Source organism: Bufo bufo, chromosome 2 (assembly GCF_905171765.1).
Source record: "Bufo bufo chromosome 2, aBufBuf1.1, whole genome shotgun sequence".
NCBI classification, from domain to species: domain Eukaryota; kingdom Metazoa; phylum Chordata; class Amphibia; order Anura; family Bufonidae; genus Bufo; species Bufo bufo.
The window spans coordinates 20,466,792-20,610,970 of record NC_053390.1 but is presented as its reverse complement, the minus strand read 5'-3'; the positions used below and the strand labels follow the sequence as shown (position 1 = coordinate 20,610,970).

At 46.0% G+C, this 144,179-nt stretch overlaps 1 protein-coding gene and 1 long non-coding RNA gene across 2 annotated transcripts; both read right to left on the bottom strand.

Annotated features, from left to right (window-relative positions):
- Positions 1–35,766: 35,766 nt before the first annotated feature.
- Positions 35,767–92,356, bottom strand: LOC120990648 (zinc finger protein 260-like). Its single transcript, XM_040419563.1, has 3 exons — positions 92,311–92,356; positions 89,541–90,643; positions 35,767–36,819 (listed from the first exon to the last, which is right to left on the bottom strand). The coding sequence occupies exons 1-3, from the start codon at positions 92,345–92,347 to the stop codon at positions 35,767–35,769; spliced, it is 2,193 nt and encodes a 730-aa protein (XP_040275497.1). The 5' UTR covers positions 92,348–92,356.
- A 45,645-nt stretch (positions 92,357–138,001) lies between these two features.
- On the bottom strand, positions 138,002–138,399 carry LOC120991218. Its single transcript, XR_005776573.1, has 3 exons — positions 138,291–138,399; positions 138,145–138,216; positions 138,002–138,050 (listed from the first exon to the last, which is right to left on the bottom strand). It is a non-coding gene; the product is annotated as an uncharacterized LOC120991218 (long non-coding RNA).
- Positions 138,400–144,179: the final 5,780 nt, after the last annotated feature.

Here is a 144,179-nt window from a genome sequence, read left to right as displayed (position 1 = left end):
CTGCCTTGGTATTTTTTGCCCCAGGACGATAGGTAATAACAAAGTTAAACCTGGTAAAAAATAGTGACCACCTAGCTTGTCTAGGGGTGAGACGCTTAGCTGATTTGAGGTCAAGAAGGTTTTTGTGGTCCGTAATCACAGTGGCGGGGTGGATTGCCCCCTCTAAAAAGTGACGCCATTCTTCAAACGCTAATTTAATAGCTAATAGTTCCCTATTGCCAATATCGTAGTTCTTCTCTGCTGCAGATAGTTTTTTAGAAAAGAAAGCACAAGGACGCCATTTGCCAGGAGACGGACCCTGAGACAGCACAGCCCCCACTCCCACCTCTGACGCATCTACTTCAACAATAAAAGGCTGGGAGACATCAGGTTGGATTAGTACAGGTGCTGAGGTAAACCTCTCTTTTAGAGAGGAAAAAGCAATTTTAGCGGCGTCAGACCATTTAGAAAAATCAGTCCCCTTCCTAGTCATGTCAGTAAGGGGTTTTACAATCACCGAATAATTTTTAATGAATTTTCTATAGAAATTTGCGAAGCCCAAGAACCGTTGCAGTGCTTTGAGGTTCTCAGGAAGATCCCAATCTAAAATTGCCTGGACCTTGCTAGGATCCATACGGAAACCTGAAGCAGATAATAAATACCCTACGAACTGTATTTCCTGAACGGCGAAAACACACTTTTCAATTTTAGCATATAATTTATTCGGCAGTAGGACCTACAGTTCCTGTCTGACATGCACCTCATGTGTTTTCAGATCAGCCGAATAAATTAAGATATCATCTAGGTATATCACCACAAGCCTGCCGATAAGATGACTAAAAATGTCATTAACGAAATGTTGGAAGACAGCAGGAGCATTGGTCAGACCGAAAGGCATGACTAGATTTTCATAATGCCCCTCAGGGGTGTTAAAGGCTGTCTTCCACTCATCCCCTTCCTTGATACGAATCAGATTGTAGGCCCCCCTAAGATCAAGTTTTGAGAACCACCTAGCACCCGCAATCTGATTAAACAGGTCAGGAATAAGAGGAAGAGGGTATGGGTCTCGGATGGTTATCTGGTTTAATTCGCAAAAATCTAGGTAAGGACGCAGGCCCCCATCTTTCTTTTTAACGAAGAAAAACCCTGCAGCCACGGGTGAAGAAGAGGGTCTGATGTGTCCCTTAGCCAAGCTCTCGGAGATATAATCTTTCATTGCTTGTCTCTCTGGACCCAAAAGATTATATAACCTGGTCTTGGGTAATTTTGCACCGGGAATCAGGTTAACCGGGCAATCATAAGGACGGTGAGGTGGTAACTTCTGACAACCCTTTTCAGAAAAAACGTCCTCAAAGTCCGAAACAAATGTGGGTAGGGTAGCTATGGAGGCGACTAAGCAATTGCTATTTAAGCAATTTTCTCTGCACTGCTCACTCCACTCCAATATCTCCCTGGCCTGCCAATCCACCACTGGATTGTGCGCTACCAACCAGGGAAAACCCAACACCACCGGAGTGGGAAGCCCCTCCAGAACATAACATGAAAGCAACTCGTTATGGTGGTCCCCTACCCGAAGGTGTAAGTTATGGACAATGTGAGTGAGGTTTCTCTGAGACAGAGGAGCAGAATCAATAGCGAATATGGGAATAGGTCTCTGTAGCGTACAGAGAGACAAACCCATAGTGTGGGCAAAATGGGCATCTATCAAATTTACTCCTGCTCCACTGTCTAGAAAAAAAGAAATAGTCTCCGTCTTAACGCCAAAAACAACAACTGCTGGCAACACAAATTGCGATGTTTGTATGGAGGAAACGTATACCCCCCGGCTGACATCCTCCACACAGCCTGGGGTTAGTAGTTTTCCGACTGTCTTTTGTTTTTGAGGAAGGAAGGACAGACATTAATAAAATGACCCCTCTCTCCACAGAAAAAACAAACCCCACGCCTATGGCGAGCTTCAGGAGGATGGACCTGACGAGTAGTTCCTCCTAGCTGCATAGGCTCGTCTAAGTCCGTACAGACTAACTGCTGCTTGAGAGGGGTTACCAATTGCTCCGGATTTTTCAATCTGTCCCTAAGACGTCTATCTATTCTGATAGAAAGGGACATCACCGCATCAAGGGAAAAGGGAGTCTCATACAGCGCAAGCGCATCCTTAATCCTTTCGGATAACCCAGAGCAGAACTGACTCCTGAGAGCCGGGTCGTTCCACTGGTTATCCGTAGCCCACCTACGGAACTCTGCGCAATACGTCTCTACTGGCCACTCTCCCTGTAGGAGTCTCCGTAATTTTGATTCAGCCAGTGCGACTCGGTCAGGGTCGTCATATATGAGACCCAAGGCCCCAAAAAATTCATCCACTGACCGGAGAGCCTTAGAATCAGTGGGTAAAGAGAACGCCCAGGATTGCGGGTCCCCCTGCAGCAGGGAAATAACAACCCCCACCCGCTGTTCTTCATTACCAGAGGAGTAAGGGCGCAGTTTAAAATATAATTTACAGGCCTCAGGGAACGTCACAAATTTGTCCCTTCCCCCAGAAAATCTGTCAGGAAGAACAACCTTGGGTTCTGCAACAACCTGGTTACCTGTAGCAACCGCTGGGCTTGCGGTCTGTTGCAATTGCTGCTGTTGCTGGAGGACCGACGCCTTCAATCCTGCCACCTCCAAAGACAGGCCTTGAAGTTGCTTTGACAAAGCAGCAATTGGATCCATACTGGATTCTAAGTAGGTAGAAAGAATTATTTTTTTTTTTACCTACACAAAATAAGGGCCAGATATAATGTAATGACCGGCGTCACGCAAAGGGAGGGAAATGGGAAGGCCCTGTCCAAGGGAGAGGGAAAGGTGGTGACCCCTGACTCACCTTGCGGCTGGCACCTGACTTCCCTGACGTCCCTAGACGGGTTCCTCATCCGTACGCCGATCACGTGCCTAAACCCTGGCTTTCCCTAAGATGAGCCCTGTGTAGTGAACAGGGCGGTGGGATCACTAGTCCGCACCACTGACACTAAGAGGAAAACACCAAGGAGAGGACAGACAATACAGACAAACATATAATCCCAGGTGGGCGACAACAGCAGACCACCAAGGCCCAACAGGGATCCGGAGGGTAACACTCTGGAACAACAACCAGGGATCTCAGCTACTCAGCTCCAGTGGGTCAGTATAGAAGTCCAGGCAGGAAGCTCTATATCTGGCAACCAGAGAAGTGGGAGATGGGAATATAAGGAGGTTGGGATTGCTGGACAAGAAACAGCTGAGGAGGAGAAGCTACGGATCCCTGAGTGAGCCAAAAAGGATTGCAAGGCAGACCCAGAAAGCTACCATTACGAAACAGCACTGTCTTTGTACATCGAACGCGCAGCCACCCGCTGCGACTTCCTGACCCCGGGTATAACGGAGTCAGACGTGGCTCTTGACACCCTCGTGACAATATGATCCTGCCAACAAGGTAGAAGGTGCTGTAGGCGACCGCCTACGGGAATGTGGGGAGAAGGGAGCCTGGGATTTCCAGTCAGACCGGCTAAATACTAAGAGCCTCGAGGAGACCCGCAATCAGAGCGCCGAGGACTTCTTGGGGGGTCTAGAACCCCGAGAGGATTTTCCTCCTCTACGGGAGCCCCAATTCCTCTGGGCTCTGGGTTGAGGTTCCGCCCTGAAACCAAACCCCTTGCCCCGACCACGAAAGGACTGCTGGGGAAGGGACTTGCCCTTCTTGTCCGACAGCCCTTCCATTATTTGGTCAAGCTCTGCACCAAAGAGTTTGCCAGGTTCATATGCCATGGCACAAAGATTGTGCTTTGAGGTATCGGCCTTCCAAGGTTTCAACCAAAGCAGACGCCTGCCCGCGGTTTAGAGAGCCATGGACTTAGATGCCAGCTTCAACTGTTGTGGAGCTGCGTCACACAGGAAGTCTATGGCAAGGCTGGCCGTCTTACATGAGGCCAGAATGTCGTCCCTAGAGACCCCCTGGTCTAGGTCAGACTGAATCTTGTTTTCAGAAAATTCGGCACTTCAGACGAAGAAATCGCAACCGAGGTGGAGGCCGAGGCTGAGGAATAAGCGCGCCTAAGGGCCCAATCCGCCTTCCGATCCATTGGGTCTTCCAAACTTGACCCGTCGTCTGATGGGATCAGGGTCCTTCTCGATAGTTTTGCAATCGCCATGTCCACCTTGGGGACAGGCCCCCAGGAAGATACTTGATCTTCTTTGACCGGAAACACTGCCTTGAATCTTTTGGTCAACACTGGACCCTTCTCCGGCTTTCTCCATTCCGTCTTCATCAGAGACAGGAGAGAACCATCTGCTTTAAAGGCCCTAGGCCCCCTAGAGGCAGAGGATGAGGCTTCCCCCGGATCAACGTCCTGGTCCCCCGACCGGACAGATTTTAGTAGCCGCTGGGCTTTCTCCAGCGGAAAAAAAATATGAAAACCCGTCCTCCTCATCCGAGGAGGAAGAGGCTGAACCGTCTCTCGCCTCCTGACACCCCGATACCTCCATCGCCTGATAGGGGGAGGAGGGACGATGGCGTTTAGAAACCAGGGTATTCTTCAGCTCTTGTATGGAGGCGTTCACCTGGTTCATATTGGTCTCCATATAGCCCTTTACCCAATCGACAACGTCGTGGACCGATGGCTCCAGCTGGGGGAGTGTCTTGGCCCTACAGGGTGGGCACCGGGAAAAATCCTAGGAGTCCTCCAGCACGATCTGGCAGTCATGGCACTGCAGGTGACGTCTCTTGCCAGTGGACTTCCTGCTGGGCTCTCGCTCACCGTCCCCTTTAGAAGACAAGGCAAAAAAATTGAAGAGATATGAATTTAAACATAATTCAAGAAAAAAAAAAAGACCTTTAACCGCAAGCTTCAGGATCTTTACCCAGAAGATCCTAGCAAGCTGTATTATAAAGGAAAAGGTTTTTCAGCAATACAGAGGTTTGCACGCAAACAACTCTAGCACCAACCACACGACTCAAGGTTAACAGAAAACTGCGCTCCAGGAGACTGAACCTGGAGCCTCACCATGTTTAAATAGGGTGTTTGGGCGCCAAAACGGAAGCCCCGCCCACAAAGGTGCGGGGTAAACCTCTAAAGCCTATTCCTTAGATCTGAGTAAAAAAAATCCCATTCTCTGGAACCCAGAGAGGGACCCCTGAATCATATAAAGGCACCCAACAGCCCTAAACAGAGAAATACTCCCCGGCCGACACTACTGTGATCGGCCAGAGAAAAAACTGAAGTGACGTCACCTGACGTCACTTCCGCAAGATGGCGGCGCCCAGCAGAACATGCGGGCTGCCGCTACCGCCGCTTCAGACCCCGAATAAGGTAAGACTGAACTCCAGCTAAGGAATCCTAGATCTCAGGCGGCATAGGAGGAGCGGAACCCGCTGCCAGAGGGAAAAAATAAAAAACACTCTCCACCGAAGGGATGGAGGAGTGAACCACCCGTCCTGTCTTGTCCGCAAGACAGAAAAAAACACGATGTCCGGAGGGTCACACCCCTCTTTATTGGGGGCAGGGAGGGCGTGTATATGTCAGTTTTTTATTATTTCATTAAAACTTCCACCTGTCCTAACCAGTCCACAGGGGCAGAATACCCCATCTGTGCCACTGGTTAGGACGTAAGGGAATGGAGTTGTTAGAAGGAGGTCTGTGATGTCACTGGTCACTTGCTCCTTCATGGTCACATGACAAACCCAGCAGCTTGTGGAAGGAGGAGGGGCTGTGTGTAAGCAGCCCAGTGAGGGGGGATGTGCTGCAGTCCTGGAGGACACAGAGCTTCATGAGGGCGGGCATATGGAGCTCATACAGTATATGAGGGGCAGGTGGAGCACTCAGAGGCCGTGAGGTTAATGGAGTGGAGTCTGATGCAATTACAGGGTTTATAGTACAGATCCGGGTGTATTCTGGGGAAATGAGGGTGCAGAACCGAGGGTGGGGGACCTTTATGGGGTGTAAATCTGTGAGGGGGGGGCATGAGGTGTATTCTGGGGACATGAGGGGCAGATCTTTGGTGAGGGCCTTCATAGGAAGTAAGGTGTGATGTCAGTGGTCATGTGACTTCACTGCTAGTCATCTTAAGGAGAGCTATGGGTAGTGGGCACAGATGGCAACCTGTGTGCTGAAAGGGGGGGCAGTGATGGCGACCTGTGTGCTAGGGGCAGTGGTGGATCCAGGGGGGACGACAATGGGGCAATTGCCCCCCCCCCCCCGAGCTGGCGGCGGGGCACAGGGAGATGAGCGCTTCTATTGTGGAAGCGCTCATCTCCAGTCATCTGTATCGCCGTCCTCAGGACAGCGATACAGATGTCTATGCTGCGGCAGGGGAGGGAGAGCCGTGTCCCTTTCCCTTCCTCCGATAGGCTGCAGGCACTAGGCCTATCAGAGGCCTACCTGAGCCATACAGCGCGGGACACAGGCCGGAAGAGGCTTGCATCGCATCGCTGACATGGAGGTAAGTATGTGTGGTTTTTTTTTATATATATATATACACAATGCTGTTATTACTGGCACGGGGGGGGGCCTGTTATTACTGGCACGGGGGCGGGCTGTTATTACTGGCACGGAGGGGGGCTGTTATTGCTGGCACATGGGGGGATGTTATTAATACTGGCACATGGGAGGATGTTATTAATACTGGCACATGGGGGATGTTATTAATACTGGCACATGGGGGATGTTATTAATACTGGCACATGGGGGGATGTTATTAATACTGGCACATGGGGGGCTGTTATTAATACTGGCACATGGGGGGCTGTTATTAATACTGGCACATGGGGAGCTGTTATTAATACTGGCACATGTGGGGCTGTTATTAATACTGGCACTTGGGGGGCTGTTATTAATACTGGCACATGGGGGGGGGCTGTTATTAATACTGGCACATGGGGGGGCTGTTAATACTGGCACATGATTAGGGGCACTATAGGGGCATCTACTGAGGCCACAAAGAAGGGGTATTTTATATGGGCGCTCTGTACAGTACAATTTTATACTGGGACACATTATGGTGGGTACTATGGGGAAGGGGGAGAGGAGTACTATGGGGTCATCTACGGGGGGCACTAAGAAGGGGTATTTTATACTTGCAAATTATGGGGGACACTGAGGGCATCTACTGGAGCATTTTATACTGGTACATTATGGGGGACACTAGGAGGAAGGAGGGTGTGGAGCACTATGAGGGCATTTACTAGGGGCACTATATAGGGGTATTTTATACTGGCACATTATGGGGACATTAGCTCAACTGGGGGCATTACAAGGGGGTATTTTTTGCACTGTCACATTATAAGGAGAATTTTTACTACTGGGGGGCATTATGGTGGGCTTTATTACTCCCCCATGGTATGACCCCCTAGTAGCAGCACCAGCCTCTCCCTGCTCTGCTATTCCTCTGCCCCTTCTCCAAATCCTTATTATGAAATCTTTCTCATTAGGATAAAACACATCAGCTCCGCCGAGCCCCCGGCCAAAGTGTGGAAGTGGCGTCCGAGATCCCCAAGGGCCAAGTCAAGTAATTGTAAGTTTTCATGTGAAATATGTTTGTTATACACATATAGCCTACACTGTGTAGTCTGTTCTATAAGCACCATTGTTTTGTGGCGGCGGACAGAAAAATATCTGAAAGTGCCCCTCCCGAGACCAGGCTCTGGATCCGCCACTGGGTGGTTACCAACTTACCCGCCAATACTCCCCTGTTTCCGGTCAAGAAAAAGGCCACTTATAGGATGACCTATTGTAACAGTCCTGCGGGCTCACCTGAGTCAGAGGACCGCTGGCTGGAGGTAGGAGTGGAGCCCAGTGGCAAGGACCGCAGGCAGGTAGTAGGTGCAGGAAGTCTGGCAGAGGCGTAGTCGGTAGGCAGGCGGTGGGTCAGGGCAGGTGGCAGTAAGCGTGGTCAGACAATCCGGATGGCAACGGTGGTAGCAGTTCAGTAGGTAGGGACAAAGCAGAAGAGTAGTCGGTAGGCAGGCAGTGGGTCAGGGCAGGCGGCAGTAAGCGTGGTCAGACAATCCGGATGGCAACGGTGGTAGCAGTTCAGTAGGTAGGGACAAAGCAGAAGAGTAGTCGGTAGGCAGGCGGTGGGTCAGGGCAGGCGGCAGTAAGCGTGGTCAGACAATCCGGATGGCAACGGTGGTAGCAGTTCAGTAGGTAGCGACAAAGCAGAAGAGTAGTCGGTAGGCAATTCCTGGTCAGCAGTGGACTTCCAGTAGTAGCAAGAGCAGCAGATGAGGAGAAGCTTGATCAAGGCTCTTGAGCTCAATAATCAACAAGCTAGAGTGCAAGGGGCTGGACTTATATAGGGAAGTACCAGGTGTGGGGAATCAAGGGTGATGAGCAAGGCTTGGCAAGACTGAGGTTACATAATAGGTTTCAGGGAGGAATGTCCAGAGAGGACGGTAGCCTAGTAAGCAGGGCTACAGCCTGGGATGTGGCTGGTCACGGGTTCGAATCCCGACAGTACTCCCCCCCTTCCAAGGTGACCTCCGGGCACCGCAGAGGCAGGCTTACCGGGGTGCCGTTGGTGGAACTCTTTTACCAGTCTGGGGGCGTGGACATTTTCTTCTGGCTCTCAGGTATTGTAGTCTTCCCCGGTGGATCCTGGAGTCGAGGAACTTTGCGACAACGTATTCTTCTTCACCCTGTACCCTCACGGGTGGTGGAGGGGGCGAGTGGCGGCCTGTGAAGGTGTTCTCCACGTATTGCTTGAGGAGTGAGCAACGGAAGACAGGGTGCACCCTAATGGAGTCCGGAAGGTCGAGCCGGAACGTGACCTCGTTGATTTGTGCGGTGATCCGGAACGGACCCATGTATCTTTGGGCCAACTTTTTGGAGAGGACCTTCAATCTGAGGTTCCTGGTGGACAGCCACACCTTGTCTCCCACATGGAAGCCCGGGGTGGGTTTGCGACGTCTGTCTGCTCCCTGTTTAAAACACCTCTGGGCGAGCTGGAGGTTGTCTATAATGTTCTTTTGTGCCTCCTGTAGGGTTGTTAGGCGTTCGGCCACTGCTGGGAGGGTGGAGGCGACGGGCAGGTGGGGAATGAACACCAGGTGCGAGCCTGTGTTAGCAAAGAAGGGGCTGTGCTTGGTTGAGCTGTGCTCAGCATTGTTGTAGGCGAACTCGGCCGTGGGGAGATGGTCAAGCCAGTCATCCTGCAGGTGGGAGCTGAAAGAGCGTAGGTACTGCTCTAGGGTCTGATTAGTTCTCTCAGTCTGCCCGTTTGACTGAGGGTGGAAAGCAGAGGACAGGTTCACTTTAACCCCGAGCGCCAGGCAGAAGTTCCTCCAGAACTTTGAGGCAAATTGTACGCCTCGGTCGGAGACCACGTCGTCTGGGATCCCATGTAGCCTGAAGACCTCTCTGAGAATTAGATCGGCCGTCTGTTTGGCGGTGGGTATGCCTTTGTAGGGGATGAAATGGGCCACCAGGATAGTGTTCATCCCTTTTGAAGGAGGAAGGTCTACCACAAAGTCCATGGAGATCGAGCCCCAGGGGCGGGAGGGAATAGGGAGGGGTTGTAACAGACCCACGGGAAAGGAACGAGGAGTCTTATTGCGGGCACAGACTGCGCACAAGGAGATGTACCTCTTGATGTCCTCCTTGTATGTTGGCCACCAAAAGGAGCGGGAGAGAAGCTCCTGGGTCTTTCTTGTGCCAAAATGGCCGGCCAGCTTGGAGTCATGGTTGAGTTTGAGCACTTCGAGCCGTGCGATTTCTGGTACATATAGTTGTAGGTCCTGATGAAACCAATGACCGTTCTTAAACGTAAGGCTGATATTCCCTGTGGGGTGGGCGAGGAAGGGGTCATTTTCATATCCTTCTTTGATTGTGCTCAGGAGTTCTTTAGAGTAGGTGGCCCCTACGACCCTTCTCTCGGGTAAGATGTTATTTTGGCCCTTGTTACTCTGTGAGGGCTCGGAAAACATTCTGGAGAGGGCGTCAGCCTTGCCATTTTTTGATCCGGGACGATAGGTGATGAGAAAGTTGAAGCGGGAAAAGAATAGGCTCCATCTGGCCTGTCTGGCTGAGAGTCTTTTAGCGCTGCGGATGAACTCGAGGTTATGGGGTTGGTGGCTCCCTCCAGCAGATGTCTCCACTCGGAGAAGGCATCCTTGATCGCCAGTAGTTCTTTGTTCCCGATGTCATAGTTCTTCTCGGAGGGGGACATCTGGCGGGAGAAATATGCGCACGGGTTTAATAGCATCCTCTCCCCTGTCCGTTGTGACAAAACTGCCCCCACCGCGGAGTCTGATGCATCCACTTCGACTGTAAATGGGAGCTCGGGGTTCGGGTGGATTAGGATTGGGGCAGAAGTGAAGAGGAGTTTCAACTTGGTGAAGGCCTCCTGGGCCTCGGGTGTCCAGGAGAAGGGGACTGCCTTCTTGGTGAGTTGGGTGATTGGTGCTATGACCTTGGAGAAGTTCCGGATAAACTTCCGATAGAAGTTGCTGAAGCCAATGAATCTTTGTATCTCCTTCTCGTTTTTCGGAATGGGCCAGTTCATCACAGCTTGGACCTTCCCCTGGTCCATACTTAGGCCCTCTGGGGAGATGATGTATCCGAGGAACTGGGTGGTGGTTCGCTCAAACTCGCATTTCTCTAGCTTGATATAGAGAGAGTTCTGTCGGAGTCTCTGCAGTACCCTGCGGACGTGTTCGCGGTGATGCTCGAGGTCTTCAGAGAAGATCAAGATGTCGTCCAGGTAAACAACTACAAACAGATCCAGCATGTCCCTAAGGACGTCGTTAAGGAAGTGCTGGAAGGTGGCGGGAACATTGCAGAGTCCGAAAGGCATGACCAGGTACTCGAAATGACCATAACGTGTCCGGAAGGCGGTCTTCCATTCGTCCCCAGGGCGGATTCGGACGAGGTTGTAGGCCCCTCGAAGGTCGAGTTTAGTGAAGATCTTCGCTGCCCGGAGTCTCTCAAGGAGTTCTGAAATCAGTGGGAGTGGGTACTGTTTTTTTACGGTTATGTCGTTAAGCTTTCTGTAGTCTATGCAGGGACGCAGGGAGGAGTCTTTTTTCTCTACGAAGAAAAAGGGGGCTCCCGCAGGGGAGGTGGAGGGCCAGATGAACCCCTTCCTCAGGTCCTCGTCCAGGTACTCTTTCAGAGCCTTGAGTTCAGGCTCTGAGAGGGAGTAGATAATGCCAAAGGGTATTTCGGCCCCGGGCAACAGTTCTATAGGGCAGTCGTAGGGTCAGTGTGGTGGCAGCTTGTCTGCGTTTTTCTTGTCGCAGACATCCTGGAACTCGCGGTATTGAGGGGGTAGCAGATCCTTGACGGATAGTTTTGAGATGGTGGTGTCTTCGGGTGTAAGGACGGGTTTGTGGGAGCAATTTAGCGAGCAGAACTTGGACGGGAATCGTATGCAGCGGGTTTCCCAGTCCACCGAGGGGTTGTGGGTGGCCAACCTTGGGATGCCCAAGATCACTGGGAACTTCGGGGAGGCGATCAGAGAGAAGTGGATCTTTTCACGGTGATCTGGTTCTATGAGGAGTTGTAGTTCGGTGGTCTCGTGAGTGGCCGGCCCCGAGGAGAGTGGGGATCCGTCGACGGTTTCCAGGTCAACGGGGGCTGCCTTGATTGTCAGTGGAATGTTCTTTTCGCGGGCGAAGGTTAATTAGGTCCATGAAGTTGCCTCCCGCCCCGGAGTCTAACATCGCTGAACAGGGGAGTTGTTGCCCCTCAATGTCGATGAGGATGGGGACGATGAAGTGGGATCCATGAGCTGCCGTGTTGTTATTTTCAGGGGCTGCTGGCAGGGTTGGAGTCTGTGGTTGCTTCTTTAGCTCTGTGACGGCAATAGTCTTTCGGATCTTATGAAGACATTTGATGGCAAAATGACCCGGCTCCCCACAGTAGAGGCAGAGGTTTTCGGCCAGCCTTCTCTCCTTCCCAGCTGTGGATAGAGACCTACGTAGAGCGTCGACCTGCATAGGTTCAGTTACTGACTGGGGGTCGCGCCGCGCTGGGCGGTGGAAGAGAAGGAGTAAGTGGGTCTGTGGTCCGAGGACCAGAGTCTTTCTTTTTTCCTCTCGGAGAGTCTTTGATCTATCCGGATGCATAACTGAATGAAGTCATCCAGATCGTCCGGGGCCTCAACTCTGGCGAGTTCGTCCTTTATTAATTCGGACAGGCCTCGCCGGAATTGGCTTCTCTGTGCCGCTGGGTTCCAGGTGGTGTCCGTGACCCAACGGCGAAACTCGGCGGTGTATTCGGCGACGGAGCGTCTCCCTTGCCGCAGACCATGTAGTCGCGCCTCGGCTGTCGCACATCGGTTGGGGTCATCGAAGACTTGGCTCATGGCGGTGATGAAGTTGTTTAGGTTGTCCAGGAGCTGACTGTTAGTCTCCACGTATGGTGATGCCCATGCTAATGCTTCATCCGTCAGGAGATTGACCACTAATAGCACCTTCTTTTTCTCGGTGGTGAAGGGGGCCGGGTACATCTGAAAATAGATGCGGCATTGGTTTAGAAACCCCCGATACTGGCATCTGTCGCCGCTGAATCTTGATGGGAGTGGCATGCGGGTGTCTGCGGGCGCGCCGCAGACGTCCAGGAGTTGCCTCTGTAGTTCAATAATCTCCCTCTGTTGGATTTGGACTACGCCTTGGAGCTGTGCAAATTTCTCCTGATATGTAGTACCAAATTCTTGAAGTTCGGAGACCTGCTTATGCAGAGTGGCCATTGCGGACTCCATAGTGTGGTTGATTATTCTGTAACAGTCCTACAGGCTCACCTGAGTCAGAGGACCGCTGGCTGGAGGTAGGAGTGGAGCCCAGTGGCAAGGACCGCAGGCGGGTAGTAGGTGCAGGAAGTCTGACAGAGGCGTAGTCGGTAGGCAGGCGGTGGGTCAGGGCAGGCGGCAGTAAGCGTGGTCAGACAATCCGGATGGTAACGTTGGTGGCAGTTCAGTAGGTAGGGACAAAGCAGAAGAGTAGTCGGTAGGCAGGCGGTGGGTCAGGGCAGGCGGCAGTAAGCGTGGTCAGACAATCCGGATGGCAACGGTGGTAGCAGTTCAGTAGGTAGGGACAAAGCAGAAGAGTAGTCGGTAGGCAATTCCTGGTCAGCAGTGGACTTCCAGTAGTAGCAAGAGCAGCAGATGAGGAGAAGCTTGATCAAGGCTCAGGAGCTCAATAATCAGCAAGCTAGAGTGCAAGGGGCTGGACTTATATATGGAAGTACCAGGTGTGGGGAATCAAGGGTGATGAGCAAGGCTTGGCAAGACTGAGGTTACATAATAGGTTTCAGGGAGGAATGTCCAGAGAGGACGGTAGCCTAGTAAGCAAGGCTACAGCCTGGGATGTGGCTGGTCACGGGTTCGAATCCCAACACCTATACATGAACTAAGGGAAATCAACAAGGTCACTGTCCTACAGACCCCGATTGTCCCCAATCCACATACCTTGTTGATGCAAGTGTCTTCAAAGGCTTCATGTTATACTGTGATTGAGCTTGCAAATGCATTTTTCAGTGTTCCTCTCCACAAGGACTGTCAATACCTGTTTGCATTCAACTTAAGGGTACACAGTATACCTGCACAGCACTGCCACAGGGTGCCCAGAATTCACCCACCCACCATGTATACTCAAGCCCTTCAGTCCATGTTGACAGGGTGGTCAGTCCCAGATGGTATAGTCCTTCTGCAATATGCTGATGATCTGTTGCTTTGTGCCCCCAGTTATGAAACATGTAAAAATGCATCATTGTCATTGTTGATCTTTCTGGCAGAAAGTCGAAAATTTTCAATGGGCAAACTGCAATTTTGCCAATGCCGTGTGACTTTCCGCGGTCACTGTCAGAAGGTTCCCGTCACCTCACCAAGGAAAGAAAACAGGCTGTAAAATACATCACACTCCCTCGGGGGCCAAAACCCCTCAGAATGTTTTTGGGACTGGTGTCTTATTGCAGATCCTGGATTAGAAATGCATCCATGTTGATGCAGCCTTTGTACGACTGCCTGAGTACTGAACCTTTTTCTCTCAGTGACCAGGCAGAAGAGTCTTTTTACACTCTCAAATTGGCAATTTTGTCAGCACCCAACTATGACCATCCTTTTAATCTATTCTGCTCAGAACTGAGTGGCCATAGCACCTCAGTCCTGACACAGAAACACGGAGACAGGCAGCATCCGGTTGCCTACTTTTCTGCCAGAATAGATCCTGTAGCGCAGCGCCCCTTCCTGTGTCAGGGTGGTCGTGGCAGTGCAACTCATGGAGGAAAAAGCATCAGAAATTGTGCTTGATTACCCCCTGGAGGTACAGACTCCTTATGACATTCAAAGAATCCTTAGTCAAGTACAGCCAAAGCACACATCAATGGCCCGTCAACTTAGATTGCAGTGCTACCTCCTTATGCCTGACTAAATTACATTCAAAAGATGTATGATTCTGAATCCTGGAACGTTGCTGCCTATTACAGATTCAGAAATGGAGGAGGGAGGTACAGGGTCTCTTTTAAATGATTTAAATGAAAATGATTCACATGACTGTGTACAATTGATGCAACAAGAAACGCCTGGATTTTCTCATGCACATGATCAACCTTTGTCTAATCCAGATCTTGAGTTTTTTGTACATGGCAGCAGATACATGGGTGAGGATGGCCGATTTCATACTGGATATGCAGTGGTCACGCAACATGAGGTAGTATTGGCTGAACCACTTCCTCCTCACATGTCAGCACAGGAGGCTGGGTTGAAGGCACTAGCTGAAGCGTGTAAAATGGCGGATGGTAAAAGAGCAAATATCTTCACAGATTCCAGGTACGGCTTCGGTATTGCACATGACTATGGCCCCACCTTGAGGGCCAGAGACTTCCTCACTTCAGCAGGGCAACCAATTAAAAACAAAGATGCTGTGTTTGAACTAATGAACTCACTGTTGCTTCCAGAGGAAGTAGCTATTGTAAAGGTAAAAGCACATACCAGGCAGGAAACTGGTGAGGCTAGGGGCAATGACAGGGCAGATCAAGCTGCCAAACAGGCGGCATTGAAGCCTTGGAACTCTTAGATCATCCCTGTCAGCGTCCTAAAGCCGCACCACATGTCTGAAGACATGCTGGTTAAACTGTCTGCACAGGCAGATGAAAGAGAGAGAGACTCTTAGGTACAGAAAGGAGCAGCCCTGAATGAGCAAGGTCTCTGGGAGGTCTCAGGTAAAACCTACCTTCCCAGGGCTCTCTACCCTATAATGGCACAAGAGGCCCACGGGCCCACACACCTGGCCAATGATGGTCACTGTGCTGAAGAAATGGATTGCACCAGGTTTCTCCACAACTGCCAGCAGGTTTGTACAGGGTTGCATGATCTGTGCTCTGAATAACCCAGAATAGGTAGTAAAAACACCCAAGAAACACACACCCAGGCCATTTTACTCATTTCAGATATTGCAGATAGATTATATACAACTTCCAAAAGTGGGAGTATACGAATATGTGCTTGTGTGCGTTGATCTCTTTTCAGGATGTCCGGAAGCCTACCCAGTATCTGCTGCAAATGCTAAGAATACAGCACAGAAATTGATCAGTGAACTTGTCTGCTGGTATTGGTTTCCAGAGGTCATAGAATCAGACAGAGGAAGCCATTTTACTGGGGAGGTGATGAGGAAGATAATGGGAGCTCTGGGAGTCACTCAGGCTTTCCACATTGCCTATCACCCCCAAAGCAGCGCCCTTGTCGAAAGATTGAATGGCACGATAAAACTAAATATCCTGGAAAAAGGTCGGGTTTATCCTCTTTTGAGATATTATTTTGATCTGTGCCCAGACTAGGACTGTATTTTTCTCAACAGTTGCAGCTCCAAACTGAAAGCATGGTCAGTTACATGAAGGCCATCACCCGCAGGTTGGAGCACAATCATAAACAAGTGTTTGCTTCCATTCCAGATCCAGACTCAGTGGAAGGGACACACCCCCTGGTGCCTGGTGATTGGGTTGTTATAAAAAGGCATGTGAGAAAGACATTTGAGCCCAGATTTGATGGTTGTTTCCAAGTTTTACTAAAGACTGAGATTGCTGTAAAAGTTGAAGGAAGAACGAATTGGGTCCATGCTTCTCACTGCAAGAAAGTTTTGGAACCACAGGATGAGGGTCCTTCTGTTGGCAGTGGCTCTGACCGTGAGCGTGTCAGCAGTGTTTCGTCCACTGAATGATGAATGGGACAATGCTTTGATACGGCACCATCAGTTGCTGTTTGAGGGACTGAATGACATTGAAAAATTGAGAGACTGTTGAATCTGTACTCACAGTCCTGTGAGTTCAGCCCGTATGCCCTATTTCGCCGTGCCCCTCATTTTTTCTGAATTGATTGAACTGGCCAACTCTACTATCTTTTTCACAGGCATGAAGCAGGTTAAGTCCAAAACTAAAAACAAGGAGGTACCCTTACCCATTGCAGGATGGGCTGAGCCCACCTGGCTCATGGTAAACAGATCAGGGCCACCAGTTGATTATAGCTCTACCCCCTGGAACGAGAACATGTGGTGCAATGTGTAATGTTTTCCAAGTTGGTCACACTGTTATTGTTTTCAGATACAGTCGAAAGGTATGTTTTTTAGATCTCATGACAAATTCGGCTGTAATGACTCTAACCCGAACAGCCTGGTGCAGTGTGTTGGTATAGATCCTGTAAAGGGTAAGAATCGGACCTGCAACAACCGTACCTTAGTTGATTTAATTGCTGGAATGACCTTCAACTCCTCAGAGAGTCAGCAAAAGGGATCAAAACTGGCAGCAGGTGTCCTACTGGCCAAATGGATAACTCAGTTGTTTAATAGTACGGTGGTTGCAGTCCCAGAAAGTATATACCTAGTCGGTGGGCATAAGGCATACAAGTGGTTGCCCAGAAATGTCACTGGTTTATATGCAATAGCCCGACTTACTCCTGCAACCTTAATAATACCCCATTCCGACATAGATATAAACTCTGTACCTAAACATACTCTATCGAAGAGCCAAGGACAATACACCCAGACCAAATGGTAAACCTCACATAGTAGAGATGAGCATCTCCAATAAGATTTTCAGTACCCTGTTCTTGTACCCCATGGTAATGCAGATGTGGGACAAGCTAGTGGTGGCAACTGATTATTTGGAAGATCAGATATGGGAGGTGTTAAAACTCATGAACGCCTCTAACATTGTCCAGAATCAGATAAATATTGTCACCAATCAACACACCTTGGTTTTAGACTACCTGACAGCAAAGGAGGGAGGTATGTGTCAGGTTGTAGGACCTACTTGTTGCCATTATATAGATCCCCAAGGTAGACTACAGGTAAAAGCTGGTATAGGAAAGGTAAAAACCATGAGAGACAAATGGTTACAGGAAAATAGTGCAAACAAAGACTCATGGTGGGGAGACAGTGTGTGTGGAACCCATGCATAGCAAAAAAGGGGTTCTCGTGCTGCTGTCTGTGGGAGAGGGGTGGCATGACAAGTCGCCCTGGCAATGTGAGTATATGGGATCCATGCAGGGGTACTTGTCCTGCTGTCTGGTAGAGTGGGGTGGCATGAGGAGTGGTCTTAGGAGTTTTTAGTGGAATCTGTAAAGGCAGGGGGCCGTTGGTTGTAATATGTGTATGGGGTATAGGAACTACACCGTCTGGAGTAGAGGGTGTTGCTGTGAACTAGCTCAAGGCAGTTACAGGGACCTGTATGGCAGGTATGTCTGGAATGTGGCTCCTAGGTTTGGGCTTCATGTGGTGGTTTGGAGTTTAATGCCTCATCTTAAATGTTCTACTTATGTGACTGTGTGGTGACATGTTTGTGTTTTTGCCCCCCATAGATCTTATTCCTGGGAGCTGAATGGCACAGGAGAGGGGTGTCCAGTCATGAAAGCCAAGGGAGAAGATCGCTCCAGCGCTGGATCCTGTACAAACACAGAGCAGCGCTCCAGCGCTGGATCCTGTACAGACGGAGAGGATCCTGGGGAATACTTTGCTAAGACGCTCCGGAGTGTAATAACACTGCAAGACTGACTTCATGTATGATGCATAATAAAGTGTGCATTTAAAGCTTTTGGTAGCGAAAGAGGGCCTGTGACCATTGATCATTATTAAATAATTGGCCGAGTTCCAATTCCCAGGATTTGAATGGGGTGGATTTTATAAATCGATCCTTTTTTTGCTAAGGAGGTATAATAGGGTTTATTGCCACACTTGGTTAAGGTCGGTTGAGACCAGGACCAAAACAATTGTGTGTCCACCTTTATTCCAAATGGATCAACAGTTGATAAGAAGTGCCTAATACGGAGATATTTATAGAGTCCGCAGTGGGGAATACCATATACTTGATTAATTTGTTCAAAAGATTTTAACTGGCCTTGTTTAAATAGATCAGAGATCATGTTCACTTCTTTATTTCTCCAGATTGCTAGGTCTAGATTCCAAAGGAATCCACTGTGATGTCGACCCCTTCTCAAAGGAACCCATTTTGTGATACTCTTTCCAGTTTTCTATTCAGACTGATACGATATATTGAACATCTCTGGGTAGTTTGAATGATGTCGTTAGGGCAGATAGGAGTAGCGTTTTTAAGTTATGAGATGAAGACAATGTAGACTGAGCCGTGGCATGAGGAATCTGACCCACTGGTCCTCTGGCAGCTGGTAATGATGGCAGGCCGTCTCAAATGCAAACAAGAAAGTGTCCAAGTCCCCATCTTTGTCCAGCAGGGGAAAGTCCTCTGCCCGCAGTTTGGGAATCCGGACCCCTAGAGACTCACATCGGGCTGGGGAGGACTGCTGGAATTGGAGCTGGAGCACTTGTAACTGGTGCTCACACTCGGCCTGCTCGCGACGTTCTGCAGCTGCTGCTTGCTCCCAACGTTCTCGCTCTGCAGCTTCTGCCTGCTCTCAACGTTATGCAGACTCTGCTGTCTCGCTCCGTTCTGCAGCCGCATGAGGCGCTCAGAGGCTGCCTGGTCTCCGGCCTGGAGACGGTTCAGGGCAGCCTGTAGGAGAGCAGCCGAGCCAGGCTGGGGGGATGGGCAGGTGGAGTGAGGCCCACCGCGGACCTCACCTCCGGCAACTGGCTCCTTGGAGAGCTTTGGCTGTGCTCCCCCTCGCCTTGAATAAAGCTGCCTTCTACCACCTCTCGGCCCCCTATCTGAACTGCGTCCTCCCCGCCATCATTCATAGCCTCGGTAATCTCCTTAGCCTTGCTTCGTGTGTAACTGGCCATCATTGCCACGGATGGTCACTGACACAGACTGCAACCTGATGCACACACACCTTATTGTATTTGCACTCAGACTGTCTAGTGTTGAGCTGATCTTAAGACTCGAGCGGCAAAAGCTACCACTGGTCATCTTTAGTGTCTGGGAGTATGGTCTCACACTCACACACCCTAGTATCTCGATCGCACTTTGCTGCCAACCCGCGGTAGCTTATAACTAGGCTGAAACACGGACATGGGGATTCGTGATTGAGATACAAGATAGCAGAAGATTAAAATATATATTTAATTGCCTTAAGGGCTCACTAGACAATACACTATACACACAAGGATATATCAACACCAAAAATAGCTTCCAGCGTCTAAAAGTCATATACGCAAAATTCTTTATTATGATACAATATTAAAATATACATAAAACACAATAGTTAATGGTGGTGAAGAAAATCAAGGATAAGATACCCTGATACTCATCTGCGAGGAGACGCGGTGGCATGACGTAGAAAGCGTGCATGCAGCGGTCCTCCCCGCCCCCAACGCCGGCCCCGGCTCCAGCCTGGATGCGACACAGGCAATGCCGCCTCCGCTGCTATTGAATCACCGGCCGAGATGCTGAACAGCCAGACGCTGATATACCTGCCGCCTGTGTCTGCTGGGCCCCTGCAGGGCTCTTCGGATTAGCCCTCTGTCGTTCCCAGAACCGCTGATCCCCCTGCTCCACCTGATGTTGAAACCGGGTCGTCCGGGGTCTGTACCTGCCACAGGCTGCTCCAGGCTGGGGGCTCCATTCGTTCCACATCAACCCTGGAACTCACAGTGAGTGGACCCTGTTTGTTTGCCCCTCTTCTTCTACCTTGTCTGCCCTGTTCACTGGGCTGTTTTGAAGAGGTCACCTGGAAGAGTGCCTGGAAAGTGGCACCCCTCTTCTACCACCGTTGCCACCCTATCTGCCCGCTGTCCCACCCTATGCCGCCTCAGTTACTAGCGGTTCTATCAGGACCCACATGTGGAGTTGCTTTGGAAAGCTGTGAGTGTTGTGCAGCTGTGGGGCCCTGCCTTGGGTGCTGCTCTAGCTGTGTTAGCTAGTACTGGTACTGCCTCTGCCTGTCTGCTGGACACGGTGCTGCCCTGTATGTATGCTAAAAGCTGTCCTTTTGCTGTCTTTTTCGTCCCTCTGGACCCCGGACCCCTGAGTCTGTAAGCCCCAGGCAGCTGCGCTGGTTCATCCCCCAGTGAGTGGGTGAAGGCCGCTGAACAACATCGGCGTGGGTGAACGCCACTGAGTGGTGAAGGTGAAGGAGGACCGTGTCGAGGACATCAGGAAAATCCCACTCCGAACCGCTCCACCACCTAGGAAATCAGAGACTTAAGAACGAAGAAGACGATCGGATACGTAAGACTCTCTGACTATCTTTATATGTTATTTATGACAATTTGTTTAGAAACACAGAGATTTGAATAATTTGAATAATACTAACTCCTAAGGTAGCTTCGCAAGAGGAGGAAAAGAGGTTAAGAGGAGGCGGAATAAGGGGAGGAGGGGGAGAGAAGGGGAAGGGGGGAAGGAAAAGAGGGTGGAAAGGGGAAAAAAAAAAATGGCCCCTAAACTACCCAATAGAAAGTCTATTGGAACATCTTCACCCAAAGGGGGCATCGCAAGGACACAGTTAGATAAATACCTCAAATCCCCACCCCCATCAGCTAAAACAAGGAGCAATCAGAAACAAACATCACAAACGGAGGACTGTGAAGAGAACGAAAATAGGGCAAGAGAAAATCGGGTAGCAGAAGCAGATAACCAGATGAGCAATATTGATTGCAAATTAGCGGTTATACTGGAGGCAGTCGAAACTACTAATCAATCATTAAGCACTCTGACAACCACAGTGGCAGCAGTGCAGACTGATATCTCATTAATCCGAGATGACCTAAATAAAATGAGGCAACGTGTTAAAGAGTATGCAACTCTAACAACAGAATTGCAAAAAGAATCCAAGCAGATTAAAAAAAGGTTAGAAACAGTAGAAAGTGATAATAAAGCACTGAAGGAAAAAATGGCGGACCTGGAAGACAGATCTCGGAGAGATAATCTGAAATTAGTGGGTTTCCCGGAAGGAGCAGAAAAAGATGACCCCACAGGCTTTATCCAAAAATGGTTGGCAAATACTGTAACAACCGCAGAGGCAGCTACAACACTCATAGTGGAGAGAGCACATCGCATTCCAACAAGAAAACCCCCACCAGGGTCAGCACCAAGGCCATTGTTAATTAAAATGACCTCTTCAAGAGATCGGGACTATATCCTTAGGTGGAAAAGAGAGATACAAATGGTGAAATATAATGACCTTAATATAGAGATATATCCAGACTTTTCTAAAGTTACGCAAGATAAAAGAAGAGAATATAAGGACGTTAAAAAGAGATTGATACAAGCACAACTAAAATACTCCATGATGTACCCTGCAAAACTACGGGTCATCTACAAAGAAACTGTCCAATTTTTCTCTAACCCAAATGAGGTAGCTGACTGGATGGACTCTAAGGGCATTAAATAGTCTGCCCAGGGACGTCCCCTGATGGTGGGGACTCCCTGTCCTCGTACCTAGCCTCAGACACCTGTCTGGCCCTATAAAAGGTGACAGGTAGAGTGACGCTGGCACCTAAAGTGGCCACCCGATGAGTGACTAGCACAAAAACAAAAACAAAATTAGAGACAAAATGGTGTCCACTATATACATCCCTCGTGACCGAATGCCATGAGGTATAGGGTCCACCTAGGAGTTAAAAATACGCAAACAGAACATACGCACAAACAACAAACCAATAGGATACTATAATAATATGTTAAAGATACAGAAACGACCCCGACGGTGACCTTCAAAATCTCATTGATCTTAGTAGTGAGGAGCAGAGAATCCCCGGACAGGGCCCATTCACTTCACTACGACCCAGAAGTAGACGTATGCCTCCCCCTTCAAGCTCGGAGCATATTGACATATTTCTCCGGCTGGTCACACGAGATCTGGATCAGTTGGAACAGGCGAGACCCAGGACCTTTAATTTATCTATCACAGAAATGCAGGCACTCAGGTCACTCGAGACGGATGACACGATTGTCATTAAACCATCTGACAAGGGTGGAAACCTGGTCATTCTTGACTGTGATAGATATAGAAACATGTGTCTGGACCTTTTGAAGGACCGCGGATGCTATGAGATTTTATCCACTAACCCGTCTCAAGTCTATCTGCTGGAACTCAAGAACATCTTGAGTAAGGGCACGTCGGATAAGGTCATAAGTTCAGCTGAATATGATTTTCTGCTGCCGGCTAATCCTATGATAGCCACATTCTATGGCCTTCCGAAGGTACATAAGGGGACATCGCCCCTTAAGGGTCGCCCGATAGTCTCGGGCGTCAATTGTCTGACCCAGAACTGTGGTATTTATCTGGACCAGGTTCTGAGGGAGTACGTCGTGTCCCTCCCGGCCTACACGAGGGACACGATGGACTTCCTCAATAAAATTAACACCTTGAACCTGGATCCAGACGTCTTACTGGGCAGCATTGACGTCGAGGCTTTGTATAGCTCCATACCACACGACCAGGGCCTTAAGGCTGTGGATTACTACCTGAGAACCAGGGGTATCCATTGTTTTCCACACAATGCGTTCATTTTGGAGCTATTGAGGTTCACCCTTAACCATAATTTTTTTCTATTCGATGCACGGTTCTACCACCAGCTCAGGGGGACGGCTATGGGTATCCCATGTGCCCCATCCTACGCCAACCTCTTCCTGGGCTGGTGGGAGGACACCTATGTGTTTCCGGACCATACCGTCTGGTGGACGGATAAGATCCAATTCTGGACACGTTACATAGACGACGTGTTCGTCGTCTGGAAGGGTGATCCTCATAGCTTCAAACAGTTTGTTCTGGACCTTAATCAGAATCAGGTGGGCCTCAGGTTCACCTACGAGATGGATCCTGTGTCCATTGCCTTCCTTAATGTGAGGGTAACCAAGGTAGGGGACTCTCTAACCACCAATATTTATCGTAAGAACACTGCTACAAACTCCCTGCTTCATTGGAGCAGCCACCATCCCACTGCTCTGAAACGGGGCATACCCAGAGGCCAATACCTCAGGGTCAGGAGGAACTGCTCCAACAACACATCATTCTATAATGAGGCGGGGGGCCTGCAGCAGAGACTCCTCGCAAGAGGCTATCCCAGAGGAGTACTTAGGGAGGCATTTCAACACGCGGCAGCAAAACCTCGAACCGAATTGTTGGTTCCGAGATCTAGAACCACCAATGATCCCCAACCAGCACGGATCATTGCTAATTTTGACGCTGCCAACGGTGCTATTAGGGAAGTCCTGACTAAATACTGGCCCATTTTACATATGGATTCCGACCTATCCGACATCGTGAGTAAATATCCCTCGGTTTCCTACAGACGGGGTAGGAGCCTGAGGGACCGCCTTGTCCGTAGCCACTTCTCACCACCAACTAAGGGCGGCTGCTGGTTGGATCGCAAACCGATTGGCATCTTCAAATGTGGGAGATGTAAGGCCTGCAAATTCATCTCGACTGCAAAAATCATCACCTGCTCGGCCACAGGTCTTCCCTATCAGGTTCGTGACTTTGCCAACTGCGTGTCGAAGGGTCTGGTGTATCTTTGCCAGTGTTCCTGCCCACTGGACTACGTGGGCAAGACCATCCGCGAGTTCAGGAGGAGAATCCTGGAACATATTAACGATGTAAACAAGAAGGAGCCAACCCCGTTGGCTTTACACGTTAATGATTGTCACGGGGGAGATCCCTCCGTTCTCCGGTTCTCCGTTCTTGAATTGGTACCGCCTTCCCCACGTGGAGGTGACTGGGACAGACGTATTTTACAAAAGGAGAGTGAATGGATACACAGGTTCCGTTCACAATCTCCTCGTGGTTTAAACGAACGCCTCACCTTTTCATGTTTTTTATGAGTCATATTTTTAACCTCCTTGGTATTTTTCCATCATTAATAGGCTGATCTCCATTCATTTTATAAGCATCCATATGTTGCTTGCTTACTTTCATAATACATTTTTTAGGGTCCTTACTCTGTCTCTGCTTCAGCCCTGGCCTCGCGCGGGGACTCTTCCTGTTATGTCCCGTTCGCCATTGTGGCCATCCGTGAGGATATTAAGTATCCCCCACCTCTTAGCCTGGGTACGCAAAGTACCTGAATGTTATATCGAACATGGTGTGGCCCTCCAACAGTGCACACCATCTATATGGCACCTGTCATCATCATGGTTGTCAGTCTTTTATTATCGTGTTTTGAGTATGTATTTGCCTTTTCTATTATTATCCCAAAATTTCTTGCACACATTTCTTTTCCCCTTTTCTTTCGTTTCCCTCGTCCTCCACTTCTCAGCCCATCATTTATCATCCATATGTGGCTTGTCGCTATATCTCTACACAGTTGTGTACTTCACTTTTGACAGCGCTGTATACCCGACCTGGCTTCTTCCGGTTTGCGTTCCACGCTGGGACGCATGTTCATCCTCGATCACAGGATATCCGGCCGGCGGCGCTCCGACTGTGATTCTCAGGCGTGCGTTCCACAGTGGAACGCACCCCTGACGGCAAACGCACAGCAGTGGCTGATGATGGAGCTCACTTCACCTGGCGTTAGGTAGGTGGTCTGCGGCACCTCCCTTCTGGTTTCCCGCCCCCCGCATCTCACAAAGGGGTGGGTATTTATAGGGTGGAGGTGTCCACCATCGCCACCCCAGACCCCCTTTCTTTATCTGAGACGGCATCATGTGAGTACTTACCTCTGCGTCTATATGTTTCCTGGATGGTCCGTCCACAGGCTTATCAATATAGCCCCTTTCTCCATCCCCAGGTTTCGGTTGGGTTGGCAGCCCTGTACCTTAGGAGCCATACCCTGCATGTTTATCTGATACCAGAAATACATATCAGGTACTGGATTCGGTTCCCTCTTCATATAGTATAGCCTTGCGAGGCTACTTAATACCATCTCCATGGTCAATATCTTATCTATTTGCAGCTATACCGAATGTGGCCTGTGGTCAATATCTCTGATGTTGCTCCCGTGTGCTTATGCATAATTCATGAGGTTGCGCTCCTGTGACTCCAGGTAACTTGATCCTCTATTTACGTATGTATGAGTCACACTCGGAAATTAGACCTGTATTTCTATGAGTTACTTCTTTGACGCATGTATCGTTTAATTTTTGTTCCATTCCCTTTAGAGACGAGTACCTTGTATGTATTGAACTTACCTGATTGCCTACCTCATCTTCAGTGACTGTATGTATTCAGTCCTTATTTGATTTTCATTTACACTGTTTTTGGGTCTGGTGTATTTTATTGAATCTCCCTAACGTATTTACTAATTACGCCTCTCCACGGGGCCTACTTTATATCCAGTGGGCTTCCTATATGCAGTACGGGGCCCACGTATCTAATTGATGGGCTCCTCTTATCTACTTTGCGTCTATGTATTTCGCTATCTCTATATATCCACCTCGTATTACCCCCTGATGATCCCACTTTGTGGGTGAAACGCGTCGGGGTCGTTTCTGTATCTTTAACATATTATTATAGTATCCTATTGGTTTGTTGTTTGTGCGTATGTTCTGTTTGCGTATTTTTAACTCCTAGGTGGACCCTATACCTCATGGCATTCGGTCACGAGGGATGTATATAGTGGACACCATTTTGTCTCTAATTTTGTTTTTGTTTTTGTGCTAGTCACTCATCGGGTGGCCACTTTAGGTGCCAGCGTCACTCTACCTGTCACCTTTTATAGGGCCAGACAGGTGTCTGAGGCTAGGTACGAGGACAGGGAGTCCCCACCATCAGGGGACGTCCCTGGGCATAGGACCAGCTTAGGGCAGTAGTGGCAGGGTCACCGTCCCTACCATTTACCCAGTAAGCTGGACCCGGTTGTGGCCCACCTGATTTTGACTATTTAGGTATAGTTTTCTCATTAAATTTAGACATTGCATCATGTACTAGGGTATTGCTGCTGGACGTGTTCAATTCTACCTTTTACCCGTATTCTTTGTTACATCAATATCGTTTCTTGCTGGACCCCATTAAATAGTCTGCCCGTGTTGCTGCGAGGAGGAGCTGGGGGGTCGACGGCGGGGGGGAAGGGGGGGGATAGTCTATAGTAAGAGACCTATGAGTCACAGTTTGCGACTCGCAGGTCATGATGGGAGTGGGGGATTGGGGGAGGTGGAAGGGTTGGGGGAGGGGGTTTCTTTCCGCGGGGGATTGTCGTGGTGTTGAGGGTACGTCGCTGGGGTTCCCCCTGTTCTTCCGCTCAGTGCTGCCTTATTCTTTAAAATGTCTAGTATATTGACATGGAATATCCGCGGTTTTGCGGATAAAATTAAGAGGCGCGCAGTGTTCGATTTAGTCTCTAGACATTTACCAGCAATAGTGGCCCTGTTAGAAACACATCTTACAGGTGAAAAAATAGCAGCGCTGGGCGGAAGGAGATGGGCCTCTCACGAATACCATTCCTGTCATTCTATATATTCCAGGGGAATTAGTGTTTATATTCATAGACAGGTAGATTATGACCCAATAGAACAGCTAATCGATCAAGAGGGCCGGTACATCTTTTTGCACTGCTACTGGCAGGGGCAAAGGAGAATTATAGCATTTATATACATCCCGCCCCCCTTTACAACCACTGTATTATGTAAATTGATGGACTATATTGCAGCACGAGAGGAGTGCCCGGTGCTGGTGATGGGCGATTTCAACTCGGTCATGGACATTAAAAAAGATAGGATTTCCACCATAACCAATTATGAATCCAATTTAGGATCAAGTACAGTACTATCCAGAATCTGTACAGAGATGGCACTGGTCGATATATGGTGATCTCTTTATGGAAATAAGGGTTCATAGCTTCAGGCCAGAAGTTCACAGGGAGATGGTTCTGGGACCAACGGATTCCGGCTACAAGTACGAGTCCAAATATGGTACCGTTAGTTGGTTTCTGTGGGGAGATATGTATATCTCCTTTCCTTGGCATCCCACCATCAAACCAAGAACATGGGCACGTTCCTCGTGGCCACCGGGACACAAATATGTATCCGGTTTGCGCCTGCGATGGCCGGGTAATTCATAATTCCCTATAAATCGCCGGTTCCATGCTGTCTGCTAGATTCGATTGAACTGGGGAATGGCGTAGACCCCCTGCAGGGAGGTTTTCCTGCAGGATCCGTGCTGTCTGAATGGAGGTGTGAAATGTAATCACATGTGGCCTGCTAGGAGTTTTCTGCTATCTGGCTGCGCCTTTGAAGCAGGGCCCCCCTGTGGAGCTTGATTTCCTCTGCCATCTTTCAGCAAATGGTGGGTGTGAGGCCTTGGCTGACAGCAGATATCAATCCATATTCCTCACATATATATTTTATTTTTGCCTAGAATTTGCTTAGCTCATGTATATATTGCTGACCGACAGATTTACAGTGCTATATATATTTTTTACATACTTCAGACAACCCTTTTAACCCCTTAAGGACCGGGCTCATTTTCACCTTAAGGACCAGGCCATTTTTTGTAAATCTGACCAGTGTCACTTTATGTTTGAATAACTTTTAAACGCTTTGACTTATCCAGGCCATTCTGAGCAGTGGCGGATGCAGAGCCTGGTCTCGGGAGGGGCAATTTCAGATTATTTTCTGTCCGCCGCCACAAAACAATGGCTCTTATAGAACAGACTACACAGTGTAGCGGTATACTGTATATTGTGGGGCACAGTGTAGCGGTATATTGTATATTGTGTGGCACAGTGTATGCTATATGTGTATAACAAACATATTTCACATGAAAACTTACAATTACTTGACTTGGCCCTTGGGGATCTCGGACGCCACTTCCACACTTTGGCCGGGGGCTCGGCGGAGCTGATGGGTTTTATCCTAATGAGAAAGATTTCATAATAAGGATTTGGAGAAGGGGCAGAGGAATAGCAGAGCAGGGAGAGTCTGGTGCTGCTACTAGGGGGTCATACCATGGGGGAGTAATAAAGCCCACCATAATGCCCCCCCAGTAGAAATAATTCTCCTTGTAATGTGACAGTGCAAAAAATACCCCCTTGTAATGCCCCCAGGTAAGCTAATGTCCCCATAGTGCCCCCATAATGTGCCAGTATATAATACCCCTATATAGTGCCCCCAGTAAATGCCCCCATAGTGCTCCACACCCTCCTTCCTCCTAGTGCCCCCCATAATGTCCCAGTATAAAATTGTACTGTACAGAGCGCCCCATATAAAATACCTTCTTTGTGGCCTCAGTAGATGCCCCTATAGTGCCCCCAATCATGTGCCAGTATTAACAGCCCCCCATGTGCCAGTATTAATAACAGCCCCCCCATGTGCCAGTATTAATAACAGCCCCCCATGTGCCAGTATTTATAACAGCCCCACCATGTGCCAGTATTAGTAACAGCTCCCCATGTGCCAGTATTAATAACAGCCCCCCCATGTGCCAGTATTAATAACAGCCCCCCATGTGCCAGTATTAATAACAGCCCCCCCGCCCTGTGCCAGTAATAACAGCCCACCCTGTGCCAGTAATAACAGCCCCCCTGTGCCAGTAATAACAGCCCCCCTGTGCCAGTAATAACAGCCCCCCTGTGCCAGTAATAACAGCCCCCCTGTGCCAGTAACAACAGCCCCCCTGTGCCAATAACAACAGCCCCCATGTGCCAGTAACAACATCCCCCATGTGCCAGTAACAACAGCCCCCATGTGCCAGTAATAACAGCCCCCCTGTGCCAGTAATAACAGCCCCCCTGTGCCAGTAAAAAAAAAAACATACTTACCTCAATGTCAGCGATGCAATGCAGGCCTCTTACGTCCTGTGTCCCGCACTGTACGGCTCAGGCGGCGGCGCGATGACGTCATCGCGCCGACTGCGCCGGCCTTTGATAGGCTGCCGGCTTCGTGCCTGCAGCCTATGAGAGGAAGGGAAAGGGACACGCCTCTCCCTCCCCTGTCTCAGCACAGCCATCTGTATCGCTGTCCTGAGGACGACGATACAGATGACTATGGAGATGCGCGCTTCCACAATGGAAGCGCTCATCTCCCTGTGCCCCGCCACCGCCAGCTTGGGGGGGAATTGCCCCTTTGCCTCCCCCCCCCCCGGATCCGCCACTGATTCTGAGATTGTTTTTTCATCACATATTGTACTTCATGACACTGGTAAAATGGAGTAAAAAAAAAAACATTTTTATTTAAAAAAATAAATAAAAAAATTTACCCAAAATTTTGAAAGATTTGCAAATTTCCAAGTTTCAATTTCTTTACTTCTAAAATACATAGTAATACCTACAAAAATAGTTATTACTTTACATTCCACATATGTCTCCTTCATGTTTGGATCATTTTGGGAATTACATTTTATTTTTTGGGGATGTTACAAGGCTTAGAAGAAATTTTCAAAAACCCACTTTTTAAGGACCAGTTCAGGTGTGAAGTCACTTTGTGAGGCTTACATAATAGAAACCAGCCATAAATGACCCATTCTACAAACTACACCCCTCAAGGTATTCAAAACTGATTTTACAAACTTTGTTAACCCTTTAGGTATTCAAGAAGAATTAATGGAAAATAGAGATACAATTTAAAAATTAAACTTTTTGGGCAGATTTTCCATTTTAATATTTTTTTTTCAGTTACAAAGCAAGGGTTAACAGCCAAACAAAACTTAATATTTATGTCTCTGACTCTGTAGTTTACAGAAACTCCCCATATGTGGTCGTAAACTGCTGTACGGGCACACGGCAGGGCATAGAAGGAAAAGAATGCAATACGGTTTTTGGAAGGCAGATTTTGCTGGACTGGTTTTTTGACACCATGTCCCATTTGAAGCCCCCCTAATGCACCCCTAGAGTAGAAACTCCAAAAAAGTGACCCCATTTTAGAAACTACGGGATAGGGTGGCAGTTTTGTTGGTACTATTTTAGGGTACATATGATTTTTGGTTGCTCTATATTACACTTTTTGTGAGGCAAGGTAACAAGAAATAGCTGTTTTCCTCCTCTGTCCTGTATGAGTCTCCTCCTGTCACGACTATGGTCATGGTCGTGACTCTTAGAGCCGCATGCAGTTGCCAGCGGCCAGGTTTGGTTGTTTACCGCAGGTGAGGGCTGTTAATTGGTAGCCTCACGTGCGGTTGCCGCTGGCAACATGGTGTTGTTGGCAGTGTAGCAGCCTGAGCTTGTTGCTAGGCGGCTCACTGTCAATGCATGCGGTTGCCTCTGGCAACGTGTGTTTGTATGTGTGCACTTTCTCCGTTTGATGTGCACGGGGTTAAGTTGTGTGTGTTAGGAGTGGTGGGTGTGACCTCAGGCCTCCTTATATGTTGGTGTGGTGGAGCCTGAAGGTCAGTTTGATTTTGGTCGTCAGCTTGGTGTGGAGCTCTGCTCCTGGGCTGTTTGTGATTATGTCTGTGTGAGTCACCCTTATTTATTATAATGTCACGGCGGGGAGTGGGGGAAACCCCCCACCGTGCCTCGGCGTTCACTGCAACGCAGGAAAGCAGGGAACAGGGAGCAGGACACCTCCTAACGCGACCCTGAAGATCCCCCTTACCTTCTGAGGCGGCTCATGCATTAGGAGTTTAGGGAGATCTTCAGGGTCGCGTTAGGAGGTGTCCTGCTCCCTGTTCCCTGCTTTCCTGCGTTGCAGCGAACGCCGAGGCACGGACTACAGTCGAGGGGGGGAGGGGTAGGAGGAAAGCACACTGTCCTCTATGAGCCTCCCCCCCTAAGTCCTCTATGAGCCCCCCAACCCCTAATGCCCCCAAAATGCCCAGGGGGGAAAGTAGAAGGAAAGCACACTGTCCTGAGCATTTGGGGGGTCATTAAGGGTTTGGGGGGCTCATAGAGGACAGTCTGCTTTCCTTCTACTCTGTCCTGTATGAGCCTCCCCCCCTGAATCCTCTAGGATACCCCTAATGCCCCCATTACCCCAAAATGCCCAGGGGGGGAGGAGTAGGAGACAAGCACACTGTTCTCTCTGAGTCTCCCCCCCCCCCCCCTTCCCCCGAGTCCAAGGAGTTAAAGGGGTTTGGGGTAAAAGAAGTGATAACAAAATGGCTCTGGTAGCAAAGGGGTTAAGATGTGTGGGATGGCCTACGTCTGGCTTTAGCACAGTGGACACAGGAAGAAGGAGCGATGTGTATGTGGGCTTCTGCCCTGTACTCGTTCAGCTGTGCTCACATACATATCGCGCCCTGTGTCCACTGTCCTGTGCCCACTCTGTTAAAACCTGACATAGCCCATCTATGCCCGGCTTTACCAAAGCAGATAGGCAGGAGCAGTGATGTGTGATGTAGTCATATTTATTGTAAGTATGTGTGTCTGTCTGTCCCTGTGTCTGTGTCACTATCACCATGCCCACAGTGTTCCTATGTCTTGACGCAGCTGCATCAGGACGTTCTGTGCGGGCAAGAGAAAGAAGAAGGAAGAGGAGGCAGCACCGCCAGCATGGAGTCTGTGGGAGAGGCATACTAAGGACACAGGTAACACTACCACATATCTACACTAGTGTTATCTGTGGTTTTACATAGGACTGCAGGTAACACTACCACCTCAGCACTAGTGCTATCTGTGGTTTTTACATAGGACTGCAGGTAACACTACCACATTATCAGCACTAGTGTTATCTGTGGTTTTACATAGGACTGCAGGTAACACTACTACATTTTCGGTAATCAGAGAGCAATCACTGTGATATCTGTATTCAGAGAGCTATCACTGTGTTATTTGTTGTGTTACATAGGACTACAGGTGACATCTACTACATTATCTGTACTCAGAGAGTTATCACTGTGTTATTTGCAATGTTACATAGGACTGCAGATAAAACTTTTATGGAATATCCACAGGAGTCCCATAGATTCGGATACCACAGGGTTTTGTTCCTACGGCATTCCCTTTGCCACAAAACTGACCTGTGCCCTTCATTCTCTGGGTCAGTACGAATACGTACGAATACGTACGAACGTATGTATACATTTCTTTATTGGCAAATGGGGGTGGAGCCAGGACAGGAGGTGGGATGGGCCAGGAGGTGGGGGGGTTAGGGGGCCCAATTCAGATTCTTGCTATGGGGCCCAGTGATTTCTATGTACGCCCCTGTCAGCAGGCACTCAGTTCCGATCACCGCCCGCCGGGCGGTGACCCGAACTACACATGACGTACCGGTACGTCATGTGTTCTTAAGTACCAGAACATCATGACGTACCGGTACGTCATATGTCCCCATGAGGTTAAGAGACCAGGGAAGATTTGAGGGTTCAGACAGGAAACACACAGGGTTATAGTCGCACCACGGTGTAGTGTAACCTAAAATCTTTTTTATTAGGCAAAAAAAACAGACAAGATGGCTGTCTAAAACCAGACAAAAGGGCTCCAACACTTTAAGATTTACAATATGTCATTCAAATATATAATCTTCATATAGAGGATTTTCATGTGACATAAACTGACCTTTTAAATCCAAAGATACAAAGTATAAGTATATCTATAGTTTGGCATTACTGCATATAGCTGCATAACTGTGCTGCTTTTCTGCAATTATATAAAACATATTTTTGCTATTTTATTATTCTCCACACCCAGGTTTGGGGTTATATTGAGAAAATCTAATAAAATATTCAGAATTTTTATTTTGAAAATGCAACCTAAAAATGCATGACGTTTATGCTATCTAACAAACACAGCCCAAATGTGTGGGTGACCTACTGGCCAGTACTTATCTAAGGCTACTTTCACACACAGCGTGCTGCGGTATTAAAGTGAATAGTGCTGGAGTGGACTTCCGGTGGCACTTGCGCACTGTGTGCGCCTTCCCATCATACAGCTGATTGGCAAGCTGCGGATGTCAGACCCCCGCCGATAGGATATTGATGTCGTTAAATTATTAGTATTTTGTATAGCTAAGGCTACTTTTACATTAGCAGGGTTCGGCAGTCTGTTCCAGCAGAGGAACAGCCTGCCAGATCCGTGATAACGCTAGCTCACGAGTGCCACTGGAAGTCCACTTCAGCCCCATTCACTTTAAAGGGGCTATTGATGACCTATCCTAAGGCAGCCAGATCTCAGCTCTAAAAATAGCTAAATGACAGCAAGTTGAGCAACTATTCTTAAACTTGCTGTCTGCAGGGACACCTTAACATGTAGCCAGTTATTTATTAGGCCTCATGCACACGACCGTATTTTTCACGGTCCGCAAAACGGGGTTCCGTTGGTCCGTGATCCGTGACCGTTTTTTCGTCCGTGGGTCTTCCTTGATTTTTGGAGGATCCACGGACATGAAAAAAAAGTCGTTTTGGTGTCCGCCTGGCCGTGCGGAGCCAAACGGATCCGTCCTGAATTACAATGCAAGTCAATGGGGACGGATCCGTTTGACGTTGACACAATATGGTGCAATTTCAAACGGATCCGTCCCCTATTGACTTTCAATGTAAACTCAGGAGTTAATATACCATAGGATCGGAGTTTTCTCCAATCCGATGGTATATTTTAACTTGAAGCGTCCCCATCACCATGGGAACGCCTCTATGTTAGAATATACTGTCGGATATGAGTTAGATCGTGAAACTCATATCCGACAGTATATTCTAACACAGAGGCGTTCCCATAGTGATGGGGACGCTTCTAGTTAGAATATACTACGAACTGTGTACATGACTGCCCCCTGCTGCCTGGCAGCACCCGATCTCTTACAGGGGGCTGTGATCCGCACAATTAACCCCTCAGGTGCTGCACCTGAGGGGTTAATTGTGCATATCATAGCACCCTGTAAGAGATCAGGGGCTGCCAGGCAGCAGGGGGCAGACCCCCTCCCTCCCCAGTTTGAATATCATTGGTGGCCAGTGTGCGGCCCCCACCCCCGGCCCCCCCTCCCTCCCTCTATTGTAATATCATTGGTGGCCAGTGTGCTGCCTCCCCCGGCCCCCCCTCCCTCCCTTTATTGTATTATCATTGGTGGCCAGTGTGCGGCCCCCCTGGCCCCCCCTCCCTCCCTGTATTGTATTATCATTGGTGGCCAGTGTGCGGCCCCCCCTCCCTCCCTCTATTGTATTATCATTGGTGGCCAGTGTGCGCCCCCCCTCCCTCCCTCCCTCTATTGTAATATCATTGGTGGCCAGTGTGCGGCCTCCCCTTTCCCCCCCCCCCCCCCCGATCATTGGTGGCAGCGGAGAGTTCCGATCGGAGTCCCAGTTTAATCGCTGGGGCTCCGATCGGTAACCATGGCAACCAGAACGCTACTGCAGGCCTGGTTGCCATGGTTACTTAGCAATATTACAATATTAGAAGCATCATACTTACCTGCTGCGCTGTCTGTGACCGGCCGGGAGCTCCTCCTACTGGTAAGTGACAGGTCTGTGCGGCGCATTGCTTAATGATCTGTCACTTACCAGTAGGAGGAGCTCCCGGCCGGTCACAGACACCGCAGCAGGTAAGTATGATGCTTCTAATATTGTAATATTGCTAAGTCACCATGGCAACCAGGCCTGCAGTAGCGTCCTGGTTGCCATGGTTACCGATCGGAGCCCCAGACTGGGACTCCGATCGGAACTCTCCGCTGCCACGAAATGATCGGGGGGGGGGGGGGGGGGGGGAGGCCGCACACTGGCCACCAATGATATTAATACAATAGAAGGGGGGACGGGGGGGGGCGCACACTGGCCACCAATGATAATACAATAAAGGGAGGGAGGGGGGGCCGGGGGAGGCCGCACACTGGCCACCAATGATATTACAATAGAGGGAGGGGGGGCCGGGGGGGGGCGCACTGGCCACCAATGAAATTAAAACTGGGGAGGGAGGGGGGTCTGCCCCCTGCTGCCTGGCAGCCCCTGATCTCTTATAGGGGGCTATGATATGCACAATTAACCCCTCAGGTGCAGAGGGGTTAATTGTGCGGATCACAGCCCCATGTAAGAGATCGGGTGCTGCCAGGCAGCAGGGGGCAGTCATGTACACAGTTCGTAGTATATTCTAACTAGAAGCATCCCCATCACTATGGGAATGCCTCTGTGTTAGAATATACTGTCGGATATGAGTTTTCACGAAGTGAAAACTCATCTCTGAAAAAGCTTTTATGCAGACGGATCTTCGGATCCGTCTGTATGAAAGTAACCTACGGCCACGGATCACGGACGCGGATGCCAATCTTGTGTGCATCCGTGTTCTTTCACGGACCTATTGACTTGAATGGGTCCGTGAACTGTTGTCCGTCAAAAAAATAGGACAGGTCATATTTTTTGGACGGACAGGAAACACGGATCACGGATGCGGCTGCAAAACAGTGCATTTTCCGATTTTTCCACGGACCCATTGAAAGTCAATGGGTCCGCGAAGAAAAACGGAAAACGGCACAACGGCCACGGATGCACACAACGGTCGTGTGCATGAGGCCTTAGTCTGTGAATAACTAGGTTAAAATTCTTTTTTTGCTGTTATAGCATTTCCCATATTCAAAAAAACAATATAGTTTCTTCTTAACAATGAGTTTTATAATTGAAATTCCTTACCAAACATCAAAACTGCTATTCTCCTTTGTGACTTGCCTGATGCTTCTTAAGTTCGGCTTTAGTAGTAAAACATTTCCCACATTCTAAGCATGCATATGGCGTCTCTCCTATGTGAATTCTCTCATGTGAAACAAGATTTGATTTAGTTGCAAAACATTTCTCACATTCTGCACATGAATATGGCTTCTCTCCTGTGTGAATTCTCTCATGTTTAACAAGACTTGGTTTATGACCAAAGCATTTCCCACATTCTAAACATGAATATGGCTTCTCCCCTGTGTGAATTCTCTGATGGGAAACAAGTTCTGATTTTTGTTTAAAACATTTCCCACACTCTGAACATGAGTACGGCTTCTCTCCTGTGTGAATTCTCTCATGTTTAACAAGACTTGCTTTATCTACAAAACATTTCTCACATTCTAAACAGGAATGTAGTTTCTCTCCTGTGTGAATTCTCTCATGTGCAACAAGATTTGATTTAGTTGCAAAGCATTTCCCACATTCTGAACATGAATACGGCTTCTCTCCTGTGTGAAGTCTCTCATGTGTAACAAGATATGATTTATCTACAAAACATTTCCCACATTCTGAACATGAATATGGCTTCTCTCCTGTGTGAATTCTCTCATGTGTAACTAGATTTGATTTATTTGTAAAACATTTTCCACATTCTGAACATGAATACAGCTTTTCTCCTGTGTGAAGCCTCTGATGTAAAACAAGAAGTGATTTATCTTTATAACATTTCCCACATTCTGAACATGAATATGGCTTCTCTCCTGTGTGACTTCTCTCATGTCTAAGAAGATGTGATTTATTTTTAAAACATTTCCCACATTCTGAACATGAATATCGCTTCTCTCCTGTGTGAATTCTCTCATGTCTAAGAAGATGTGATTTATTTTTAAAACATTTCCCACATTCTGAACATGAATATGGATTCTCTCCTGTGTGAATTCTCTCATGTGTAACAAGACTTGATTTATCCGTAAAATATTTCTTACATTGTGAACATGAATATCGCTTCTCCACCGTGTGAATTCTTCTGTGTGTAGAAACATTTGATCTCTTTGTAAACTCTTTACCACACTTAAACCTTTTACCCCCTTTCTGACCTGTACTTTTGGTAACAATCTGTGATTGGTTAAGAGATGGTTCCTCATGATTAGGGGGATTATGTGATAGATCTGTATTAGGAAGTCCTGAATGTACAGTAAAGTTGCCTCCTGAAGAGCGCTGCATGATATCTTCACGTTCTGCTTTATACTTTGGTCGTAACATGAAGTTTCCTTTAAAATGTTTTCTGGAATTCTCTGTGGAGATAAAAATTTGAATTTGTGTTTTTTTCTTTTTGTTAAATCATCGAGTAGACAAACTTATACCATTCCTATTAAGCCGGAATTGGATCCAGCAAAAAATAAGGGAGTGATTTATGAAAGGAAAGCCTTTTGTGTCGCAATCTGCGACTTCTCCCCAATCATACCAGGTCTAAAAATGTGGGCGTGGTGTGAGCAGGGAAGGGTCGGCAGGCCTGTCTCATTTACTATTTTCTATGCCTTTTTTAGGCGTAGAAAATGGTCTAACTGTAAGATAGCTCGGTGAGGGTGGTGTGCAGTGTTAGTTTTCCTCCACACATAGCATTTTGTATTTAGGTCTTTAGAACTTTTGCCTCATCTGACCAGAGCCACCTACTTCCACATGTTTGCAGTGTCCCCTACTGTACATGGCTTGTGGCAAACTGCAAAAAGGACTTCTTATGGGCTGCATTCAAAAATGACTTTCTTATTGCCACTCTCCCATAAAGGTTAGATTTGTGGAGGACATGACTAATAGTTTTCCAGTGTGCGCCCATACGAGATAAAGTGCTGCAGAACTGGACAAAAGATATCCCCAACTAAGATGAGGATGATTGTAAAGCTCTTCTGACTATCTCAGGTCCCCATTGATTACTTTTAGGGATAAACTGGTACATGTTAAGTTCACACATAGGATCTACTATACCCCCCATAGACTCTATATTATGGGTACGTTGCCCTCAGCTGAGTTCCCCAGATGTCGTCTGGCAGAGGGTACGATATTGCACATGTTTTGGGACTTTGCAGGTGTATTAGAGAGATGTTTGGAAGTTTATGGAGACATCTTTGGATAAGCCAAACATATTACACCCTAAAATTTGCCTCTTTGGATTAGTTGACGATCTTCCCCTTACTGTGGCACTATGCACTTTAAGTTACTACTGTACTATGCTAAGAAGGTTATTCTGTATAACTGGAAGCATCCGAAGAGACCAACTAGAAATGCCTGACTCAGAGAGGTGAATGTGGTGCTGCCATTGTATAAAGTTACCTAATTGTGCAGAGTTTTTTTTTTGGAGTTACAGTTTAGGTTTTACTTTTGTATGACTGTGGATAGCGGTTGGGCGGTCTGTTGATGAAGATTATATGTAAGTAACCTTTGATGCCCGCATACTTATTGTTTGGGCTAGGAAAAAAGTTGAAGAAACAGTGGTTATGTTTTTGATAACACAACTGTTATGTTGTCTGTAACTGTCTAATTGATATTGCATAGTATATGCCTTCCATACTTTACTTCATTAAATAAACGTTCCGTTAAAAAAAATAGTTGTCCCGTGGACAGATTCTCCCACTTCAACTGTAGATGTCTACATCTCCTCAACGGTGAACATGGGCCTCTTGGCAATAGTAACTAAAATACATTTAAGTTTGTTGGTGTAAAGTTAAAATGTGGAAAAGTTCAGGTGGTATGAATACTTTTTCATATCTCTGACAAATAAACCTGAATAGTCAGAGGTAAATGCAATGGCTGTAAGATCCTGTAAGACTTTTTCTGCAAAGAACATTGTAGTTTACTATACCAGCTTGACAGATACCAATAGGACACCACTTACCATATGGCAGGAGAGGAGCCTTATCCATTTGTCTGACTTATAAGGAAAATAAAGGGCCCTAATGTGATGTTAAGAGCCTCACGTGTAACTCCTCCATTACATGTCACTGCACACATGTGTATACACTGCACATGATGGGTCTTACCTTGTGATATAAGAGGCTGGTGCTCCTCCATTACATGTCACTGCACACACGTGTATACACTGCACATGACGGGTCTTACCTTGTGATATAAGAGGCTGGTGCTCCTCCCTTACAAGTCACTGCACACACGTGTATACACTGCACATGACGGGTCTTACCTTGTGATATAAGAGGCTGGTGCTCCTCCATTACATGTCATTGCACACACGTGTATACACTGCACATGACGGGTCTTACCTTGTGATATAAGAGGCTGGTGCTCCTCCATTATGGCCTCCTCGTACAGGTCCTTGTGTCCTTTTATATACTCCCACTCCTCCATGGAGAAATAGACAGTGACATCCTGACACCTTATAGGAACCTGACAACACAATGACACCGTCATCACCCAGACCCCTCCAGTGCTGTTACTGGAAAATTTCCCAGCATTCCCAGCAGTGTCACCTCTCCAGTCAGCAGCTCCATCATCTTGTGGGTGAGTTCTAGGATCTTCTGCTCATGTATCAGGGGGTGAGGGGGAGGCTCTGTCATGGGGTGAAGGGTCCTGCTCCGCCCTCCTGACTCCTGGAGATGGATGATGGGAGTCACACAGTCCCCCGATGTCTTCTTCACTATTGTGTACTCCTGTGGATGGAGAGAGACACTTAGGGAATAAACCCTTCAGGGGCCATGTGCTCTCCTCCGGCCCTTTCCTCCTGGGTACAACGTGCTAACTTACCTTCTCATGGCTCCTACAACATGACTATTGGTCACTGGTCACATGATACATCACTTACCATATTGGGGGCTGATCTTTAGGTTCTACATCACTTGGAAGGTCTAGAGGCCGTTCTACAGGACCCTGGACGCTTCCTATCACTTCCTATGATGGATTCTCCTTCCCGATGTCTGACTTGTTACAGAATACAATAAAGAGGAGAGAAATCTAGAAAAGTTTACCTCTCCGCTCAGCAGGGAGATGATCTCCAAGGTGAGGTCTAATATTCTTCTGCTGATCTCCTTCCTGTCCATCCTTGGTGGCTCGTTCAGTAGAAGGTTCGTATTGCTGGTTTTCTTCATCCCCCTCAAAAGAAAAAAGGAATAAAGGTTAATCAGCAAGTCCTATAATGAGGCCGAGAAAAAGTACAATTCATCCCACAACTCAGATCCTCATAAAGCTGAAATGATGGGAAAAACCCTGAGCTCCATGTGTATATAAGCTCCTGGTAGTACAGTGTGTCTAAGCTCTGTGTATGTGTAAGCTCTTGGCACCACAGTGAGCATCTAAGCTCCTGGCCGGGCAGTGTATGGAGGCAGAAAGCTCTGAGCTCTGTGTGTATCTAAGCTCCTGGCTGCTGGACATGAAGTTGTACAAATAACACTGGTTTCCTTTGCGAGTTGCTGAACTTTCACATAAGATGGAGGTGCACAGTCTTACAAGGCAGTTTCCCAGCAATGTTCTAGCAGCCAGGTTTCCCAAATTATTATGTCCTCTAGATGCAGCAATCTGTGTCTCATGATACAACTCCTCCATAAGTAATCCCCTGCTATGCAGTTCCCAACTGAGGACAGCACAAATATCTCCTATTATCTGCAGTTCTAGCGGTGAGGAGCAGAACTCCAAATCACAGGCAGCAATGCCAGCTGCAGAAGATGCTGAGCCTTAGGCATAGTCTATGCTATGAGGCCATAATCTGGATGTCCTCTACTCACAGGTCATCTCCACTGCACTCTACTCTCAGCTGAACACACTGGAAGCAATGGCTGAGCTCAGGCTCCATTATCTCCACCTCCATCCAGAAGCCGCTCAGCAGAGGTTTAATAGAAACCGGCTCCAGCCACAGCCATCCAAGTCCAGACATGAAGACAATCTCCAGCTTCTTTAAACAAATAAACACAGACCATGGAGAAGACTGCTGGGAATGTGGAAAGATGACACATCAACCAGCGCAAATCATTAACCCTTTATCCACCAACAGTGTCCTAGTGAAGACTACAGACGTCCCGTCCATCTTATACCATTCTCCAACCAGATGCAACCTAAAGAGGTGACATTTAACCCCTTACAAGTTTTATAGCCAGGCTCTACACCCCGCACCTGCCGTGATTCACACGAGGAGGAAAAATCAAAAATAAAGACCCATGTGGTTAAAGAGTGTCAGGCCCCACCCTATGTTCTACTGTGGAAATAATGATGCCGTGTGGGCGTGCCCTCAAGTAGCATGTCTCCACTCATTTCAGCTGGGGATGTAATCTGTAAGGAAATCCACAACAAATTCCGCACCTGTGTATTTTCTAGTGGATATTCCCCATGTGTGAAGGCGCCCTTACAAAGCCTGTTCCTGGTGCGCACATGAAATTAATATTAACCCCATGTGGTGGATTAGGTGCATTGCAGGCTTCAGACCTCAACTTGAGCCCCCTTCATGCATTCTGCCCCATAGTTATATCTTTGTGCCAAATATTAAATTCAACTTTACCACATACAACTCGAGGACAAAATAACCCCCCCCCCCCATGACAAATTCATTGTTTAAATGTATTTCCCAAGTCCTGTTAAAGAGCAAGGAACCTTTACCCACAGCTTTTTCAAACATCCCAGTTTTATTTTGAATGATTACATACTTTGCCCACAGAAATTTAATTATTTCACAAAAAAAAAAAAAATACCTCTGTAAAAGCTTTTGGCCTCCCTGATGCTAAGGGCTCAAGTGTGTGCCCCGTAACTTGTGGTCCACAATGCATGTATACAGTCCATGTGCACGCCATTTGTGGATGAGGACCCATTCACTTGAATGTGTCCACGATCCACAAGAGGCCACAGGCCTAGTCTATGCTATGAGGCCATAACCTGGATGTCCTCTCCTCACAGGTCATCTCCACTGCACTCTGGAAGCAATGGCTGAGCTCAGGCTCCTTTATCTCCATATCCATCCAGAAGCCTCTCAGGAGAGGGTCAATAGAAACCAGCTCCAGCTGGACTGAAAAAAAAAAAAAGAACATATTCTATTTTTTGCTGTGCTCAGGCACAGATCGAAATCCCACATTAGTGCTCCACAGTGCTTCCGGTCTGTGTATCCGTATCCTCACCCTATCTTGCGGATTGCAGACTCATTCAAGTCAATGTCATGCACACAGAGGGTGCCCTGCTCCACACCACGGGCACAGGGCACACATGTTTGTTTGCATGAGTCCTTAGCACCAGAGAGGCTAATAATTATGACTGTGGTACTTTTTGTTTTTTATGACATAATTTAATTTCTGTGGGTAAAGTAAACTGATGTTTGCGGGCTGCAGTATGGGCATTGGGGACACACGGTCATGTGCATAAGGCCTAACAGTCGTCAGCCATTTGCTGTAGTTTTCAACAAGTCTCTGACACCTTTCCTAAGAAATCCTAGCCCATTCTTCTTTGGCAAATCTCTCAAACCCCTCCAGATTTGATGGCCTTCTGGCATGAACCTTCTTCTTCAGTTCACTCCACAGATATTCAATAGCATTCAAGTCAGGGCTTTGTGCTGGCCAGTCAACAACGTTCACTTTCGTCTTCTGGAGGAAGTTCTTGACTGGGAACAATGTATGTTTTGGGTCATTGTCATATTGGAATAGAATAGAAAGCGATGACCCAGACCAGGTTTTGCTGCTGACTGCTTAAGGTTTTCTTTTCTTTAGGATTTCTTCCACCTTGACGAGATTCCCAGGTCCAGATGCACTAATCCCACCACCACGCTTCACTGTGGGGATGGTGTTCTTTGGGTTATAAGCCTCTCCCTTTTTCCTTCAAACATAAGCAATGTTTTTTCTGGCCAAAGAGCTGCAGTTGTTTATCATCTGACTAAAAGACATGCTTCCAGTATGCATGATTTTTCTCCAGCTTGTCTTCAACATACTGGAGTCTGGCTTATAGGTGTCTTTTCTGCAGAAGTGGAGTTTTTCATGGTCTGCAACCACACAATTCATTTCTGTGCAGGGCTCTAGTGATTGTCTTTTTTGAGACAATTCCTGACTTGGCCAAGTAATTCACTAATGTCCTGGCAGTTGTTATGGGTTCTTTATGTGTTGTGCTGCCTGGTTTTAAGATTCGTCACAGGGTCTCAAAACTGCAGCACAAGGCTTCAGTTTTGTCCCCGTTCATTGTCAATGGAGACAAAACTGAACAAACCAGAATGGAGTTCACCAGAATGCATTCCGTTCCGGTTTGTTGCGCTCCCATCCGGTATATTATTCGAACTGAAGCGTTTTCACTGCCAGATCTCAAAACCGTACAGCAACAACTCTTTTTATGTGAAAGTAGCCTAATGTAGCATTAGTATGGCACTATTGTATTTACTTTGTTATTTGTGGTGCATTGTGATTGTTTTTGTGCTTTCAGCCATGGCGACGTGCACCTGCGGACTGGGATGTGCTGTTTTGTTTAATAAGTCGATTTTATATGATTTATATAATTTTATATTATCTTATGATCCACTTTGAAGTGGGATGAAGTGGGATCTCGCCCATGCAGGATATACAGGAAGTCCTGCAGACTTCAAAACTTATGTTTTGGCACCTACTTCTGCATTTGTGGTCTCTTGAATAAAAATGAAGCGGTGTGTAGACACCAACTATCTGGTTAACCACTTGCGGTTTTTCCTTTTATATACTTCAGAATAAAGACGAGAGTATGCTTTGAATCTCTGTCTCTTTCTAACATATACTTTGAACCGGTTCAGAACCAATTTGAACCAGCAGAACACTGGGATAGGAAGATCCCCCTAACAATAGCTGCTCCAACATACAGTCCCATGTAAATAACATCACCCCCTCTCTCTAGACCCTCCAACATACAGCCCCATGTAAATAACATTGCTCCCCATAAGCCCCTGGGAAAGTGAATGCATATCAGCATATTCTAGCCAGGTGATAACGTACAGTCCATTATAGTGGATCTTCCCTGTACTTCACTCCAGACCCCCCCAGGGGCTGAGAAGCTCCAGGCCGGCCCCGTGACCAGCATTAAAGGGAATGTATTTGTCAATAGAGGCTCACCTGTATATTAGTAATGGTAAAGTGCTTGTGTCGTGGTAATTGATACACCCAATCAAATATATATCAATTATACATTTTAGTCACTGTACGAGAGACACTCAATATCTTGGGACCATCAAGAAGTTGCAATAAACATAGAATTTATTAGAAAAGTATTAAGAAATAAAAAAAAAAATTTAAATGCGCAAATTGTATCAAATATACAGAAAATATCACGGTGTATAAAAGTATAAATTATACAATGATATACAATAGCATACAAGCAGACTTCAATTGGGCAGCACTTCACATTAGGCGGTGGTTCACATTAAATGCAGGTAAACTCATCTGTTTAGATGCCTATAATTGGTTAACCCTCATTATGTATAGCATATAGGCAATAACATAGAAACATAGAATGTGTCGGCAGATAATAAACATTTGGCCCATCTAGTCTGCCCAATATACTGAATACTATGAATAGCCGCTGGCCCTATCTTATATGAAGGATGGCCTTATGCCTATCCCATGCATGCTTAAACTCCTCCACTGTATTTGCAGCTACCACTTCTGCAGAAAGGCTATTCCATGCATCCACTACTCTCTCAGTAAAGTAATACTTCCTGATATTACTTTTAAACCTTTGCCCCTCTAATTTAAAACTATGTCCTCTTGTAGCAGTTTTTCTTCTTTTAAATATTCTCTCCTCTTTTACCTTGTTGATTCCCTTTATGTATTTAGCAGTTTCTATCATATCCCCTCTGTCTCGTCTTTCTTCCAAGCTATACATGTTAAGGTCCTTTAATCTTTCCTGGTAAGTTTTATCCTGCAATCCATGTACCAGTTTAGTAGCTCTTCTCTGAACTCTCTCCAAAGTATCAATATCCTTCTGGAGATATGGTCTCCAGTACTGCGCACAATACTCCAAATGAGGTCTCACTAGTGCTCTGTAGAGCGGCATGAGCGCCTCCCTCTTTCTACTGGTAATGCCTCTCCCTATACACCCAAGCATTCTGCTAGCATCTCCTGCTGCTCTATGACATTGTCTGCCTACCTTTAAGTCCCTTTCCTCAGATACTGAGGTTAGGACTGTATCACTGATTTTATATTCTGCTCTTGGGTTTTTACACCCCAGGTGCATTATCTTGCACTTATCAACATTAAATTTTAGTTGCCAGATTTTTGACCATTCCTCTAGTTTTCCTAAATCCTTTTCCATTTGGTGTATCCCTCCAGAAATGTCAACCCTGTTACAAATCTTTGTGTCATCAGCAAAAAGACACACCTTACCATCGAGGCCTTCAGCAATTTCGCTGATAAAGATATTAAACAATATGGGTCCCAGAATAGATCCCTGAGGTACCCCACTGGTAACAAGACCATTGTCTGAATATACTCCATTGACTACAACCCTCTGTTGTCTGTCCCTCAGCCACTGCCTAATCCATTCAACAATATGGGAGTCTAAGCCCAAAGACTGCAATTTATTGATAAGCCTTCTATGTGGGACAGTATCAAAAGCCTTACTAAAGTCTAGATAAGCAATGTCTACTGCACCTCTGCCATCTATTATTATTATTTAGATGTTCCACAATCCTCTCCTTAAGTATGGTTTCCATTAATTTCCCCACTATTGATGTCAGGCTTACTGGCCTATAGTTGCCCGATTCCTCCCTACTACCTTTCTTGTGAATGGGCACAACATTTGCTAATTTCCAATATTCTGGGACGACTCCTGTTACCAGTGATTGGTTAAATAAATCTGTTAATGGTTTTGCTAGTTCGCCGCTGAGCTCTTTTAATAGCTTTGGGTGTATCCCATCAGGCCCCTGTGACTTATTTGTATTAATTTTAGACAGCTGACTTAGAACCTCTTCCTCTGTAAAGACACATGCATCAAAAGATTCATTAGTCTTCCTTCCTAACTGAGGTCCTTCCCCTTCATTTTCCTTTGTAAAAACTGAACAGAAGTATTCATTGAGGCAGTCAGCTAGTTCTTTATCTTCTTCCATATACCTTCCTTCTTTTGTTTTTAATTTGTTAATTCCTTGTTTTAGTTTCCTTTTCTCATTTATGCATCTGAAGAATGTCTTATTGCCTTTTTTCACTGACTGAGATAATTTCTCTTCTGCCTGTGCTTTAGAAGCTCTTGTAACTTGTTTGGCCTCTCTCTGCCTAATCTTATAAATTTGCCTGTAATTTTCTTTTTTTTCTTTTTATAAATACTAAATGCTATCTTTTTGTTTTTAATGATTTTGGCCACTTCTGCGGAGTACCACAGTGGTCTCTTCCTTTTTTTGCTTTTACTGACAAGCCTAATGCAATTATCTGTTGCCTTCAATAGTGCCACTTTTAGGTAGTCCCATTTCTCCTGGACTCCATTGAAACTGTTCCAATCTGATAGGGACTCGTATACCACTAATCTAATTTTAGAAAAGTCTGTTTTTCTAAAATCTAAAACTTTTGTTTTTCTGTGGTGTGACTCAGTCACTGTACTTATACAAACCGGATTCAAAAAAAGTTGGGACACTAAACAAATTGTGAATAAAAACTGAATGCAATAATGTGGAGATGGCAAATGTCAATATTTTATTTGTAATAGAACGTAGATGACAGATCAAACGTTTAATCCGAGTAAATGTATCATTTTAAAGGAAAAATACGCGGATTCCAATTTTCACGGTGTCAACAAATCCCCAAAAAGTTGGGACAAGTAGCAATCAGAGGCTGAAAAAGTAAATTTGAGCATAACAAAGAGCTGGAAGACCAATTAACACTAATTAGGTCAATTGGCAACATGATTGGGTATAAAAAGAGCTTCTCAGAGTGGCAGTGTCTCTCAGAAGCCAAGATGGGTAGAGGATCACCAATTCCCACAATGTTGCGCAGAAAGATAGTGGAGCAATATCAGAAAGGTGTTACCCAGCGAAAAATTGCAAAGACTTTGCATCTATCATCATCAACTGTGCATAACATCATCCGAAGATTCAGAGAATCTGGAACAATCTCTGTGCGTAAGGGTCAAGGCCGTAAAACCATACTGGATGCCCGTGATCTCCGGGCCCTTAAATGACACTGCACCACAAACAGGAATGCTACTGTAAAGGAAATCACAGAATGGGCTCAGGAATACTTCCAGAAACCATTGTCAGTGAACACAATCCACCGTGCCATCCGCCGTTGCCAGCTGAAACTCTACAGTGCAAAGAAGAAGCCATTTCTAAGCAAGATCCACAAGCTCAGGCGTTTTCACTGGGCCAGGGATAATTTAAAATGGAGTGTGGTAAAATGGAAGACTGTTCTGTGGTCAGACGAGTCACGATTCTAAGTTATTTTTGGAAATCTGGGACGCCATGTCATCCGGACCAAAGAGGACAAGGACAACCCAAGTTGTTATCAACGCTCAGTTCAGAAGCCTGCATCTCTGATGGTATGGGGTTGCATGAGTGCGTGTGGCATGGGCAGCTTGCATGTCTGGAAAGGCACCATCAATGCAGAAAAATATATTCAGGTTCTAGAACAATATATGCTCCCATCCAGACGTCATCTCTTTCAGGGAAGACCCTGCATTTTTCAACAAGATAATGCCAGACCACATTCTGCATCAATCACAACATCATGGCTGCGTAGGAGAAGGATCCGAGTACTGAAATGTCCAGTCTGCAGTCCAGATCTTTCACCTATAGAGAACATTTGGCGCATCATAAAGAGGAAGGTGCAACAAAGAAGGCCCAAGACGATTGAACAGTTAGAGGCCTGTATTAGACAAGAATGGGAGAGCATTCCTATTTCTAAACTTGAGAAACTGGTCTCCTCAGTCCCCAGACGTCTGTTGAGTGTTGTAAGAAGAAGGGGAGATGCCACACAGTGGTGAAAATGGCCTTGTCCCAACTTTTTGGGGATTTGTTGACACCATGAAATTCTGATTCAACATATTTTTCCCTTAAAATGGTACATTTTCTCAGTTTATACTTATGTTCCGTGATTTATGTTCTATTCTGAATAAAATATTAGAAGTTGGCACCTCCACATCATTGCATTCAGTTTTTATTCACGATTTGTATAGTGTTCCAACTTTTTTGGAATCCGGTTTGTAGTAAACCACACTGACTGGTGATCACTAGATCTTAAGCTTTCACCTACAGTAATATCAGATACCAAATTCCCATTAGTGAATACTAAATCTAAAATGGCCTCCTTCCGGGTTGGCTCCTCAACTACTTGCTGTAGAGATAATCCCAGTAGGGAATTTAGAATATCTGTACTCATGGCAGAACTAGCTATTTTGTTTTCCAGTTTATATCAGGAAGATTAAAGTCTCCCATAATGATAACTTCCCCTTTCAATGTCATTTTAGCTATTTCCTCAACTAGTAGATCATCTAATTCTTTGACTTGGCTAGATGGTCTATATATCACACCTACACGAGTTACGTTATGATTATCAAGCTGCAAGGTAACCCAAACTGACTCCAAAATTGTTCTTGCTAACTTGTATTAAATTTGATTTTATGCTATCTTTCAAATATAGGGCCACCCCTCCCCCTTTCTTGCCTTCTCTGTCTTTCCTATATAGAGAGAACCCTGGTATTGTTATATCCCAGTCATTACTCCCGTTGAACCATGTCTCAGTAATTACCACTAAATCTATATTCTCAGATGCCATTATAGACTCAAGTTCATTGATCTTATTCCCTAAACTGCGAGCATTTGTAGACAAGACTCTGAGCTTGTCATTTCTTAACCGATGTGCTACTGGCATCTTCTGGCATTGTTCTGGGGGTAAGTATAAATATGGTAAGTATGCAAAAAGTGGGTATGCAACAAAATATGCTCTCTATTCAGATGAGCACCTCCAACTTCTTGTATATATATTTTCTTTGCCGTTTATAGTTTGTTCCTCAGGACTCACTTTATATATTAGTACTGCCTTCCATCACTTTAAAGTAACCTTACTGTCAATCCAGCATGCAAGTAATTAGTGATAGTTGGTAGTCACTTGTTAATCTCTCCAATGTTAGAATTAGTATCAATAGCAATAGAGTCAGGAAATCACTTACATACATCTCCAATGTTAGTAGTGGTCGGTATAGTAAAAGTAATCGCTCCCCGCCGGTATGTTGTGGCGTCCCACAAAACAGGTTGGGTGCGTATTTGTATTACCTCTCTCTTGTCGAGAGGATTAGCTTCAACGTCTCACATGACACATCCGGCGATAGGTCTAGCTGGCCTAGCGGCACTGATGCCCTCAATGCAAGGCTGGGGAGGAAAAAAACGATCCTTGTGGTAATGTGCAAGCTAGCTTTATATTCAGAACATTAAAGTTCATTGGTAGTCCAGGGAAGCAGGTACACACTCCAGACGCGTTTCGGGGACTAATCTTGCCCCTTCATCAGTGGCTACCTGCTTATGTTTGAACGCCATCTTTTATACCCTTTTGAATTATGGGCAGCATCCTGCAAAACCTGGATAAATGGCGGTTATAAAATCCCGGGATGGATTTTTGGACATTGTCAATAATGAAGTGAGATATAGAAAAAATCTTTATAGGATATATGTAGCTTATAATTCTGCACTTTTTTGATGCGTTTTTAATGCATTTCTCATATTTTTATTAGAAATTAGGTTAAAACATAAATTTAAAAATCCCATGATATATATTAATATTTCAGTCTCTTATAGTAAAATTAAGTGTTTTCTTTTCTTTATGGTGAACCAAACATTGAGCCTTATAGTTCTGCACTTTCTCCCCAAAAAACACTTATGCGTTTTTGACGCGTTTTTTATGCATTTCTATAACAAATAACATATTTTGACAAAAAATTAAGAACTCATGGTATACGTTAATATTTCAATCTCTTATAGTAGGATGAAGTAAACTAATGAACAATGAAATAGAGTAAAATACAGCTGGTATACAGTTATAGCTTCTTCTTCAAGATTTGTAAATCTAATAATAGAATTGAGGCTTTAATGTTTCGTATCTATTGTAGGGGAAGGGGAGCCACCCATGAAGGGAAGATCGGGGCGTAGGTAAAAACAGCCTGGCACCGATTTCCCGTCAACGAGGGGCATCTACAGCCATATCATTCAAGAAAGCAAAATAATTTGGCGTTCAGTCCACCCGGTACTAGGGTGTCGAATTCAAAAATTCTCCTTGACTCTAAACGTGACATTGCTTTAATATGGTCACCACCTCTCCAATGTCTCTTCACTTGTTCTATGGCAAATATAAGACCTCGCGGATTTTGGTTGTGATAGCATCTAAAGTGGTCTGATAATGTATGATTTTGTTATGTGTTTGGCAATTCGCTTCTTAAGGGTTCTTTTAGTCCGTCCTATATATTGTTGGATAATAAATATTACGTTGGTGGAGTTACACGTTAAAAATTCCCTGATGTCATGTGTGGAGATAGATTTATTGTTTTTGTTTTGAAACGTTATTCTACAGTTACTACACTGTTCACATCTATAGAAACTCTTTAGCTGAAGCCATTCGTTTAATGGTGTATTATCTTTCTTAGTGGATTTGATAGTTGGTGCTATTTTTAATCCTAAATTGGGAGCTTTGGTATATGTAATCTGAGGAAAAGTTGGTAGTAAAGAAGCTATCATTTTATCTTTCTTTATAAAGTGCCAATGGCGGTTGATGATATTCGTTATTCTTTTAAAATTTTAATCCCCACATTTTGTGAATGACTTTTTTTCATCACCTGGTGGGGAGGTTTGTGGTCATATATTTGGATGACATTCTGATTTATTCTCCAGACATGGAGACTTATCAGTATCATGTGAGACAGGGGTTACAGATCCTAAGGGACAATAAATTGTTCGCAAAATTAGAGAAGTGTGTTTTTGCAGTACATGAGGTGCAGTTATTGGGCTACCTGCTGTCATCTTCAGGTTTTCGAATGGATCCTGAGAAAGTCCGTGCTGTATTGGACTGGGACCAACCCGAAAATCTGAAGGCTCTTATGCAGTTTTTAGGGTTCACCAACTATTACCGAAAATCTATTCAGAATTATTCTACAATAGTAAAATCCTTAACAGACATGACTAAGAAAGGAACGAATGTCTCGGTATGGTCTGATTCGGCGTTGCAAGCCTTTTCTGCGATTAAGGAATGCTTCTGCCCCTATATATTGGTACAGATAGATGTGTCACAACCGTTCATTGTGGAAGTTGATGCCTCCAAGGTAGGGGTAGGAGCAGTTTTATCGCAGGGCCCGTCGCCTGGTAAATGGCGACCGTGTGCATTTTTTTCGAAAAAACTCTCCCCCGCGGAGAGAAATTATGATGTGGGTAACAGAGAGTTACTGGCCATTAAATTGGCTTTTGAGGAATGGCGGCATTGATTGGAAGGGGCGATCCATCCGATCACGGTATTCACCAATCACAAAAATCTGGCTTATCTGGAGTCGGTGAAACGACTGAACCCGAGACAAGCACGATGGGCCCTGTTTTTCACTAGATTCAATTTCACAGTCACATATCGCCCTGGAGTTAAGAACGTCAAGGCGGATGCCTTGTCACGTAGTTTTCCTGGAGGTGGTGATTTTGAAAGTCCAAGTCCCATACTGTCTGAAGGGGTGGTGATATCCGCTCTCTACCCTGAACTTGAGGTGAAGGTGTTAGAGGCTCAAGTTCATGTCATGTCCCTATTTGTGCCACCGGAATTGTGTTACAAGGTGTTTGAGGAACATCATTGCATGGTTCTTACGGGACACCCTGGAAGCTGGGACTGTGTGTCAGCCTGCAGTACCTGTGCACGTGCTAAGGTAACACATACTCGACCTTCCGAATCTTTACTTCCGTTACCTATTCCGTCCAGACCATGGACTCATGTATCCATGGATTTTTCACTGATCTACCTAATTCTTCAGGAAAGACAGTTATTCTGGTGGTAGTTGATCGCTTTAGCAAAATGGTGCATTTTATTGCATTACCAGGCCTACCTAATGCTAAACCTCTTGCACAAGTACTTGTTGACAACATTGTGAAACTACATGGAATTCCCTCTGACGTGGTCTCAGATCGTGGGGCTCAATTTGTTTCCAGATTCTGGAAGGCGTTCTGTACTCGACTGGGGGTACAACTCTCCTTTTCCTCAGCTTTTCATCCTCAGTCGAATGGACAGATGGAGCGCACTAATCAGAGTCTGGAGACTTACTTGAGATGTTTTGTATCTGAGAACCAGGAGGAGTGGTCTTAGTTTTTGTCTTTGGCAGTTTGCCATAAACACAGTTTTTTGGGACATATGGGTTTCACCCGCAGTTTGGCACATTTTCTGGATCTGATACTTCTGGTATCCCTGAGGAAGAACGTTTTTCGTCATCATTGTCATCGATATGGCGAAAAATTCTAAATAACTTGATGAATATGGGCAACAAGTATAAACGTGTGACTGACAGGAAACGTATGAATGGTCCGGACCTAAGTGTGGGTGATTCTGTGTGGCTGTCCACAAGAAACATTAAGTTGAAGGTGCCTTCTTGGAAGTTGGGTCCAAGGTTTATCGGACCATATAAGATCACGGCCATTACTAATCCTGAAGCTTTTCGTCTTGAACTTCCTCAGGACCTAAAAATTCATAATGTGTTTCATAAGTCTTTGTTAAAGAGATATGTGGAACCTTTGCAGCCGTCTTCTTTACCACCCACTCTTGTCATGGTAGATGGTAATTTGGAATTCCAGATCGCCAAAATAATCGATTCTCGAATTCTTTGTAGATCTCTTCAGTATTTTGTCCATTGGAAAGGCTATGGACCAGAAGAGAGGATTATCTCACCCTGATAAGGTCAGTCCTTATCGGTTGATAGTTTCTGCTTGGAGTTGCTAGTGCTGGTTTGTCTTGGATTTCCTGCTTCTCCATACATCTCTAAGCTAAGTCCTTGGTGCCTTCGCTGTTTCTTATTATCTGGTGTGTTGTTTCTAGGCCTCAGGAAGACGCAGGTTCCTTTATTCTGGAAGGAACCAGCTGTCTCATCCCCTGCTACCTATCCTAGGGCTCGTCAGTTTTAGCAGGGTATGAGTATTTCCATCATCAGGATCTGCTCATACTAGCAGGATTTAGGGAAAGGACTAAGGATTACTAGGAGGTCACCATCCCTCTTCCTTAGCTTTGGAGGCCTAGATTGCTGTCTACTCGTTGTAGTGTGTATTTGATGTTTTCCCCTCCCATAACCTGTGACATTATTAACCGCCTAAACCATTATACTTTGTTTTATCAGTGCAGCTATGGATGCTGTTTCTCCATTGGTCAATCGGATGCAGGGGCTGTCTTTGGAGGTGGCTGACCTCCGCACAGCCATTGCACAGTTTGAGAGACCACAGGCGGTGGGTTCCGGCATCGAAGGTTGCTCTCCCGGATAGGTTTTACGGGGAAAACGGTCGTTTGGTGAAAGCCTTTCACAGATCTCACCCTGATAAAGTCAGTCCTGGGTGCCCGGAGGTCACCCGTAGAAGGGGAGTACTGTCACAAACATCTCCGTGACGGATGCCAGGAGATCGGAAAGATTGGCAACACGTTGATCTTACAAGTTCCTTGTGGATCAATTTGGATTTGTGTTGTTTTGGTAATGGCCACTCCCCTTGTTTCAGGTGTTGTGTGTGTGGTCATTTGACCATGCCTATTTATTTCCGTCTCTCCCTCTGTGGGGTGCGGTTTATAGATTAATTCCCTGGACTTCAAGCTAGCTGTTGGTTTGAGCTCTGCTGAGCTCCCTGATGCTGCAGTTTCTCTATTAGAAGTTAAGTCCTGTCTTCCTTTTGTTCTTTGTTTATTTCCCTTCCCTGCTGGTATTAGGCCTGAGGGGGTCTCCTATTCCTTCATCTGGGAAGGAATAGGCCGTGTCCTTTCCCTATCTGCAGGGCCCAGTTAGGGTGAGATTGGGCTTTAGGTTTCGGCATATGAATATCCCTACCATTGAGGTTTATTCATACTGTTAGCAGTCAGAGCACGGATTAGGGACTCACTAGGTGGTGACCATTCCCCGTTCTCTAGTTTCCAGGCCTAGTACCTCCCCCCCCTCCTCCTGGGTTCGGTGTGGAGCGTTTTCCCCATACTGCACCGTGACAAAAACACCCACAGTAGGCAGTATATAGTATATAACACCACACAGTATGCAGTATATAGTATATAGCACCCCACAGTGTGCAGCGTATAGTATATAACACCTCACAGTATGCAGCATATAGTATATAACACCCCACAGTGTGCAGCATATAGTATATAGCACCCCACAGTGTGCAGCATATAGTATATAGCACCCACAGTGTACAGCATATAGTATATAGCACCCCACAGTGTGCAGCATATAGTATATAGCACCCCACAGTGTGCAGCATATAGTACCCCACAGTGTGCAGCATATAGTATATAACACCTCACAGTATATAGTATAGAACACCTCACAGTATATAGTATAGAACACCTCACAGTATATAGTATAGAACACCTCAAAATATATAGTATAGAACACCTCACAGTATATAGTATAGAACACCTCACAGTATATAGTATAGAACACCTCACAGTATGCAGTATATAGTATATAACACCCCACAGTATGCAGTATATAACACCTCACAGTATGCAGTATATAATACCTCACAGTATATAACAACTCACAGTATGCAGTATATAACACCTCACAGTATACAGTATATAACAACTCACAGTATATAGTATATAACACCTCACAGTATGCAGTATATAACACCCCACAGTGTCCCGCAAAAACTCAGCCCCACACAGCTTGGTACAGTTATGGAGCTCAGAATACAGAAATCCGTGTTTTTCTTTTCCAAACTTTTTACTTTTGTAATCGTAGTGACCCGGTGTCGGGATTCGAACCCATGACCAGCCACATTGCAGGCAGTAGCCCTGCTTACTAGGCTACCATCCTCTCTGGACATTCCTCCCTGGACATTCCTCCCTATTAATTAACCTCAGTCTTGCCAAGCCTTGCTCATCACCCTTGATTCCCCACACCTGGTACTTCCCTATATAAGTCCAGCCCCTTGCACTCCAGCTTGCTGATTATTGAGCTCCTGAGCCTTGATCAAGCTTCTCCTCATCTGCTGCTCTTGCTACTACTGGAAGTCCACTGCTGACCAGGAATTGACTACCGACTACTCTTCTGCTTTGTCCCTACCTACTGAACTGCTACCACCATTGCCATCTGGATTGTCTGACCACGCTTACTGCCGCCTGCCCTGACCCACCGCCTGCCTACCGACTACGCCTCTGCCAGACTTCCTGCACCTACTACCTGCCTGCGGTCCTTGCCACTGGGCTCCACTCCTACCTCCAGCCAGCTGTCCTCTGACTCAGGTGAGCCTGTAGGACTGTTACAGAATAATCAGCCACACTATGGAGTCCGCAATGGCCACTCTGCGTAAGCAGGTCACTGAACTTCAAGATTTTGGTACTACATATCAGGAGAAATTTGCCCAGCTCCAAGGCGTAGTCCAAAGCCAACAGAGGGAGATTATTGAACTACAGAGGCAACTCCTGGAGGTCCGCGGCGCGGCCGCAGACACCCGCATGCCACTCCCATCAAAATTCGGTGGCGACAGACGCCAGTATCTGGGGTTTCTAAACCAATGCCGCATCTATTTTCAGATATACCCGACCCCCTTCACCACCGAGAAAAAGAAGGTGCTATTCATGGTCAATCTCCTGACGGATGAAGCATTAGCATGGGCATCACCATACGTGGAGACTAACAGTCAGCTCCTGGACAACCTAAACAACTTCATCACCGCCATGAGCCAAGTCTTCGATGACCCCAACCGCTGTGCGACAGCCGAGGCGTGACTACATGGTCTGCGGCAAGGGAGACGCTCCGTCGCCGAATACACCGCCGAGTTTCGCCGTTGGGTCACGGACACCACCTGGAACCCAGCGGCACAGAGGAGCCAATTCCGGCGAGGCCTGTCTGAATTAATAAAGGACGAACTCGCCAGAGTTGAGGCCCCGGACGATCTGGATGACTTCATTCAGTTATGCATCCGGATAGATCAAAGACTCTCCAAGAGGAAGAAAGAAAGACTCTGGTCCTCGGACCACAGACCCATTTACTCCTTCTCTTCCACCGCCCAGCGCGACCCCCAGTCAGCAACTGAACCTATGAAGGTCGACGCTCCACGTAGGTCTCTATCCACAGCTGAGAAGGAGAGACGGCTGGCCAAAAACCTCTGCCTCTACTGTGGGGAGCCGGGTCATTTTGCCATCAAATGTCCTCATAAGATCCGAAAGACTATTGCCGTCACGGAACTAAAGGAGCAACCACAGACTCCAACGCCGCCAGCAGCCCCTGAAAATAACAACACGGCGGCTCATGGATCCCACTTCATCGTCCCCATCCTCATCGAAATTGAGGGGCGACAACTCCCCTGTTCAGCGATGTTAGACTCCGGGGCGGGAGGCAACTTCATGGACCTAACCTTCGCCCGCGAAAAGAACATTCCACTGACAATCAAGGCAGCCCCCGTTGACCTGGAAACCGTCGACGGATCCCCACTCTCCTCGGGGCCGGCCACTCACGAGACCACCGAACTACAACTCCTCATAGAACCCGATCACCGCGAAAAGATCCACTTCTCGCTGATCGCCTCCCTGAAGTTCCCGGTGACCTTGGGCATCCCATGGTTGGCCACCCACAACCCCTCGGTGGACTGGGAAACCCACTGCATACGATTCCTGTCTGAGTTCTGCTCGCTAAATTGCTCCCACAAACCCATCCTTCCACCCGAAGACACCACCATCTCAAAACTATCCGTCAAGGATCTGCTACCCCCTCAATACCGCGAGTTCCAGGATGTCTGCGACAAGAAAAACGCAGACAAGCTGCCACCACACCGACCCTACGACTGCCCTATAGAACTGTTGCCCGAGGCCGAAATACCCTTTGGCAGTATCTACCCCCTCTCAGAGCCTGAACTCAAGGCTCTGAAAGAGTACCTGGACGAGGACCTGATGAAGGGGTTCATCCGGCCCTCTACCTCCCCCGCGGGAGCCCCCTTTTTATTCGTAGAGAAAAAAAGACTCCTCCCTGCGTCCCTGCATAGACTACAGAAAGCTTAACGACATAACCATAAAAAAACGGTACCCGCTCCCACTGATTTCAGAACTCCTCGAGAGACTCCGGGCAGCGAAGATCTTCACTAAACTCGACCTGCGAGGGGCCTACAACCTCGTCCGAATCTGCCCTGGGGACGAATGGAAGACCGCCTTCCAGACACGTTACGGTGATTTTGAGTACCTGGTCATGCCTTTCGGACTCTGCAATGCTCCCGCCACCTTCCAGCACTTAATTAATGACATCCTCAGGGACATGCTGGATCTGTTTGTAGTCATTTACCTGGACGACATCTTGATCTTCTCTGAAGACCTTGAGCAGCACTGCAAACACGTCCGCAGGGTACTGCAGAGACTCCGACAGAACTCTCTCTATATCAAGCTAGAGAAATGCGAGTTTGAGCGAACCACCACTCAGTTCCTCGGATACATAATCTCCCCAGAGGGCCTAAGTATGGACCCGGGGAAGGTCCAAGCCGTGATGAACTGGCCCGTTCCGAGAAACGAGATACAAAGATTCATTGGCTTCGCCAACTTCTATCGGAAGTTTATCCGGAACTTCTCCAAGGTCATAGCACGAATCACCCAACTCACCAAGAAGGCAGTCCCCTTCTCCTGGACACCCGAGGCCCAGGAGTCCTTCACCAAGTTGAAACTCCTTTTCACTTCTGCTCCAATCCTAATCCACCCGAACCCCGAGCTGCCATTTACAGTCGAAGTGGATGCATCAGACTCCGCGGTGGGTGCAGTTTTGTCACAACGGACAGGGGAGAGGATGCTATTACACCCGTGCGCATATTTCTCCCGCCAGATGTCCCCCTCCGAGAAGAACTATGACATCGGGAACAAAGAACTACTGGCGATCAAGGATGCCTTCTCCGAGTGGAGACACCTGCTGGAGGGAGCCACCAACCCCATAATCGTACTAACTGACCACAAGAACCTCGAGTTCATCCGCAGCGCTAAGAGACTCTCAGCCAGACAGGTCAGATGGAGCCTATTCTTTTCCCGCTTCAACTTTCTCATCACCTATCGCCCCGGATCAAAAAACGGCAAGGCTGACGCCCTCTCCAGAATGTTTTCCGAGCCCTCAAAGAGTAACAAGGGCCAAAATAACATCCTACCCGAGAGAAAGGTCGTAGGGGCCACCTACTCTAAAGAAACATAGAAACATAGAAACATAGAATGTGTCGGCAGATAAGAACCATTTGGCCCATCTAGTCTGCCCAATATACTGAATACTATGAATAGCACTTGAGCCTATCTTATATGAAGGATAGCCTTATGCCTATCCCATGCATGCTTAAACCCCTTCACTGTATTTGCAGCTACCACTTCTGCAGGAAGGCTATTCCATGCATCCACTACTCTCTCAGTAAAGTAATACTTCCTTATATTACTTTTAAACAAGAACTCCTGGGCACAATCAAAGAAGGATACGAAAATGACCCCTTCCTCGCCCACCCCACAGGGAATGTCAGCCTTACGTTTAAGAACGGTCATTGGTTTCATCAGGACCTACAACTATATGTACCAGAAATCACACGGCTCAAAGTGCTCACTCAACCTTGACTCCAAGCTGGCCGGCCATTTTGGCACAAGACCCAGGAGCTTCTCTCCAGCTCCTTCTGGTGGCCAACATACAAGGAGGACATCAAGAGGTACATCTCCTCGTGCACGGTCTGTGCCCGCAATAAGACTCCTCGTTCCTCTCCCGTGGGTCTGTTACAACCCCTCCTGATTCCCTCCCGCCCCTGGGGCTCGATCTCCATGGACTTTGTGGTAGACCTTCCTCCTTCAAAAGGGATGAACACCATCCTGGTCGTGGTCGACCGCCTCACCAAGATGGCCCATTTCATCCCCTACAAAAGGCCTACCCACCGCCAAACAGACGGCCGATCTTATTCTCAGAAAGGTCTTCAGGCTGCATGGGATCCCGGACGACGTGGTCTCCGACCGAGGCATACAATTTGCCTCAAAGTTCTGGAAGAACTTCTGCCTGGCGCTCGGGGTTAAAGTGAACCTGTCCTCCGCTTTCCACCCTCAGTCAAACGGGCAGACAGAGAGAACTAATCAGACCCTAGAGCAGTACCTACGCTGTTTCAGCTCCCACCTGCAGGATGACTGGCTTGACCATCTCCCCACGGCCGAGTTTGCCTACAACAATGCTGAGCAAAGCTCATCCAAGCACAGCCCCTTCTTTGCTAACACAGGCTCGCACCCGGTGTTCATTCCCCACCTACCCGTCGCCTCCACCCTCCCAGCAGTGGCCGAACTCCTAACAACCCTACAGGAGGCACAAAAGAACATTATAGACAACCTCCAGCTCGCCCAGAGGCGCTTTAAACAGGGAGCAGACAGATGTCGCAAACCCACCCCGGGCTTCCATGTGGGAAACAACGTGTGGCTGTCCACCAGGAACCTCAGATTGAAGGTCCCCTCCAAAAAGTTGGCCCAAAGATACATGGGTTCGTTCCGGATCACCGCACAAATCAACGAGGTCACGTTCCGGCTCGACCTTCCGGACTCCATTAGGGTGCACCCTGTCTTCCATTGTTCCCTCCTCAAGCCATACGTGGAGAACACCTTCACAGGCTGCCACTTACCCCCTCCACCACCACCCGTGAGGGTACAGGGTGAAGAAGAATACGCTGTCGCAAAGATCCTCGACTCCAGAATCCACCGGGGAAGACTACAATACCTAATTGGGTGGGAGGGTTACTCTCCCGAGGTTAACTTCTGGGAGCCAGAAGAAAATGTCCACACCCCCAGACTGGTAAAAGAGTTTCACCAACGGCACCCCGGTAAGCCTGCCCCTGCGGTGCCCGGAGTTCATCTTGGAAGGGGGGGGAGTACTGTCGGGATTCGAACCCATGACCAGCCACATCCCAGGCGGTAGCCCTGCTTACTAGGCTACCGTCCTCTCTGGACATTCCTCCCTGAAGCCTATTAATTAACCTCAGTCTTGCCAAGGCTTGCTCATCACCCTTGATTCCCCACACCTGGTACTTCCCTATATAAGTCCAGCCCCTTGCACTCCAGCTTGCTGATTATTGAGCTCCTGAGCCTTGATCAAGCTTCTCCTCATCTGCTGCTCTTGCTACTACTGGAAGTCCACTGCTGACCAGGAATTGACTACCGACTACTCTTCTGCTTTGTCCCTACCTACTGAACTGCTACCACCGTTGCCATCCGGATGGTCTGACCACTAGGGGTGCACCGAAATGAAAATTCTGGTCCGAAACCGAAACCGAAAATTCAGGATGCCCTTGACCGAAAACCGAAACCGAAACCGAAACTGCCTTTTTGCCCAAATACTTTTAAAATACTTTTTTTTTAATGATTTTATTAATAATTCTTTTTCATGAATGAAATTCATCTGTGGGTGGCGCTGTTATGGAGAGGGGGATCTGTGGGTGGCGCTGTTATGGAGAGGGGGATCTGTGGGTGGCGCTGTTATGGAGAGGGGGATCTGTGGGTGGCGCTGTTATGGAGAGGGGGATCTGTGGGTGGCGCTGTTATGGAGAGGGGGATCTGTGGGTGGCGCTGTTATGGAGAGGGGGATCTGTGGGTGGCGCTGTTATGGAGAGGAGGATCTGTGGGTGGCTCTGTTATGGAGAGGGGGATCTGTGGGTGGCGCTGTTATGGAGAGGGTAATCTGTGGGTGGCGCTGTTATGGAGAGGGGGATCTGTGGGTGGCTCTGTTATGGAGAGGGGGATCTGTGGGTGGCGCTGTTATGGAGAGGGGGATCTGTGGGTGGCGCTGTTATGGAGAGGGGGATCTGTGGGTGGCTCTGTTATGGAGAGGGGGATCTGTGGGTGGCGCTGTTATGGAGAGGGGGATCTGTGGGTGGCGCTGTTATGGAGAGGGTAATCTGTGGGTGGCGCTGTTATGGAGAGGGGGATCTGTGGGTGGCGCTGTTATGGAGAGGGGGATCTGTGCACTGTTATGGAAAGGGGATATGTGCACTGTTATGGGCATAACAGTGCACAGATCCCTTTTCCCATAACAGTGCACAGATCCCTTTCCCCATAACAGTGCACAGATCCCCCCTCCCCATAGCAGTGCCATAGACCGATCCCCCTACCCATAACAGCCCCGGCCCTGCTGCTCACAGCATCACTCACTGCATCTTTATTTTACCTTACAATCGTGACGCTCCGGTAACAACTCTGCAGGCAGAGCGGAGGGCGGCGTAACGTCACTTACTCACGTGACGCACCTGCTCCGCCCACTTTATGAATGAAGGAGGCGGAGCAGGCGCGTCACGTGAGTAAGTGACGTTACGCCGGCCTCCGCTCTCCGTGCAGAGTTGTTAGTTACTGGAGCCTCACGATTGTAAGGTAAAATAAAGATGCAGTGACAAAGTAAACCGCCCGCCCGCAGATGGTGGGTGACAAATCCCACACCCCATATTTTCGGCCGATATGTAACAATATCGGCCGAAGTGGATTAGGTGCATTTTCGGCCGATATTTTCGGCTGCCGAAATTTCGGTGCACCCCTACTGACCACGCTTACTGCCGCCTGCCCTGACCCACCGCCTGCCTACCGACTATGCCTCTGCCAGACTTCCTGCACCTACTACCTGCCTGCGGTCCTTGCCACTGGGCTCCACTCCTACCTCCAGCCAGCTGTCCTCTGACTCAGGTGAGCCTGTAGGACTGTTACACCCGGAGAATAAAAATAACAGGTCAACGCTGAAACGTTGTATAAAAAAAATAAAAATAAAAAGCTGGTGGAATATTCCCACCACATTGTCTGTAACCATAAATGGTGCCATCAGAAAGTGCATCTTGTCCTTCAAAAAAACAAGCCCTCACAGGGCTGTGTGACTGAAGAAATAAAAAGTTATGGCTCTGGGAATCATTCACCTAAAACAGATTCTCTCATCAGAATGATGACAACCCCCACTCTCCCCCCATCATACTAAGCTGAGGAACGGAGAAGGATTCCTTGTGTGTAATGGAGGAGAATCTCCAGAGGTGACATGTCTGAGCTCTCCACCACACTGTCTCCTCACAGCTCATCTTACCTGCAGGCTGGAGGAATGGCTGATACCAGAGAGAAGAAGAGCCCTGACTACCGACCAGGACCTGCCCAGTGTCTGCTGCACTGCCAGAGCTGAAGGACCTGGGGTGATGTCACCGTCATGTGATCAATGCAGGGGGCGGAGCTCATCAGTGGAGAGGAGAAGAGGTGGTGAAGGACCTGGGGTGATGTCACCGTCATGTGATCTTTGCTAGAGAGGGCGGAGCTAGGCAGTGGCGCGGATAAGCCGTGGTGTGAGGGCTGATACTAGTCATGTGACATAAGGGGCGGAGCTTCATATGGAGCTGACGTAGTGTAGAATTTCTGAGAGGAGGCTGGAGTTGGTTTCTGATTCTTTAGCTTCTTGTCATTTTCAGTTCCAGTTCGCGTCCTGAAGGGAAATCATTAGAAAGCGGCATTAAAATACAAACAACGGGCGTTAAACGGGTAAAAAAAAGTGTGAATCGATGAATTAAATGAATTTGGGCCAATGATCTCGCCCCGTTAACATACCCCGCATCATATACAAGGAGTATCAGTCCGGGCTGAACAGGTTCTGGGCAGCCGATAACCGGTGTTCGGGCCGGGTCTCCTCAAAATCCATAAAAGTAGACAAAAACTACAAATAATGTGAATAAGACTTCAGCCTCGTACTGACGAGTTCAGTGTTTTCTCTCCTTCTCTGAAGCCCAAGAAATTCTCTCTCCCTATAATAAAAGCCTGGAAATGCTTGGAGTTGTAGTTTTCTCATCTAATATCCTATAATACCAATCTGGACATGATGAGAGTTGTAATTTTCTCCCCTCATATCTGGACATGCTGCTGGATTCAGTAGTCCATAGACCGACATCTTGGAGACTTGTGCCTCTAGTAGAGAAGGTCTCCTCCTCTCTGTTATCAGTGGAAGAACCTGGAAAACTTCATGTGACTGAGAAAGTATAGCCTGCTGGTGGAGCTCTGCCACCGATCACACCGGGTGCAGCCCCCTGTATTTTAGGTTCTGCAGCAGGATGTTGAAGTCACATTATTATTTGGTGCCATACAGACATCCACTCTGGCATGGTGGTGGTCATACAGATGCTGGATGTCCTCCTGTGATAGCAGTCATACAGATGCTGCATATCCTCCTGTGGTAGCGGTCATACAGATGCCGGATATCCTCCTGTGGTAGCGGTCATACAGATGCCGGATATCCTCCTGTGGTGGTGGTTATACAGATGCAGCATATCCTCCTGTGATAGCAGTCATAAAGATGCTGGATATTCTCCAGTGGTGGTGGTCACACAGATGCTGGATATCCTCCTGTGGTAGCAGTCATAAAGATGCTGGATATCTGCTGTGGTCACACAGATGATGCATATCCTCCTGTGGTAGCAGTCATACAGATGCCGGATATCCTCCTGTGGTGGTGGTTATACAGATGCTGAATATTCTCCTTTGGTCATACAGATGCTGGATATTCTCCTGTGGTGGTGGTCATACGGATGCTGGATATCCTCTTCTGGTCATACGGATGCTGGATATCCTCTTCTGGTCATACAGATGCTGGATATCCTCCTGTGGTGGCGGACATACTGATGCTGGACATCCTCCTGTGGTGGCAGTCATGCAGATGTTGGATATCCTCCTGTGGTGGTGCTTATACATATGCCGGATATCATCTTGTGGTAGGGGTCATACAGATGCCGGATATCCTCCTGTAGTGGCAGTCATGACTAAAATAATAGACGGTGGAGGTGCAGTAGACATCGCATATCTAGATTTTAGTAAGGCTTTTGACACTGTCCCACATAGAAGACTTATCAATAAACTGCAGTCATTGAGCATGGACTCCCATATTGTTGAGTGGATTAGGCAGTGGCTGAGTGACAGACAGCAGAGGGTTGTAGTCAATGGAGAACATTCAAAACAAGGTCATGTTACCAGTGGGGTTCCACAGGGATCTGTACTGGGACCAATTTTGTTTAATATCTTCATAAGTGATATTGCAGAAGGCCTTGATGGTAAGGTTTGTCTTTTTGCTGATGACACAAAGATATGTAACAGGGTTGATGTTCCTGGAGGGAAACGCCAAATGGAAAAGGATTTAGGAAAACTAGAAGAATGGTCAGAACTCTGGCAACTGAAATTTAATGTGGATAAGTGCAAGATAATGCACCTGGGGCGTAAAAACCCAAGGGCAGAATATAGAATATTTGACACAGTCCTGACCTCAGTATCTGAGGAAAGGGATTTAGGAGTAATTATTTCAGAAGACTTAAAGGTGGGAAGACAATGTAATAGGGCAGCACGAAATGCCAGCAGAATGCTTGGATGTATAGGGAGAGGTATAAGCAGTAGAAAGAGTGAAGTGATTATGCCGCTGTACAGAACACTGGTGAGACCTCACTTGGAGTATTGTGCGCAGTACTGGAAGCCATATCTCCAGAAGGATATAGATACTCTAGAGAGAGTTCAGAGAAGAGCTACTAAACTAGTACATGGATTGCAGGATAAAACTTACCAGGAAAGGTTAAAGGACCTTAATATGTATAGCTTGGAAGAAAGAAGAGACAGAGGGGATATGATAGAAACTTTTAAATACATAAAGGGAATCAACTCGGTAAAGGAGGAGAGCATATTTAAAAGAAGAAAAACTACCACAAGAGGACACAGTTTTAAATTAGAGGGGCAAAGGTTTAAAAGTAATATAAGGAAGTATTACTTTACTGAGAGAGTAGTGGATGCATGGAATATCCTTCCTGCAGAAGTGGTAGCTGCAAATACAGTGAAGGAGTTTAAGCATGCATGGGATAGGCATAAGGCTATCCTTCATATAAGATAGGGCCAGGGACTATTAATAGGATTCAGATATATTGGGCAGACTAGATGGGCCAAATGGTTCTTATCTGCCGACACATTCTATGTTTCTATGTTTCTATGTCATACAGATGCTGGATATCCTCCTGTGGTGGCGGTCATACAGAAGCTGGATCTTCTCCTGTGGGTGCAGTCATACAGAGGCTGGGTATCCTCCTCTGGTCATGCAAATGCTGGATATCCTCCTGTGGTGGCAGTCATACAGATGCTGGATCTATTGTGGTGACGGTCATGTGGATGCCTGATATCCTTCTGTGGTGATGTCATACAGATACTGAATATCGTCATATTGTGGTCGTCATACAGATGCTCGATATCCTCCTGTGGTGGCTGTCATAAAATGCTTGGATATCCTCCTGTGGTATCGGTCCTACAGATGCTGGATATCCTCCTGTGGTGGCAGTCATACAGTTGTTAGATATTCTCCAGTAGTTGAGGTCATATAGATGCTGGATATCCTCCTGTGGTGAAAGTCATATAGTGGCTGCATATCCACCTGTCATGGCGGTCATACAGAGGCTGGATAATCTATGGTGGCGGTCATACAGATGCTGGATATTCCCCCCCCCCCCACCCGAGGTGGCATACATAAAGATGCTAGATATTGTCCTGTGGTCATACAGATGCTGGATATTCTGCTGTGGTAGCGCTCCTACAGATGCTAAATATCCTCCTGTAATCATACAGTTGCTAGGTATCTGTCACGGTCCCTCCTGTGAGAGGTGAGAAGATCGGATAGACTTGCTGAACGTGAGGCTATCTGACAGGTCTCTCTGTTTTCCTCTATGTATGTTGTTTTGGCAGAATCTCACCTCTCCTCAGGTGCCGCTCGTTATCAGTGATGAGGCTCTATTTAGATCCGCCTCACACTGCTGACCATGCGGTTGATAGTTTCTGCTTGGAGTTGCTAGTGCTGGTTTGTCTTGGATTTCCTGCTTCTCCATACATCTCTAAGCTAAGTACTTGGTGCCTTCGCTGTTTCTTATTATCTGGTGTGTGTTGTTTCTAGGCCTCAGGAAGACGCAGGTTCCTTTATTCTGGAAGGAACCAGCTGTCTCTTCCCTGCTACCTATCCTAGGGCTCGTCAGTTTTAGCAGGGTATGAGTATTTCCACCATCAGGATCTGCTCATACTAGCAGGAGTTAGGGAAAGGCCTAAGGATTACTAGGAGGTCATCATCCCTCTTCCTTAGCTTTGGAGGCCTAGATTGTTGTCTACTCGTTGTAGTGTGTATTTGGTGTTTTCCCCTTCCCTAACCTGTGACATTATCAACCGCCTAAACCATTATACTTTGTTTTATCAGTGCAGCTATGGATACTGTTTCTCCATTGGTCAATCGGATGCAGGGGCTGTCTTTGGAGGTGGCTGACCTCCGCCCAGCCGTTGCACAGTTTCAGAGACCACAGGCGGTGGGTTCCGGCATCGAAGGTTGCTCTCCCGGATAGGTTTTACGGGGAAAGTGACAACTTTGTTCGGTTCAGGGAATCGTGTAAATTATATTTCAGACTGCGTTCTAGCTCTTCTGGGGACGAGAGTCAGAGAGTGGAGATTATTATTTTATTGCTGAAAGGTGACACTCAGTCTTGGGCTTTCTCTTTGCCGACTGGTTCACAATCCCTCCGGTTGGTAGATACATTTTTCAGAGCTCTGGGACTTATCTAGCCTACCTGCAGTCGGCTAAACGTCTGAACCCAAGGCAGGCCAGATGGTCGTTGTTTTTTTACTAGATTTAATTTCATTGTCACTTATCGTCCTGGGATTAAAAATGTCAAGGCGGATGCCTTGTCGCGTAGAATTCCCGGGGGAGGGGTGATTCGGAGGATCCTGCTCCAATATTGGCTAATAGGGTGGTTGTATCCGCCCTTTATCCTGAACCTGAGGCACAGGTGTTGGAGGCCCAGGGGGAGACACCTGATTCCTGTCCTCCAGGGAAGTTGTTTGTCCCTTCAGAACTACGGCACAAGGTATTTAAGGAACATCACGATACTGTTCTTATGGGACACCCTTGGAGCAGATCCACTGTGGATCTCAATTATCGAAGATTTTGGTGGCCAGGGTCACGTAAATGTGTTGAGGGCTATGTGGCAGCTTGTGAGACTTGTGCGCGTGCTAAGGTGGCTCATACTCGGCCTTTAGGATCTCTACTTTCCTTGTCTATCCCATCCTGTCCATGGACTTTATCACAAATTTGCCTAATTCTTCTGGGAAAACTGAGATTCTGGTGGTTGTTGACTGCTTCAGCAAGATGGCACACTTTATACCATTAGCAGGTTTACCTAATGCCAAAACTGTCGCTCAAGTGTTCGTCAATAACATTGTGAAACTACACGGCATTCCCTCTGATGTGGTGTCTGATAAAGGGACTCAATTTGTTTCCAGATTCTGGAAGGCGTTCTGTACTCGTTTGGGGGTCCAATTGTGCTTCTCTTCGGCCTTTCATCCTCAGAATGGGCAGACTGAGCGCACTAACCAGAATCTGGAGACTTATTTGAGATGTTTTGTCTCTGAGAATCATGAGGAGTGATCTTAATTTTTGTCGTTGGCCGAGTTTGCCATAAATAACCGTAGACAGTAGTCCACTGATAAGTCGAAGTTTTTTGGTGCATATGGGCACCATCCGCAGTTTGGCACATTTTTTGGTACTGAGACGTCTGGTATACCTGAAGAGGAAAGATTCTCCTCTTCGTTGTCATCTATTTGGTGGAAGATTCAAAACAATTTAAATAAAATGGGCTAAAAATATAAATGTTTGGCTGACAAGAGACGTATGAGTGGTCCGGACCTGAAAGTGGGTGATTCTGTGTGGCTGTCCACAAGAAACCTTAAGTTGAAGGTACCCTCTTGGAAATTGGGGCCAAGGTTTATTGGCCCATACAAGATCTCTGCCATTATTAATCCGGTTGCTTTTCACCTTGAGCTTCCGCAGGCTTTGAAGATTCACAATGTGCTTCACAAGTCATTGCTGAAAAGATATGTTGAACCTGCTGAACCGTCCTCCCTGTCACTACCTTCTGTCATGGTGGATGTTAATCTTGAGTTTCAGATTGCCAGGTATCATGACCGGCGTGCCAATCACATACGTGATGCAAAGGGGGGAAATGGGAAGGCCCTGTCCAAGGGAGAGGGAAAGGTTGTGACCCCTAACTCACCTTGAGGCTGGCACCTGTACGCCGATCACGTGCTTAAACCCTGGCTTTCCCTGAGATGAGCCCTAGGTAGTGAATAGGGCGGTGGGAACACTAGTCCGCACCACTAACACTAAAGGAAAACACCAAGGAGAGGACAGACAATACAGACAAAACATATAATCCCAGGTGGGCGACAACAGCGGACAACAAAAGCCCAACAGGGATCCGGAGGGTAACGCTCTGGAACAACAACCAGGAATCACAGCTACACAGCTCCAGTGGGTCAGTATAGAAGTCCAGGCAGGAAGCTCTATATCTGGCAACCAGAGAAGTGGGAGAGGGGAATATAAGGAGGTTGGGATTGCTGGACAAGAAACAGCTGAGGAGAAGAAGCTACGGATCCCTGAGTGAGCCAAAAAGGATTGCAAGGCAAACCCAGAAAGCTACCATTAAGAAACAGCACTATCTTTAGACATAGAGTGCGCAGCCACCCGCTGCCACTTCCTGACCCCGGGTATAACGGAGTCAGACGTGGCTCTTGACACCCTCGTGACACCAGGATAGTGAACTCACGTATTCTTCGTCGATCTCTTCAGTGCTTTGTGCACTGGAAGGGTTACGGTCCAGAGGAAAGAATGTGGGTTCTTGCGACAGACGTGAATGCCAGTCACCTTGTGAGGGCCTTTCACAGGGCGCATCCTGATAAAGTCGGTCCTGGGTGTCCGGAGGCCACCCGTAGAAAGGGGGGTACTGTCACGGTCCCTCCTGTGAGAGAGGTGAGAAGATCAGATAGACTTGCTGCACGTGAGGCTATCTGACAGGTCTCTCTGTTTTCCTCTATGCATGTTGTTTGGCAGGATCTCACCTTTCCTCAGGTGTCGCTCGTTATCAGTGATGAGGCTCTATTTAGATCCGCCTCACACTGCTGACCATGCGGTTGATAGTTTCTGCTTGGAGTTGCTAGTGCTGGTTTGTCTTGAATCTCCTGCTTCTCCATACATCTCTAAGCTAAGTGGTAAAATAAGATTCAGGGTTAGGTGGCACTACGGCAAACTTTTGCTTCACTACTGGTCACATGGAGAAAACAGGGGCCACGGTCTCTCGCAATCTGGTGGTGCACAGCTTGTCAAGTACAAAAATGGTTCCACAAATAGAAATAAATGAGCGGCACTCACCATTCGATGTGAATATTTCTTTTACTGTGTGCAGAGAGGGGAATAAACAGTGCATTCACAGAAACATGACGACGGCCGTTTCGCATATCACCGCTTCATCTGGCCAATACTGTCAGTATTGGCCAGATGAAGCGGTGATACGTGTAACGGCTGTTGCCATGTTTCTGTGATTGCACTGTTTATTTCCCTCTCTGCACCCAGTAAAATAAATATTTGCATCGAATGGTGAGTGCCGCTCATTTATTTCTTTTTGTGGAATCTCTAAGCTAAGTACTTGTTGCCTTCGCTGTTTCTTATCTGGTGTGTGTTGTCTCTAGGCCTCAGGGAGACGCAGGTTCCTTCATTCTGGAATGAATCAGCTGTCTGATCCCCTGCTACGTATCCTAGGGCTCGTCAGTTTTAGCAGGGCTTTAGTCATCCGGTGTATGAGTATTTCCACCATCAGGATCTGCTCATACTGGCAGGAGTTAGGGAAAGGCCTAGTGATTACTAGGAGGTCACCATCCCCCTTCTTTAGCTTTTGAGGCCTAGATTGTGGTCTTCTTGTTCTAGTGTATTTGGTGGTTTCCCCTCCCCTTAACCTGTGACAGTATCCTCCTGTGTTCATACAAATGCTGGATATCCTCCTGTGGTCATACAGATGCTGGATATCTTCCTGTGGTCATACAGATGCTGGATATCTTCCTGTGGTCATACAGATCCTGGATATCCTCCTGTGGTGGCAGTCATACAGATGCTGGATATCCTCCTGTGGTGGCAGTCATACAGATGCTGGATATCCTCATGTGGTCATACAGATGCTGGATATCCTCATGTGGTCTTACAGATGTTGGACACAACTTTTCAGGGCAATGTAAGAACTTTTGATTTGTGTTGAAATTATTCGTATCATAATCTTCAGACTGATTCATTAGAATCAGGACGAAAACTAATTTCACCAGAGATGGATCTAATGATAAATTTCACTTTTGGTACAAATTTGGAAGTCCTCTAGCGCAACCGGAAAAAGGGAGAAATGTTCCCTCTCACATTCAGCTTTGAGACCCCAAGGGTAATATTTCCATATTATTTCGAAGTACACACTTGTGGTCAGCTTGCCTGGCTTCTTAACTGTAGTCCTCTGTAGAAAGGAATATCCAGGACTCCTGAGAGCAGTGTGAAATCTTCTATATTCTATTTTAAAATATATCTTTGCTTACACATTTCGATCACAAGATCTTAGTCATAGCTAACCTTTAAAAAACAAACAAAAAAAACTAGACACTTAGAACAAGGAACAGTTCTTTTTTGACCAGATCTATCTTCCTTATACACAATCAATAGGTCTACTCGCCCTTTATGCTAAAAATAATTCCCTGAACTGGTGAAGTAGCAGATATAAAGCACAAAAGTAAAACTTTACTGGTATGGCATCGGTGTCATGAAGTGCCGGGAAATTGCTGCTTTCCTACAGAATCTGTACCGATTGTACACAGTCACTAATGGGTTAAACCCCCTAAGTACAACTAGGCAAAGGTTAATAAGCAGTAACGATCAATCAATAACCCAATCACCGTGGCCCTATAAAGCTGAGCAGGAGGAAGGAGGCGGTGTATTTTATTACTACGTTGCACCTTTTAAGCCTCATGCAGACGTCCGTTGAACACGGTCCATGAGATACCGGACTGGCATTACAGGAGCGCACAGCGTCATTGGTTGCTATGACACTGTGCACTTTGTGCCGCCGCTGCTGTACAGTAATACACTGGCATAGATCATACGTGTGTATTACTGTACTGCGGCGGCACAAAGCGCACGGCATCATAGCAACCAATGACGCCGTGCGCTCCTGCAATGCCAGTCCGGTATCTCATGAACCATGTTCAACGGACGTCTGAATGAGGCTTTACAAACACTTTTCCAGCGCCCCTGTCTGTATACCGCCTCCCTGCTCAGAGACGTGCGGTTCACATCTGCGTTGGCAGACTAGTTTTAAATGGATCCGTTATAACAGATACCGTAACTTAAAACAGTTCTACATGGAGGCTTTTGTTACGGATACATCTAAACGGAAGCTAATTTCCAGTTTTTTAAATGAATCGGTCTAAATGGCGGATCAAAGTGTTCGGTTCACATCCGTTTTGATCCTGTTTTTATCGCATTGGTTTTTCTTCTTTTATGATGTGAATTCTTTTTTAATTTAATTAACCCTTTCTACCCCGGAGGTTTCTTTGCATTTGCGTTTTTATTTTGCATTCCCAGAAACATAAATAAAAAAAAGTTATCTGTTCACATAGCCGTATGAGGGCATGTTTTTTTGCGGGACAAGTTGTATTATTTTTTTTTTATAATCTTTATTAATTTTATTAAATACAGCATATCAAGATAAGAGTATAGGTCTTTTCCAATTTTCTTGTTATTACAATGTAAATAGTAAACAACAGTTTACAGTTACATACCCCATTGTGCAATCCCCTTTGCTTTGTCTTCTTCTGGAGGAGGTAAAAAGAGAGGAAAAAAAAATAAAAAATTCCTTTCCCCCTCCTCTCTCCCCCGCATCCGCACCCACCACACCCACCATTCCCCCGACCCGCCCACCCCCGGGTCCACCACCAGCCGAGTCCGCTAACTCAAACATTTCTGCCATTTTTGGTCAAATATATGTTTTTTCTTAATTGATACCAAATGAAATTCCTCTCTAACCAACGAGAGTCTAGTCAGATTTTTCCCATTCATTAACTGTTGGTGTTGTTCTGGCTCCCCAATGTGCTACAATACATTTTCTTGCAAAGAATAGAAGCTTGGCTACTACTTCCCAACCTCAAACTACATCTACTTTATCCATCACTCCCAAAACACAAACCTCTAGGCAAGTCGGGACTTTAAACGCATGATAACTCTCTATTTTTTCATTCACCTTCCTCCAGAATTGCTGAATTTTTATACATGTCCAGAGTATATGGACATCATCTACTCCCACTTCCCCACATTTTTTACATTTGAATTGTTTGGTTTTATAACATTTCATTAATATCTTGGGGGAATAGTATAGACGATATAATATATTAAATTGCATAATTCTATAATAGGAGAAGTTATTTGACACACTATTTTTGGACCGTATAGCCCTTTCCCAAAATTCTTCCTGTTGCAGATTAAGTACCTTTTGCCATCTATAATTTAAAGTAGTAACGGCTCTTTTTTTTGTCTTCTGTTGGAGTAGGCATCCATATATCCTGGAAACGAGTTTCTTCCCTGCAACTAGCTTGGTAATATTAACTAAGGGTAATGGGAGGGGGACAATTTGCGTTCCCTTTTTTATCTCTGCTCGTACAGCTTGTTTTAATTGATGATAAAAAAAAATCTCAAATCTTTATTTCCAAATGAGTATTCATTCTTAAAGGATAACTGTCACATTTAGACCCTAATTTTAATTTTCATATATGTAGTTACTAATAACATTATATTCCAGAATCAGTTACTATTAGACTGACTTACCCCATATTTAATAAGATTCAGCCCTTAGCAACCAGTCTGCATAAAACTGCAATTTCACTATTCAGTTAAGATGGCCGCCACTGCCCTCACCCTGAGGCTAATCCCGCCTGCCCTCACTAGCCAGTAACAATAGTGTCAGTAACCAGAGCCCTACCCCCTAAAGGTTTAATCTCCTGCAGCACAAAGGGGTCCTCTTACCACATGTTGCTTTCATTTATACACTGAGCAGATGGCAGATCTCTCTTCCCTGTTGTGCGCTGCTCCAACTCTGCATTCTCCAGCTCTGCTGAGTGAGGGAGCGTCTGCCAAGCGCAGGGACAGGGAGAAGTGCACACAGCCCAGGCACTGTTATCAGCTGCTGGGGAGGACCGTCCTCCAACACATAGAAGGACCATGCCTAGCAACCCTATTTTAAGCACAGGTAAAAGTAGGCAGTACAGGGAACTAAAATGTGGAATTAAGGGGTAATTGAATACACAGTGAAAAGTTTAAATAGGGCCACCAAGGTGATATTAATCACCACAATCCAATACTCCCAAAAAAAAAAATATATGACAGTTAAACTTTAAGATCTTAAAAAGAAATTATATCCCCCTCTTTCCATACCTGTCCCAATTAAAAAATTCCATATTTCCACCAAACTTTTTGTTCTATTGATTTAAATTACCTTAGATGGATATTATCCCATAGCAACGTATCTGAATGTAGACCCTCCTGGGACCAAAATCCCTTTACCCTATTCCAGGATTTAATCCACAACTCAAATAGGGGTAATTTATTAACTTGTTGTTGTAAAAGGATATCTGCTTCTAGTAGTTGAAAAATGCTACAGTTTCCAACTTTTTATTAACCCCTGCTATCATACTCTTATAGCTATGTGACTTGCTCCACATTATCATGTTTTTTTTAATCTGTCCAGCCATAAAGTAAAGGTCCAAATCGGGAACTGATAGTCCACCCTCCTTCTCGTGAATATACAATATCTGTGATCTTATTCTCGGTTTTTTCCCTCACCATACCAAATCAGTTATTAAAGTTACTATTAATTTAAAAATTTTCTTGGGGATTACTATCTGTGCATTCCAGAGCATATAGTTCAGAGAGGGCAGTATACACATTTTCACAAGTGAAATACGACCCGCTATTGAAATATGTATTTTTTTCCAAACCTCTATCTTTTTACGTATCTCATGTATTTTGGGGAGTACGTTCAACTGTACATAGTCCCTAGGGTTGGATGTTATCTGAATGCCAATGTACTTAACCGGTTCCTGCCTCTCTTTAATTTTGAGTGCACACGGTAAAAAAACCATTCAAGGGATCAATCGGGATACAGGCTGATTTTGACCAGTTTATATTCAATCCCGCATAGTTACTATAATCTTTAAATACTTGAAAAATCTTCCTAAGTGAACCATGCGATCCTACAAACAGCATGATATCATCTGCATATAGGGAAATTTATTCCTCATGGGCCCCATACCTGAAACCCACAATTTCTTTATCTTGTCTGATCAGATCAGCTAAAGGTTCGATAGCTATGGCAAATAGCAAGGGGGATAGGGGGCAACCCTGCCTAACCCCCCTACCAATATGTATTTTGTCCGAGTACTCACCATTCAATATTACCCTTGCAGAAGCCTCAGTATATACTAGCTTGACCCAATTTATAAAATTATCTCCATTCTCATTAATGTGGCAAACAAAAAGGGCCATTCTATCGTATCAAAGGCTTTGGATGCGTCTATAGTTACAATCATGCGTTCTCCACCATTTGAGGGTTCCAATTGGGTACCCATAAAGTATCTCATTATATTATCAGTTGTAGTTTTACCTGGCATAAAGCCCGACTGATCCTTATGAATAATCCCAGGAACTACTCTACCAAGTCTATTTGCTAAGACCCTTGCTAATAATTTATTATCGGTGTTAATTAATGAAATGGGACGGTATGAGTCCGGTACTGTTGAATCTTTCCCTGGTTTTAGAATAAGTGTTATCAAGGCTTCTCTAACAGAATCTGGGAGTTTTCCTATTTCCCGCGAAGCGGTCCACATTGTAAGGAGTTTCGGGATAAGTAACTCTTTATATTGTACAAAGATTTCAAATGGAATCCCATCTATTCCTGGGGTCGTATTCTTGGTTATCCTTGACAATATTGCCTCCACCAATGCCGGATTTATAGGAGCTTCTAAGGTTTCTCTTTGATCAACTGTTAACATAGAGATGGGAATTATACCTACAAACTGTTGTAATTCCCCCCCCCCCCGCTCTTATTTATCTTACTGCTGTACATGTCTTCAAAGTATTCCTTAAAGGGATTCTGTCACCAGGTTTCACCCCTGTCAGCTAAATATATGCTGATGTTCACGGCCTCATCAGGATTCCTAATGCGGGCTTCTAAATGTGATCCGTAGCCTTATTTTGCTAAAAAAAAAAAGGTTTTACTAACCTGTCACTCAAAGAAATAATGTGCCCAAGGGGATGTCAAGGGATGCAAGGTGCCGGCCGCACCCGCCGCCGTTCGTGCCCAGCGCCGCCTTTCCAGACTTCTGCACCACCTCCTAATCCTCTGTGCCGCCTCTCGCTCTCTCTCCCTCCCTCCTCCCTCCTCCCCCCTCCTGCTGTAAGATCTCATGCGTGCGCACAGGGCTCTGCCTGATGCGCCCGTGCGGACTTCTCGATTTGGCTTCTTAAAGCGAAGTGCGCATGCGCCGGCACTTCGCTCAACCCAGGTATGACCTGCACTCTGGCGCCAGCCTCTCAGAGCCCTGTGCAAGATCTTACAGCAGAAGGAGGGGGGAGGGAGGGAGAGCGAGAGGCGGCACAGAGGATTAGGAGGCGGCGCAGAAGTCCGGAAAGGCGGCGCTGGGCACGAACAGCGGTGGGTGCGGCCGGCACCTTGCATCCCTTGACATCCCCTTGGGCACCTTATTTCTTTGAGTGACAGGTTAGTAAAACCTGTTTTTTAGCAAAATAAGGCTACGGATCACATTTAGAAGCCCACATTAGGAATCCTGATGAGGCCCTGAACATCAGCATATGTTTAGCTGACAGGGGTGAAACCTGGTGACATAATCCTTTTAAGGAGAATTATTTTAGCTGATTGTTCCGTCATTTTATGACCGGATTTACCTATTAGGCAATTAATATATTTGTTTTTGATGGGGGTTGTCACCAGGGCTGCCAACTTTTTACCGGGTATATGTGCATATATAACGTTATCCCTTACATAGTTCTCTTTCTTGTTCCGCCATTAAAAGCAGCTCCATTTCAAATTTGGCCGCTTTATCTGTTCACTCTTTATAATTTTGGACTATATAGGGTCATCTATATATATTTTTAAATCCATAATCTTTTTCTTTATGCTCTTCCTATATATCATAATATATTTAGTGACGATCCCTCTTATAAAGGCCTTTGCGGCATCCCATACTATATTATTTTCCGTGGACCCCTCATTAATCTCAAAATATTCCCTAATCTCTTATCGTGTGTGCCCATTATATTAATCCATCCTATACTTATATTCAGCCCTCTATTTTTTTTATCTTTATAATAATTGAATTGTGATCCGAAATCCCTCGTCCTCCATACTTAACCTGTTCAATATCCTGTGCACCTTTATTATCAGTAAAAACTAAATCAATCCGTGATAGACTCCTGTGTGTTTTGGAAAAACAAGAATATCCTCAGCCCCCCTAGCTTAAACCCCCTTAATGACCAGACCACTTTTTACAATTCTGCACTACACTACTTTCACGGTTTATTGCTCGGTCATACAACTTACCACCCAAATGAATTTTACCTCCTTTTCTTCTCACTAATAGAGCTTTCATTTGGTGGTATTTCATTGCTGTTGACATTTTAACTTTTTTTTTTATATTAATCGAAATTGACCGAAATTTTTGCAAAAAATGACATTTTTCACTTTCTGTTGTAGTTATATTTGAAAAATTTTACATTTCTATATACATTTTTCTCTAAATTTATTGTTCTACATGTCTTTGATTAAAAAAATGCAATAAGTGTATATTTATTGGTTTGGGTAAAAGTTATAGCGTTTACAAACTATAGTGCAAAAATGTGAATTTACTCACTTTGACTTTCTGAGCACCTGTCATGTTTCCTGAGGTTCTACAATGCTTAGACAGTAGAAACACCCCACAAATGACCCCATTTCGGAAAGTAGACACCCTATGGTATTCGCTGATGGGCATAGTGAGTTCATGGAAGTTTTTATTTTTTGTCACAAGTTAGCGGAAAATGAATTTATTTTTATTTTTTTTCTTACAGTCTCATATTCCACTAACTTGCGACAAAAAATAAAATTTTACATGAACTCACCATACCCCTCACGAAATACCTTGGGGTGTCTTCTTTCCAAAATGGGGTCACTTGGGGGGTATTTATACTGCCCTGGCATTTTAGGGGACCTAAAGCGTGAGAAGTAGTTTGGAATCCAAATGCGTAAAAAATGCCCTGTGAAATCGTAAAGATTCTCATTGGAATTTGGGCCCCTTTGCGCACCTAGGCTGCAAAAAAGTGATACATGTGGTATCGACGTACTCAGGAGAAGTAGGGAAATGTGTTTTGGGGTGTATTTTTACATATACCCATGCTGGGTGGGATAAATATCTCTGTAAAAGACAACTTTTCCCATTTTTTTTATACAAAGTTGTCATTTTACAGAGATATTTCTCTCACCCAGCATGGGTATATGCAAAAATACACCCCAAAACACATTGCCCTACTTCTCCTGAGTACGGCGATACCACATGTGTGACACTTTTTTGCAGCCTAGGTGCGCAAAGGGGCCCAAATTCCAATGAGTATCTTTTAGGAGGGCATTTTTAGGCATTTGGATTCCAGATTTCTTCTCACGCTTTAGGGCCCCTAAAATGCTAGGGCAGTATAAATACCCCACATGTGACCCCATTTTGGAAAGAAGACACCCCAAGGTATTCCGTGAGGGGCATGGCGAGTTCATAGAAGTTTTTATTTTTTGGTACAAGTTAGCTTTTTTTTTTTGTTTTTCCTCACAAAGTCTCCCTTTCCGCAAACTTGTGACAAAAAGTTCAATCTTTCATGGACTCAATATGCCCCTCAGCGAATACCTTGTGGTGTCTACTTTCCGAAATGGGGTCATTTGTGGGGTGTGTTTACTGTTCTGGCATTTTGGGAGGGGGCTAAATTGTGAGCAACCCTGTAAAGCCTAAAGGTACTAGTTGGACTTTCGGCCCCTTTACGCACCTAGGCTGCAAAAAAGTGTCACACATGTGGTATTGCCGTACTCAGGAGAAGTAGGGAAATGTGTTTTGGGGTGTATTTTTACATATACCCATGCTGAGTGAGAGAAATATCTCTGTAAATTGACAACTTTGTATACATTTTTTTTTTAAATTGTCATTTACAGAGATATTTCTCACACACAGTATGGGTATATGTAAAAATACACACCAAAACACATTGCCCTACTTCTCCTGAGTACGGCGTTACCACATGTGTGACACTTTTTTGCAGTCTAGGTGCGCAAAGGGGCCCAAATTCCAATGAGTACTTTTAGGATTTCACAGGGCATTTTTTACGCATTTGGATTCCAAACCTCTTCTCACACTTTAGGGCCCCTAACATACCAGGGCAGTATAAATACCCCACAAGTGACCCCATTTTGGAAAGAAGACACCCCAAGGTATTCCGTGAGGGGCATGGCGAGTTCCTAGAATATATTTTTTTTGGCACAAGTTAGCGGAAAATTATTATTTTTATTTATTTTTTTCTCTTACAAAGTCTCATATTCCACTAACTTGTGACAAAAAATAAAATTTTACATGAACTCGCCATACCCCTCACGAAATACCTTGGGGTGTCTTCTTTCCAAAATGGGGTCACATGTGGGGTATTTATACTGCCCTGGCATTTTAGGGGCCCTAAAGCGTGAGAAGAAGTCTGGAATTTAAATGTCTAAAAAATTTTACGCATTTGGATTCCGTGAGGGGTATGGTGAGTTCATGTGAGATTTAATTTTTTGTCACAAGTTAGTGGAATATGAGACTTTGTAAGAAAAAAAAAATAATAATAATATTTCCGCTAACTTGTGCAAAAAAAAAAAAATCTTCTATGAACTCGCCATGCCCCTCAAAAGTGATCTTTATAGCGCCGCAGCGATTTTACTGTGTTTTTGCAGTGATCAGAAAAAAAAAAAATTCTGTCACTGCGGTGGGGCGGACTGAACGCAAGTGTGCGCACAAGATCAGGCCTGACCGGGCGAACACTGCGTTTTTTGTAGAGCCTATAGAACATGTCCTATTCTTGTCCACAATTGCGGACAAGAAAAAGCATTTTCTATATAGTTCTGGCAATGTGCGGATCCGCAAAACGCGGAAAGCACATTGCCGGTGTCCGTGTTTTGCGGATCCGCGGTGTCCGTGTTTTGCGGATCCGCGGTGTCCGTGTTTTGCGGATCCGCGGTGTCCGTGTTTTGCGGATCCGCGGTGTCCGTGTTTTGCGGATCCGCAAAACACATACGGACGTCTGAATGGAGCCTTACAGGGGGGTGATCAATGACAGGGGGGTGATCAGGGAGTCTATATGGGGTGATCAGGGGTTAATAAGTGACAGGGGGGGGGTGTAGTGTAGTGTGGTGATTGGTGCTACTTTACAGAGCTGCCTGTGTCCTCTGGTGGTCGATCCAAGCAAAAGGGACCACCAGAGGACCAGGTAGCAGGTATATCAGACGCTGTTAACAAAACAGCGTCTGATATACCTTTCAGGGGTTAAAAAAAATCGCATCTACAGCCTGCCAGCGAATGATCGCCGCTGGCAGGCTGTAGATCAGCTCGTTTACCTTCCGCTCCTGTGTGTGCGCATTCACAGGAAATCTCGTGTCTCGCGAGATGACGCGCCGCTGCGTCAACAAGGAACAAACCGACCGCCCGCAGGACGCATCCCTGCGTTAGGCGGTCGGGAGGAGGTTAACTTAGGATTCATCACCCTCCAGATATCAATCCACCCAAGTTCTATTGTAACATCTTTTAATTTTGACCCAGTATTGGTTAATTGAGTATTGTTTAACCTACATCTGTCCATTTGGCCATCCATTACATTATTGAAATCTCCCATAACTAAAAGTGGCTTATCTCCCACTTTAAGCACAAACTCGTTAATTTTTTAATAGGACATCTGGTCTAAAAGCGGGGAAGGGGGGGGGGGGGGGTATATATACATTCGCTATAATCCATGGTTTGCCTTCTAAGATACAGTCAATAGCTGTATTTACTATTTTAATGTCTATGTTTCGGTGGATCAATATACTCACTCCTCTCGCAGATGAAAAAACCGAGTGAAAGGCATATTGTACCCATGGCTTATTAAGCCCTGATAGCGTCTCCCCTGTCAGATGTGTTTCTTGCAGGCAAACTATGGCTGGTAGCATCCTATGTATTGAATCAAAAACCGCAACTCTCTTAATTCCCCTACTAAGTCCCCTAATATTCCATGAGATTAGTCTCATCCAATCTCTTTATGGCGGTTATCTATTTCCTGTCTATCATATGAACCCAAAAAAGGGGGAACACCAGATGGAGCGCAGAGGGGCGAAGGGGGAAAAAAAATTCCCCTTTGTGGTACCTCTTACCCAGAAGCGGACACCGCAACAGGTTGCAAACCCCTCCCTAACCCACCCTACCTGAATGGCACAGGATAACATCCGCACCTGACCCTCTCTTGCATTACTCCCTCCCAACCAAGCCCCAGCCCTATTTCCTTGAATTTTTTTCTTTTATTTAATCCATACTTGCGCCGCTTCAACTGTGTCAAAGAAACAAGTCTTATTTTCCCATTCAACTCTCAGCCTAGCCGGAAACATCATTGAATACTTTACGTTTTTTTGAGCGCAGCGTTTTTTTGGTCAATAAAATGACTTCTTTTTCTTATTGTTTCTTGTGCATAGTCAGAAAATAAACATTATTACCGTACCTACATGTTCTAGTTTACCCTTGGTTCTTGACCCCTACGTATTACCTCCTCTTTATCTCTAACCGACATAAAATTAATTATGATTGGTCGGGGTCTCGTTCCCGGAGGGGGCATCCTTGCTGACACTCTATGAACACACTCTATAAAATTTTTATGATCTGAAATATCCTGGCCCAGTTGCTCCCTTAACCAGGTCTGTATAAATCCACAGGGATCCCGTCCTTCCACACCCTCCGGGAACCCCAAACACCTCAGGTTGGACCTCCTGGATCTATTTTCAAGATCCAATAATTTATTTTTAAGTTCTCTATTTTCTTCCTTTAATACACTTTTTTCCTTTGCTATTGTCTGTAACAGGTCCTCTACCTCAGATGTTCTCTTTTCTACTTCTACCAACCTGTCTTTATATTTTTGTAAGTCTGTCCTCAGGAGTCCCACCGTTTCCTTAATATTTCCAGTCTGGATGGAGAGATCCTGTATTGCCAAATTAAATTTTTTTATTTCTTGAAATATATCCTGCAAACTTGGCCCCTGCTCCTCCTCAGCAGAGGTGGTTCTCTCCACCTCTTTTAACTGGTTATTACTACTCCCTCCAGACTGGAATTTGCCCACCAGTGGTGTCACCTTAGATTTATCTATTAAACAGGTGGGTTCCCCCTCGGGAATTTGTGCTATATTATCCTTCTTCCTCCTGGGGGGACTAATCTGTCCACTTGTATTAATCAGCATTTGTTGTTTCGGTCTATCTGCTCTCTTGAGCGCAGGAGAGATCGAAGTATTGAACTCTAGTTGGGTTCTCCCCTTTTTGCCCACCCCCTGTCTAGACATTGTCGTTTTTTCCCTTTTCCTTTCCTATCCCTTCCCCCCTATCCCCCTCTCTCCCCTCTTCTCCCCCCTTCTCCTCTTTTTTTAATATCAATATTTAATATCTAAACATCAAAAAATGGGACAGGACGTCCACAGGCATTGAAAATGCAATAGTCAACAGGAGTATTTTTTTTACTAATTGACTGTGGGGCAACCGGTCAAAAAGGGGCCAGAAGTTTACCAACACAGACTACTAGGAGATTCTATCCAAGAAAGGGAAAGAGGAGAAATAAGAGGGAAAAAAAAAGGGGGAGAAAACCTCTTGCAGTTGCATAAAATAAAGCAACTTTACAGTTATTACTTAAGCAGTCCGTTAGTAAATCACTCCATGCCGCCTCATTAATATAGTTAATACAAGTAGGGTCGCAGTCTTGTTAGTATAATCAGTACAAATAAAGGCCCCCTCCAATTAACAAAAATGCATAATTAAATCATCCCAAATGCTCTCGGGTGATAAAACGTAGCAACTTTCAAATTGAATACCGGACAAACAATAGGTTGTATAGACCACAGACAGTTATTTGGGTTAGTACATATCATGTCATTAATATAGTCAGCCCAGCTGAACTCTCGCATCGGTTAGAGTTGCCATTACCACCTCGCCACCAACCAGTTAATATGATTGGCTCCGTTAGATAGTCCCTGATGTCTCTGTACTCATAAAAGAATGGCAAAAAAATAAATAAATGGTTAGTCGGATTAATTTGTGCCGCAGTTTTTTCTTCTTCCGTTCTCCGTCTCTAAGTATTTCATTACCAAACCGGTTGCTGTATACCACTTTTCCAGATAACAATATGGATCCCCTCCAAACACTCCAACTCCCCTTCAGTCAGAGACAATCTGCGCCATAGATAGATCTCCTATTTACGCACAGTTAAAAAGGAGTAGTTCTTCTAGTTGTACCACCACCAGCAAGCGTCCAAAATTACTGAATAGCAGCCAAGGTAGGCAAAAATAATAGGGGAGGATTCAAGGAGCTCAAAGGGGGGATTTACCTCGCACCCTCAGGTTCCACAGGAAAAAACAGCCTGTGCTTCTGGACAGGGGTACCAATATATATCCCTCGCCTGCCACTGTAAGTTCTTACCACTCCGATTGCCCGCTGACCTGGGAGGGGGAAGGGGGACCGCCCAATACTCTCACCTTAGGGCAGTTGTCTCACCATCCCATTTCCAGTCCCCCACTCTTGATCACTGGGTCGCTCCTGGCACAGCAACCACGGCTCCAAACGGCCTCCAGCAGAAATCCGGCCCCATACGTCTCACCTCTGCGCCAGCTCCCAGCTCCAGTTCACTGAAACGCCAAGCAGCTCGACATCCGTAACAAACAACACCAACCCCACAACATCAGGGCATCATGGGGACCGTACAACAGGGCAACAAGATGGCAGGGCACGAGCAGCGATCCAGGACGGCAGGGAGGCGATGGGCTAAAGCGGCATCGGCTACATCATTACCGACGCAGTACGGGCTGGAGCTCACAGTGTGGAGGGAGGTGCGCACGCTACCTATGTGCGTCCGCAAGCATGCCGCCAGGACAAGTTGTAGTTTTTAATGCCACCATTTAATATTGCATAGGAAGAAGTGAGAAAAAAATTCCAAATGGGGTGGAATTGGGGAAAAAATTCAATTTTGACACAGTTTTATGTTGTTTTTTTTTACATCGTTCAATATGTGGTAAAACTGGCTTCTGATCTTCATTCTCCAGGTCAGTACGACTCCGGCGATACCACATATGCATAGTTTTTCTTGCATTTTGATACTGAAAAAAAAAATATGAAAAACTTGAAGAAAAACTTTTTGGGGGTAATTTTCTGACCACTATAACTTTTTGATCACTTATTAAATTTTTTGTTGGAGGAGGCAAATCAGCCATTTTAGCGCTTTTTTCAGTTTTGCCTTTTTCCGTATGGGATAAATAGTTGTATGTTTTGATAGTACGGGCATTTTCGCACGCGGTGATACCCATGATGTGTCGTTTTTTTTACTTTTTTTATTTTCATTTTGGGGAAGTGGGTGTGATTTAGAATTTTTTTATTTTTATTTTAAAAACTAATTTTTAAAAAAAAGTAGTGCTCATAAGAAACCATGACAAGCAATCATTAGTTACAGGCAGGGGCTCCATAGAAAACATTGTGCTGTAGCCTCCTGTCATTATCTATGACAGGGGCTGCCGCATACAAGCTCCAGCTCCTCCGATCGCCACGTGGGGGAGCCGGAGCATTAGGCCCCTTTCAGATGAGCAAGTGTCCCGCTCCCGACTCGCAGCATGAGTATGTAACAGCTCCCATCGTGAAATCCCGAGTACTGCCGCCGGAACAGAAAAACAGAAATTCAACCCAGATGTGAACCCAGCCTTAGGTGCGGTGCTGTGAGTCAATAATACGGTGCATGCATGGGGTTACTCACTGGTGTCCAGGCTGCATACTAGGTTAGGTCTCAGATCCTATGCCTGAAGGCAATTCAAGATGGTGCCTTCCCCCTCAAGTGGTACAGCCACTGCTCCTCTTGATTGCAAGGAGAATGTTTACCTTTGGTGTTTCCTGCTGTGGTTGGCTGCTCCTCCCTTGGGGTCGTGTAAGTAGCATCTCTCTCATACCTACATTGCCCGGCTCAGGTGGGCTGGATGGGTGGTGCATCCACAGAGAATGTCTACACATCACTGGAGTGCCCTCTCCCTATTGAGGTAAGGCAGATGATCTCAGTGCATTTATCAATATGCTGCTGGTGTTTGTGACAGTAATATCACTTCCATTTCAAAACTTCGGAAAAATACTATACGGAGATCAGTCGCCGTACAGTATTAGAATGTATGGGCCCCGATGAGCCGAAGTAAGTTATTCGCAAAGTCGCAATTGATTTTTAAAGTGGAAAACTACTTTAAAACGGAAAATGAACTCGGCTTCAGTTCCGAGGTTCTGTCTTCAATCACGATGGCCTAACAGCCTTTAGATCACAATAGTCATTCCGATATCCTTTCCACATTATGGTAATCTTTGAATGTAAAATAATAATCTGTGAATCTGCCAATTCACAGATTTTTATTTGCATGCAAAGGTTATCCTAATGTGGACCGATCAGCTAAGTGCCCGGGTCTATAACTTGATACTAACTAACAGCTGGTGAGTGATGCATTCAACGGAGGAGGCCCGCTGACAGTCGAGTAAGTGATAGAGTGGATACAATAACCACATAGCTGTCACAGCGTGGTGTGGGTAGTAAACTCCACACCGAACGCAGGAGGGAAGGGGAAAGTTACTAGGCCTGGAAATTAGGGAAAGGGTGAAGGTTGCCACCTAGTGAATCCCTAATCCAAGCCATGACTACTATCTGTATGAACAGACTTCGATGGTAGGAATATTCATACACAGGAACCTAAAACCCTATCTCACCCTATAGGGCCCTGGAAATAGTGTCAGGACAGCTGAAGGAACAGGAGACCCCCTCAGACCTAATACAAAAGATAGGGGAAAACAACAAACTAGAAATAGGAAAAGACACTTAACTCCGAATAGTCCGTGGAAGAGCAGGAACTTCGTGGAGATCTAAACACCAACACTTCCACCAACAGAATAGAGCTATCAACCGCATAACATGATGGGTGAAGCCAGATTAAATAGGGGAGTTGGAATGACCAGCAAGCTACACAATGAGACAAGAGGTGTGGTCATTACCAGCAACAACACTAAAATAAGTGGAACCAAAAAAGGCTGTCAGATCACTTCACGTGCAGCCAGTCTCTTGGATCTTCTGACACCTGTCACGTTTGAGACCGAGACAATAGCACGATAACAAATCTATATGGCAGGACGCTAAAGGCACGTGTTCGTCAATGCTTTCTTTTTAATAGAAAGCCAAAGTAATAACACACGGCAAAACACCAGTAGCACATATCTGTGTCTGTCAAAACTTTTTTAATACAAATGCTGAGTATATATTTTTAAAGGGGTTGAGAAAATGAAAATACCTAAATATTAGGGTACTTTCACACGAGTGTTAAAGTTTTCCGGTATTGAGTTCCATCATAGGGGGCTCAATACCGGAAAAAAAACGCTTCAGTTTTGTCCCCATTCATTGTCAATGGGGACAAAACTGAACTGAGGTGAACGGAATGCTCCAAAATGCACTCCTTTCTCAGACCAGAGAGAAAACCGCAGCATGCTGTGGTTTTCTTTCCGTCCTGGGATGCGGAGCAAAACGGATCCATCATTACCCCCAAAGCAAGTCAATGGGGACGGATTTCTCTGCCACAATAGAAAACGGATCTGTCCCAATTGACTTTCAATAGAGTTCAAAACTGATCAATTTTGGCAATGTTAAAAATATGTTAAAGATAATACAACCGGATCCGTTCAAATGGATGCAGACGGTTGTATTATCTGTAATGGAAGCGTTTTTGCTGGACTCTGCCAGATCCAGCAAAAATGCTAGTGTGAAAGTACCCTTACTTTATTATAAATATATAACCAAATACCTTTCATTAGTTATAATGGCTTGTTTAGTCTTTTGAGCAATCATTAGGAGAAATATAATGGCCGCCATCCTATTAGTAAAACACAAAACCTGTCCTAAACACGCAGTGGGACAAGTTACTTCACAACACTGAACTAAAGAGCTGCCTCATCCTCCTCTCTACTCTGCCTGTCAGGGATTATGATTCTCAATACAGCTGATAAGATCTTCAGCTGAATCTCTGTGGGAATGGAGTTCATGAGGAGACATGAAGTACACAGAGCAGGAGTGGATGTGGGTAATGAGTAGCAGCTATTATATGCAGTCTCTATTACCACAGCTTTAATAGTTGGCGCTATATAAACATTATTATTTTGCTTTAATGTTTTTATATATATATATATATATATATATATATATATATATATATACACACTGCTCAAAAAAATAAAGGGAACACTTAAACAACACAATGTAACTCCAAGTCAATCACACTTCTGTGAAATCAAACGGTCCACTTAGGAAGCAACACTGAGTGACAATCAATTTCACATGCTGTTGTGCAAATGGGATAGACAACAGGTAGAAATTATAGGCAATTAGCAAGACACCCCCAATAAAGGAGTGGTTCTGCAGGTGGTGACCACAGACCGCTTCTCAGTTCCTATGCTTCCTGGCTGATGTTTTGGTCACTTTTGAATGCTGGCGGTGCTTTCACTCTAGTGGTAGCATGAGACGGAGTCTACAACCCACACAAGTGGCTCAGGTAGTGCAGCTTATCCAGGATGGCACATCAATGCGAGCTGTGGCAAGAAGGTTTGCTGTGTCTGTCAGCGTAGTGTCCAGAGCATGGAGGCGCTACCAGGAGACAGGCCAGTACATCAGGAGACGTGGAGGAGGCCGTAGGAGGGCAACAACCCAGCAGCAGGACTGCTACCTCCGCCTTTGTGCAAGGAGGAACAGGAGGAGCACTGCCAGAGCCCTGCAAAATGACCTCCAGCAGGCCACAAATGTGCATGTGTCTGCTCAAACGGTCAGAAACAGACTCCATGAGGGTGATATGAGGGCCCGACGTCCACAGGTGGGGGTTGTGCTTACAGCCCAACACCGTGCAGGACGTTTGGCCTTTGCCAGAGAACACCAAGATTGGCAAATTCGCCACTGGCGCCCTGTACTCTTCACAGATGAAAGCAGGTTCACACTGAGCACATGTGACAGATGTGACAGAGTCTGGAGACGCCGTGGAGAACGTTCTGCTGCCTGCAACATCCTCCAGCATGACCGGTTTGGCATTGGGTCAGTAATGGTGTGGGGTGGCATTTCTTTGGAGGGCCGCACAGCCCTCCATGTGCTCGCCAGAGGTAGCCTGCCTGCCATTAGGTAAGAGAGATGAGATCCTCAGACCCCTTGTGAGACCATATGCTGGTGCGGTTGGCCCTGGGTTCCTCCTAATGCAAGACAATGCTAGACCTCATGTGGCTGGAGTGTGTCAGCAGTTCCTGCAAGACGTAGGCATTGATGCTATGGACTGGCCCGTCCGTTCCCCAGACCTGAATCCAATTGAGCACATCTGGGACATCATGTCTCGCTCTATCCACCAGATGCTTTAGTCCAGGTCTGGGAGGAGATCCCTCAGGAGACCGTCCGCCACCTCATCAGGAGCATGCACAGGCGTTGTAGGGAGGTCCTACAGGCACGTGGAGGTCACACACACTACTGAGCCTCATTTTGACTTGTTTTAAGGACATTACATCAAAGTTGGATCAGCCTGTAGTGTGTTTTTCCACTTTAATTTTGAGTGGGACTCCAAATCCAGACCTCCATGGGTTGAAAAATCTGATTTACATTTTTTAATTTTTGTGTGATTTTGTTGTCAGCACATTCAACTATGTAAAGAACAAAATATTTCAGAAAAATATTTAATTAATTCAGATCTAGGATGTGTTATTTTTGTGTTCCCTTTATTTTTTTGAGCAGTATATATAAATATATATATATATATATATATATATATATATATTTTGCTATTATACACACCTACCATACTTATGCTGCTGTTTTAATTTTCTTACACTAGGTCAGGGGTGGCCAACCCGTGGCTCTTGAGCCGCATGCGGCTCTTTGCTTCTTCAAGTGCGGCTCTAGCTGTGGAGCCGGGAAGCAGTCAGGCCGGCTCACTCTCCTCCCCAGGCTCAGATCTCTTTTACTGATTGGGCACTGTTGCTACTTTGCAGCCTTAGCTCACTCTCCACTACGTCCTGATGCACACAGTGTGAGAACGTAGTACGTGGAGACACGCACTATGACCTGACGTTGTGCTCATCAGGTCACAGCCTGATCAGGAGAGGGAAGAGATTTTTTAAAATGATAGAACTGAGCATTGGGGTCTGATCTAAGCATTGGAGGTTCGGATCTGAACATGGGGGGGTCCTGATCTGAGCAATGGGGTCTGATCTGAGCATGAGGGTGGCAGGTCTGAGCATGGGTTGGTCAGGAATGGGCATGGGGGTCAGATCTGAGAATGGGATCTGAGCATGGGGGGGGGGGGGGATCTGAGCACTGAGGGTCTGACACTAGGAGTCTGATTTGTGTTGTCTGATCCGAGCATTAGGGGTCTGATTTGGAGGTCTGATGAGATTTGGGAATCTTGAATCTTATTTTAGGTCAGATGAGGATTGGGGATCTAATTTAGGAGTCTGATCTAACGTCTGCTGAAAAATATATTTTTTCTTTTTTTACTCTGCTAATGAAAAATAAGAAAAAAAATATTTTTATCAGACCTCAGATCAGAAAAATATATTTTTTTTCTCTTATTTTTCTTTGTTAAAATCTAGGTGCATCTTGTAGGGTGAAAAATACAGTGACTCGTGTGTAAATGTATAGCTTGTGGCTCCTGGTAGTCATACTTTTTTTTTTTGGGGCTCTTTGTGTCTGTAAGGTTGGCCACCCCTCCACTAGGTGGTAGGGACCCCAACTTATTTTTCTATGGTGCCCTATAAATTATAGTTATGCGCCTGATTCAGAGATATATTTTTAGGCTATATTGTGATCATATGGCTGTATAACGGAGTTGCTTTTGTGTAATTGTATATTTTATATAATTTTTGTTATATATTTGATTCCCCGCGCCCAGGGTTTGGTGTTATATTGATAAAACCTAATAACATGTTCAGGAAAAGAAAATCAGAAAAATGTGTGGTTAAAATAAAGAGAAAGCATATGAAAAGTATTCTATATTCAACAAGCACAGCCCAAATCACTTGTCTAAGACACACAAAATAGTAATAAATCATCATGTCTTGATGCCAATATAAGATTTTCTTTTTACATACTGTTTAAATGACAATCAAATATATCCAAATATGTTATAAAACTATTACATGGAGCATTGTTACTTCTCCCCATATCACTCTGGACTCTTCCGCAGTGTGGGTGGAGGTGTGAATACAGAGATAAGAAGCAAGGTTCATGGGGACAATTCATCTTCACTATTCCAAAATTGGATCCTAGTCCTAGTTGACCTCAGAGAAATATAATTTTGTTGTCTGGGAGATCATAGGCAGTCTCACCCTCACCCCCCCCCCCCCCCCCCCCAAAAAAAATATGAATCTTTTTATTGGTTGTTTAAGGTCCATGGATGACCTGATATGTTAAAACATGTGATAATTGTTTCTCTCCAGCGTGAATTCTCTCATGTGTAACAAGATTTGATTTATCTGAAAAGTGCTTCCCACAATGTGAACATGAATATGGCTTCTCTCCTGTATGAACTCGCTCATGTTTAACAAGACTTGATTTATCTATAAAACATTTCCCACATTCTGGACATGAATATGGTTTCTCTCCTGTGTGAGTTCTGTTATGTATAACAAGATGTGATTTATATCTAAAGCACTTCCCACATTTTGAACATGAATACGGCTTTTCCCCTGTGTGAATTCTCTCATGTGTAACAAGAACTGATTTATCTGTAAAACATTTCCCACATTCTGAACATGAATATGGCTTCTCTCCTGTATGACATCTCTCATGGGAAACAAGATGTGATTTTTGTGTAAAACACTTCCCACATTCTGAACATGAATATGGCTTCTCTCCTTTGTGATGTCTCTCATGTTTAACAAGATCTGATTTACGTGTAAAACACTTCCCACATTCTGAACATGAAAACGGTTTCTCTCCTGTGTGAAATCTCTGATGTGTAATCAAATACGATTTCTGTGTAAAACATTTCCCACATTCTGAACATGAATATGGTTTCTCTCCTGTGTGAATTCTCCCATGGTTAACAAGATCTGATTTTTGTACAAAACTTTTTCCACATTCTGAACATGAAAAAGGCTTCTCTCCTTTGTGACGTCTCTCATGTTTAACAAGATCTGACTTCTGTCTGAAACTTTTCCCACATTCTGAACATGAATATGGTTTTTCTCCCGTGTGAATTCTCTCATGTATAACAAGACTTGATTTCTCTGTGAAGCATTTCCCACAGTGTGAACAGGGGTAAGGTTTCTCTCCTGTGTGAATTCTTCTGTGTGTAGAAAGAACTGAGCTTTTTTTTAATTCTTTACCACAATGAAGCCTTTTACCCACTTTCTGACCTGTATTTGTGGTAACAATCTGTGATTGGTCAGGAGAATATACCTCATTAGGAGATTTATATGATTGATCTGTATAATGAAGTCCTGGATGTACATTTAGAGTAATGAAGTTTTCTCCTGAAGATTGCTGCATGATATCTTCATCTTCTACTTTATAATTTAGTGACAACATGAAGTTTCCCTTAGAACCGTTACTGGACTTCTCTGTTAAAATAAAAATTGGAATTAGATTTTTTTTCCCCCCAAACCATAAGGTAGACAAACTTATAACATTATTAGGCTAAGAGTGAATCCAGAAGGAAGGAGCGTTATAATCCATTCATTTTGAATTTATTCCTGGCTTTGGAACAAAAACTGCATGTGTAATTACAGCCTTATAAAGCTTTCTACAGTCAGGTCCATACATATTAGGACACCGACACAATTCTAACATTTTTGGCTCTATACACCACCACAATGAATTTTAAATGAAACGAACAAGATGTGCTTTAACTGCAGACTGTCAGCTTTAACTTGAGGGTATTTACATCCAAACCAGGTGAATAGTGTAGGAATTACAACAGTTTGCATATGTGCCTCCCACTTGTTAAGGGACCAAAAGTAATGGGACAATTGGCTTCTCAGCTGTTCCATGGCCAGGTGTGTGTTATTGCCTCATTATCCCAATTACAATGCACAGATAAAAGGTCCAGAGTTCATTTCAAGTGTGCTATTTGAATTTGGAATCTGTTGCTGTCAACTCTCAAGATGAGATCCAAAGAGATGTGACTATCAGTGAAGCAAGCCATCATGAGGCTGAAAAAACAAAACAAACCCATCAGAGAGAAAGCAAAAACATTAGGCGTGGCCAAAACAACTGTTTGGAACATTCTTAAAAAGAAGGAACGCACCGGTGAGCTCAGCAACACCAAAAGACCCGGAAGACCACGGAAAACAACTGTGGTGGATGACCGAAGAATTATTTCCCTGGTGAAGAAAACACCCTTCACAACAGTTGGCCAGGGCAAGAACACTCTCCAGGAGGTAGGTGTATGTGTGTCAAAGTCAACAATCAAGAGAAGACTTCACCAGAGTGAATACAGAGGGTTCATCACAAGATGTAAACCATTGGAGAGCCTCAAAAACAGGAAGGCCAGATTAGAGTTTGCCAAACGACATCTAAAAAAAGCCTTCACAGTTCTGGAACAACATCCTATGGACAGTGCAGATGGACAATGACCCAAAGCATACTGCAAAAGCAACCAAAGAGTTTTTTAAGGGAAAGAAGTGGAATGTTATGCAATGGCCAAGTCAATCACCTGAGCTGAATCCGATTGAGCATGCATTTCACTTGCTGAAGACAAAACTGAAGGGAAAATGCCCCAAGAACAAGCAGGAACTGAAGACAGTTGCAGTAGAGGCCTGGCAGAGCATCACCAGGGATGAAACCCAGCGTCTGGTGATGTCTATGCGTTCCAGACTTCAGGCTGTAATTGACTGCAAAGGATTTGCAACCAAGTATTAAAAAGTTAAACTTTGATTTATGATTATTATTCTGTCCCATTACTTTTGGTCCCTTAACAAGTGGGAGGCACATATGCAAACTGTTGTAATTTCTACACCGTTCACCTGAATTGGATGTCAATACCCTCAAATTAAAGCTGACAGTCTGCAGTTAAAGCACATCTCATTTCAGATCCATTCTGGTGGTGTATAGAGCCAAAAATGTTAGAATTGTGTCAATGTCAAAATATTCACGGACCGGACTTTATAACACTTTGACTTCCTAACAAAGTCCAGGATTCTGGTTTACACCCAGTCACAACTATTACTACATACAGAAAATCATGACTTGATAAAACGAAAAAAATTGAATTTTAATTGTTTCATACCCGTGGTGACATCTCCACCTGGAATGTCCTCCTCCATCTCACTCTTACACGGGGGATCGCCCATCATCCACTGTTCTTCATCCTCCACTTTAATAATAATCAGATCTTCCCCCTGATTTGTCAAATGTAAAAATTCAGTACAATACAAATCTAACAGATGCACATAAGAGACCCCCACAATCTATGACCCCTCTATGACTGCAGGATCTTCCTATATAGATGTATTAAGGGCTCAGCTCCATCTACCTGAGGATTCTCTGGGACCTTCTCCTCTGGACAGTCCTGGGAATACAGAGGACGGGGACATCTCTCTGGTGGATTTCTCCTCTTGAATTCATCTGTGAAGACACAAGCACACAGTGACGGAATACATGGCCTCCTGTAGATCTGTCTATAGATCAGACACTTCTCAGCTCCTTCACTTCTAGGTTTAGTTATCAGGGGCAAATGACAATATTCTGCTCCTCACCACACGTGCTGAGGTCCCAGCACCTAGCAGACCACAAGCCCGAAACAGCATCTGACCTATGAGAACAATTTTGCGGGGAGTGGACTGCACAATATTACATAACTGTAGCCATGTTCGGAGGATACAGTTATAAGTGTGGGGAGTTCTTTTAAAAGTTTCCTACATCACCCTACTTACTAAAAAGTGGCAGGCATCGTTTTGCCACAATGACACTTCTGTTTATGAGGTAAATTTCCAGAGAGAGAACCCACAGTGAAGACCTTCATTAGTCAAAGTACATACAGAAAATAACTGCAACTACTCCCAGTCTCCTCTCCACCAGGCTCCAAGGTGTTGGAGAAAGCTCTTCATCTATATCCCCCTCCAAGTCTCCTTTCTCCTAAGAAGGTGTTCATTTAATTCAATTTACTTCAATTCAATACCACACACAGGTGAAGTGAAGTGAATAGCAGTGATTGTCTGGTGACAATGGTGTGTGTGTGTGTGTGTGTGTGTGTGTGTGTGTTCGTGTGTGTAATGTTAGCCAGCAAGGAAACAGTCAGATATTGAGGTTGATGTGATGGAGCAGTAATATGGATACGAGTAAGGATCTTAGCAACTTTAGGACCAATCTGTGATTTGTAGACAACTGGGTGAGAGCATCTCTAGAGCAGCCGATCTAGTGGAGCGTTCCTGTTATGTAGTGGATTGCAAGAGGGTAGATAGGGTTGTTTAGGCCCTTTATCATTAAAGGTCATAGAAATTGAGGAAGTAGAAGTTGTCACTATGATCTGCAAATTATCAAGCACCTAGCTCCAATCTGTGGCATGGGCATAAAAGCCAGACGGTGTTAGCCCAGCAGTCCGTGCCAGCGCTGCTGCCCTACCCACGGACACGGGCGCCAGGCTTCCTCTTTTCCTCCTGCTGCCATGCGGTGTGCTGACAAGCGTGGGCAGCAGGTAGCTTAACTGTTGCATCTGTGCTCCATGCCAGAGTTTACTTCCTGCTTGAGTGCTGTACTGTTGTTAGGGCTTGCATGGGTGTGTCTTTCCCCACTTGTGAGGCAGCACGTACACGCCCTGAGTCTCCCCAGCCTATGGCTGGCTTGCAGGAAGTATTTAAAGGTGCTTCCTGCCCCAGGAAGATGCCTGAGCAACTCATGGTCACTAGTTTGTCTAGTTCCAAGTCTGAAGGTGTTTTTCAAGTTCTGCTTTGCTGTGTACCGGACCCCGTTTTGGAATTATCGGATTTTGCCTGTTTGCCGCCTGCCTCTGACTTCAATTAGGGACCTTGCTTGATCGCTGCCTACCCTGACCCCGGACTTCCTAACCACGTACTTTCCCTCGGTGCTTGCACTGGTATCTCTGACCCCCTGGTCAGCTGCCACTGACTCGGGGACTGCTCTAGAGTGTTGCCTGGCAACTACCCTAACGGCCCAAGCCTATCCTCACCATCAGAAGCTCTAGTGAAGACCATGTAGTTGCTTAGTCACGCCCCTCCAGAGTATAGCCAGTCAGTGGCGCAGTGGGTCCACACCCGCTGCTTGCATAACAGACGGAAAGAAACGACAAAAATGCCAGTTATCGCCACTTCTTGCAGACTGAAAGGGACAGAATCCTTGAGCTGACAGGCCTTGGTTTATCACTCCAGCAGGTCTCTACGCACCTAGGCCGAGATGTCAGCTCTGCTCCACGTTGTGTGTCCCGATGGTTGGGACAACGTCAAACTGGAATGCACGGACGGATCATCTGATTAGGAGAATGGAGAAATATCGATCCATCCTGTACTGCAAATTAGACTGGAAGTCATATCTGAAGCCTAGGGTGGCAAACACTTCCATCAGGAGAAATCCTTTAAGAAGATGAGATTGGATGTGTGAGGCTCGCAGGTGCACACAAAGCCTAGTTACTGACATATCTGCTTTTCTCAACAGGACTGATAGGTGGGAACCATGTGTTATAGAGACATATGACGATGGAAAAGGATTTAAAGCCATAGATGAACATCAATCTTCAGTTAGACAAATTGTCTACAAACAGGGAACATTCAGGACTGCCGCTGCTGTTCCTAGGAGTGGACATCCTGATAATATCACTGCACGATAACAACGGCAATCCTAAAGAAAGAAACCCATGGGTAATATCAAAAGACCCACAGAAGACTCTACAAACTGTAAAAACCTCTGTCCATGTGTCCACTGTTAGAAAAACACTGGACAAGAATGGTATCCCAAAATACATTGGAGCCCATCTCAAGTTTACCTCAGACCATCTGGATGCGAGGCATCATGGTTTGGGCCAAGTGAAGTTTGGCACCACAACCTGGGTCTGGTAGAGTGGGGCACCAAGACCTGAGCCTAGTAGAGTGGGGCACCATGGCCTGGTGGTGGGGAAACGCACGGTTTGGGCCTGGTGGTGGGGAAACCCACGGTTTGGGCCTGGTGGTGGGGAAACCCACGGTTTGGGCCTGGTGGTGGGGAAACCCACGGTTTGGGCCTGGTGGTGGGGAAACCCACGGTTTGGGCCTGGTGGTGGGGAAACCCACGGTTTGGGCCTGGTGGTGGGGAAACCCACGGTTTGGGCCTGGTGGTGGGGAAACCCACGGTTTGGGCCTGAGAGCCATGCAACACTTTTTAATTGTGAAAAATAAAGTAAAGAAAGGACCAAGAGGTCTTCTGAAGCGTGAGTAGTATCCTTCTCATCTAGGGCTGCACGATATATCGAAAAAATAATCGAATCGCGATAATCGCCAAATGCGATATGGCGATTTGGCCGACCCGAAAATGCAGCGATTATATATGAAGGGGCCCCGCGCACATAACTGGCTTTGTGTGTAAAGTATTTTACTACTGTCTGAAACAAGCTCTCTCCTATTGATAAAATGGCCAGCCTCTGTACTCACTTTCACTATGAATGCACTGCAGCGAGCGAGCGAGCCGGCGTGTGACTGACGTCACTTAGTCACGCTCCTGCTTCCTGAATTAAGTGGGAGGAGCGTTACTAAGTGACGTCAGTCACGCGCCGGCCGGCCTGCCAGCTCGCTTCCGCTCGCTGCAGTGCATTCATAGTGAAAGTGAGTACAGAGGCTGGCCATTTTATCAATAGGAGAGAGCTTGTTTCAGACAGTAGTAAAAATACTTTACACACAAAGCCAGTTATGTGCTCAGTTTAGGACACATGAGGGGACACATAGGGCCATGAGGGGGACGAGCATAAGATGCTATATGTGTGTCTTATGCTGGCCCCCCTCATGGCCCTATGTGTCATCCACAGATCCACCCCATAACAGCGTCCTCCACAGATCCCCCATAAGTGTCCTCCACAGATCCACCATAAGTGTCCTTCACAGATCCACCCCATAACAGCATCATCCACAGATCCCCCACATAACAGCGTCCTCCACAGATCCCCCACATAACAGCGTCCTCCACAGATCCCCCACATAACAGCGTCCTCCACAGATCCCCCACATAACAGCGTCCTCCACAGATCCCCCACATAACAGCGTCCTCCACAGATCCCCCACATAACAGCGTCCTCCACAGATCCCCCACATAACAGCGTCCTCCACAGATCCCCCACATAACAGCGTCCTCCACAGATCCCCCACATAACAGCGTCCTCCACAGATCCCCCACATAACAGCGTCCTCCACAGATCCCCCACATAACAGCGTCCTCCACAGATCCCCCACATAACAGCGTCCTCCACAGATCCCCCACATAACAGCGCCCTCCACAGATCCCCCACATAACAGCGTCCTCCACAGATCCCCCACATAACAGCGTCCTCCACAGATCCCCCACATAACAGCGTCATCCACAGATCTTTCACATAACAGCGTCATCCACAGATCCCCCACATAACAGCGTCATCCACAGATCCCCCACATAACAGCGTCCTCCACAGATCCCCCACATAACAGCGTCCTCCACAGATCCCCCACATAACAGCGTCATCCACAGATCCCCCACATAACAGCGTCATCCACAGATCCCCCACATAACAGCGTCATCCACAGATCCCCCACATAACAGCGTCCTCCACAGATCCCCCACATAACAGCGTCCTCCACAGATCCCCCACATAACAGCGTCCTCCACAGATCCCCCACATAACAGCGTCCTCCACAGATCCCCCACATAACAGCGTCCTCCACAGATCCCCATAACTATGTCATACCCAGCCGCGTCAGCGGCTCATATGGGAAAATCCAAGCAAATAGACCTCTAGCATATCATTATCGCAATTTTTAGGGCCCTAATCGCAATCGCACAAAATTCCCATATAGTCCAGCCCTATTCTCATCTAACAACAAATGTTCAAAATGTTATATGGCTGAATTGTATATGAAGTCTGAGTATCTGAGTCAAAGTGAGACTCTAAGTCAGCCAGAAGTGGAAAATACAAGGGAGTACCCTGACTGATTATAGTGACTGTTCACTAAACTCCCAGCAATATGGAGTTCAATGCGTCTTTTGGAGACATAGCTAAAATGACAGAGAATAAAGCCGAGTTGTACCACTTATCAGAGACTGATCGCACTCATATTTTAACCCAAGCGGAATGCGCTGGACTAATGTTATCTAATATAAGACAACAATGTGATGCCGATCTTCCAAAGAAATTGGAAATGCTGAAAAAGAAAGAATTGAATCTAACATTGCACGCATCGACATTAACAGAGTATATCAAAGTCCAACGCATCCCCAGAGGATTACGATGTCCTATAAACCCCTATTTTGCTGCAGGACGATGTTGTGTATCTTTAACGTTGGTATGCAATGAATAATAGACATTCACTGGACTTGGGGTCCATTCACACGTCCGTTGTTTCTTTCCTGATCTGTTCCGTTTTTTGCGGAACAGATCTGGACCAGATCTGTACCCATTCATTTTCAATGGGTCCTGAAAAAAATCAGACAGCTCAATGTCTGATTTTTTTTTCAGGACCCATTGAAAATGAATGGGTACAGATCTGGTCCAGATCTGTTCCGCAAAAAACGGAACAGATCAGGAAAGAAACAACGGACGTGTGAATGGACCCTTAATGCTACTAACAGTTAAACATTTGCATCAAGCTATATTGGCAATCCAAAAAGAAATCCAGGAGGTGGAAAATAAACTTAAAAACAATAAAACTGCTAGCAAATGTGAAAAAGCGCACACAGAAACGAATATCAATTTAGAAAAATTGCGATCATCAATAATAAAAGCAAAAATATCTAAATTTGAGCGTGACAACCGCGACTATTTACACAACCGGGTATATACCTGGGCCGAAGAAAGAAAACAGCAAAGACGTGCACGAGCTGGTCAGTACAGACATAATACATCAAGTGACCGCAATACCAGCGATGAGGACGAAACAGATATGGGACATATGAGATCTGGTCGAAAAACAACCACTAATAAAGATACACAACAACATAACAGCGTCATCCACAGGTCCCCCATAAGTGTCCACCGCAGATCCCCCATAAGTGTCCTCCGCAGATCCCCCATAAGTGTCCTCCGCAGATCCCCCATAAGTGTCCTCCGCAGATCCCCCATAAGTGCCCTCCGCAGATCCCCCATAAGTGCCCTCCGCAGATCCACCATAAGTGCCCTCCGCAGATCCACCATAAGTGTCCTCCTGTCACGGCTGAGGATGGGGAAAACCCTCAGCCGTGCGATGCCAGAAGATGTTATGCGCTGCTTGACCAGGACGACAGTATTAGGGAGCAGGTCACCTCCTATCGCGTCCCTAAACTGACCCTGACTCCTAATCATATGAGTCAACCCTGAAGGTGGGAGGACTCATACACCGGATGCCTTGGGGTCCCTGCTAGCCCTCAGGATTGCCCTGGAATAAGGAGCAGGGTGAGACGACCTGTTCCTTCTGGACACGAATGAACAGGAGTCTCACTGGCCAAGCTGCAGGGAAAAGAACATAAACAGCCTATGGATATGGCAGGAGGCTGAAAAGCACTTCCACACCTACCTGCCACAGAAACACAGACTGGATCCCGTGCAAGACAGCAAGTGTCCACACCCAAACACAAATGGACACAACACACACACAAACACACAGGAACCCAGATCCATAGGTGCATAACATAACAAAGGAAAACATCAAGTGGACATCAACATAAACCTAAGAGTCACAGATTGTTTATGACCACAAGGGTGGCCCCCACTGGCAGATGGAATGCACAGGAGGCTGCTCCAGCTAAGCATGGCTGAAGCAACCCACTGAGACATGCCAAACACAGAGGCTTTATAGGCCTAAGTGGCCACACCCACACAGACACACCCAGTGTCTCACACACACAGAAAGGGAGTTAACCCTTCCACCACCAGGGAAGGGAAAACACCACTTAAAGGGGAAGTGCACACAATAACATAAAACCAAGTGCACACATACACACATCACACAAAACCGCATGCACAACATAGCAAGCTGCCACGACACAGCTCAGACTGCTATGCTGCCACATACATACTGTTGCCAGCGGCAACCACAGGTGAGGCAAATACCACAGCCCTCACCTGTGATTGACAACAAAACTAAACCGCTGACAACCGCATGCGGTTCAGGAGTCACGGTCATAGCCATGGCCGTGACACTCCCACCCCTCAAAGCCCCCCCCACCAAAAAAAAGGAAACTAGTGAGGGACTCACACAAGGGGATGGGAAAAGGGAACATCCACTCTCAGGAAATGGTTCCCACAAAGTCGCTGCCAGCTGCATCCTCTCCCAGCACACACTAAGCCAGTCCAACGAGGCCTGCAGCCAGCCACACCGACACAGGGAGGAGAACCACTGAGACGTGGACGAGGAGACTCTCCACTCACGTCCCCATTCCAGTCGCTGCCAGCAGACACTCCTAACCAGCACGCAGCCGGACCACTAACGGAATGCTGCCAGCAAACGACCAGAGATGGGAACATGGAGAGGGACGAGGTATCACCAACACGGACACGGAAGGAAAGGTGGCGGGGAATAAGCCACCAACCGTGCCGTAAACGGTGATCCCCCTTAACGATCTCCCTCCGGAGAACGCACATGCAGGCCACAAGCAGATGGCACTGCATGCTGCACCCTCTTTCGAAGGTGTGCACCCGCACACCAAACAAACACTAAAGTGCAATATAAAATTAGGGGATGCCAAAACAGAACACGGTGAAGGAATGGCGGGGAAACGCCACTCACCGTGCCGTCAGCGGCGAAACCCCCACAACGCTCTCCCTCCGGAGAACGCGCATGTACCCCATCCGCAGATGGCGGTACATGCTTCACCCTCTTTCGAGGGAAGGCCACGTGAGGAGCCATTGTGGTCATACTGTCACGGCTGAGGATGGGGAAAACCCTCAGCCGTGCGATGCCAGAAGATGTTATGCGCTGCTTGACCAGGACGACAGTATTAGGGAGCAGGTCACCTCCTATCGCGTCCCTAAACTGACCCTGACTCCTAATCATATGAGTCAACCCTGAAGGTGGGAGGACTCATACACCGGATGCCTTGGGGTCCCTGCTAGCCCTCAGGATTGCCCTGGAACAAGGAGCAGGGTGAGACGACCTGTTCCTTCTGGACACGAATGAACAGGAGTCTCACTGGCCAAGCTGCAGAGAAAAGAACATAAACAGCCTATGGATATGGCAGGAGGCTGAAAAGCACTTCCACACCTACCTGCCACAGAAACACAGACTGGATCCCGTGCAAGACAGCAAGTGTCCACACCCAAACACAAATGGACACAACACACACACAAACACACAGGAACCCAGATCCATAGGTGCATAACATAACAAAGGAAAACATCAAGTGGACATAAACATAAACCTAAGAGTCACAGATTGTTTATGACCACAAGGGTGGCCCCCACTGGCAGATGGAATGCACAGGAGGCTGCTCCAGCTAAGCATGGCTGAAGCAACCCACTGAGACATGCCAAACACAGAGGCTTTATAGGCCTAAGTGGCCACACCCACACAGACACACCCAGTGTCTCACACACAGAGAAAGGGAGTTAACCCTTCCACCACCAGGGAAGGGAAAACACCACTTAAAGGGGAAGTGCACACAATAACATAAAACCAAGTGCACACATACACACATCACACAAAACCGCATGCACAACATAGCAAGCTGCCACGACACAGCTCAGACTGCTATGCTGCCACATACATACTGTTGCCAGCAGCAACCACAGGTGAGGCAAATACCACAGCCCTCACCTGTGATTGACAACCAAAGTAAACCGCTGACAACCGCATGCGGTTCAGGAGTCACGGTCATAGCCATGGCCGTGACACCTCCACAGATCCCCCCCCATAACAGCGTCATCTACAGGTCTCCCATAAGTGTCCTCCACAGATCCCCCACATCACAGCGTCATCCACAGATCCCCCACATAACAGCGTCCTGCACAGATCCCCCACATAACAGCGTCATCCACAGATCCCCCAAATAACAGTGTCATCCACAGATCCCCCAAATAACAGCGTCATCCACAGATCCCCCAAATAACAGCGTCATCCACAGATCCCCCATAAGTGTCCTCCACAGATCCCCCATAACAGTGTCCTCCACAGATCCCCCATAACAGTGTCCTCCACAGATCCCCCATAACAGTGTCCTCCACAGATCCCCCATAACAGTGTCCTCCACAGATCCCCCATAACAGTGTCCTCCACAGATCCCCCATAACAGCGTCCTCCACAGATCCACCCCATAACAGCATCCTCCACAGGTCCCACATCACAGTGTCCTCCACAGATCCCCCACATAACAGTGTCCTCCACAGATCCCCCACATAACAGCGTCCTCCACAGATCCCCCACATAACAGCGTCCTCCACAGATCCCCCACATAACAGCGTCCTCCACAGATCCCCCACATAACAGCGTCATCCACAGGTCCCCTATAAGTGTCCTCTACAGATCCCCCACATAATAACATAACAGCGTCCTCCACAGATCCCCCACATAACAGTGTCCTCCACAGATCCCCCACATAACAGTGTCCTCCACAGATCCCCCACATAACAGCGTCCTCCACAGATCCCCCACATAACAGCGTCCTCCACAGATCCCCCACATAACAGCGTCCTCCACAGATCCCCCACATAACAGCGTCCTCCACAGATCCCCCACATAACAGCGTCCTCCACAGATCCCCCACATAACAGCGTCCTCCACAGATCCCCCACATAACAGCGTCCTCCACAGATCCCCCACATAACAGCGTCCTCCACAGATCCCCCACATAACAGCGTCCTCCACAGATCCCCCACATAACAGCGTCCTCCACAGATCCCCCACATAACAGCGTCCTCCACAGATCCCCCACATAACAGTGTCCTCCACAGATCCCCCACATAACAGTGTCCTCCACAGATCCCCCACATAACAGCGTCCTCCACAGATCCCCCACATAACAGTGTCCTCCACAGATCCCCCACATAACAGTGTCCTCCACAGATCCCCCACATAACAGTGTCCTCCACAGATCCCCCACATAACAGCGTCATCCACAGATCCCCATAACTATGTCATACCCAGCCGCGTCAGCGGCTCATATGGGAAAATCCAAGCAAATAGACCTCTAGCATATCATTATCGCAATTTTTAGGGCCCTAATCGCAATCGCACAAAATTCCCATATAGTCCAGCCCTATTCTCATCTAACAACAAATGTTCAAAATGTTATATGGCTGAATTGTATATGAAGTCTGAGTATCTGAGTCAAAGTGAGACTCTAAGTCAGCCAGAAGTGGAAAATACAAGGGAGTACCCTGACTGATTATAGTGACTGTTCACTAAACTCCCAGCAATATGGAGTTCAATGCGTCTTTTGGAGACATAGCTAAAATGACAGAGAATAAAGCCGAGTTGTACCACTTATCAGAGACTGATCGCACTCATATTTTAACCCAAGCGGAATGCGCTGGACTAATGTTATCTAATATAAGACAACAATGTGATGTCGATCTTCCAAAAAAATTGGAAATGCTGAAAAAGAAAGAATTGAATCTAACATTGCACGCATCGACATTAACAGAGTATATCAAAGTCCAACACATCCCCAGAGGATTACGATGTCCATTAACCCCTATTTTGCTGCAGGACGATGCTGTGTATCTTTAACGTTGGTATGCAATGAATAATAGACATTCACTGGACTTGGGGTCCATTCACACGTCCGTTGTTTCTTTCCTGATCTGTTCCGTTTTTTTGCGGAACAGATTTGGACCAGTTCTGTACCCATTCATTTTCAATGGGTCCTGAAAAAAAATCAGACATTGAGCTGTCTGATTTTTTTCAGGACCCATTGAAAATGAATGGGTACAGATCTGGTCCAGATCTGTTCCGCAAAAAACGGAACAGATCAGGAAAGAAACAACGGACGTGTGAATGGACCCTTAATGCTACTAACAGTTAAACATTTGCATCAAGCTATATTGGCAATCCAAAAAGAAATCCAGGAGGTGGAAAATAAACTTAAAAACAATAAAACTGCTAGCAAATGTGAAAAAGCGCACACAGAAACGAATATCAATTTAGAAAAATTGCGATCATCAATAATAAAAGCAAAAATATCTAAATTTGAGCGTGACAACCGCGACTATTTACACAACCGGGTATATACCTGGGCCGAAGAAAGAAAACAGCAAAGACGTGCACGAGCTGGTCAGTACAGACATAATACATCAAGTGACCGCAATACCAGCGATGAGGACGAAACAGATATGGGACATATGAGATCTGGTCGAAAAACAATCACTAATAAAGATACACAACAACAAAAAAACGAGGATGCAACAAAAGGATCGGAGAACAGTGGCCAATCAGAGACAGAAAAAGAAAACAATACGATAAAAGGGAGACCGATACAACTTTTTTTTTTTACTTCCGCGCCCTGGCTGCAATGGTAACCGATCGGGGCCCCAGGATTACACTGCTGGGGCTCCGATCAGAAGCTGCCACTGCCACCAATGAGGAGGAGGGGAGGGGACCCTGTGGCCACTGCCACCAATGATTTTAATACTGGGGGGAATGAGGGGGGGGGAGGCGCACTGCGCCACCAATGATAATTAATCTTTAATACAGGAGGCGGTGTTGGGTATTGGCTATTCGATTCTGCTGCCGGCACCTGCCTCCTGTATTAAAAGTTAAAGACAACCTTTCGTGGGTCCGGATTTAGTTAAGTAGCAGGCTACATAGTGCGGCGCCCAGGGATCTCCCTGCATTCACTATTATTCCTGGGTGCCGCTCCGTTCGCCCGCTGTGCCCCAGTACCGTATGCTAATTACTACTATCGGAGCTATGGGGAGGAGCGGCGCCCAGGAATAATAGTAAGTGCAGGGAGATCCCTGGGAGCCGCTCTATGTAGCCTGCTACTTAACTAAGTCCGGACCCCGAAGGTAGTCCTATCATTGGTGGTGCAGTGCGCCCGCCCCTCCTCCCCCCCTCTCTCCTCATTGGTGGCAGCGGCACAGGGGGGAGGGAGAGACTGCTTCCTTCTCCCCGTGCTGCTGAGGGAACATGAGCGCACTGACAGCAGCGCACTCATGTTCTGTGATACTAGACTGCGCAGCAGCGCAGCCCAGTATCGAAAAAATGGAAATCCCAGTATTGCAAAAGTATCGATTGGGTATCGAAATTTCGATACCCGCACCAACCCTAGTGGGGACACCCACCGTTTGGGCCTGGTGGTGGGGACACCCACCGTTTGGGCCTGGTGGTGGGGACACCCACCGTTTGGGCCTGGTGGTGGGGACACCCACCGTTTGGGCCTGGTAAAGGAGGCATCACAGTTTGGAGCTGCTTTTCTGCCTCAGGGTTTGGAACCTTGCGATCACCGAGAGAACAACTGGGCAGATTTACTAATCTTGTATGAAATGTAGACAGGCAGTGTAAAGATGCTCCACATTTCTCACAGCGACTCCGGCTGAATGATAGATCTGCTGCACGGCAACACACTTCTGTCCACCTCTATATCAGCTAGGGCTTTTGTGTCTTAAGGCTGGATTTACATCACATTTTTACCCTATGTTTAGCATGTACATCAGGAAACCTTCAGACATCCACGCTAAATGTGTGTATAGGGCTCCATTATTCAGATGGAGGCCAAAAGAATTTCCATGTGACCTCCTTCTGGATGGTATACATCAGTATAATGCAAAAAAACAATGTAGCGTACAAGACAGCACTATTCCATACTTCAGTGCGCTGTAAACAAAAGGATGTATAACTCTTTAAGGAAACACGAGTGATTTTTCCGATTTGACATTTTCATTTTTTACTCCCAGCCTTCCTGGATGGAGCCATAGTTTTTTAATTTGGCCCCATTTAATATTGTATGCCATGTAGTGAGGAGCTGGAAAAAGTCTAAATGGAGTGGAATTGGAAAAAAATGCAAAGCTGAAGGTTTTACCATGGCCCTCACAGTCCCTTGATCTGCTGAAGGTTTTACTATGGACCTCACAGTCCCCTGATCTGCTGAAGGTTTTACCATGGCCCTCACAGTCCCCTGATCTGCTGAAGGTTTTACCATGGCCTTCACAGTCCCCTGATCTGCCGAAGGTTTTACCATGGCTCTCACAGTCCCCTGAACTGCCGAAGGTTTTACCATGGCCCTCACAGTCCCCTGATCTGCTGAAGGTTTTACCATGGCCCTCACAGTCCCCTGATCTGCTGAAGGTTTTACCATGGCCCTCACAGTCCCCTGATCTGCTGAAGGTTTTACCATGGCCCTCACAGTCCCCTGAACTGCTGAAGGTTTTACCATGGCCCTCACAGTCCCCTGATCTGCTGAAGGTTTTACCATGGCCCTCACAGTCCCCTAATCTGCTGAAGGTTTTACCATGGACCTCACAGTCCCCTGATCTGCTGAAGGTTTTACCATGGCCCTCACAGTCCCCCTGATCTTCTGAAGGTTTTACCATGGCCCTCACAGTCCCCTGATCTGCTGAAGGTTTTACCATGGCCCTCACAGTCCCCTAATCTGCTGAAGGTTTTACCATGGACCTCACAGTCCCCTGATCTGCTGAAGGTTTTACCATGGCCCTCACAGTCCCCCTGATCTTCTGAAGGTTTTACCATGGCCCTCACAGTCCCCTGAACTGCTGAAGGTTTTACTATGGACCTCACAGTCCCCTGATCTGCTGAAGGTTTTACCATGGCCCTCACAGTCCCCTGAACTGCTGAAGGTTTTACCATGGCCCTCACAATCCCCTGAACTGCTGAAGGTTTTACTATGGACCTCACAGTCCCCTGATCTGCTGAAGGTTTTACCATGGCCCTCACAATCCCCTGAACTGCTGAAGGTTTTACTATGGACCTCACAGTCCCCTGATCTGCTGAAGGTTTTACCATGGCCCTCACAGTCCCCTGATCTGCTGAAGGTTTTACCATGGCCCTCACAGTCTCCGGATCTGAACATAAATTAAAAATCTGAGAACAGACTTCAAAAGAACAGAGCATGCAAGACGGCCCAGGAATCTCACAGAACTTGAAGACGTCTGCCAGGAAGAATGGATGAAAATCCCTCAACAAGACCTGAAAGTTCTACTAGGTACTAACCATGCAGGGTGCCCAAAGTTTTGTGTTGGGCCCTTTCCCTTTTTTGTTATTTTAAAAAATGTAAAAGATGAAGAAAAGAAATAGTTTTTCATAAAAAACTAAAGAAAGGTGTCACCTTTAAGTTTTATGCCGTTTGGAGATCATTTCCTCTTCAACTTGCTTAACCCGTTCACAGTAACAGGAATTGTGACCAGGGGTGGCCAAACTTTTGCATGCCACTGTAGTTATGTCTAAGGAGCTGTGTGAGAGCTAGTTTTTTGCAGGGATATCTGTATTTTTTATGCGTACCATTTTGGGTTTGTATGATGTTTTTGATGTCTTTTTATAAAAAAAAATTGGGAGGAGGTGAAGCAATGAAAAAAGGGGGGTCAACCACGTTGTTTTTTTTTTTGCATTATGGAGTTCACCATATTGGATAAATATATTTAAATTTTAATAGGTTGGGCATTTTAGGATCCGGCGATGCATATGATTTTTAATTTTTTTTAATTGTATTTTTTTACATGCTATCATTATATTGCTTTTCCTATAAACCAATGTAATTCAATACATTAGTGTATGGTCCATTCAGTAAATGTGATAACAACTGATCACGGCATCTGAGAGGTTGAATGTCAGCGATAAGCATTAATGCCTCTGTATGGCATCCCTGAGCAGCCTCCATTAAACTGATGCCTCAGAGAGCTCCTGTGACAGCTTAAAGGGGTTGTCCAGCCCCTAGTATTGATGATATGTGATTGGCAGGGGTCTGACACCCTCACCAATCAGCTGTTTGAAGAGCAGGCGGTGCTCCCTTCATCTAGGAAGTGCAGTATAATACAGGCTCCATTCAAGTGAATAAAGGGGGTGCCTGCAATTACACTACGCCACCGCTCCATTGGCGACGACATGTAGTGCAATGACAAGTAAGCGATGCGCGCATGGAGCGCCGCCTCTATATCTCACAGCTGATCGGCAAGGGTGCCGGGTGTCAGACCCCCGCCAATCAGATATTGATTACCTATACTGAGGATAGGTCATAAATATTATAGGCTGGACAACCTCTTTAACCCCTTCCACTGTAAGCAGCACAGCTGGAGGCTCTGCCGCTTATGGTAGAAGGGGTTAAATTCTGCAAAAGGATTCAGTGGGAGAGGAAAGTAGTGACTGCACTGCAGTGCTATGAAGAAGGACCATGTGGGGGACGTATCCCACTCTGAGCCAACCTTTACAGGTCAACTTAATGTGACCTTCTCTAAACTTTTGAATGCACATGTCCAACTGTTCAATGTTTCAGTACTTTTTGCACAACTTGCTGTTCTCTAACAAGGAGCTTAACGGCAAAATTCACAACGGGTGTTTGATCCACGAATCACCGAATAAATTTCCTGGTTCAATTACTATTTAAACAGTCCTCCTCATCATGCTGTTTACATTCTGACATCATGAGACCAAGACGACACCTAACAATTGATCAACAGGACCTTGCCATTGTGAGGCTTCAAGCAGGACACCACTGGTGTTGGTTTTTGTTTCAATTAATTGTTTGAGATGAGGAAATCCCCATCGCTGCTTCTACTGAAATGCCTGACTTTCATGATATAATATCACTGGAGCCAGAACTTTTTACATTTTTCATAAATTTCACCCGAAAGCCAAATATCCCTAACTTTTTGTGAGTAGTTGTATAAAGAACACGTAGCCTCTAATGCAATGTGAGAAGAAACTGTGGAACACCTCGATTACATGTCACTGCACACACATGTATACACTGCACATGACGGGTCTTACCTTGTGATATAAGAGGATGGTGCTCCTCCATTACATGTCACTGCACACACGTGTATACACTGCACATGACGGCTCTTATCCTGTGATATAACAGGCTGGTGCTCCTCCATTACATGTCACTGCACACATGTGTATACACTGCACATGACGGCTCTTACCCTGTGATATAAGAGGCTGGTGCTCCTCCATTACATGTCACTGCACACATGTGAATACACTGCACATGACGGCTCTTACCCTGTGATATAAGAGGCTGGTGCTCCTCCACTACATGTCACTGCACACACGTGTATACACTGCACATGACGGCTCTTACCCTGTGATAATAAGAGGCTGGTGCTCCTCCATTACATGTCACTGCACACATGTGTATACACTGCACATGACGGCTCTTACCTTGTGATATAAGAGGCTGGTGCTCCTCCATTAAATGTCACTGCACACACGTGTATACACTGCACATGACGGCTCTTACCTTGTGATATAAGAGGCTGGTGCTTCTCCATTACATGTCACTGCACACACGTGTACACACTGCACATGACGGGTCTTACCTTGTGATATAAGAGGCTGGTGCTCCTCCATTACATGTCACTGCACACACAGGTATACACTGCACATGACGGGTCTTACCTTGTGATATAAGAGGCTGGTGTCCTCCATTACATGTCACTGCACACACGTGTACACACTACACATGACGGCTCTTACCTTGTGATATAAGAGGCTGGTGCTCCTCCATTACATGTCACAGCACACACGTGTATACACTGCACATGACGGCTCTTACCTTGTGATATAAGAGGCTGGTGCTCCTCCATTACATGTCACAGCACACACGTGTATACACTGCACATGACGGCTCTTACCTTGTGATATAAAAAGCGGGTGGTGCTCCTCCATTACATGTCACTGCACACACGTGTATACACTGCACATGACGGGTCTTACCTTGTGATATAAGAGGCTGGTGCTCCTCCATTACATGTCACTGCACACACGTGTATACACTGCACATGACGGCTCTTACCCTGTGATATAAGGGGCTGGTGCTCCTCCATTACATGTCACTGCACACACGTGTATACACTGCACATGACGGCTCTTACCTTGTGATATAAGAGGCTGATGCTCCTCCATTACATGTCACTGCACACACGTGTATACACTGCACATGACGGCTCTTACCCTGTGATATAAGGGGCTGGTGCTCCTCCATTACATGTCACTGCACACACGTGTATACACTGCACATGACGGCTCTTACCTTGTGATATAAGAGGCTGATGCTCCTCCATTACATGTCACTGCACACACGTGTATACACTGCACATGACGGCTCTTACCCTGTGATATAAGGGGCTGGTGCTCCTCCATTACATGTCACTGCACACACGTGTATACACTGCGCATGACGGCTCTTACCTTGTGATATAAGAGGCTGGTGCTCCTCCATTACATGTCACTGCACACACGTGTATACACTGCACATGACGGGTCTTACCTTGTGATATAAGAGGCTGGTGCTCCTCCATTACATGTCACTGCACACACGTGTATACACTGCACATGACGGCTCTTACCTTGTGATATAAGAGGCTGGTGCTCCTCCATTACATGTCACTGCACACACGTGTATACACTGCACATGACGGCTCTTACCTTGTGATATAAGAGGCTGGTGCTCCTCCATTACATGTCACTGCACACACGTGTATACACTGCACATGACGGCTCTTACCCTGTGATATAAGAGGCTGGTGCTCCTCCATTACATGTCACTGCACACACGTGTATACACTGCACATGACGGCTCTTACCCTGTGATATAAGAGGCTGGTGCTCCTCCATTACATGTCACTGCACACACGTGTATACACTGCACATGACGGCTCTTACCTTGTGATATAAGAGGCTGGTGCTCCCCCATTACATGTCACTGCACACACGTGTACACACTGCACATGACGGCTCTTACCTTGTGATATAAGAGGCTGGTGCTCCTCCATTACATGTCACTGCACACACGTGTATACACTGCACATGACGGCTCTTACCTTGTGATATAAGAGGCTGGTGCTCCTCCATTACATGTCACTGCACACACGTGTATACACTGCACATGACGGCTCTTACCTTGTGATATAAGAGGCTGGTGCTCATCCATTACATGTCACTGCACACACGTGTATACACTGCACATGACGACTCTTACCTTGTGATATAAGAGGCTGGTGCTCCTCCATTACATATCACTGCACACACGTGTATACACTGCACATGACGGCTCTTACCTTGTGATATAAGAGGCTGGTGCTCCTCCATTACATGTCACTGCACACACGTGTATACACTGCACATGACGGCTATTACCTTGTGATATAAGAGGCTGGTGCTCCTCCATTACATGTCACTGCACACACGTGTATACACTGCACATGACGGCTCTTACCTTGTGATATAAGAGGCTGGTGCTCCTCCATCACATGTCACTGCACACACGTGTACACACTGCACATGACGGGTCTTACCTTGTGATATAAGAGGCTGGTGCTCCTCCATTACATGTCACTGCACACACGTGTACACACTGCACATGACGGCTCTTACCTTGTGATATAAGAGGCTGGTGCTCCTCCATTACATATCACTGCACACACGTGTACACACTGCACATGACGGCTCTTACCTTGTGATATAAGAGGCTGGTGCTCCTCCATTACATGTCACTGCACACACGTGTATACACTGCACATGACTGGTCTTACCTTGTGATATAAGAGGCTGGTGCTCCTCCATTACATGTCACTGCACACACGTGTATACACTGCACATGACGGCTCTTACCTTGTGATATAGGAGGCTGGTGCTCCTCCATTACATGTCACTGCACACACGTGTATACACTGCACATGACGACTCTTACCTTGTGATATAAGAGGCTGGTGCTCCTCCATTACATATCACTGCACACACGTGTATACACTGCACATGACGGGTCTTACCTTGTGATATAAGAGGCTGGTGCTCCTCCATTACATGTCACTGCACACACGTGTATACACTGCACATGACGGCTCTTACCCTGTGATATAAGAGGCTGGTGCTCCTCCATTACATGTCACTGCACACACGTGTATACACTGCACATGACGGCTCTTACCTTGTGATATAAGAGGCTGGTGCTCCTCCATCATGGCCTCCTTGTACAGATCCTTGTGTCCTTCTATATACTCCCACTCCTCCATGGAGAAATAGACAGTGACGTCCTGACACCTTATAGGAACCTGACAACACAATGACACCGTCATCACCCAGACCCCTCCAGTGCTGTTACTGGAGAATTTCCCAGCATTCCCAGCAGTGTCACCTCTCCAGTCAGCAGCTCCATCATCTTGTGGGTGAGTTCTAGGATCTTCTGCTCATGTATCAGGGGGTGAGGGGGAGGCTCTGTGATGGGGGGAGGGGTCCTGCTCCGCCCTCCTGACTCCTGGAGATGGATGATGGGAGTCACACAGTCCCCCGATGTCTTCTTCACTATTGTGTACTCCTGTGGATGGAGAGAGACACTTAGGGAATAAACCCTTCAGGGGCCATGTGCTCTCCTCCGGCCCTTTCCTCCTGGTACAACGTGCCTACTTACCTTCTCATGGCTCCTACAACATGACTATTGGTCACTGGTCACATGACACATCACTCACCATACTGGGGGCTGATCTTCAGGTTCTCCATCACTTGGAAGGTCTGGAGGCCGTTCTCCAGGACCCTGGACTCTTCCTATCACTTCCTATGATGGATTCTCCTCCCTGATGTCTGACTTGTTACAGAATACAATAAAGAGGAGAGAAATCTAGAAAAGTTTACCTCTCCGCTCAGCAGGGAGATGATCTCCAAGGTGAGGTCTAATATTCTTCTGCTGATCTCCTTCCTGTCCATCCTTGGTGGTCGTTCAGGAGAAGAGGAGAGAACTGGAGGAGCTGGAGGCTTCTAGTACTGCAGGCGCCTTTATGAGAAGAGGAGAGGAAATCATCCAGGGGACAAGACCAGATGTCACCTCCAGAACCGCACTTCCTGAGCCTGGAGGGGCCCCGCTTCTCAGAGCCCCCACCACATGGATTCCAGGGGCCCCAACATGGAGATCTCTGGTGGCTCCACAGGAGATAAATGTCTGATAGATGCAGGTCCCACCTCTGGGCTGTGCTCAGCTGTGTCCACAACTCCTAGAGAAGAGACTGGAGAGAGCTGAGCTCAGGCCGGGCCCCCGCTCCATTCATTCTCCTCCTGGAGGCAGGGGCCCCTCACCAGGACAGTCAGGGGCCAGCGAATGATGACAACCCCCACTATCCCCACTACTCCTCCCCCATCATACTAAGCTGAGGAGCGGAGAAGGATTCCTTGTGTGTAATGGAGGAGAATCTCCAGAGGTGACATGTCTGAGCTCTCCACCACACTGTCTCCTCACAGCTCATCTTACCTGCAGGCTGGAGGAATGGCTGATACCAGAGAGAACAAGAGCCCTGACTACCGACCAGGACCTGCCCAGTATCTGCTGCACTGCCAGAGCTGAAGGACCTGGGGTGATGTCACCGTCATGTGATCCGTGCAGGGGGCGGGGCTCAGTTGTGGAGAGAGGGGGTGGTGAAGGACCTGGGGTGACATCACTGTCATGTGATCAGTGCAGGGGGCGGAGTTATTTCTTTGCAGCACTGATCACATGATGTGACCTCATCAAAGGTCCTTCACAAACTCATAGTCTCATCTGTTCTGTGAAAATCTGCTGCCCTCGTCACTTCCGGTCTCGACGTCACGCTTCTGAGGTAGGTGTGTCACAAAGCTGGCAACCTTATAGGCTGTAAAGAAGGCTTGGCTCAGGGCAGCTTATTTTAACAGCTGCTGTATGGGGACGCGCAGGGGCAGCAGATTGTCACAGGCCAGCTCATATTAACACAAGCAGCACTTTATTGTAATGGGGGCTGTATGGGGATCGCTCATGGCATCCGATCTTCACAGAGGCTGTATGGGGACGCGCAGGGGCAGCAGATTGTCACCACTGTACACTGGCACCACAGTAGGGGACAGCAATAGGGGGGCAGGTTATCTTCGCAGGGTCACTACGCCCAGTATAGCCCGAGTGGCACTTTCCCAGACAACTGGCACCACAGGGAGGAGATGAGCAGCTTATCTTCTCAGGAACACTGCGCTCAGCATCACCGATTGACACAATCGCTATTAACTTGGACATGGTGGGACCGCAAAGGGGGAGGGGGGGGGTCACATTCACAGTCTACTGCCTACGTCTGCTTGGATGACCGCAACCAGTAAGATTACTTAAAAAATAAAAAAAATAAAAACAACAGTCAACTTATTCCACAACTGTATTTTATTAATAGATATTGTAATGATTAATATTTAAATCATAAGTATAAATAACATTCTTTTCAACAGGAGACGTACAATACATCACAATGTCATAAGTATTAGCCAAAAATACACCCTTTCACTATTTGTCGGTGAGCTAAGAGATGTCATCCATGATGAAATTAGAGACAGTCTTTAAAAATTTCTGGATACTGAAATGTGTATGTACTACTAAACAGACGGGGGGGGGGGGGGGCCTGATCCATTTATTCTTCAGCTTTAAAAGTGTGTTTGGAATCAGGTGATTTGTATTGTGGTAATACGTCAAGATCTTAACAGTTGAACAGTTCTGTGGTCTTCAGATGCCACCAAATAATGACAGCTTGGCTGCCGCAATTGGATATGTCCATATTTGTGGAAGGAGACGAGATATAAATTAGATATAAAAAAAAATTAATAGTACAAAAAAAATTGTACAATTTGTAACTATTGTATGGAATAACCCATATAGAAAAAAAAAAAAAATTCAACCAGAAAAGGTTACTCGCCAACCATTCAACACACTGGAAGAGTCCTGTTTTCCAACTGTTCCGAAAAGCAGCTTTTTAAAGTTAATGGACTGTGTTCCCAATTGTACAACAGGTGTCATAAACACTTCCTGGTTGCATCCGACAAAAGTCTGTGTGACATCATCCTACAAGCGGATGTGTAAATTACTCCATACTTGTCGCTTCATTCACCCCGTTCATGGACCATGTTTGGACATCCAAGGATACTTTGTCCCCCAATGCAACGCACACTAAAATGTGTGTCTTTTCGACTTACCTTGAAATCCTTTTTCTTTATGATGCATTGACCACGTCCTGGACCATGTTCTGACAGGTTAGGATACTAGGTCCCCGAATGCATTGCGTGAGGTATCCTTTGGGTGAGATTGTATTTGCACGATACATCATAAACAAAAAGGATTTAAACTTAAGTCCCACAAACACACTCTTTATTATGTGTTTATTTAGAGTCTGTTTGTTGGACTTACCTCTAAATCCTTTTTGTTTATCGTGTATTGTGCGAATAAAATCTCACCGAAAGGATCCCTCGCGCTTCTGCTCGCGTTCTTTATGGGTTTGGACTTCTTGGTTTCTCTTTTGTTGTCTGTGTTTCTACTTCTCCTGTTTCATTTATTAACGGAGTTAATAAAAGGGCTGCAGCAGAGGTAATTTGCCAAATGGGAGGAGGTAATCAGATTTTTTTTATAGGTTCTCCTTTTTGGTAATACGCGCATCCGCGAGTTGCTTTGTCTCTCAATGCATCCTACGGGAAAATGCATTTAGTTTTAATTATGAACATACAATGGTGATCACCATTGCCCACTACCAACCATACTTACCTGGATGAATTATCCTAATTGTCGTTAGTGTACAAAGAAGTAGACTCATTAAAAAATACATGTAAAACAAATAAACACAATCCAAATGCAGTCAACCATTCAAATTAACCAATTTGTGAAATGTTGAAAAAAAGGTATAAAGGTAGATTAGTATAGTGTGATATCTAAAAAGATCAATACTATACCATAGTTATGACCATTTAAGATGTACCCCTTCTTCAAAGTAGTCACCCGGAGGACACAGTGTTTGTCTCTGTTGACCCAAAATTTTAAAGATTTAACAGGTTAGTTTCCGAACATACAGCCATAGGAGACATTGACAATTACTATAGTATCACAACATTCCAAAAAACGATTTAACATTTTGTGTGCTAAATGGGATTCCAAGTGAAAGTATCTTACAAGTATCTTACACGGAGCTCTTCCTTCATCTTCCTCCTCCATCGCAGGACACAGCGGTAGTCTCAGTCGATCCAACAAAGAAAAAGGTAAGAATGTTAGTCTGAATACATACAATTTACGTTGCAATTTACAATCGCACGGTGTTTCACCAATCCCACAAAGTTTCCACAAAAAAAGTTAGCTGTTGAAGACTGCAAGTGCACGTAATGCCGTCTAAACTCTACCGATTTGTTCTTAGACAAGTATCTTACACGGAGCTCTTCCTTCATCTTCCTCCTCCGTCGCAGGACACAGCGGTTGTGCAATTAGCATGCTAAAAGATAATGTTATAGAGAGAAAAATTAGCCAAAATGAGAAAATGACAAACCTCAATTAACTGTAATTCTTAGATTGATCAGATATTTCAAGGGAAGGAGTTTATTGATATATATATTTATGAGAACAGGAAAAGGGTCATACCCAGATGTTATTATGTCTGTATGTCTTGTGGATTCTTATTTTAACAAATTTTGACGCAGGAAACGTTCTATCCCATTCAAAGTATCAATGGAGTGAATACAACTAACTAGCAGTAAGATATATAATCTTGGTGCATTTCTACTCTTGATAGTGTGTGCCAATTAACCGCCTCCGGACCGCCTAACGCAGGATCGCGTTCCGGAGACGGCAGCCCTGCGCAGAGTCACGCATATACGCGTCATCTCGCGAGACGCGAGATTTCCTGTGAACGCGCGCACACAGGCGCGCGCGTTCACAGGATCGGAAGGTAAGCGAGTGGATTTGGATTGACCACCAGAGTACACAGGCAGCTCTGTAAAGTAGTACCAAACACCACTACACTACACTACACCCCCCCCTGTCACTTATTAACCCCTGATCACCCCATATAGACTCCCTGATAACCCCCCTGTCATTGATCACCCCCTTGTAAGGCTCCATTCAGACGTCCGTATGATTTTTACGGATCCACTGATGCATGGATCGGATCCGCAAAACACATACGGACGTCTGAATGGAGCCTTACAGGGGGGTGATCAATGACAGGGGGGTGATCACCCCATATAGACTCCCTGATCACCCCCCTGTCATTGATCACCCCCCTGTCATTAATCACTCCCCTGTAAGGCTCCATTCAGACGTCCGTATGTTTTTTACGGATCCACGGATACATGGATCGGATCCGCAAAACACATACAGACGTCTGAATGGAGCCTTACAGGGGGGTGATCACCCCATATAGACTCCCTGATCACCCTCCTGTCATTGATCACCCCCCTGTCATTGATCACCCCCCTGTAAGGCTCCATTCAGATGTCCGTATGTTTTTTACGGATACATGGATCGGATCCGCAAAACACGTACGGACATCTGAATGGAGCCTTATAGGGGGGTGATCAATGACAGGGGGTGATCACCCCATATAGACTCCCTGATCACCCCCCTGTCATTGATCACCCCCCTGTCATTGATCACCCCCCTGTAAGGCTGCATTCAGATGTCCGTATGTTTTTTACAGATACATGGATCGGATCCGCAAAACACATACAGACGTCTGAATGGAGCCTTACAGGGGGGTGATCACCCCATATAGACTCCCTGATCACCCCCCTGTCATTGATCACCCCCCTGTAAGGCTGCATTCAGATGTCGGATACATGGATCGGATCCGCAAAACACATACGGACATCTGAATGGAGCCTTATAGGGGGGTGATCAATGACAGGGGGGTGATCACCCCATATAGACTCCCTGATCACCCCCCTGTCATTGATCACCCCCCTGTCATTGATCACCCCCCTGTAAGGCTCCATTCAGACATTTTTTTGGCCCAAGTTAGCGGAAATTTTTTATTTTTTTCTTACAAAGTCTCATATTCCACTAACTTGTGTCAAAAAATAAAATCTCACATGAACTCACCATACCCCTCACGGAATCCAAATGCGTAAAAAATTTTAGACATTTATATTCCAGACTTCTTCTCACGCTTTAGGGCCCCTAGAATGCCAGGGCAGTATAAATACCCCACATGTGACCCCATTTCGGAAAGTAGACACCCCAAGGTATTCCGTGAGGGGCATATTGAGTCCATGAAAGATTGAAATTTTTGTCCCAAGTTAGCGGAAAGGGAGACTTTGTGAGAAAAAAAAATAAAAAATCAATTTCCGCTAACTTGTGCCAAAAAAAAATAAATTCTATGAACTCGCCATGCCCCTCATTGAATACCTTGGGGTGTCTTCTTTCCAAAATGGGGTCACATGTGGGGTATTTATACTGCCCTGGCATTTTAGGGGCCTTAAAGCGTGAGAAGAAGTCTGGGATCCAAATGTCTAAAAATGCCCTCATAAAAGGAATGTGGGCCCCTTTGCGCATCTAGGCTGCAAAAAAGTGTCACACATCAGGTATCGCCGTACTCAGGAGAAGTTGGGCAATGTGTTTTGGGGTGTCATTTTACATATACCCATGCTGGGTGAGATAAATATCTTGGTCAAATGCCAACTTTGTATAAAAAATGGGAAAAGTTGTCTTTTGCCGAGATATTTCTCTCACCCAGCATGAGTATATGTAAAAAGACACCCCAAAACACATTGACCAACTTCTCCTGAATACGGCGACACTTTTTTGCAGCCTAGGTGGGCAAAGGGGCCCACATTCCAAAGAGCACCTTTAGGATTTCACAGGTCATTTACCTACTTACCACACATTAGGGCCCCTAGAATGCCAGGGCAGTATAACTACCCCACAAGTGACCCCATTTTGGAAAGAAGACACCCCAAGGTATTCCTTGAGGGGCATGGCGAGTTCCTAGAATTTTTTTATTTTTTGTCACAAGTTAGCGGAAAATGATGATTTTTATTTTTTTTCTTACAAAGTCTCATATTCCACTAACTTGTGACAAAAAATAAAAACTTCCATGAACTCACTATGCCCATCATGAAATACCTTGGGGTGTCTTCTTTCCAAAATGGGGTCACTTGTGGGGTAGTTATACTGCCCTGGCATTTTAGGGGCCCGAATGCGTGAGAAGTGATTTGTGTTCTGTCCCCACATGAAGGCGAATGAAGGTGTAACTGATAATGGCTTTGTGACTGGCCTACCTTCGTATCCAAGCAGTGGAGCAGACCGGACCGGCAGATGCTCAGGTTAGATGGATCCAGACGTAGACATGAGGATGCAATCAAACGTGGGTTTATTTGATCCAGAGCAGTGACATACGGTGATACAATACAGGAATACAGTAGATGCTGTGATGTGGATGTCTTTTCTGAGGCTAACTGCTGAGGCTACTGCTGGTCAAAAACTGATGCCTTCACAAGCCGAGGTGTGTGTCTCCAGTCACAAAGGATGCAGCACTGAAAAAGGCTACAGGAAGTGACCAGGCCCAAGGCTGCTAAAACCACGCCCAGAGAAAAAACTTTATTAACAAGAACGAAGGCGTGCAGCATATGAATTCCAGCCAGCAGATGGCAGCAGAGAACAATAGACTTAAACAACATAGGTAAAACAAGAAATAATACAGTGCAGAAATTCAATATGAAAGGAACAGCACACTCCCCGTCTGAAATTCACTTTGGGGATTTCACTATGACGAATGTCCATAAAATATAAACAACCTGTAAAAAGAAAAACATGTTAGAATGCAAACATGGATTAGTCCTGTTTTCCAACTTGGAATGGAGAAGATCTACGAAGCTAAATACAGTCCTGTTCACCCATCAGGGACGTTCTCGATGGGTCTCATCCAACTGGAGAAACGTTCAAAGCGCTGACAACTGAAGCTGGCGGTTTGCTTTGTTCCAGTGACTAATGCACTAACTTCAGCGCGGATATCTGGATCGTTATCCGGATCCTGGATGCTGAAAACTTCCTGTACACATTTGTCTGCCTCTCCAAGCAGAAACTCTGGACCTGTAAGCCAAGTAGAGTTAATAAAGGAACCTATAGACATAGGCCTAGTGGCGTGATCTGCTGGATTAAGTTCGGATGGTACATAGTGCCATTGCTCAGGTTTGGAGGACCTCCTGATTCTCTCTATGCGGTTACTAACGTACACATAGAATCGCTTGGTCCGATTGTGGATGTAACCTAAAACGACCTTACTGTCGGTGTAATACTGGACTTCAGCTATGTCGACACCCAGTTCTTGTTGTATGAAATCCGCAATCTCCACTGCCAACACAGTCCCACAGAGTTCCAGTCTGGGAATAGTATGATCGGGCTTGGGGGCTAACTTAGCCTTACCAAAGACGAATCCAACGTGATTTTGGTTGTTGGGTTCTGTCACCTTCAGATAGGCAACCGCTGCGATGGCCTCCGTGGAGGCGTCCGAGAACACGTGGAGTTCTTTCTTTATGCTAGAGGAAAGTGAAGTTTTAATATAGCATCTCGGGATGTGGATCTGATCCAAGGCACACAAAGATCGCTTCCAGGCTTCCCATTTTTTCTCTTTCTCGGAGGGAAGTGGGGTATCCCAATCCTTGACTGTTTCAGAAAACTGTCTCAGTAGAGATTTACCTTGTATGGTGATGGGCGCTACAAATCCCAGCGGATCAAATAGGCTGTTTACCACTGATAGGACGCCTCGCTTTGTGAATGGCTTGTCTGCACAACTTATCTGAAAACCGAAGGAGTCAGCCGAGAGATCCCATCTGAGGCCCAAGCTCCTCTGCACAGGTGGACTGTCCAGTCCCAAGTTAATGTCCTTGAATCCTGGTGCATGATCGCCTGATTCGAAGGCCCTCATAACAGCCAGGCTGTTTGAAGCAATTTTGTGTAGTCTAAGTTTAGCTTGGTACAACATACTTTGAGTCCTTTTGAGCAGATCGATAGCCGCTTCTTCAGTCGGTAGTGATTTGAGTCCATCGTCTACGTAGAAGTCCTTTTCTACAAAGTCTCTGGCATCTTTACCGTACTTGGATTCTCCCTCTAATGCAGTGCGCCGAAGGCCGTAAGTTGCCACGGCAGGTGAAGGGCTGTTTCCAAATACGTGTACCCTCATTCGATATTCTGCCATCTCTGCGTTGGTGTCATTATTCTTGTACCACAGAAACCTGAGGAAATTCCGGTGGTCCTCTCTGACTACGAAACAGTGGAACATCTGTTCAATGTCAGCGGTGATGGCAACGAGCTCTTTTCTGAACCTCATCAGCACTCCAACTAGGTTATTCGTCAGATTAGGACCTGTGAGAAGGACATCATTAAGAGATACACCTTGATGTTTGGCACTTGAGTCGAAAACAACCCTAATTTGATTAGGTTTCCGTGGGTGATACACTCCAAATGAAGGCAAGTACCAGCACTCGTCGTTCTTCCCTAAGGAAGGAGCTGGTTCTGCATGGTTGTTGCGGAATATTTTGTCGATAAAGGCAACGATGTGTTCACTCATCTCAGGCTTACTGTTCATGGTACGCTGAAGAGAGTTAAATCTAGACAGAGCTTGTTCCCTATTGTTCGGGAGTCTCACCCTGGTAGCTCGGAAGGGTAATGGAGAAACCCAGTGATTGGTTTCGTCTTTAAGGAACTCATTGTCCATTATCTTGATAAATTCTCTGTCCTCTACTGACAAAGCTACTTTATCATCGTCCTTGCTTGTGTGAAAGACTAATCTTCCCAAGTTGTCAGCAAAGGGAGGAATGTCGTCAGGTGGTTGTATGAGGCCTGGAGGCTTCTCTTTCACCTCATAGTGATGAGGGCAAGGCTTAATGCAAGTTGTGCGTCCATCTCCACGCACGTACGTTTTGAATGAGCGGATTTTTGGTTGATCCAAGCATACATTTCCTATGACTACCCATCCCAAGTCCAGTCTCTGGGCGTATGGTGCATAGTCGGGACCATTACACTGTTGACGCACCTTGTGTACCCTTAGATTGTCTCTGCCAAGCAGGAGTAGAATCTCGGCGTTGTTGTCCATAGGTGGGATAACGTTGGCTAGGTGCCTTAGGTGTGGATGGTGAAATGCAGCTTCCGGGGTAGGAATTTCATCCCTATGGTTGGGTATTTGATCGCATTCGATCAGAGTCGGTAGAGGTATTTCCGTATTTCCACTGACGGAACAAGCGATGAATCCTTGTGCCCTCCTGCCGCTAGTCTCTATGCGGCCCGAGCAGGTGTTTAAGATGTAGGGTTCTGACGGTCCCTTTATACCAAAGGCTTCAAAGAATTTAGGTCCTGCTAGGGAGCGGTTGCTTTGGTCGTCAATGATGGCATACATTTTTACTGCCTTTTCTGGTAGCCCCTCCGGGTAGACCTTGATTAGGCATATGCGGGCACAACATTTCTCACTCTGGCCCTCCCCACATACGTCCGAGCATGAGCAGGAAACAGCAGTGGCTGTGTTAGCATGGTTCTGGGGCTCCCCGCCATGATTTTGAGCAGGACTGGTGGTGACAGCAGCAGGTGAGTCCCTTGTGAGTGTAGTTGGGTGCATAGCTGAGGCATGTCTATCACTATGACACTCCTCACACTTGATAATGGATTTACAGTCCTTAGCCATGTGCTCCAATGAAGCGCAGCACCTGAAGCATACCCCAAGCTCGGTGAGGACTTTCTTGCGCTCCTGTATTGTTTTGGATCTAAATCCTCTGCATTTGTTCAGTGAGTGTGGTTTTTTATGAATGGGACATTCACGATTGAAGGCCTTGTCTCCTGATGAGGTAGTGTACTGTCCACCAGTGGGTACTGCAGATGATGGTAGGTTAGTCTTTCTAACATTCACACTGCTCTTAAAGTCTCTGTGTTTATGTACAATACTTTCATACCTTGATGATGGTGTCACTGAGGCTGTAGTATTGAACTCCAGGAAGTCGAGGCTGGGGTCATTCCTCATCTGGGACTGTTCATCGATGAATCTACAGAAATGAATAAATGGGGGAAAGGTGACGTCATGCACTCTTTTGTACCTTGAGACTGATGCCGCCCACTTCTCTTGCAGGCTGTATGGTAACTTCACGACAATTGGGTTCACCCCATGGGCTGTATCCAGGTAGCACAGCCCGGACAGACGAGGGTCTCTTTTGGCGAGCTCCAGTTCCATGAGCAAATCACTTAAATCCTGAAGCTTGTGGACATCCTTAAGACTGATCTTGGGGACGTTCTGCAGTCTCCTGAATAGTGCCTTCTCTATTGCTTCTGCACTGCCAAAGGTGCGTTCGAGTCTCTGCCAGGCTGCAGCGAGACCTGCTTCTGCTTGTCCCACATAGACAGTTCTAAGGCTCTTGATGCGATTTGTGGAGCCTGGGCCCAGCCAGTTGATCAAGAGGTCGAGCTCCTGCTCTGCGGTTAGGTTGAGGTTGGCGATGGCGGCTTTGAAGGTTGCCTTCCAGGCTCTGTAGCTCTCCGCACGGTCATCAAATTTTGAGAGACTGGTGTTAATTAGCTCTCTGCTCACCATAAACCTGGCAAACTCAGACATATCTGATTTCTCACTGCTTGTTGCCATGACAACTTGTGATGCCCCTGGGGCGTATAGGCTGCGTGGCGTGAAAGGGTGAGATGCTTCCGGGTAGAATGATGTTGCTGCAGGGTTGAGCTGTGGTCTAGCCTCTGTAGATTCTGATGACTGCTGCTTGAGCTGTGGAGGTAGGCCAGGAAACACCTGGTAGCCATCTTGCTGTAATAACTGCCCTTGAGAGGGCGCGTCTGGGCAACTGTTATTGGATTGCTCGGGTGCTGTGGGTATCGCTGCCACTGCAGGTAGAGCTGACTTGGAGGTTTCAGTGTTGTTGGCTTGGACGGTACTGCACACTGGGGGTAGTGCAGATAACTGTTTCAGTACGTAGTCGCTGGTGCGATCAACTGGATCGTCTATCTCCTCTGGTGGTAAGCAGACTGAATCAAGGCCTTGGCTCAATGCTTGCTCAAGTAGTCTTACTCTTGCTAATGCGATTTCCTCTTCCCTCTCTGATTCAAGGATCTTTATTCGAGCCTCTGCCTCCGCTTCTGCCCTCTTGGCTTCTGCCTCCGCTTCTGCCCTCTTGGCTTCTGCCTCCGCTTCTGCCCTCTTGGCTTCTGCCTCCGCTTCTGCCCTCTTGGCCGCCGCCGTCTGTGCTTCTGTTCTCGCAAGGACTTCTTTTTCGGTGAAGGAACGCCTCACTTTGGATAGCTCTGCCTTTATGCGGGCCTCTAGTAATCTGTCGCTCAGGTTGGAGCTTCTAGAGCATGATGATCTGTAGGACCGCGAGGAATGTTTGGATGAATGCGATCTGTGTGATCTGGTTTCTTGCAAATGAGAGATGCGGAGTTCCACTTTATCTTTAGCATCCAGCACCATGGCGTCTCTTTGTCTGTCTATTGATTCTGCCTTGCACAATTCTGACGAGGCTTCTTCAATATTAGAGTCTTTTAGAAAGGTTATATACCTTGTGGACATTCTCTTGTATCTTTCATGGGCTGCGTTCAGCCGCCCGACGGCAACTTGTAAGCTGGTGGCATCGCCTGAGGAGGACTTAAGTCCTGATATGAGGGAGGAAACTCGTTCCCATAGCTCTTCCAGGTTGTCACATAGCTCATCTTTCCTGGTGTGATAGTTTTCTGTGATCTTTATTGTTGGTTTGAGAGAGCGCCTTGGTCGCGTGACTTGGTCTGCTGGAAGTGTGGGTTCTACCTCCAGCTCTTCATAATGATCAGTATCAGGTAGCATTTGCTTTGTTTCATCACTGGGGAACTGTACGAGGTCCTTTTCAGACATTTTGATTTAAGGTGCGCTGTCTCTTTAAGAAAATGAACTTTTGAATTGGGGGCTGAAAATTGCAGTGCGGCTCAGATGAGGCACCCCGATGAGTTTCCCAAAGTCTTTTTAGTGAATTGCGGGGTTTTGGTTTAAGGGAGGCCCGGCGTGCGTGAACAGTTCTTATATCATGCGAGCAAGGGTTAACATAGGATGTAGAAAGTGGCTTGGCAAGTAGTGGAGGACTTCCAGGCGAGAGTATATCTACTGCGGACACGCCGTGCTTCCCCTTAGGCTTATGGGACATGCACTGTTGCCGGGCAGATTTGCTGGGAGTGGGCCTGTTGCAGGGGAGGTTCCTGAGTGTGGTGCTGGGCTCTGAGGGAACCTGCAGCCGGCATTGGACATTCAGACGGATATTGACTGGGTATAAGGCTTTAAGGCAGTTTTTGACTGTTCTGTCCCCACATGAAGGCGAATGAAGGTGTAACTGATAATGGCTTTGTGACTGGCCTACCTTCGTATCCAAGCAGTGGAGCAGACCGGACCGGCAGATGCTCAGGTTAGATGGATCCAGACGTAGACATGAGGATGCAATCAAACGTGGGTTTATTTGATCCAGAGCAGTGACATACGGTGATACAATACAGTGATGCAGTAGATGCTGTGATGTGGATGTCTTTTCTGAGGCTAACTGCTGAGGCTACTGCTGGTCAAAAACTGATGCCTTCACAAGCCGAGGTGTGTGTCTCCAGTCACAAAGGATGCAGCACTGAAAAAGGCTACAGGAAGTGACCAGGCCCAAGGCTGCTAAAACCACGCCCAGAGAAAAAACTTTATTAACAAGAACGAAGGCGTGCAGCATATGAATTCCAGCCAGCAGATGGCAGCAGAGAACAATAGACTTAAACAACATAGGTAAAACAAGAAATAATACAGTGCAGAAATTCAATATGAAAGGAACAGCACAATTTGAAATCAAAATTTGTAAAAAATGGCCGGTGAAATCCGAAAGGTGCTCTTTGGAATGTGGGCCCCTTTGCCCACCTAGGCTGCAAAAAAGTGTCACATATCTGGTATCACCGTACTCAGGAGAAGTTGGGCAATGTGTTTTGGGGTGTCTTTTTACATATACCCATGCTGGGTGAGAGAAATATCTTGGCAAAAGACAACTTTTCCCATTTTTTTATACAAAGTTGGCATTTGACCGAGATATTTATCTCACCCAGCATGGGTATATGTAAAATGACACCCCAAAACACATTGCCCAACTTCTCCTGAGTACGGCAATACCACATGTGTGACACTTTTTTGCAGCCTAGGTGGGCAAAGGGGCCCACATTCCAAAGAGCACCTTTCGGATTTCACCGGCCATTTTTTACAGATTTTGATTTCAAACTACTTTGCACGCATTCGGGCCCCTAAAATGCCAGGAAAGTGACCCCATTTTGGAAAGAAGACACCCCCAGGTATTTGGTGATGGGCATAGTGAGTTCATGGAAGTTTTTATTTTTTGTCACAAGTAAGTGGAATATGAGACTTTGTAAGAAAAAAAAAAAAAAATCATCATTTTCCGCTAACTTGTGACAAAAAATAAAAAGTTCTATGAACTCACTATGCCCATTAGCGAATACCTTAGGGTGTCTACTTTCCGAAATGGGGTCATTTGTGGGGTGTTTGTACTGTCTGGCCATTGTAGAACCTCAGGAAACATGACAGGTGCTCAGAAAGTCAGAGCTGCTTCAAAAAGCGGAAATTCACATTTTTGTACCATAGTTTGTAAACGCTATAACTTTTACCCAAACCATTTTTTTTTACCCAAACATTTTTTTTTATCAAAGACATGTAGAACAATAAATTTAGAGAAAAATGTATATATGGATGTCGGTTTTTTTGCAAAATTTTACAACTGAAATTTAAAAATTTCATTTTTTTGCAAAAAAATCGTTAAATTTCGATTAATAACAAAAAAAAGTAAAAATGTCAGCAGCAATGAAATACCACCAAATGAAAGCTCTATTAGTGAGAAGAAAAGGAGGTAAAATTCATTTGGGTGGTAAGTTGCATGACCGAGCAATAAACGGTGTAGTAGTGTAGGTCAGAAGTGTAAAAAGTGGCTTGGTCATTAAGGGTGTTTAAGCTAGGGGAGCTGAGGTGGTTAAATGAACATACAGATGACACTGAAACAGCACCTACCAAATTCACAAAACACAATTAAGGTTATGTTGAATTATTTAACATCGTCATGAAAAGTGTTTTAGCACATTTCCTTTTATTCACAACCGCAATTTCATAAAAGAATAAATTTATAGTTGGATGTTATAATATGTGCACATTCGGTATGAATGTAATTATCTAGAGAAACCATTGGGAGATAGTTAGATATACCGGACCTTTGTACTGTAGTAGGGCACAAGCTATTTCCATTCATGCATCCCTTATATGTTCTTCCGTGATCTTGACTTCCGAAATGGTCCTTGTTCGTAGGAACTCCTTGGCGAACCGGAAAAAAAAAACATTATTTCAAATTTTGGATGACAGTGACATGATTGTTTTCATTGAATTTCAGTCAGTTATAAATAAATTTACCAGCAGGACTAAAACACCACAGCTACTCGAATCTTGCTGGTTGCTGTGAAACAGGATCCAGGTGTTCCACTGTGCGGCTTGTTCTTCTGGCTCGTACTTGCTGAAGAATAGACTGTCAATCAAGCATAAAAAAAAATTGGATAATGGCTTTAAATGTATAGTACAACATACATGTTTTTTCTAGTCTCTTGGACAGCGTTATAAGTCTTAATGGAAACAACCGTACTTCCAGTTATTCTGAAGTTTGTGAAGATAGCTGGTTTCGTTACCCTGAGGATCCATCAACACAAGAACTTTCTTGGACATGATCACCACCTAATAAATAAATTATAACAGCTAAGTAGAGTGAAGATATTACAAACATATCAATTAAAAAAATAAAACAATTTAGAATCACTGAATTCCATAACAACCCAAATAGACATTAATGGGGCATGCATGGAAAACATTTAAGGAACTACGTTAAATAAAATTGTATAGACGAAGAACAATGTGGATAATGCCTTTCTTTAAGACAATGAAAGTTATACCTACTTGTAGCTAACCGTGTATACATCAAATTTATACATGGTAGCATTAAGATTGTACTTATACATATTGAAATGTACACCGTAATTACATTAAACTTTATAATACATTATTAAATAAGGAGAACCTAAAAAACAATGATTTGACCAATATATACCATCAGTGTGCTCCAACATTAATAGGGCATAACCATAGATCTTCATCCGGAAACTTGACCTGAAAGAAGGTTATGAAACAACATTGCCAAATCAAATGTATGTATAAATCGTAAACTTAATAAAAAAAATATACTTTCATTATAGAAGTATATATTATAAATACTAATTTCAACAGTCACAAACCTTTCCAAGCTTTTCTATTTTTCCGTAAAACAACACCGAGGACAGGACAGCATCAAACTGGCGCACAGGTTCCTATTGCAATGTAATAAAAGTTAGCAAGTAATATAACTAAGCAAAGGACATAAAACATTAAGTAATGTACGTAACACTTGTCTCATGCTTCGCTATCAGATGATGGATATAGGCGTCAATAACCTGCATCATACAATATCAAATTGCTTATACATATACACATCAGGTAATCACACTTGTCAATATTAAGTAAGTCGTTTTTTTTACCTCGTCCACCAGCCAGTTATTGCCATGCAGTGTACGAAAGGATTAACTATACAGCTTGTATGGTCCAACAACTGCTTGCACAGAGCCGTCATCCTCAGCTTTCCACAGCTTACGAACTAAAATAGAAAAAAGATGCATCATTGCTGCGGCGCTCCCAGGTCACACTAAGGCCGATTGGCACACAGGAGCGCGCGTTCACAGGATCGCGTAGTGCACAAGTTCATCTGCAGCCTGCCGGCCGCGATCATTGGCTGGCAGGCTGTGGATTTTTGAATCGACCAATGAAATGGTTATGTCAGACGCTATTTTGAAAATAGCGTCTGATATAACTGCTGCCTGGTCCTCTGGTGGTCCCTTTTGCTTGGATCGACCACCAGAGGACACAGGCAGCTCTGTAAGTAGCACCAAACACCACTACACTACACATTACATATTACCCTGTCATTTATTAACCCCTTATTTAGCACCTGATCACCCATATTAGACACCCTGATCACCCCCTTGTCCACCCCCCTGTCATTGATCACCCCCCCTGTAAGGGTCCCTCATCCCTGCCAGGTAGTTAGCTACTTGCTAGGTAGTTTAGCGCCCAGCCCACCGCACCGCAGTCACTGATTAGTCGCTGATTAGTGTCATCGCTGTCGCTAATCAGCACTAGTACTATATAGTATCTGTAAGTGATCAAGACTGATCGCAATCAGATCTATATAAGTACATTAGGGTCACCTTAGGTTCTACAAAAAACGCAGTGTTCGCCCGATCAGGCCTGATCTTGTGCGCACACTTGCGTTCAGTCCGCCCCACCGCAGTGACAGAATTTTTTTTTTTCTGATTACTGCAAAAACACTGTAAAATCGCTGCGCCGCTATAAAGATCACTTTTGAGCTTTTTGGATCTTTATTAGCGGTCGCAGCTTTACTTCGCAAGCACTCCTTTTTGCTAGGTAGGTTTGCTCTTTTTCCTGGGTAGTCTCAGAGGAATACCCCCTAAATTTAGTGAACCCAAAATGTCAAACAAGGGGTATTCCGCTGAAGAGGCCTACAGGATTCTGGCCATGATGGATGAAAGCGATGGGGACGCCTCATCCGCTGAATCCAGTGGTTCAGAATATGAACCTGTAGACAGCAGTGGCACTCTAACCGCTAGCGAAGATGACGAGGTAGAGGTCCCTGCTACGGTCAGGCGTACCCGATCCCATGTCAGAGTTCTGCAAACCCCGCATGATGATCCTCATTTGCAGCAGAGTGGTGCTAGCGCTGATTTTGTTTATGTTGCGGCATACACCAGCAGCGCAGCACATCCTGGACCTTCTACCAGCACTGCCGTATTCCCTGGTGAAGTGGCGAGCACCAGAAGGGCAGTTCCAGCTGGTACGGTGGCACGTGCACTAACTCCCCAGTCGCAGCCACTGCGTTCACAGGCCCGTAGAACCCTTAGTCTCCCAGAGGTGCTGGCAAATCCTAATTGGCAATCCCCTGATTCCGCCACACCCGTATTGCCCCCTTTCACCGCCCAGTCTGGAGTTCGCGTGGAGACGGCTCATTTAGGATCGGCCCTTCAGTTTTTTGAGCTGTTCTTCACCGCGGATCTCTATGACCTGGTTGTGGCAGAAACCAACCGCTACGCCACACAGTTTATTACCGCCAATCCGGAAAGCTACTATGCCCAGCCTTTCCGGTGGAAACCAGTCACAGTTTCCGAGTTTAAATTTTTTTTGGGCCTTATCCTCAGCATGGGTCTAACTAAAAAAAATGTATTGCGGTCATATTGGTCTAAAGACCCAATACATTACATGCCCATGTTCTCTGCTGCAATGTCTAGGGCACGTTTTGAGGTCATCATGCGCTTTATGCATTTCGCTGACAATAGCACCTGTCATTCAAGAGGCCACCCTGCTTATGACCGGCTCCACAAAATTCGGCCCCTCATAGACCATTTGTCATCCAGATTTGCAGATGCGTATACCCCTAATCAAAACATCTGCATAGACGAGTCCCTAGTACATTTTACCGGGCGCCTTGGCATAAAACAGTACATCCCCAGCAAGCGCGCCCGGTATGGGGTCAAACTGTATAAGCTCTGTGAAAGGGCCACAGGCTATACATATCGTTTTAGGGTCTATGAGGGAAAAGACTCAAAACTGCAGCCGGTCGGATGTCCTGACTACCTGGGGAGCAGTGGCAAGATTGTCTGGGACTTGGTGTCACTCTTATTCCACAAGGGATACCACTTATACGTGGACAATTTTTACTCAAGCGTGGCCCTCTTTCGGCACTCACATATAGTCGGAATTCAATGCTGTGGCACCGCGCGACCTAGTCGCCGGGGCTTCCCCCAACGGCTCGTTAGTACCCGAATTGCACGGGGGGAGAGGGCTGCCTTGTGTGACCAAGAACTGCTTGCGGTGAAGTGGAGGGACAAGAGGGACGTTTACCTTCTGTCCACCATTCACGCAGACACGACTGTACAAATTGAAAGGGCAACTGGAGTCATTGTGAAACCCCTCTCTGTCCACGACTATAACCTTCACATCAATTTGGCAAGAGAGAAAAGAGAAGGGAGAGGCGCTCATAGGGTGGTGGGTGGCGGTTGTGTTATTTTGCGTAATGGTCGAAGTGTGCTCACCTTTTGGTGTTGTGCTGGTTGGAGCACACCTTCCGTGGAGGTAGGTACACGTGGAGAAATAAGGGGGCGTTGGTATTTTTGGGAGGGTCGGTGCTGCCAATACCCGTTCGGTCCCTTAGGGTGGAGTTGCCAGGACTCCTAGGGACTGTGAAGGAAGAAGTTGCTGGTTTGTGTGCGAATGCACACAGTAGGGTATTTGCTTGGCGCACAAAAGGACGACCTCAGTCAGCGGACTTTGGTGAAATAGCTGTTTTTATTGTTCAGTAGACAACGCGTTTCGGAGTTTATAACTCCTTTATCAAGTCTTAATCGGCACAACCAGACGCTCCAGCCATCTGGCCAGTGTCTCTGCTGACGCCCGATTAAGACTTGATAAAGGAGTTATAAACTCCGAAACGCGTTGTCTACTGAACAATAAAAACAGCTATTTCACCAAAGTCCGCTGACTGAGGTCGTCCTTTTGTGCGCCAAGCAAATACCCTACTGTGTGCATTCGCACACAAACCAGCAACTTCTTATAACCTTCACATGGGAGGGGTGGACTTCAGTGACCAGATGTTGGCTCCCTATTTAGTTTCCCGACGCACCAGACGCTGGTATAAGAAGGTGTCTGTTTATTTAATTCAATTGGCAATGTACAATAGTTTTGTTCTCTACAGTAAGGCTGGGAGAACAGGATCCTTCCTAAAATTCCAGGAAGAGATCATTTCGGAAATCCTGTATCCAGGAGGGTCCGTGCCCCAAGGCCCTGATGTAGTGAGCCGGCTACATGGCAGACACTTCCTGTCTGTCTATCCTGGTACCCCAACTCAACGTTCCCCAAGAAAAAGATGTCGTCTCTGTAGCAGGGGTGGAATAAGGCGTGACACCACCTTTTTTTGTCCTGACTGTCCTGACCAGCCTGCCCTATGCATAGGGGAGTGTTTCCGCAAGTTCCACACTCAGGTACACTATTAGCATAGGGATTGCATACACAGGACAGGCACACAGGGGTCTTAGGGCCCTTTCACACAGAGCTGCCACAAACCTCTCCTTTCACCTGGGACAAAGTGCATAATGTATTTCGCCACATCTCTGGGCGATTTGCGCTTTGCACATTGTCCCATGGGGAAGGAGAGGTTTGTCCTATAAAGACACCCCAAGGTATTCCGTGAGGGGCATGGCGAGTTCCTAGAATTTTTTATTTTTTGTCACAAGTTAGCGGAAAATGATGATTTTTTTTTTTTTTCTTACAAAGTCTCATATTCCACTAACTTGTGACAAAAAATAAAAACTTCCATGAACTCACTATGCCCATCACAAAATACCTTGGGATGTCTTCTTTCCAAAATGGGGTCACTTGTGGGGTAGTTATACTGCCCTGGCATTCTAGGGGCCCTAATGTGTGGTAAGTAGTTTGAAATCAAAATCTGTAAAAAATGGCCGGTGAAATCCGAAAGGTGCTCTTTGGAATGTGGGCCCCTTTGCCCACCTAGGCTGCAAAAAAGTGTCACACATGTGGTATTGCCGTACTCAGGAGAAGTTGGGGAATATGTTTTGGGGTGTCATTTTACATATACCCATGCTGGGTGAGATAAATATCTTGGTCAAATGCCAACTTTCTATAAAAAAATGGGAAAAGTTGTCTTTTGCCAAGATACTTCTCTCACCCAGCATGGGTATATGTAAAATGACACCCAAAAACACATTCCCCAACTTCTCCTGTGTACGGCAATACCACATGTGTGACACTTTTTTGCAGCCTAGGTGGGCAAATGGGCCCACATTCCAAAGAGCACCTTTAGGATTTCACAGGTCATTTTTTACACATTTTGATTTCAAACTACTTACCACACATTAGGGCCCCTAGAATGCCAGGGCAGTATAACTACCCCACAAGTGACCCCATTTTGGAAAGAAGACACCCCAAGGTATTCCGTGAGGGGCATGGCGAGTTCCTAGAATTTTTTATTTTTTGTCACAAGTTAGTGGAAAATGATGATTTTTTTTTTTCTTACAAAGTCTCATATTCCACTAACTTGTGACAAAAAATAAAAAATTCTAGGAACTTGCCATGCCCCTCACAGAATACCTTGGGGTGTCTTCTTTCCAAAATGGGGTCACTTGTGGGGTAGTTATACTGCCCTGGCATTTAATGGGCCCAAATGCGTGGTAAGTAGTTTGAAATCAAAATGTGTAAAAAATGGCCTGTGAAATCCAAAAGGTGCTCTTTGGAATGTGGGCCCATTTGCCCACCTTGGCTGCAAAAAAGTGTCACACATGTGGTATCGCCGTACTCAGAAGAAGTTGGGCAATGTGTTTCGGGGTGTCTTTTTACATATACCCATGCTGGGTGAGAGAAATATCTCGGCAAAAGACAACTTTTCCCATTTTTTTTATAAAAAGTTGGCATTTGACCAAGATATTTATCTCGCCCAGCATGGGTATATGTAAAATGACACCCCAAAACACATTCCCCAACTTCTCCTGAGTACGGCGATACCACATGTATGACACTTTTTTGCAGCCTAGGTGGGCAAAGGGGCCCACATTCCAAAGAGCACCTTTTGGATTTCGCAGGCCATTTTTTACAGATTTTGATTTCAAACTACTTTGCACGCATTTGGGCCCCTAAAATGCCAGGGCAGTATAACTACCCCACAAGTGACCCCATTTTGGAAAGAAGACACCCCAAGGTATTTCATGATGGGCATAGTGAGTTCATGGAAGTTTTTATTTTTTGTCACAAGTTAGTGGAATATGAGACTTTGTAAGGAAAAAGAAGAAAAAAAATTCATCATTTTCCGCTAACTTGTGACCAAAAATAAAAAGTTCTATGAACTCACTATGCCCATCAGTGAATACCTTAGGGTGTCTACTTTCCAAAATGGGGTCATTTGTGGGGTTTTTCTACTGTCTGGGCATTGTAGAACCTCAGGAAACATGACAGGTGCTCAGAAAGTCAGAGCTGCTTCAAAAAGCGGAAATTCACATTTTTGTACCATAGTTTGTAAACGCTATAACTTTTACCCAAACCATTTTTTTCCCCCAAACATTTTTTTTATCAAAGACATGTAGAACAATAAATTTAGAGAAAAATTTATATATAGATGTTGTTTTTTTTTGAAAAATTTTACAACTGAAAGTGAAAAATGTCATTTTTTTGCAAAAATTTCGTTAAATTTCGATTAATAACAAAAAAAGTTTAAATGTCAGCAGCAATGAAATACCACCAAATGAAAGCTCTATTAGTGAGAAGAAAAGGAGGTAAAATTCATTTGGGTGGTAAGTTGCATGACCGAGCAATAAACCGCTAAATTTGTGGAGTGCCGATTTGTAAAAAAGGGCCTGGTCACTAGGGGGGTATAAACCTGTGGCCTTAAGTAGTTAAACTCCACGTCGGTAATATTAATCTGGGACCAATACCTAATACTGGTTGAGTATGCCCAATCCTAAAATTTACTTAAGGTAAGAAATGTAAAATTTTGAGTTCAATCCTCCAAATATTAACCATCTACCATAAATATAAGTTAATGACCGTAAATAATAAAAACTTTTGTAGTGCTGCTGTTATGCAAAGGGTGAAAAACTCAACTAGTATTGGGTCAAATAGAAAAACCGGACCATGTATTCTTAAAGTTTATATTGATTTTATTTAATACAATGCCAAACGGTGGCAAATAATACTGAAACCCTAAATATTAAGGGCAGAAATGGCTACAGAGTTAAAGGCCACACCAACAGGGCATGGCCAAACATAAGACCAATGGGGTCAAACAAACTTTTTTACAACCAGTATGTGCTACCTCGTTCTTCTATGCTGGGTTCCACATTCATTGATACTGAGGGCTTTAAAATAAATGTGAAAATCAATATTCATTGCTTACTGTTAACATACACTCACCTAAAGAATTATTAGGAACACCATACTAATACGGTGTTGGACCCCCTTTTGCCTTCAGAACTGCCTTAATTCTACGTGGCATTGATTTAACAAGGTGCTGATAGCATTCTTTAGAAATGTTGGCCCATATTGATAGGATAGCATCTTGCAGTTGATGTAGATTTGAGGGATGCACATCCAGGGCACGAAGCTCCCGTTCCACCACATCCCAAAGATGCTCTATTGGGTTGAAATCTGGTGACTGTGGGGGCCATTTTAGTACAGTGAACTCATTGTCATGTTCAAGAAACCAATTTGAAATGATTCGAGCTTTGTGACATGGTGCATTATCCTGCTGGAAGTAGCCATCAGAGGATGGATACATGTTCTCATTCTGTTTACGCCTCTACCATTTGAATTCGGACTCTACCATTTGAATGTCTCAACAGAAATCGAGACTCATCAGACCAGGCAACATTTTTCCAGTCTTCAACAGTCCAATTTTGGTGAGCTCGTGCAAATTGTAGCCTCTTTTTCCTATTTGTAGTGGAGATGAGTGGTACCCGGTGGGGTCTTCTGCTGTTGTAGCCCATCCGCCTCAAGGTTGTGCGTGTTGTGGCTTCACAAATGCTTTGCTGCATACCTCGGTTGTAACGAGTGGTCATTTCAGTCAACGTTGCTCTTCTATCAGCTTGAATAAGTCGGCCCATTCTCCTCTGACCTCTAGCATCCACAAGGCATTTTTGCCCACAGGACTGCCGCATACTGGATGTTTTTCCCTTTTCACACCATTCTTTGTAAACCCTAGAAATGGTTGTGCGTGAAAATCCCAGTAACTGAGCAGATTGTGAAATACTCAGACCGGCCTGTCTGGCACCAACAACCATGCCACGCTCAAAATTGCCTAAATCACCTTTCTTTCCCATTCTGACATTCAGTTTGGAGTTCAGGAGATTGTCTTGACCAGGACCACCCCCCTAAATGCATTGAAGCAACTGCCATGTGATTGGTTGACTAGATAATTGCATTAATGAGAAATGGAACAGGTGTTCCTAATAATTCTTTAGGTGAGTGTATATTTGAATTTCAATTGTACATAGTAGAAGAATATTACAATTGCCATGTCATTTACTGTGGATGGTACCAGAACAAGTCAGACACTCCCAACTCGTTACTTTAAATGACATGTTCCTGCCGATTCTTATTGTGTCTCTGATCTCGTGAATACGTGACCTGTTGTATCCCTTGTTACCTGTTCCACTCACTGGTTACCTTCCCTCCTTTCTTGGTTAAGTAAGATTTCACCAACACTTATCGTGACATTAAGACATACAATGTGTAAAGCACCATTATTCTTAATCCCCGTTTCAATTGTACACATAAAAAAAATCTATGCAAATCAGATATATTTTAGATACATGTAACTATCTACTTATCTGTCAGTACCGATTTCAACTCAATGTTGTCATACCTGGAAAGTGCTTTCCTTGTTCGTTCCTATCCAGCTGATGACAGAGGTCCGTTGTGGTACGGAGGACAGGCGGGTGCTGTCTTCCTGAGCCATGTTCACATCTTTTTCTGGCTTCTTGACTGTGATCCTCTCGCTTCTTCTGTACGGCTTGATGTGGTCAACGTTGATCTTATTCTTTAACGTAACCCCATTGAATAACATAAGGACCAGAGAAATCAGGCTCCATCTGTCCCCCTTTCCTACCACTCTTTCTCATATTGTATAGAAGGACCTCATTGCCGACACTGTAGACCACATCCTTGTTTTTCTTCAGCACTTTCTTGGCATGCTTCGTCTTCTGTTTTTCCTGGGATTTCTCAATGTGTTCCTTGGTGGTTTCCTTGATCTTTTCCATCGATGATGTCTTTTCCTCAACGAAGGCAATGTACGTTTTTTCATCCGGAAGAATGATGTTAGAAAGCTGTGTAGAAAATAAACCAAAATAAAAGTAAAATATATTTTTTAATTAAATAGTATATATAACTTTCTACATATGTATATAATATTGAAGATACTTAAAAAATTGACCAAAAAAAATAAAAATTCACCGGAAGTTCAACGGGAACCTCGGAGGGTAATACGGCCTCTCTCCCGTACATCAACAGAAATGGCGAGTATTTGGTGGTGGTTTGGACCTTCGATCTGATGGAGAATAAGGTAGCATCCAAAAACACGTCCCAGTTGTTCTGCTTCTCGTTTACCAGCTTGGTCAGGGCTCTAAAAAGAATGGCATAACAAATAACATTAATACCATTGATATTTTAATTAAAGAACGATTGCCAGATAACATCAGATTACTATACAATAATTTGCCAGGCATCTTGTACAATAGGAGATGTGAATTTGTGTTGGATGGTGATTTTCAAAAAAATGTCTTAAAGGCAACACAATGCTTCTTTGAAATAAAGAAGTGATTATTTATAATTTGTAAATAGTTCAAGATTCATTTTAAGGAGACGGGGCATAAAACGGTGAAAGGAGAAGGAGATAGCCTAGGTTTAGAAAAAGGAAATAATAATGAACTATTTCAACTGCGCCAGAACCTATTAAAAATAAATTTTGTTTGAAGTTATTCTTTAAAAAAAAATAGATTTTAAGAGCAATTATGTACTTAATATGTGATTGACCCAGAGCATCCTACTTTTAAGAAAACGTAAAAAAAAAAAAAAATTTTGGACACTTGCCTTTTGATATTATGATTGGTCTTTTCATCCAGTCCGTTGGTCTGTGGGTGATACGCCGCTGTAACACTTCTTTCGATACCCAAAATGGAACACAGTTGGTTGTTCAGCTTAAAAATTTTTTTTATTTTTTTTTACAGTGCCATTATCATAGCAAACAGCTTACATGTTAACTAACCAATTTAACATACAAGAGCACAGGGCAAATACACATACTTGGTTTACAAACTCTACCCTGGTCCGAAAGGATTCTCTTGGGACAACCATGTCGATACACCATGGAGCAAATATGGCATCCCACCTCTGCAGCAGATTTGGTTCGCAATGGGAATACCTCCACCCACTTAGAGAAATAATCCGTAGCCGTCAAAATGTATTGAAATCCATCAACTGTCTTAGGCCTCTTTCACACTTGCGTTGTTGGGATCCGGCGTGAACTTCCGTTGCCGGCGGTGCCCGCCGGATCCGGAAAAACGCAAGTGTACTGAAAGCATTTGAAGACGGAGCCGTCTTCAAAATGCTTTCAGTGTTACTATGGCACCCAGGACGCTATTAAAGTCCTGGTTGCCATAGTAGGAGCGGGGGAGCGGTATACTTACATTCCGTGCGGCTCCCCGGGCGCTCCAGAATGACGTCAGAGCGCCCCATGCGCATGGATGACGTGATCCATGTGATCACGTGATCCATGCGATCACGTGATCCATGCGCTTGGGGCGCCCTGACGTCACTCTGGAGCGCCCGGGGAGCCGCACGGACGGTAAGTATGCTGCTCCCCCGCTCCCCGCTACACTTTACCATGGCTGCCAGGACTTTAGCGTCCCGGCAGCCATGGTAACCACTCTGAAAAAGCTAAATGTCGGGTCCGGCAATTCGCCGAAACGACGTTTAGCTTAAGGCCGGATCCGGATCAATGCCTTTCAATGGGCATTAATCCCGGATCCGGCCTTGCGGCAAGTCTTCAGGATTTTTGGCCAGAGCAAAAAGCGCAGCATGCTGCGGTATTTTCTCCGGCCAAAAAACGTTCCGTTCCGGAACTGAAGACATCCTGATGCATCCTGAACGGATTTCTGTCCATTCAGAATGCATTAGGATAAAACTGATCAGGATTCTTCCGGCATAGAGCCCCGACGATGGAACTCTATGCCGGAAGAAAAGAACGCAGGTGTGAAAGAGCCCTAAGGAAGAGGACCAGTTAGGTCGATCCCGACAAGCTCCCAGACAGCGGATACCTATCGGGAATACAATATGATATTTATATTTATAATTTTTGGGCTTATATTTTGTAACACCAAGGGTATATTTCATTGTAGACAAGATATTTACCTTAATACACTGTAACGGCTGTGGAGCAGCGATTGGTTTTCCAGACTTCTGGCATTGAGGGCATTCCTGGATCTAATGGAAATGGCTTGTTAACCGGTGTACACCTTTCCTCCTAATACAAAATACGGATTAGAATTGTTGTTTACCCATTTAGAAATATCAACATGCATTCCATGCCAGAAGAATCGCGAGCTGATGGCTGATCGTGTTCTGTTGATCCCGGAATGTCCTCCAATGGGCGATGCATGAAATTCCACGAAGATTCTACAGGCTTCTTCCTCGTTTTTCACTAATCTTCGGGTTCCAAAGAACAACTCTCCATCTTACAAGAAAAATAAAAATATTAGAGCTTTGTTTAGTGAACAATGGTATGTGCACAGTTAATCATAAGGAGTGTCTTTGTGGCACATAAGGAGTGGCACATTTGATGCAAAAGCTGGCACATATGCTGTACATGCAGTAACACTAGCTAAAAACTTAGTACACATTTGGCTGCCAAAAACACTATACAAAAATGAGGGGGCAGACAAAGTACATTTGTTAAAGAAAAATATGTTTAAAAAAATTTACTTACTTTGTGTCCTGCTCAAACTTCACTCTTGCAAGTAAGCAATCACAGAATGTACTTGAATAATTTGAAAAAGCTTTCAAATTAGATTAGCACTCTTGAGACTCTCTCAAACACAATATAAACCAGTGGTCATACCAAAACTCCAACACCCACAAGAGGGATGACTGATAGTCACCCTCTTATATTCTTCCCAGCACAGCCAATCAGCAGTGTTCACATGACCCTTTGCCAGCCAATGAAGTTCCATGCTGTTCCATCAGGCGTGGTACACTGGCCCTAAGCAGCCAATCGGCTTGTGTACAGCTACATCAGCAGTTATGAGGTGCTCCTCGCTTTGCCAATACCATAGTGAGAAGTGCACAGGCACTTTGGCGGCAAAATTACAACTAAAGCCCTACTCCTTTCACAATCTCATACTGTGACAGTTAAGTTTGTATTTATGGGCCAATCGGGTAATGCTGGCTAAATACACTGCTCAAAAAAATAAAGGGAACACAAAAATAACACATCCTAGATCTGAATTAATTAAATATTTTTCTGAAATACTTTGTTCTTTACATAGTTGAATGTGCTGAAAACAAAATCACACAAAAATAAAAAAATGGAAATCAAATTTTTCAACCCATGGAGGTCTGGATTTGGAGTCCCACTCAAAATTAAAGTGGAAAAACACACTACAGGCTGATCCAACTTTGATGTAATGTCCTTAAAACAAGTCAAAATGAGGCTCAGTAGTGTGTGTGGCCTCCACGTGCCTGTATGACCTCCCTACAATGCCTGTGCATGCTCCTGATGAGGTGGCGGACGGTCTCCTGAGGGATCTCCTCCCAGACCTGGACTAAAGCATCTGCCAACTCCTGGACAGTCTGTGGTGCAACGTGACGTTGGTGGATAGAGAGAGACATGATGTCCCAGATGTGCTCAATTGTATTCAGGTCTGGGGAACGGGTGGGCCAGTCCATAGCATCAATGCCTTCGTCTTGCAGGAACTGCTGACACACTCCAGCCACATGAGGTCCAGCCACATAGCATTGTCTTGCATTAGGAGGAACCCAGGGCCAACCGCACCAGCATATGGTCTCACAAGGGGTCTGAGGATCTCATCTCGGTACCTAATGGCAGTCAGGCTACCTCTGGCGAGCACATGGAGGGCTGTGCGGCCCTCCAAAGAAATGCCACCCCACACCATTACTGACCCAATGCCAAACCGGTCATGCTGGAGGATGTTGCAGGCAGCAGAACGTTCTCCACGGCGTCTCCAGACTCTGTCACGTCTGTCACATGTGCTCAGTGTGAACCTGCTTTCATCTGTGAAGAGCACAGGGCGCCAGTGGCGAATTTGCCAATCTTGGTGTTCTCTGGCAAATGCCAAACGTCCTGCACGGTGTTGGGCTGAAAGCACAACCCCCACCTGTGGACGTCGGGCCCTCATATCACCCTCATGGAGTCTGTTTCTGACCGTTTGAGCAGACACATGCACATTTGTGGCCTGCTGGAGGTCATTTTGCAGGGCTCTGGCAGTGCTCCTCCTGTTCCTCCCTGCAAAAAGGCGGAGGTAGCGGTCCTGCTGCTGGGTTGTTGCCCTACTACGGCCTCCTCCACGTCTCCTGATGTACTGGCCTGTCTCCTGGTAGCGCCTCCATGCTCTGGACACTACGCTGACAGACACAGCAAACCTTCTTGCCACAGCTCGCATTGATGTGCCATCCTGGATAAGCTGCACTACCTGAGCCACTTGTGTGGGTTGTGGACTCCGTCTCATGCTACCACTAGAGTGAAAGCACCGCCAGCATTCAAAAGTGACCAAAACATCAGCCAGGAAGCATAGGAACTGAGAAGTGGCCTGTGGTCACCACCTGCAGAACCACTCCTTTATTGGGGGTGTCTTGCTAATTGCCTATAATTTCCACCTGTTGTCTATCCCATTTGCACAACAGCATGTGAAATTGATTGTCACTCAGTGTTGCTTCTTAAGTGGACAGTTTGATTTCACAGAAGTGTGATTGACTTGGAGTTACATTGTGTTGTTTAAGTGTTCCCTTTATTTTTTTGAGCAGTGTATAAGGTGCCGCTTCCCTGTCACGTTCACAGCCTCTGTTAATATGAGCTGCCCAGCGCATGTGAAAATCTGCTGCCCCTGCGCGTCCCCATACAGCCTCTGTGAAGATCGGATGCCATGAGCGATCCCCATACAGCCCCCATTACAATAAAGTGCTGCTTGCCTTTGGCCTGTGTTAATATGAGCTGGCCTGTGACAATCTGCTGCCCCTGCACGTCCCCATACAGCCTCTGTGAAGATCAGCTGCCCTTGCGCGTGCACACGATCCCCATTCAGCCGCTGTTAAAATAAGCTGCCCAGCGCCTGTGAAAATCTGCTGCCCCTGCGTGTCCCCATACAGCCTCTGTGAAGATCGGATGCCATGAGCGATCCCCATACAGCCCCCATTACAATAAAGCGCTGCTTGCCTGTGTTAATATGAGCTGGCCTGTGACAATCTGCTGCCCCTGCGCGTCCCCATACAGCCTCTGAAGATCGGATGCCATGAGCGATCCTCATACAGCCCCCATTACAATAAAGTGCTGCTTGCCTTTGGCCTGTGTTAATATGAGCTGGCCTGTGACAATCTGATGCCCCTGCGCGTCCCCATACAGCCTCTGTGAAGATCAGCTGCCCTTGCGCGTGCACACGATCCCCATTCAGCCACTGTTAAAATAAGCTGCCCAGCGCCTGTGAAAATCTGCTGCCCCTGCGCGTCTCCATACAGCCTCTGTGAAGATCGGATGCCATGAGCGATCACCATACACCCCCTATTACAATAAAGTTCTGCTTGCCTGTGTTAATATGAGCTGGCCTGTGACAATCTGCTGCCCCTGCGCGTCCCCATACAGCCTCTGTGACGAACGGCTGCCCCTGCGCGTGCACACGATCCCCATTCAGCCGCTGTTAAAATAAGCTGCCCTGCGCCTGGGAAAATCTGCTGCCCGCGCGTTCACATACAGCAGCTGTTAAAATAAGCTGCCCTGAGCCAAGCCTTCTTCACAGCCTATAAGGTTGCCAGCTTTGTGACACACCTACCTCAGAAGCGTGACGTCAAGACCGGAAGTGACTAGGGCAGGAGATTTTCACGGGCAGCAGATTTTCACAGAACACAGTCCCCTCTAGTCACTTGATCACGTGATGTCCTCATAGGTCCTTCACCACCTAGTATTCCCCGTGTTGCCCATACATATCAGACTATTGATTACTGAGAAGCTTACAATGTACCGGCTCCTTTGAGGTCCTCCATGCAGCCCATACATTGTAGTTTGGTCAGTGCTGAGGTGCCTACAATGTAGTGGCTCCTTTGAGGTTCAGAGATCAGGAGGCAGAAGTGTTTTTCCCTCCATTGATTGATTTTTATCCGATATGAAATAAAAAAGTCGATTTCATGTATAAAGGAGAGGATGAACGCTGGTGGTTAGGCTTTTTATTTTAGTTTGACTGGACTTTGTTATATTGTAGTGTTTCTTCCCTGCACCATGAGGACATATTAGAAGATGATGGGTGTTGTGGTGAGTGGGGGGATAACCTTCCATCTCCTGTACTCAAGTCCTCAGTAATGAAGAGGCTACAATGTATGGGCTGCAAGGAGGACCTCAAATTTGCTGGCACATTCTAGGAATCTCATTCCTGAGCAGGCTATAAAGGAACCCATATAGTCTGCAGGAACGCCTGATACATTCTAAGCACTTCATATACAGGCCACCGGATTTCAGTGGCTGTCCCGCGATCTCGGTACAGGGGAGGTATGTCCTGCTCTTAGGCAGCTGTCCCTGCTTCCATAGGACACAGAGACAGTTGCCTGTAATGATGAAGCATAGAGCCGTCCCCTCCCGGTTCCATCATTCCTCCACCCTGTAGAGCTCCACACTGCTGGTCTGTGCAGGGGGAGGGGCCAATCAGTCAGTGCTCCTCCTCCTACACAGACCAGCATCTCTGTGTGTATCCTGCTGCTGCTGGGGAACGAGGTAAGTATGTGGAGTTTATTCATTTATTTTTTTACTTCCTGTAAAGGGGGCACAATCCTGCACATATTACTGTGAGGCCACACATAACTGGCATAATACTATGAGGGGCATATATGTCATCAGAAACCGAACTGTTAAAACCTGGTCCCCGCCCCCAAACACGCATACCTGCATCATCCCCTGAAGACGCTGGGTGTCCAGCGAAACATGTTGGGACGCAGGGTGTACGTGTGTGTTTTTAGGTTCAGTAGTAGGCAGGCAGGGAGCTCTGACAAGAGCAAATGATATATAGTATAAGAGGAGTACAGGATTGACTGCTAGCCAGAGCAGCCGGGGTCATTATAGTATATTAACCCTTAGAATCCTGCTGTGAGGAAACATGAACAGCAGAGCCATCTAAGTAGTAAATCAATTAGTCTGTAGGACTGCAAGTGAGAGCGCTCCAGTGGTGGCGGCGGTCATTACAACATCTCAATCACTAGAACCCTGCTCTGAAGAAATATAAACAGCAGATGTTGTTTGAGCAGAAAATTAACCAGCCTGCACACCACTGAGAATTTTAATGAGTCTATAGTGTCAAAATGGATGTATTTTTTAGTAATAACTAAATAAATAAAAGTGAAGTTTTAAAAGAAACAGCACAAATAAAAAAGACGTATCTAGGTCAGAAGGACCAATTGTATTAGTTATTACTGTGAGGGGGCACAGAATTGGGCATATTACTGTTAGGGGACACATATTTGGGCATATTACTGTGAGGAGGCACATATCTGCACATTACTGTGAAGGGACACATATCTGGGCATATTACTGTGACGGGGCATTGTGAGGGATAAGAATCCATTTTGTATAAGTATTTCCTCCATCTTGTGCATATATGGAAAAATGAATGAGCCAGCTGGATGTGGGGAGTTCTATCTACAAGGCCAAGGTAGCTGCTACCTTATCAGAGTTTGACGTGCAAGAGAGTTATGTTCTCTCTGTGTTTTGGGATGCGCTGCTAAAGAAGATAAGATGCTGTAGAAGTTTTGAACCATTACAAATTCTGGTAGTATAGTGCGGAAGTATTTCCTTATATGAATAGCTAATCAAATCTCTAGTTTCAATTTCCACCTCCTTGGTGGTGTGCCAGATTTGTCTATGATTATCTGTAGTGTTATAAAGATGTATGCTTGTGTGTAATAAAGTAAAGAGAGAGAACCTGATTCAGCAGTGTGTCTGTATCAGCTCTCCGAGCGCTCGTACCTCCACATAAGTTGGGACCCCGGCAATAATAGAGGTAGGGGGCTTTGCCCCAACAGCATATACCTGATCATGTTACTATGAGGGAGCACAATCCTGGGCAAATAACTGTGAGGGGGCACATATCTGGATATCAATACTGTGAGGGGGCACATATCAGAACATATTACTGTGAGGGGGCACATCTGCGCATCACTACTGTCAGGGGGCATAT

Coding starts and splice junctions, on each gene's coding strand:
- LOC120990648 (XM_040419563.1), bottom strand. CDS start 92,347: ATGGAGGAGGACATTCCAGGTGGAGATGTCACCACGG. Junction 90,644..92,310: donor AGGTGGAGATGTCACCACGG/GTATGAAACAAT, acceptor TTATTTTAACAG/AGAAGTCCAGTAACGGTTCT. Junction 36,820..89,540: donor TTTCAGATAAATCAAATCTT/GTTACACATGAG, acceptor GAGTTTACAAAG/AGATCAAATGTTTCTACACA.